Source organism: Rattus norvegicus, chromosome 13, assembly GCF_036323735.1.
Source record: "Rattus norvegicus strain BN/NHsdMcwi chromosome 13, GRCr8, whole genome shotgun sequence".
Lineage (NCBI taxonomy): Eukaryota > Metazoa > Chordata > Mammalia > Rodentia > Muridae > Rattus > Rattus norvegicus.
This window is the reverse complement of record NC_086031.1, coordinates 23,853,248-23,997,426: the sequence shown is the minus strand read 5'-3', so window position 1 is coordinate 23,997,426 and position 144,179 is coordinate 23,853,248. Positions and strand designations below refer to the sequence as shown.

The 144,179-nt window shown below is 38.7% G+C and overlaps 2 protein-coding genes, 1 non-coding gene and 1 pseudogene across 8 annotated transcripts in view; 1 reads left to right on the top strand and 3 right to left on the bottom strand.

Annotated features, from left to right (window-relative positions):
- Positions 1–40,592: 40,592 nt before the first annotated feature.
- Serpinb7 (serpin family B member 7) lies at positions 40,593–112,961 on the bottom strand. Of its 2 annotated transcripts, none has more exons than XM_006249629.2 (8): positions 112,851–112,961; positions 82,703–82,888; positions 74,028–74,078; positions 73,392–73,508; positions 58,704–58,821; positions 56,765–56,907; positions 49,507–49,653; positions 40,593–41,714 (listed from the first exon to the last, which is right to left on the bottom strand). In XM_006249629.2, exons 2-8 carry the CDS (start codon positions 82,868–82,870, stop codon positions 41,316–41,318), a joined length of 1,143 nt encoding a protein of 380 aa, XP_006249691.1. In that variant the 5' UTR covers positions 82,871–82,888; positions 112,851–112,961; the 3' UTR covers positions 40,593–41,315. The 2 variants fall into 2 exon arrangements, with proteins under 2 accessions (XP_006249691.1, NP_569088.2); NM_130404.2 differs by lacking the exon at positions 112,851–112,961 and adding an exon at positions 87,077–87,121.
- Positions 68,702–68,831, top strand: LOC120096417 (small nucleolar RNA SNORA17). The gene has a single exon (XR_005492839.1). It is a non-coding gene; the product is annotated as a small nucleolar RNA SNORA17 (small nucleolar RNA).
- A 787-nt stretch (positions 112,962–113,748) lies between the features above and the next one.
- On the bottom strand, positions 113,749–117,394 carry Tpt1-ps3 (tumor protein, translationally-controlled 1 pseudogene 3; annotated as a pseudogene).
- A 20,792-nt stretch (positions 117,395–138,186) lies between these two features.
- Positions 138,187–144,179, bottom strand: part of Serpinb11 (serpin family B member 11) — a 39,825-nt gene continuing 33,832 nt past the window's right edge. For 4 of the 5 annotated variants that reach the window (XM_006249633.4, XM_006249632.5, XM_017598781.3 and 1 more), the window contains 3 exons: positions 141,840–141,982; positions 141,093–141,248; positions 138,211–139,077 (listed from right to left, as the gene is read on the bottom strand). In XM_006249633.4, the coding sequence (XP_006249695.2) occupies positions 138,676–139,077; positions 141,093–141,248; positions 141,840–141,982 (701 nt within the window). In that variant the 3' untranslated portion in view covers positions 138,211–138,675. Of the gene's footprint in view, positions 139,078–141,092; positions 141,249–141,839; positions 141,983–144,179 lie in introns of all 5 variants that reach the window. The other variant, NM_001107167.1, reaches the window with a different exon arrangement.

Here is a 144,179-nt window from a genome sequence, read left to right as displayed (position 1 = left end):
TCTTTCTTTGTTGAGTCTGAGTGTGATTTAGGTATAAGCATAATTGTGGCTTCATAGAAGGAATTGGGTAGTGCTCCTTCTGTTTCTATTTTGTGGAATAGTTGGGACAGTATTGGTATTAGGTCTCCTATGAGGGTGTGATAAAATTCTGCCCTAAATCCATCTGGTCCTGGGCTTTTTTGGTTGGGAGACTTTTAATAACTGCTGCTACTTCTTTAGGAGTTATGGGACTGTTTAGATGGTTTATCTGATCCTGATTTAACTTTGGTAACTGGTATCTGTCTAGAAAATTGTCTATTTCATCCAGATTTTCCAGTGTTGTTGAATATAGGCTTTTGTAGTAGGATCTGATGATTTTTTGAATTTTCTCAGATTCTGTTGTTATGTCTACATTTTCATTTTTGGTTTTGTTAATTTGGATACTCTCTGTGCCCTCTGGTTAGTCTAGCTAAGGGTTTATTTATCTTGTTGTTTTTCTCAGAGAACCAGCTTCTGTTTTTTTATTTTTTTGTATAGTTTTTTTGTTTCTGCTTGGTTGATTTCAGCCCCCATTTTGATTATTTCCTGCCTTCTACTCCTCTTGGGCATATTTGATTCTTTTTGTTCTAGAGTTTTTAAGTGTGCTGTCAAGCTGCTAATGTATGCTTTCTCTAGTTTCTTTTTGGAGGCACTCAAAGCTATGAGTTTTCCTCTTAGCACTGCTTTCATTGTGTCTCATAAATTTGGGTATGTTTTGCCTTCATTTTCATTAAATTCTTAAACGTCTTTAGTTAATTTCTTCATTGTTTTCATGACTAAGTTATCATTGAGTAGGACATTGTTCAACTTTAATATGTATATGGGCTTTCTGTCATTTTTCTTACTATTGAAGATCAGCCTTAGTCCATGGGGATTTGATAGGATATCTGAATCTTTCTGTATTTATTGAGGGTTGTTTTGTGACTGATTTTATGATCAGTTTTGCAGAAGGTACCATGAGGTGCTAAGAAGAAGGTATTTTTTTTTAGAATGAAATGTTATATAGATATCTCTTCAATCCATTTGATTCATAACTTCTCTTAGTTTCTCTATGTCTTTGTTTAGTTTCTATTCCCATGATCTGTCCATTGATGAGAGTGGTATATTGAAATCTCCCACTATTATTGTGTGAGGTATAATATGTGATTTGAGCTTTAGTAAGGTTTCTTTTATGAATGTATGTAGGTGCCCTTGTATTTGGAGCATAGATATTCAAGATTGAGAATTCATCTTGGTGGATTTTTCCTTTGATGAATATGAAGTGTCTGTCCTTATCTTTTTTTGATAACTTTTGGTTGAAATTCGATTTTATCTGATATTTGAATTGGCTACTCCACCTTGGTTCTTGGGGTTATTTGCTTGGAAATTTATTTTCCAGCCTTTTACTCTGAGGTAGTATCTGTCTTTTTCACTGAGGTTTGTTTCTTGAATGCAACAAAATGCTGGATTCTTTTTCTGCATCCAGTCTGTTAGTCTATCTTTTTATTGGGGAGTTGAGACCATTGATGGTAAGAGAAATTAAAGATTGTTGTTCCCTGTTATTTTTGTCATGAGAGGTGGAATTATGCTTGTGTCTCTCTTCTTATGGGTTTATTGCAAGAAGATTACATTCTTGGTTTTTCTATGATGTATTTTCCCTCCTTGCATTGGAGTTTTGCATCTATTATCCCTTGTAGGGCTGGATTTGTGGAAACATATTGTGTAAATTTGGTTTTCTCATGAAACATCTTGGTTTCTCCATCTACAGCAATTCAGAGTTTTGCTGGATATAGTAACCTGGGCTGGCATTTGTGTTCTCTTAGGGTCTATAATATGACATCTGCTTAGTATCTTCTGGCTCTCATAGTCTCTGGTGAGAAGACTGGTGTAATTCTGATAGGTCTGCCTTCATATGTTACTTGATATTTTTCCCTTACTGCTTTTTAATATTCTTTCTTTGTTTGTGTACTTGGTGTTTTGACTATTATGTGATGGGAGGAATTGCTTCTTCTCTGGTCCAATCTATTTGGAGTCCTGTAGGCTACTTGTATGTTCATGGGCATCTCTTCCTTTAGGTTAAGAAAGTTTTCTTCTATCATTTTGTTGAAGATATTTGCTGTTGGGAATGTTCGATCTATTCTATACCTATTATCCTTAGGTTTGATCTTCTCATTGTGTCCTGGATTTCCTGGATGCTTTGGGTTAGGAGCTTTGTGCATTTTACATTTTTTGACAGTTGTGTCAGTGTTTTCTATGGTATCTTCTGCCCCTCAGATTCTCTCTTCTATCTCTTGTATTCAGTTGATGATGCTTGCATCTATGCCTCCTGATCTCCTATCTCCAGGGTTGTCTCACTTTGTGATTTCTTTTTTTTTTTCTATTTCCTTTCTTAAATCCTGGATGGTTTTATTCACCTGTTTGGTTGTGTTTTCCTGTAATTCTTTAAAAAAAATTTGTGTTTCCTCTGTAAGAGCTTCTACTTGTTTACCTCTCTTGTCCAATATTTCTTTAAGGGAGTTATTTATGTCCTTCTTAGAGTCCTCTATCATCATCATGAGACATGATTTTAAATCCAAATCTTGCTTTTCCGGTGTGTTTGAATATCTAGTATTTGCTTTGGTGGGAGAACTGGGCTCTGTTGATGCCAAGTAGTCTTGGTTTCTGCTGCTTAGGTTCCTGTGCTTGCCTCTCACTATCAGGTTGTTTTCTGGTGTTATTCTGGTCTTTCTTTCTCTGACAGTCACTTGACATTCCTGTAAGCCTCTTTTCTCCAAGCAGTATCTGGGTACAGAGAACTGTGGTACCTGGTCTGCTCTGGGCAGAAACCAGAAGTGTCTTGTCTCAGACTGCTTCTGGGTTTGTGTGTCTTGAGGGCTCCAGGCGGGTTGATTGGAGCAGAAGGTTGGTCTTACCTCTGCTCTCAGGTGTGTCAGCCCTCCTGGCGACTGGCTTTCAGCTCTGAGAGCAGGCAGAGACTGGAATAGTCCTCTCCTGACTGCTCCTATGTTCCTATGTCCAGAGGACTCTAGGTATGTTCCTCTTTTTTTTTTTTTTTTTTTGGTTCTTTTTTTTTTTCGGAACTGGGGACCGAACACAGGGCCTTGCGCTTCCTAGGTAAGCGCTCTACCACTGAGCTAAATCCCCAGCCCGGTATGTTCCTCTTGAGACATGAATGTGAGAAGTAGTAGTGGTCTCCCCTCAAGCTCTCTTTCCCACAGGATTTTAGAATTATTTATTTATTTTATGTATATAAGTACACTGTAGGTATCATAAGACATACCAGAGAAGGCATCAGGTCCCATTACAGATGGTTGTGAGCCACCATGTGGATGCTGGGAATTGAAATCTGTACCTCTGGAACACCATCAATGCTTTTAACCACTGAGCCATCTCTCCAGCCTATAGTTCTTCATGTAGTCTTGTAGACTTTGCCCCTTTGCCTGTAATATGTCCATAGTTCTCATCCTTGTTCAGCTCATGTTTGTCAGTCTTGTTGTTAAGACTATATGGGTGTAACTTCTGACATTACTAGAAGTTACAATCTCACATCAAACTACCTGATCCCCTGGCTCTTACAATCTTTGTGCTCCATCTCCTGCACTGATCCTTAAGCCTTATGTGAGGAAATGTTTTGGAGATGTAGCCAATGTGACTGGGCTCCACAACTCTGCATTTTTATTTCTGTGGTCTCTATAGAAAAAAGAAGCCTTTATGATGAGGATTATCACTATACATATCTGTGGGTATGAGGACAAATACTTCTAGATTGTTGGTAGAGATTATTTTGATTTACTATATTAGTGGTTGCATTGTTTACAGCTCTAAGTACTACATAAAAAAATCAGAAGTCCTACAACTAAATACCAGCACTGGGGAGGTATTGAGTTTGAGGCTGGCCTGTTCTAAAGAATGGGTTTCAGGACTTCCAGGACTACACAGAGAATCATTGTCTCAAACAAACAAATGAACCAAACCAAAAAAAAATTGGAAAATAAAAACCAAATCAAATCTAAGTCAAGTCAACTGAAAGACATAGGAATAATCAGAGCAGAAATTGGTAAAATAACAACAAAAAATTACAAATAAACCAAAAAAATACAAAGAATCAACATATCTAAGACCTGGGATTTTTGTTTATTTGTTTGTTTGTTTGTTTGGGGTTTTCATGTTGTTGTTGCTGTTGTTGTTGTTGTTGTTGTTGTTGTTGTTGTTGTTGTTGTTGTTGTTTGGTTGTTTTGTTTTGTTTTGTTTTGTTTGAAAGCAAGCAAAATTGACAAAGCTTTGGCCCAACTAACCAAAAGAAAGGAGAGGACCCAAATTAACAGAATCAGAAATTAACAGGAAAACATTGCAACAAAACCAGAAAAATTCGAGATACTATAAGGAAATACTTTAAAAGGCTATAATAAGGCTAATAAGTTGGAAATCCTAAAAGAAATGGATGACTTTATAGATCCAGCCAAACCACCAGAATTAAACCAAGAAATTGACGACAAACTAAACAAACCTAAAACAAATGAGGGATTGCAATAATAATAATAATAATAATAATAATAATAATAATAATAATAATGTCTGCCAGCTAAAAGGAGTCCAGGGCCAGGTGGATAAACAGCATAATTTTAGTTGGTATACAGCAAATCCCTCTTAAACTATTCCCCCAAAATAGAAATGTGGGTCCATGGGCATTGAAAGGTTCCCTAATTCCTGGTCGAAATAGTCAAATCCCCAGGAGACCCTAAAAGGGATGGTAGGTAGGTACATCCCCAGTCTCCTAGGATATCAGGTTCTCATGTAGCTGCAACCCCTCCCCCAAAGATCCCTGTAGAGAGGTTTGAGTCAGACCAGTCATGTAGGGCAAGGCTTTAAGTCCCTCCTCCCCAGGTGAGGACATGACCACAGGTCACATAGGCTCAAGGCAGATCAATCATGGAAGCAGTACCACACTTCCAAATATGTAGATGAGGTCTTCTCAGGCTCTCAGGCCAAACCAATAGGAAGTACCTGCTGTCAGACACTGACCCATCCAAAAACTGTATTTAAGATTCGTGTTCAGAATTAAAGGTGTGCAGGAATTGATCCATTATCTGAGAGCTTCTGTCATATGAACTATAACACCACTGCTTGGGGAAGAGATCTGTTTTCCCCAAAATCATTGCCAGAAAGCTCCCCTGCATCCCTGGCTGACTGGTCAGTGTCCTGCTGGTTCAGTCCGGCCAGAGCAACCAAAGCAACAGAGGTGGAAAGGAGAAGGACCAGCATCCGGGATGGTGAAAGCTTTTCCCTCTCCCTGACTGAGTTCTCTCCCCATAGCCTGAACCCACATACCTAGTCAGGCGAGAGATCTCCATGAGAAAGCCCCTCCAGCACCAGAGCCCTATATAGAAACAGGGGGAGGAGCACTCTCAAACTACTTCTATGAATCAGGAATCACTCCAGTAACAAACCAGTTAAAGACACAAAACAGAAAGGGTATCCCCAATGAACATAGACTACAAAAATGCTCAACACAATACTTACTAACAGAATACAGACATGCAGCAAAGAGATTATCCACCATGACAATATCAGCTCTATCGCTGAAATGAAGGGATGCTTCAAGATAATCAAATTAGTAAATGTAATAAACCATATGGACTTAATGACTAAAACCATAACATCATCTCTATAGATGTAGGAAAGTTCTGGACAACATCCAGCATGCCTTCATAATAAAAGTCATAGAGAGTCTAGGGATAGCAGGAACCATACCTCAACACAATAAAAAACATAGTCAAGAAAGTGTACAACCAGAATCAGTCAAAGGTTTCTGGCAGGGTCAGGTATGGAAGAGAAGCCCAGAGAGCCAGGAGAATAAATTGAAATATGCAGCTACTGGAGGAAGTGAGAAGCAGAGAGGTGGGAGAAACTGCTAGAAAGTCCCAGAGACCAAGACCCAATGGAGATGACCTTTGCCCAAATGCCCAACATGGGAGAGATGGAACCTGAAGAGATCATTTCTAGTAGACAGGCAGGGCCCCCAGTAGAGGTATGGGCCACCGTGTGTGGGCAGAGTGAGGTGGGGGAGTGGGTAGATGGGTGGAGGAGCACTCTCTCAGAGGCAAAGGGGTGGGGGATGAGGTGAAGAGTTCTGGGAGGAGGAACCAGAAAGTGTGTCAAAAGTTGGGTCTTTAGAAAGCCTTTGCTTCTGTGCACGGTGATATAAGAGATACATATTCTAAAAAAGCCAGAAGATATCACACACACACACACACACACACACACACACACACACACACACACACACACACACACAAAATTTCCTCTTATTCTGACACAAAGTCCATAAGAATATGTCACTCTGGAGAAATACACTGTTTATTCAGACACATCATGATTTTCCTCCCCAATCTTTGTGATTACAGAGTAGAGTGATGGACATCTTCATGACACTAGATGATTGGTTGTTGAGAGGTAAAATGAAAGAATCTTAAGTAGAATACCCATCCCAGAGGGAACCTTTACTACTGTGTCTGTGTCTGACTATATTGTACCCCACCTCTCTCTGCTGTGATTGTTTAGTTATCCAGAAAATATGCACTGTAAAGGTTTTCTCCAGATCCTCTGATCTCTAAAATCTCTCAGTCTGACGGAGCACCAGGTGGGAATATTACAGGTCCAATTTAATGTTTTATTCATTATTCTTGACATATTTTCTACCTCACTCCTTGTCAGGTTTTAAACGTGAAGATCAAAAAGATTAATTCATAACGTCTCATGTCAAAATTTTATCTTTCATCTTTTGCCAACATTTTCTTAAAACAGAGATTCAGCATACCTCTGCTAGGATGAGCCTGCACAGAAGCAGCCTGGGGCAGCCTCCGAGTTCCCTGAGTAATGATGTCTGGGTGAGGGAGCCAAGCTCCCCTTAGCAATGGGCTTTTTCGTTGCTGTGTTGGAGTCTGGACTCTGTGGATGGTGCCATTGCTTTTCCCATGGGCACCCTGAGAACAGACACTGCTTATCAACTTTCTGATTTCATCAGTGTGCTTTTTACTTCGGTTTTGTTTTTTGTTTATTTGTTTGTTTTGTTTTGTTTTGCTTTTCATCTTTTTAAAAATTTTTATTTATTTATTCATTTGTTTTGGTTTGATTTGGTTTGATACTTAGTGGTTTGGTTTGGTTAAGTTGGGTTGAGTTTTGTATTTGAAGCTGGCACTAAAGATATACTCAAGACTGGCCTAGAATTTTCAATCTTCCCACCTCAGCATCCCTGGGATTACAGATGTTCTCCATGATTACATGATTTTTTCATTCACTCTTGTAATGATTTGAGTAGGTGACATATTAAAATACATAATGGAGACGTGGTGGCTCAGGAAAGTTTGCTTCTTCTTCCAAAAGACCCGAGTCGGGCTCCTAGCACTCACATCAGGTAGTTCAGCGCCAAAAGATCTAGCGGCCCCTTCTGGCCTTCACAGATACTACACAGACATACCATATACACAGAGATAATAGAAATAGAAATAAAAATCCTTTTTGCAATGTAAATGTGGTACAAGGTTAAGCATTGAAAATGTAAATGTTGGTAAATAGCAATGTTTATTAAGTAAAAAAGAAATTTTAAAACCAATGGTGCAAAACTATGGCAAAATGCTATTATTTCTACTTTTTGATGCTTATATATGTCTAGCTATGTATTCTGCATATGTTTCAGAATTTTTAAATATATAAATTTTATTTATTCCACCTTGTCCAAATAACAATGAACTTCAAATACAAGTCACTTGAATTTTAGGAAGAAAAAGCCTGTTGGAAGACAGGAGCTGACCAGACACATTTGGTATAATCCATTGTTGAATTAAAAAAAAAAGACCATAATCAATGCAATAGCTCAGAGACAAATCCATACATATTGTAAATTAATTTGTGAAAAGACTTCATAACTATTCTAATAGATTTCTTTTACTAATAGTATGTGCTTCTTGTAATTCCCAAGGCACCATAAAATGTTGAAGCTAATTAAAGTTCATGATTTTACTTGTTGGTGAGCAGAAGAGCTGGTGTTTCATGGCCTGCAATCTTCCCTTCAGCAACTCAGACACACCCTCCACAAGTATGTACCTGGCAAGGGCAGTGTAGGGAGGGGTACTTGCTAATAGTCTTTAGCGCCTGAGACTGATCCAGGTGAGTTGAAGCAGGGTGCTTTGGTGCTTGGCTTCTGAGTGCGCCATCCAAAAATAACCTTAGAACCTAGGAAAGTAGGTTTGTGGAAAATAGTTTGTAAATTATGTCTCCCTTCCTTCTATTGCCCCCTGACACTGACTAAGGGTCACCAGGTGAAAAGACTTTAAAACAGAAAAAAGAGGAAAAACACCCTAAGTGTCAAAATGAGAAAATCAGTGAGTTTAACTCTTTTAACAACATGGAATAGTACAATAAAGCACACATCGTTCCTGCTCCCCACCGCATTCCATTGCTTCGTTGATTGATTCATTCATTCTTTTTTACTGCCTTGTCGAGGCCAGCATTTCTTGTCTACTTGTACTGCCTTGGCTGCTCTCGGCATTGCCTAATTTGGAAACTAATGACTCAGATGTCAGCTAAAGCAATGGAAGGGATTTATAACAAACTCTTGGAATGTCTAACTAGGATGTAAGACCTTCAAAATAACCAATGGGAAATCTCCAAGTGAATAGTAAGTGTTTAAATGCACACTGTCTGCTTTATTGTACACTACTGACTATTTTTCAGTTCTGTCAAAATGTGATTACTGTATCCTACCTGAAGTTATTATGAATAAATCTGAATTATGAGATTGGGAAATCGTTGTATTATAGGGAATTGCTATCCTTGGATTGACTCACTTGACAAAGTGATGAAATCTACAAGCACCCAAGTTATGAGATGTGGTCCCATGTTCCACCTCGCTGCTGGGAGTGGCCATTGGGAAGGCAAAACACGGAAGACTTCAGGGAAGGACTAAAACATTGCTCCAGGGATGGGAAAACACAGTCTGAGACAGGGAAGAAGCCAAAGCTGGTATTTCCTGACTTCTGGGCCTTTAGTTACCGCTGGAGAACTGCACAGAGAAGTCAAGAACAAAGTGTCTGGGGTCCCCAGGACTGCATCGAGGCCAGGGCTGTGGTGGGTCTCAGATTCTTGGACATCCAGGCACGGCTGGCGTCATGGAAGTGCCAAGAACAGAAGAGACCCTTAAGCTGAAAAGGAGCCCAGGCCAGGGGAGGCGAGCTCTGTGGTGATTGTCCTTAGCTTGTCGATGGTTGTCTGGAAGTACTGAAAGGCCTTGTGTGGGAGACTTAGGAAGCAGCTGTGTAGGTGACAGCCTTCTCCATGCTCTCATGGCAATGGTAGACGAAAGAGACAGTCCTTGGCTCTAAACTGTTTGTTGGTTGTTCATTGTGGAAAATGAATGCATACCAACTTCTCAGGATGAACCTGAGATTAAATACCTTTTGCAGGGAGGAATATCTGGGAAGGGGAGCTTATTAACTAAACCCTCAGGACCTCTAGGTAGCTCTTTAACATGGAGAACTCTGTTCTGGGCCTTCATGACCACAGGTCACGTTTTCTTGTGTGGGAAATCTGGCAGGGAGCTGCCTACTGTCTTAGGTGTGCATCCCATGTTTCCGAGGACATCAGACCTGACATGATTTCCTGTCGCACCACAATGGGACATGCTTAATTATAAAAGTGTTGTTAGAATAGCTAAAGTTATACAGAAACAAATCTTTATCAAATTCTGGCATCAACTTAGTTGGGAGTTAGATTGTATCCCTGACTCAAATTAGAGATATAACTCAGATATTAAAAACTATAAGGCATACATCCAAAATTTCTTCTCTAGATCATTCTTAGCAAACAATACAAAAGTAAAGAGTCTGTAAAAGTGTATCAATACAAACAAATTACAACAAAACAAACAAACAAAAAAACCATGGAATCTTAGGTAAGCAGTTCCATGGACAGATTAAATCAGGCAGGCACAAATGTTTGCCTTTCTCCCAAGAAGAAAGCAAAGAGTGAAAATGGAGGGATCAGCAAAAGCCTAGAGAGAGGATCTGAACAATGCCTGGGGCTCTGGGTACATTGCTCCTTGACTAGTCAGGGACACAGTTCTGAGGCATGGAATGTAACTTTCATTATTTATCTAATGCTTGCTATCTTGGATGTTAACTTCATTATCGTCTCTTTGAGACTTGTGAAGACACAATTTTTCAGTGAAGGAATCTGGGCTCTACTGTATGGTTGGCTTACCTAAGATGGTCAGTTCCTATGTACACTGAATCACAATTTAGGTCTGCCCGGGCTAGTATCCACTTTAGTGTTTTCTCCTTTATATTTTCATGGGATCCTTCCAAACCAGACATCAGATGACAGCACACCTGGAGGCCAGAGGAAGGAAAACTTGATAATGAAATAGAGAAAATAATAATTAGCACCCCACAGCATTTGCATGAGAGTTAAATTACCAGGACACCTTATACATACAAATCACCAAGGCCTCACTATCTTTGCCAGGGTGTCTGGATCCTCTTGAGTAAAACAGAAAAGATCTTAGAAAGAACTCAGAAGCTAATTATACTCCATAAAACTACTTCTTAGGAGAAAGACAATTTTAGTCACAAAGATGTACTAATAAAATTTTGGGCAGCTCAAAGGCTGCATAAGTAAGAATTGTTATGGGCACTGGAGCAGCAGGTCCCCCCCCCATCCAGACACCGCCCTGACCTGAAGGGACAGATCAACAGCTCTCTGCACCCAAATCCCATAGGAGAGAGAGGTAAGAATTCATAGTGGCAGACACGCTTGGGAGGCAAGAAGAGACTACCCTCTGCCCACATTTCTGACTCCAGAAGAAAACACCTAATGCCATCTGGGACCCCAGTGCATGGGGACTCCGGGAAAAGGAAGCACAGGCCCTCCTGGTTGCTGCCCTCACAGAGAGCTCAAAAGCAGCCCCCAATGAGCAACCTGACACTTCATATTCATCAAAGGAAAAATTCACCAAGATGAACTCTCAATCCTAAATATCTATGCTCCAAATACAAGGGCACCTACATACATAAAAGAAACCTTACTAAAGCTCAAAGCACACAATGTACCTAACACAATAATAGTAGGAGATTTCAACACCCCACTCTCGTCAATGGACAGATCATGGAAACAGATATTAAACAGAGACATAGACAGACTAAGAGAAATCATGAACCAAATGGACTTAACAGATATTTATGGAACATTCTATCAGAAAACAAAAGGATATACCTTCTTCTCACCACCTCATGGTACTTTCTCCAAAATTGACCACATAATTGGTCATAAAACAGGCCTCAACAGATACAGAAAGATAGAAATAAACTCATGCGTCCTATCAGACCACCATGGGTTAAAGCTGGTATTCAATAACAATAAAGGAAAAAGGCCCACATATATATGGAAGTTGAATAATGCTCTACTCAATGATACCCTGGTCAAGGAAGAAATAAAGAAAAAATTTAAAGACTTCTTAGAATTTAATGAAAATGAAGGTACAACATTCCCAAACTTATGGGACACAATGAAAGCTGTGCTAAGAGGAAAACTCATAGCACTGAGTGCCTGCAGAAAGAAACAGGAGAGAGCATATATCAGCAGTTTGACAGCCCAGCTAAAAGCTCTAGAACAAAAAGGAGCAAATATACCCAGTAGGAGTAGAAGGCAGGAAATAATCAAACTCAGAGCTGATATCAATCAAGTAGAAACAAAAAGGACCATACAAAGAATCAACAGAACCAAAAGTTGGTTCTTTGATAAAGTCAGCAAGATAGATAAACCCTTAGCTAGACTAACTAGAGGACACAGAGAGTGTGTCCAAATTAATAAAATCAGAAATGAAAAGGGAGACATAACTACAGAATCAGAGGAAATTAAAAAAATCATCAGATCCTACTACAAAAGCCTATATTCAACAAAACTTGAAAATCTGCAGGAAATGGACAATTTCCTAGACAGATAACAGGTACTGAAGTTAAATCAGGAACAGATAAACCATTTAAACAACCCCATAACTCTTAATGATATAGAAGCAGTCATTAAAGGTCTGCCAGCCAAAAAGAGCCCAGGTCCAGACGGGTTTAGTGCAGAATTCTATCAGACCTTCATAGAAGACCTCATACCAATACTATCCAAACTATTCCACAAAATTGAAACAGATGGAGCCCTACCGAATTCCTTCTATGAAGCCACAATTACTCTTATACCTAAACCACACAAAGAAAGAGAACTTCAGACCAATTTCCCTTATGAATATGAATACTCAATAAAATTCTGGCAAACCGAGTCCAAGAGCACATCAAAACAATCATCCATCATGATCAAGTAGGCGTCATTCCAGGCATGCAGGGATGCTTTAATATAGGGAAAACCGTCAACATAATCCACTATATAAACAAACTGAAAGAACAAAAGCACACGATCATTTCATGAGATGCTGAGAAAGCATTTGACAAATTCACCATTCCTTCATTATAAAAGTCCTGAAAAAAATAGGAATTCAAGGCCCACACCAAATATAGTAAAAGCCATATACAGCAAACCAGTAGCTAACATTAAACTAAATGGAGAGAAACTTGAAGCAATCCCACTAAAATCAGGGACTAGACAAGGCTGCCCACTCTCTCTCTACTTATTCAATATAGTTCTTGAAGTTCTAAGCCAGAGCAATCAGACAATGAAAGGAGATCAATGGGATACAGATTGGAAAGGAAGAAGTCAAAATATCACTATTTGCAGATGATAGGATAGTATATTTAAGTGATCCCAAAAGTTCCACCAGAGAACTACTAAAGCTGATAAACAACTTCAGCAAAGTGGCCGGGTATAAAATTAACTCAAATGAATCAGTAGCCTTCCTCTACACAAAAGAGAAACGAGCCAAGAAAGAAATTAGGGAAACGACACGCTTCATAATAGACCCAAATAATATAAAATACCTCGCACTTTAACCAAGCAAGTGAAAGATCTGTACAATAAGAACTTCAAGCCCCTGAAGAAAGAAATTGAAGAAGACCTCAAAAGTTCGAAAGATCTCCCATGCTCTTGGATTGGCAGGATTAACATATTAAAAATGGTCATTTTACCAAAATCGATCTACAGATTCAATGCAATCCCCATCAAAATACCAATCCAATTCTTCAGAGAGTTAGACAGAACAATTTGCAAATTCATCTGGAATAACAAAAAAATAAAAATAAAAAGCAGGATAGCTAATACTGTCCTCAACAATAAAAGGACTTCTGGGGGAATCACTATCCCTGAACTCAAGCAGTATTATAGAGCAATAGTGATAATAACTGCATGGTATTGGTACAGAGACAGACAGATAGCCCAGTGGAATAGAATTAAAGCCCCAGAAATGAACCCACATAACTATGGTCACTTGATTTTTGACAAAGGAGCCAAAACCATCCAATGGAAAAGATGATAGCATTTTCAGCAAATGGTGCTGGTTCAACTGGAGGTCAGTATGTAGAAGTATGCATATCAATCCATGCTTATCACCTTGTACAAAGCTTAAGTCCAAGTGGATCAAGGAACTTCACATCAAACCAGATACATTCAAAATTCAAGAACAAAAAGTGGGGAAGCATCTCGAACACATGGGCACTGGAGAAAATTTCCTGAACAAAACACCAATGGCTTATGCTCTAAGATCAAGAATCGACAAATGGGATCTCATAAAACTGCAAAGTTTCTGTAAGGCAAAGGACACTGTGGTTAGGACAAAACAACAACCAACATATTGGGAAAAGATCTTTACCAACCCTACAACAGATAGAGAGAAAGCTTATATCCAAAATATAAGAGAAATATAACTTCTTGAGTTATATTTTGACCGCAGGGAGACTAATAACCCTATTAAAAAATAGGGTTCAGAGCTAAACAAAGAATTCACAGCTGAGGAATGCCGATTGGCTGAGAAACACCTAAAGAAATGTTCAACATCTTTAGTCATAAGGGAAATGCAAATCAAAACAATCCTGAGATTTCACCTCAGACCAGTGAGAATGGCTAAGATAAAAAACTCGGGTGACACACCTATGGGCACTTGATTTTTGACAAAGGAGCCAAAACCATCAAATGGAAAAAAGAAAGCAATTTTTGGGAAATTGTGCTGATTCAACTGGAGATCAACATGTAGAAGAATGCAGATTGATCCATGCTCATCACCCTGTACAAAGCTTAAGTCCATGTGGATCAAGGACCTCCACATCAAACCAGATACACTCAAACTAATAGAAGAAAAACTAGGGCAGCATCTCGAACACATGGGCACTGGAAAAAGTTTCCTGAACAAAACACCAATGGCTTATGCTCTAAGATCAAGAATCAACAAATGGGATCTCATAAAACTGCAAAGCTTCTGTAAGGCAAAGGACACTGTGGTTAGGACAAAACGGCAACCAACAGATTGGGAAAAGATCTTTACCAATCCTACAACAGATAGAGGCCTTATATCCAAAATATACAAAGAACTCAAGAAGTTAGACCGCAGGGAGACAAATAACCCTATTAAAAAATGGGGTTCAGAGCTAAACTAAGAATTCACAGCTGAGGAATGCTGAATGGCTGAGAATCACATAAAGAAATGTTCAACATCTTTAGTCACAAGGGAAATGCAAATCAAAACAACCCTGAGATTTCACCTCACACCAGTGAGAATGGCTAAGATCAAAAACTCAGGTGACAGCAAATGCTGGCAAGGATGTGGAGAAAGAGGAACATTGCTCCCTTGTTGTTGGGATTGCAGACTGCTACAACCATTCTGGAAATCTGTCTGGAGGTTCCTCAGAAAATTGGACATTGAACTACCTGAGGATACACCTATACCTCTCTTGGGCATATACTCAAAAGATGCCCCAACATATAAAAAAGACACGTGCTCCACTATGTTCATCGCAGCCTTATTTATAATAGCCAGAAGCTGGAAAGAACCCAGATGCCCTTCAACAGAGGAATGGATACAGAAAATGTGGTACATCTACACAATGGAATATTACTCAGCTATCAAAAACAATGCCTTTATGAAATTCATAGGCAAATGGTGGGAACTGGAAAATATCATCCTGAGTGAGGTAACCCAATCCCAGAAAAACACACATGGTATGCACTCATTGATAAGTGGATATATGCCCAAATGCTTGAATTACCCTAGATGCACAGAACAAATGAAACTCAAGGAGGATGACCAAAATGCGAGTGCTTCACTCCTTCTTTAAAAGGGGAACAAGAATACCCTTGGCAGGGAATTAAAGGGAGGTAAAGCTTAGAACAGAGGCAGAAGGAACACCCATTCAGAACCTGCCCCACATGTGGCCCATACAAATACAGCCACTAAACTAGATAAATGGATAAAGCAAAGAAGTGTAGGCCGATAGGAACTGGATGTAGATCTCTCCTGAGAGACACAGCCAGAATTCAGCAAATACATAGGCGAATACCAGTAGCAAACCACTGAACTGAGAATGGGACCCCCATTGAAGGAATCAGAGAAAGGACTGAAAGAGCTTGAAGGGGCTCGAGACCACATATGAACAATAATGCCAACCAACCAGAGCTTCCAGGGACTAAGGCACTACCCAAAGACTATACATGGACTGTCCCTGGGCTCCAACCTCATAGGTAGCAATGAATAGCCTAGTAAGAGCACCAGTGGAAGGGGAAGCCCTTGGTTCTGCCAAGACTGAACCCCCAGTTAACGTGATTGTTGGGGGGAGGGTGGTAATGAGGGGGAGGATGGGGAGGGAAGCCCATATAGAAGGGAAGGGGGAGGTGTTGGGGGATGTTGGCCTGGAAACCAGGAAGGGGAATAACAATCAAAATGTAAACAAGAAATACACAAGTTAATAAAGATAAAAAAATAAAGGCAAAAAAAGAATGAACAGAGTGCTTCATGAAATATAAAAAAAAGAAAGAATTGTATTTGGGCTTAATTTTTAAACTAAATACAATTAATAGTATATTACAGCTTTAACCATCTCAACTGAGCTCAGCAGAAATGAGGTAGATAATCTTTCACAGATGGGTAAAAGGAAATAGTTAAGAGATATGATACATTACTCCTTATTATGCCAACATTGAACAAATTCTACAAGTTCACAAAATCCAGCCATTAAAGAATATATAGAGATTTTAATATAAAATCAAGCAAGAGAGATTCTTCTATACACAAAAAACTTGCGTTTGATATCCATCTGAGAGATAAGGAAAAGTAAGGAATAGATTGCCTTGGAAATATTGAAATTTTATACTCTTCTTTTTTGATTGATGCTCGAGAATTCAAAATCACCTTCAGCAGCCTGCACTTGCAGCTCAACCTTCAGAATGACCATGGTGACCACAAGAGTTCTTCTGTGGTAATGTCAGACAGTTTATTCCTTGAATAGTCCAACAATAGTGTCTGTCAAGGCCACCAATATGGGAGTTTGATCACTACCACACGGATTAGGTGTGAGCAGAGTCAGATACAGATGTAATTCCACACTGAACTTTGTGGTGATGAATACATTCACTGCTTTAATGTCTAACATGTGATTTCTTTGACAATATTTGAGTAAGAAAACAGGAGCAAAATAATGAGTATCATTTATTAAGAAAACTGAATGTACTAGAATGTGAAACTTATGAGTGGATAAAGCTATTACCCATCGTCATTCTGGAGAACAGATTTTTGAAGCTTTGGGTTTGGTATCTCAGAACAAGAAGTGGGAGTAGAGGAAGCTGTGGCAAAAATTGCAACTAAGGCAAGTGATTCTAGTATTTGCACTTTGGAACACCATTGAAAATTCACTGGAACAGGGACTCAAGAGGTGGCATAGCAGATAAAAGAACATGTTGCTTTTGCAGAGGACTCTGGTTCTGTTCCTAACGCACACATAGCAGCCCATAATTGTCTGTAATTCCAGTTCCACAGGACTCAGCACTTATTTTTCGCCTTCTCAAGCACCAAGCTGGCACACAGCACACTCAAAAATATGTAGGCAAAGCACTCACATGTAAAATAAGATAAATAGACAGAAAAAAATCACTAACACTCATACATGTAAAATAATAATGATGATGATGATGATAATGATAACAATAAATACCATATTTAAATTCAACTAAAAACTCCTCATGGGATTTCCTTTTCTCCTCCTATGGTCTCCTTATAGCTTTGCATATTCATACTTGAATAGTTTTTACAAGTGTTCATTGTCTTCTGGTGGCCACATTAATAGATATCTTTGAACTTGATATTCTATATCTCTGGTAACAAAGTTTAATTCTAAATTATAATTCTATATTAGTCAATCCAAGTTTTTAATCCCAAATCAAATCAAAATGATCACTAATTAGGAATCCACAGAGACTGCATTTCTATAGAAATACTCTACCATAAGTATCCTTCTCTTAACTACCACCCAGCATCCACAACACAAAGCAATATCTGCCCAAGAAACCCTTTCCATCCATAGCTCAGGTCTGTAAAATACCCTGGCTCCATTGGTGCTCCCTTGGACTTTAAGCTACTTGGATCAAAACTATGTTCCTCCTTAAGTTCCAACTACTAACCTTATAGTATCCCCACAAACCATATAAAATTACACAATCCCTCCTTCCAGATGACAGACAAATATTCCAGTCTAGGTTAATATGTCCCCTTTAATCCGTCGCTCACCCCACCCATCCTGGCTCATGCTGATTCTGTTTGTCTTTACTGTGAGGGGGCTGAAATCCACAGTGTCTCTGTTAAAATGCTTTGCGGGCAGAATCTATGGGAACACAGGCATCTTGTCCAGCAGCCAATTAAATATCAAGGGAAAACCTACTATATTTACATAAAACTTCAGACTCACTGTATCCCACTGAGTGGGTAATCAATCATGAAACCAGAGACAACTGTCCCCATTCACATTGTTAGATTAATGTTAAGTATTAATGGGATAAAATGAGTTGACTATAAAATATAGACTCATTTTTCCATATACATGATCAGATTATCACACTATAATTGAAATGTCCAAGTTTTATGGCTCAAGTATATTAAAATAAATGCAATGTTGATAACACAACCATTAAGGTTATATTCAGTATGTCATTTACTAGACTCTAAATTTTTATTTAAAATTTTTGTTTCTGATTAATTTTTGATAATTCCACACATGAATGCTATACATAATTTCCACCCTTTTCCTCCCAACTCCACCCATGTACCCCAACAACATCTCAAATTCACGACCTCTTTAATTATTGTCACAAACACACACACACACACACACACACACACACACACACACACACACACACGCATGCAGTACATACAGGCTGAGACCATTTAGTATCACTCATATGTGTATGTGTTTAGGGATTCACCCTTGAGTTTGGATAATCTGTGTGGATACCCTAGAGAACACTGAATATTCCTTTCTTAGAAGTTACTAATTGCCTATAGATTTCCATCCATGGGTGGAACCTTATGAGCCACCTACATACATCGTCATTTCAACTAGTACTGTCACTGTAGGTATTGTTTAGACAACCATGGTTTTGAGATTTCATGGGGGCAACTTTCCTGTTGTACATAGATCTTATCCTGTAGCAGATGTCCCTCCGGCTCTTACAATCTTTCCACTCTTCCCACCTGAACCTTAGGTATGTAGGCTATGCTGTAGATGTATCAACTAGGGTGAAACATCCTAAGTCAGTTGTTCCCTGTGTTTTGACCAGTTGTGACTATATGTAATAGTCCCCCTTTTTTATAAAAAGAAACTCCTTTGACAGACATGAAAGCTACATGTGCCTGAGGGCATAGAGTATTTCAGATACAGTTAGAAATTATACTGGCTTAGAGAAGTGGCCGTAAGTTTATCTCTAGGGCTCACTGCATCACACATGGATAGATGGCTAGGTTTATAGTCACAGATATAAAGTCCCTCATACTTAGTGGGACTTAAATACAATTAGGCAGTTGTTGGGTTCCCTGACCCCTCTAAGTGCCACTGTTACACTTTGGGGATATCTTGCCATGCTGATCATTGTTATGGATCACAGACTTAAGAGTTGAATAGGACCATTGACTATGTGTTTTTCAACACATAATAGAGAAGAATAGAATGAGGGCTGTTCCTCAAGAAGAAGACTTCAAACTCAGTTCTAGGTCAATTCATCCAAGTCCTGTGCCCTAGATGTCTGTGATTTTTACCCATACAGTCTTAATCTTCAGTTTCTGTGAGGCAATCAATGGGAACAGTGTGGTACACACACATGCACACGCACACACACTCACTCACAGAATGTTCCCTGTGTTTTTTAAAGTATTTCACTTTTTTTAAAAGATTAGTAAATATAAGAGTCAAAAGAAAGAAGACCATAGAGATCAAAGGCTTTCATCTCCTAAGTGTGTGCTGAATTTTGGGGATGTTGAATTGCATATGGTGAACCTGTGGCATGTAATCAGATTTCAGTTCTCCATCATATCAGTTTAGTGTTGCTAAATTCACGGTAGGGAAGGGATCCTCTAAGAAAAATAATAAATAAAACACTAACAATACTAATAAACAATAATAACTCAAATTTATGGATTCTCAAAAATTTTAAAAAATGATTTAGCAATTCAAAATAAAACTTTAAAGCAGAGCTTTCCTGGGTGTCCTATGTAAAAATAGGTACATCTCAATGCTGTCCCTAACCATTTTCATCTTTTTGTTTTCTTTAAGCATAAAGCAATGATACTAATTCTACATTTGCTATATGCTGAAATACAAGCACACTTGTTTACATGTGTGAGCTGATATGTGGAAATTTCAGTCATGGTCTTGGTGAACAACCATCAGCTATTTGAACCCAAAGCCTGGAGCAGCAACAGTGACTGAGGAACAAGGCTGTAGATGTCATCTGCGCATAATTTCTATGGAACATAAATCATCCAGCATCCCAATCTATGCGCATCCTTCTCTTTGCAAAGGACCATTCTGCATGCCTAGGCTGGCTTCTGACACAGCAGAGATTCTTGGCAGCTAAGCTGAAGAACGGGGAGGAGAAAGAGGAAGCCACAGCAGAAGACAAGAATACAGAGCCTGAGAGAAGTATAAAAACTGAAGGGAGCCAGAACAGGGAGAGGCTGCAGATTCCAAATGCAGTTGGATTGCCTGTGAAGGCCCCTATCACAGGAGCATAGTTACAAGAACATAGCTCAGTCCTTTAAAGACAAAACAGAATTCTGCATTTACAGCACAAAGAGGCCACCCTTCTACCCAGGTCTCAAACTAGAAACAAATATCAATGAAATTTTAAGTGAGCAGCTTTACTGTTACTGATTCTTTCTGCTGCTTCTTTGCAGTGTGTTCAATAAAGTTCACGTAATATGATAATGGTTGAAATATCATTATTAAGTTAATTATTTCAAGACGGAAATACAAGTTAATTAATAATGTAAATTTTTTCTCTTGGATATTCTCTTTCACTTTTAATTGATTAATTTATTTATTTACATTTCAAAAGTTATCCCCATTCCTGGTTTCCCATCCAAAAACCCCCTCTCCCATTCCTCCCCCTGTTTCTATGAGGGTGCTTCCCTACCCAATCCTCCTGCCTCACTGCCCTAACATTCCCTGACTCTGGGAGCAACAAGCCTCCACAGAACCAGGAGTTCCCCTCCCATTGATGCTAGATAAGGCAATCCTCTGCTACATATGCAGCTGGAGCCAAGGGTCCTTCCATGTTTATTCCTTGATCAGTGGTGTAGTCCCTGGGAGTTCTGGGGGCTTCTAGCTCGCTAATATTTTTGTTCTTCCTATGGAGTTGCAAACCCCTTCAGTTCCTACAGTCCTTCCCCTAACTCTTCCACTGGGGTCCCTATGCTCAGTCTGATGGTTAACTGTAAACATCCTCATCTGTATCAGAATGACTCTGGCAGAGCCTCTCAGGAGACATCCGTATCAGGCTCCTGTTAGCAAGCACTTCTTGGCATCAGCAATAGGGTCTGGTATTCTCCTGCATTGGGGAAACTAGCCTTCACAGGACCAAGGGCTTTTCCTCTTATTGATGCTGGGCAATGCCATCCTCTGCTACATATGTGGCTGGAGTCATGGGTCCCTACTATACTCTTTTGTTGGTGGTTTAGTCCCTGAGAGTTCTGATGGAGTCTTATTGGTTGATATTGTTGTTCTTCCTATGGTGTTGCAAACCCCTTCAGCTCTTTCAGACTTTTCTCCAACTCCTCCATTGGGGATTATTTGGTTCTCTGCAGTCCAACTTCTTGAGTTATTTGTATTTATTAGATATTAACCCTGTATCAGATGTATAATTGGTAAAGATCTTTTCCAATCTGTAGATTGCCATCCTGTCCTGATGACAGTGTCCTTTGTCTTACAAAAGCTTTGCGATTTTATGAGATCCAATTTGTTTATAGAGGATCTTAGAGCATGGGCTTTGTTTAGAAAATTTTCCTCTGTGCAGTTGTATTTGAGTCTCTTTTCCAATTTCTCATCTAATAGATTCAGTGTATCTTTTTTGTAATTGGATATTTTATTTATTTACATTTCCGATGTTATCTTCTTTCCTGGTTTCCCCTCTGCAAACTCCCTATTTCATTCCCCCCTTACCCTGCTTCTATGAGGGTACTCCTCCACCAACCCACCCACTCCTGCATCACCGTCCTAGCATTCCTCTACACTGGGGCATCAAGCCTTCAGAGGACGTAGGGCCTCCCTTCCCATCAATGCCAGATAAGTTCCATTCAGATCTTTCAGTCCTTCCCCTAACTCCTCCATTGGGGTCCAGTGATAAGTCCAATAGTTGGCTTTGAGCATCCATATCTGCATTGGTCAGGATCTGGCAGAACCTCTCAGGAGACAGCTGTATCAGGCTCCTGTCAGTAAGAACTGCTTGGCATCAGCAATAGTGTCTGGGTTTTCTGTCTGCATGTGGGATGGATCCCCAGGTAGGGTAGTCTTTGGACGGCCTTTCCTTCAGTCTCTGCTCCACTCTTTGTCCTTGTGTGTCCTTCAGACAGGATCAATTCTGGGTTAAAATTTTGAAGATGGGTTGGTGGCCCCATTCCTCAATGTGGGGGCGATGTCTGATCTCTGGATATGGTCTTAACAGGTTCTCGCTCAACTTTGTGGGATATTTTAACTAATGTCATCCCTGTGGGATCCTGGGAAGCTATTTCTTTCCTGGAATCTGGGACTTTCTGATTGCTACACCCAGTTCCCCATCCCCATTTGCTACACACTTCTGTTCAATTTCCTTACCCTCTGTACATTTCCTCCACCTCCTCCCACATCTGATTCTGTCTCTCTTTCCCGCCCCCTCCTCTCTTCCTCCCAAATCCCTCCCATCCTCTTCTTTCCTTGATTATTTTGTTCCCCCTTCTAAGTAGGACTGAAGCATCCAAACTTTGGTCTTCCTTTCTGTGGAGCTTCATGTGGTCCATGAGTTGTCTCATGCATTATCATGCATTCTGATCTTTGCCTAATATCCATTTATCAGTGAGTACATACCATATGTGGTTTTTATGACTGAGTTCCCTCCCTCTGGATGATATTTTCTAGATATTTGCCCGAAATTTCATGAAGTCATGAAGTCATTGTTTTTAATAGCTGAGTATTGCTACATTGTATAAATTTACCACATTTTCTGTATCCATACCTCTGTTGAAGGACATCTGGCTTCTTTCCAGCTTCTGGCTATTATAAATATGGCTGCTATGAATATAGTGAAGCATGTGTCCTTCTTACATGTTGGAACATATTTTGGGTATATGCCCAGAAGAGGTATAGCTAAGTCCTCAGATAATACTATGTATAACTTTCTGAAGAATTGCAAGACTAATTTCCAGAGTGGTTGTACCACCAACAATGGAGGACTGTTCCTCTTTCTCCACATCCTTGCCAGCATCTGTTGTTACCTTAGGTTTTAATCTTAGCCATTCTGACCAGTGTGGAATCTCAGAGTTGATTTGGTTTGCATTTCCCTGATGATTAAGGATGTTGAACATTTCTTTAGGTGCTTCTCAGCCATTCGATATTTCAGTTGAGAATTCTCTGTTTAGCACTGTACCCCATATTTTAATAGGATTATTTGGTTTTCTGGAGTCTAACTTCTTGAGTTCTTTGTTTATATTGGATATTAACCTTCTATCAGATGTAGGATTGGTAAAGATATTTTCCCAATCTTTTGGTTGAAGTTTTGTCCTATTTGCAATTTCCTTTACCTAACAGAAACTTTGCAATTTAATGAGGTCCCATTTGTTGATTCTTGATCTTAGAGCATAAGCCATTGTTGTTCTGTTCAAGAAATTTCCTCTTCTGCCCACTTTCCCCGACTTTCTCTTTTATTAGATTCAGTATATATGGTTTTATGTGGAGGTCCTTGATCCACTTTCCATATTCTGAAGTCTTCTTCAATTTCTTTCTTCAGAGACTTGAAGTTCTTGTCGGACAGATTTTTTACTTGCTTGGTTAGAGTCACACAAAGGTATTTTATATTATTTGTGACTGTTGTGAAGGGTGTTGTTTCCCTAATTTCTTTCTTAGCCCATTTATCCTTTGGGTAAAGAAAGTCAACTGATTTGTTTGAGTTAATTTTATATCCAGACACTTTGTAGAAGATGTTTATCACCTGAAAGGAGTCCTCTGGTGGAATTTTCAGGGTCACTTAAATATACTACCATATCATTTGCAAATAGTGATATTTTTATTTCTTGTTTTCCAATTTGTATCCATTTTACCTCCTTTGATTGTCTAATTGCTTTGGCTAGAACTTTGAGTATTAAATTAAATAGATAGGAAGAAAGTGGGCAACTTTTTCTAGTCCATGATTTTAGTGGGATTTCTTCAAGTTTCTCTCCATTTAGTTTGATGTTGACTACTGGTTTGCTGTATATTGCTTTTACTATATTTATGTATGGGCCTTGAATTCCAGATCTTTCCAAGACTTTTAACATGAAGAGATGTTGAATTTTGTCAAATGCTTTCTCAGCATCTAATAAGATGATCATGTGTTTTTTTTTTTCCTTTGAGTTTATGGATTTCCATGTATTGAACCATTCCTGCATCCCTAGTATGAAGTCCACTTGATCATGGTGAATGATCATTGTGATATGTTCTTGGATTTGGTTTGAGAGAATTTTACTGTATATTTTGTATTAATATTCATGAGGAAAATTAGTCTGAAGTTCTCCTTTTTCTATTTGGTGTTTGTGTGGTTTTGGTATCACTGTAACTGTGGCTTCATGGAACGAACTGGGTAATGTTCCTTTTGTTTCTCTTTTGTGAGACAGCTTGAAGAGTATTGGTATTAGGTCTTCTTCGAAAGTCTGATAAAATTCTGTACTAAACCTATCTGGTTCTGGGCTTTTGTTGGTTGGGAGACTGTTAATGACTGCTTCTATTTCATTATAAGTTATGAAAGTGTTTAGGTTGTTTAATCTAATCCTGATTTAACTTTGGAATGTATTATCTGTCTAGAAAATCATCCATTTCATCTAGATTTTCCAGTTTTGTAGAGTATAGTCTTTTGTACTAGGATCCAATAATTTTTTAATTTCTTTAGTTTCATTTGTTATCTCTTCCTTTTCATTTTTGATTGTGTAAATTTGGATATTGACTCTGTGCCCTTTGGTTAGATTGGATAACTGATTATAAATCTTGATGATTTTCTCAAAGAATTGGCTCCTGGCTTTGTTGATTCTTTGTAAAGTTTGCTATATTTCTACTTGGTTGATTTCAGCCCTGAGTTTCATTATTTCCTGCCATCTAATCCTCTTGGGTGTATTTGTTTCTTTTTATTCTAGAGCTTTCAGGTGTGTTGTCAAGCTGCTAGTGTATGTTCTCTCAAATTTCTTTTTGGGGGCACTCAGAGCCTTGTCATGACAAGGAACCTTCATAGAGGCTGTTGAGTTAATTTTCTGTTAACATCTACTGCTGAGCATGTGACCTATGTATGAGAATAGAGTATTTCCCCACTGAGAACTCCTTGTGGGAAACTGAATTTGCATTGGCAAGTGGTTACCAACTGGAGCTAGCTTCTTGTTTAGGAAAGGGAGCACATCTCTACTACTCCTTTCAGTTCTAAGATACCATCTAGTGCAGAACCATCCAGCCATGTGTGTGCAGATTCAGTCTCTGTGAATTCACACATAATCTAGGGGGTCTTGTCTACATGGAGCCTTCCATCTTTCCTACTCTCATAATCTTTCTCTCTCAGGAACATCTAGAATTCCCTGAGACGTGAGGAGAAGATTTGAAGAAGACACTCTATGTAGGGCTGAATATTCTAAGATCTCTCACACGTCCATAATATCTGGCCACAGGACTTTATTTGTTCCAATCTGATGTAGGAGGAAGCTTCTCTGATAACAGCTGAACAAGGCACTGATCTATACGTATAGCAGAATGTCATTAAGCGTCATTTTTATCGTCATGCTTTGTTTTCTTTGAGTAATAATACCTGGTTTTACCCTTGGTCTCTGGATCATCTAGTCTCAAATATATCTCTAAGTATATTTTACAAATGGGAAAACAGAGGTGCCATTTTTTAGTGGCAGGACTATGGAGCTGCTTGGGTTTGGACAATTAGGAAAGATCTAAGTAAGAATCAAAATCTTAATTTCCAGATTCACCTAGCATCATTCTTCCTAATTTACTAGTCAAAGACCCAATATGGAAAGAGCAGATAAAAACTTCTTTTAATATTTACATGTTATCGCTTCTCGGCCTTTTGGCTAAGATCAAGTATAATATTTACATGTTACTCATGTTATTCAGCTGGTCTTAATTCTGCTCCTGTAAAACACTTGCTTTATCCTAGGAATAAAGACAGTGATGAGCTGTTTCTTTGTAGCACCAAAAAGCATCCCATTGAAAGGTTCACTCAGAAGCCATGCTTGGGAAGAGGACCAAGCTGTCTTATTGTCAGTTTCAGCCTCCTTCCCCTCACCATCTCCACACCCTTGTGCCTTTCACGGATCTTCTGTTTAGGTTACATGTAAATATTTCCCCAATGTCATCTAGGAACCACAAAGTCACTGTTGGCTCCAAAACCATGTCAAAGGGCCAGTTAATATCTTCAGATGTTTTTCATCTCAAGTTATCCAGTGTTCTGCTTGGTCAGTCCAAAACTGTCCATAATTCCAGGAACAACTGGACTCAGCATCAGACATTTGCTCCTCCACAGTCCTCTGAGAAATGGATATTCTCACAGGTCACATTTTCTTGCACTGTGAAGTTATTTTAAAGTATGTATACAAAAGATTAGCAAAGGTCTAGCTGACAAGGGTATTAGAAGACATTTTCTTAGTGGATTCAAAAGACATAGGGAAATATTTAATGATTTATATAATTAATTTAATGTTACTTTACAATTACAATATATATTTGCTCTTACAAAAATTAGACATACCATGTATTTATAAATATATTACATGTTCTATTCTGTCCATGTAATTGGCATTTAAAAGCTAGGAAAGGAGCAATTCATCTTAGGAACCTAATTCTAGGGCGAGCATGATGAGTGAGCAGTTGTTCTTTCAGTGAAGAAGCATCCTAGGAAACTTTCCTATTCAAAGAAAGTTTCAAACCAACTGGAGCACCAACTTTGAGTAAAACCAGCACAGTATCATAGAAGTATCTGGGGGCGGGAGCTTGAAAAGCATACCTTCAGAGAATAATAATTGTAATTAAAAATATAAATACCAAACAGAACGATGTTTTCATGAAACAAGTCATATTTCCACCAATGACATGACTTTTCTTAACAGTTAAAAACATACTGGACTTGGTAAGATGATTAACGTAAATGTCTTCCCTTAAGCCTACCAATTTGAATCGTATCTGCTAGAGCCAGGTATGGAAAGGGAGAACTGACCACACCCAAGTTGTTCTCTGACCTCCACACATACACCTTTATATCTGTTTTCCTTGTCCAATAACACATGTATACAAATGCACATTAAATAAATAAAAATGGATATTTAGTTAAGTAAACATGGGAAGTCACTAAATTATGTCTTGAACACACTACAGGGTCTCATTCAATGACTACAAAACACTAATATAGCCCAGTTGCTTCGTGTGTTTCAAAAAGAGTCTAAGCACTGGGCACACAATTTATGTAGTGTATAAACTAGAAATTGTTGTTTTCTGAAGTAATTTAGTATGTGGACGCAATTTATATGCACAATAATTTTGTGCTTTTGTTCATTGAACTCACAGATATCTTATTTCTATGTTTGTAATTGCCACCCTGGTGAAGTTAACTAATTTATATATTCCCTAAAAACTTGAAATTTTCATTTTATCATTATAGATTTAAATACTATGCCTTCATTTTTCTATCAATGAGGATACATTTTGTCTTTTCCATGAGGAATATCTTCCAACAAAGCATTGACTAACACCCATTGATCATAATTAAAATCCAGCTCAGGTGTCCAAATAACAAAGATAAAGAAAAAAGAAAAAAATTCAAAGAGGAAAAAGCAAAGAGATAGAGTTGAGAGTTTTGTATTTCACAAAATGTCCCTTGAGATATGTAAGTAGCAGAGAAATACAATTAAACAGGAAAGAAATTCAACAGTTCTTTTTACAGATCTATACTGGAATGATAGTGGAGTTTATAAAATTAAGCTACATATGGCTGTGGATAATTGGAATCTTGCTTCACAAGAGAAGAACTAGGGAAAGGCGCTCATATCTAAGACAATTCTTCAGATCTTCCCCTAAGATTATTGAAAGTGAAATGACACAGAGGTTGAAGGATGGCTTTTCTGGGTTATCGAATTTTCAAAAATGAAATGTTACAACTCATCATGCATAATGTTAAGGAGACATCCAGGGATGGACTATATTCCCAAGGTAAACTAGTTCATCCAGTTCGACTAGTATCAGATGAAGCCAACAAAAAAAGTTCTAAAAAAAGAAGCACTTAAAACAGGGAGAATGGCAGGGTCTTGCTTGCTGAGTAGATGAGGACTGCAGAAAAGTCCACCTAGGGAAAAATGATATGATGATAATAGCACCAATCTTCAAAGAGAATGGACTTTTTTACAAAAAAAAAAAAAACCATGAGAATAAACTATTACTTTCACATTCTGTATACATCTAATACAGATTTACAAGAGTATGAAAACCAAACCATATTAAATGAAAAATGGCCTTGCATTGTCATTGTAGTGTGTGTATGTGTGTGTGTATCACCACATTGATTTCAATACACGAGTAGCAATAGCAATTACTGTATTCTATTCGGTGACATATGCAATTTTACTCTGTGAAAATTGCAATACAGATGCTGTTCACTGGGCATTTAGAACATACAAAATTTTCTCATTTTATGTTTGCTATTCTTTCAGATTTACTATAAGATAATCCTACTTTGTAAATGAAGACACTGAGTTAGAAGAGGGTGTATCTTCCACATAGGATCACAGAACAGGGAAAGGGGAGGGAAGGGAGAGAAGCCTGCCTCCAGCCTCAAAACTCCAATCCTTGACTCCACATTTCTAATGGCATACATTGTGCTGGGTGGATATCCAGAGCTGATTCCTCTTCAAGTTCCCCATCCATTGCAGCCTCTGGTTTCTTTCTCAGTGAAAACATACTAGGATTCACTGAGTTGGGACAGTTGATAAGTTGAAACTATGACAGCAGGGCTCTGGACTGAAAATAGATAGGCTGTTGTAGTTTGGTTAATAGCACTGAGGATTTTAACCCACTCCCCCTGTTTTTAAGGAACAGCTTTTTCCTCTCTTGCTACAACTATAACAAGAACTCTCCAAGGAGTAAGAGTATGTGATACACTCACAATTGCTTGATTTTGAAGTGTTTGCCAACTCATCTCCCCTTGTTCTTTCAACCATTATATCATGAAGAATGAGTCCAGGGTTTTTTGAAAACAACAAAACAAGAAAAGAGTAGTAATAACAAGGAAACAACAGCTTAAACATTCTGGAAACACATAGAATAGGAAAATTTCCCAAGAAACTCTCACTTCTTTTAAAATTGAAAAATTCTTCATACAATATAATCTGAATATGTTTGCCACTCTCCCAACTCCTCCAAGAGTCTCCCATGTCCTCTCCTACCCAAGTCTACAGCCTTTTTGTTCTCGTATATGTAGAAAACATATAAGTACCTTAAAAGAGCAATAATAAACAATAAAAGAAAGATAAAATAAAAACAAACCTGAGTAGGGCAAAGCAAATAAAAAACAAAAAAGAGCCAAAGAAAAAGCACAAGTAGCCCTTATAAGGGGCTCTCATACATGGAAATCCCAGACACACAAAATCAGAAAACACACATATGACCAAAAGATCTATAGACTTTTAAAAAGATTCCTAGACAAAACCACATGAGACAAAAACAAACACATAACAAGTCCAAAATTCAATTGAGTTTTGCTGTGTTGGCTACCCACTGTTGGGCATGGGTTCTGACCTTAAGTGTGGTTTGTACATGAAGAAACACAGTTAGAGAAAGCTGAGTTCTCCTTTGCATGATGTTATCAATAGGGGATAGCTTCTAGGTTAGAGATGGGACCCTGTGCGCACTTTCCTTCTCAGCACTGAGACCCCATCTGGCTTAGACCAGTACAGGCTCTGTGCATGCAGCCATATGTAAGTTCCTAGGTGCAGCAATTCTGTTGTGTCTAAAAGGCCTCATTTCCTTCATGTTTTCCATCCCTGTTGGTGCTTACAATCTTTTTGCCTTCTATTCAAAATGTCATGATCTCTGAAGATGAATTTCTAAATCATTTAAAATATGTATACTCACAAAAAAGCATAGCTTGAATCAAATTTTCTGCTCATGAAGATTTGGGCTCATGGAAATGGGGAGAGGGGAGAAAATAACTTTGAAAGAATGAGTCCTCCATCTATTTCACAGAGGTGTTTTCCAAGATCCAAGTAACAGAGATCTCTTTATAAGCTATTATTGAACTAGATAGATGACCGCTAACATAAAGAAGTGATTTTCTGTAAAGACATGGTACTGTTTTTTTTTTTGTCCATGTCTGGTTTTCCTAAGATTATAATATAATTGTATCCTTTTTCCTCTTCTAGTTTGTTTCTCTTTCGAAGCACTCCCATACATCACCCCCTTGCTCTCTTTTCAATTCATAGCTTCTTATGATATTTATTCTTGTTAAATATTCAGTCTGTATAATGCGACTTACATATATAATTTACAGTTGATTTACACGTAGGTTCACATAATACATCAGGGGCTTGTTCCTGCAAAGGAATGACTCTCATCAGTTATTAATGTCCCATAGCTTTTCATCTAGATGATGCCTTATGAATGTCCCCCATCAAGAATAGTCTTCAGTACCCTTTTCTTTCCTCCTAGTCTTATTCTCACAGTCTTACCAACCCTTACCCCCTCCCCTTCTCCTGAGAGAAAGGGAAACTCCTATGGGTACTAATCCACTCTGGCATATCAAGTCACCTCAATACAAGGTATATCCTCTCCCACTGAGGCCAGACAAGGCAGCCTAGCTGGGAGAAGGGGATCCAAAGGCAAGCAACAGAGTAAGAGATAGTCCCTGCTCCAGTTGTTAGGGGACCCACATGAAGACCAAGCTGCACATCTGCTACAAATTTTGTAGGGGGCCTAGGTCCAGCACATGTATGCTCCATGGTTGGTGATTCAGCCTCTGTAAGCCCCCATAAACTCAGGTTAGTTGACTCTGTAGGTTTTCTTGTGGTGTCCTTGATCCCTTTACCTCCCTCAGTCTTTTCCTGCCTCTTCCACAAAGCTTCCCAAGTTCCATCTAATGTTGGCTGTGGGTCTATGCATCTGTTTCCATCCTCTGCTGGATGAAACCCCACAGAAAACAATTAGGCTAGGCTCCTGTCTGCAACCATAGCAGAGTATCATTAACAGTGTCAAGGTTTGACACTCTCACATGGGATGGGTCTCAAGTTGGTCTAATCATTGATTGGCCATTTCTTCAATCCCTTTTCTATCTTTATCCTTGCACATCTTGTTGGCAGGACAAATTGTGGATCAATAGTTTTGTAGGTGAATTGGTGTCCCCTACCTCTACTGGAAAACCTACCTGGATACAGGAGGTGGTCAATTTAGTTTTCATTTTTTTTATACTTTTTTTCTCCATCTTAATTAAATTGGGTATTTCTTATTTTCATTTCCATCGTTATTCCCTTTCCCGGTTTCCAGGCAAACATCCCCTTAACCCTTCCCCCTCCCTTTCTATGTGGGTGTTCCCCTTCCCATCCTCCCCCCATTACTGCCCTCCTCCCAACAATCACATTCACTGAGGGTTCAGTCTTGGCAAGACCAAGGTCTTCCCCTTCTACTGCTGCCCTCACTAGGCTATTCATTGCTACCTATGCAGTTGGAGCCCAGGGTCAGTCTATGTATAGTCTTTGGATGGTGTCTTAGTCCCTGGAAGCTCTGGTTGGTTGGCATTGTTGTTCATATGGGGTCTCAAGCCCCTGATTCCTTCAATGGGGATCCCATTCTCACTTTAGTGGTTTAATGATGGCATTCACCTATGTATTTGCTGTATTCTGGCTGTGTCTCTCAGGAGAGATCTACATCTGGTTTCTGTCAAACTGCACTTCTTTGCTTCATCCATCTTACCTTGTTTGGTGGCTGTATATGTATGGGCCATATGTGGGGCAGGCTCTGAATGGGTGTTCCTTCTGCCTCTGTTCTAAACTTTGCCTCCCTATTCCCTGCCAAGGGTATTCTTGATCCCCTTTTAAAGAAGGAGTGAAGCATTCGCATATTGGTCATCCTTCTTGAGTTTCATGTGTTCTGTGCATTTAGAGTAATTCTAGCATTTGGGCTAATACCCACTTATCAATGAGTGCATACCATGTGTGTTTTTCTGTGATTGGGTTACCTCACTCAGGATGATATTTTCCAGTTCCAACCATTTGCCTACGAAATTCATAAAGTCATTGTTTTTGATAGCTGAGTAATATTCCATTGTGTAAATGTACCACATTTTCTGTACCCATTCCTCTGTTGAAGGGCATCTGGGTTTTTTCCAGCTTCTGGCTGGAAAATAAATAAGGCTGCTATGAACGTAGTAGAGCAAGTATCTTTGTTATATGTTGGGGCATCTTTTGGGTATATGCCCAAGAGAGGTATAGCTGGGTCCTCAGGTAGTTCAATGTTCAATTTTCTGAGGAACCTCCAGACTGATTTTTCAGAATGGTTGTACCAGTTTGCAATCCCACCAACAATGGAGGAGTGTTTCTTTTTCTCCACATCCTTGCCAGCATCTGCTGTCACCTGAGTTTTTGATCTTAGCCATTCTCACTGGTGTGAGGTGGAATCCCAGAGTTGTTTTGATTTGCATTTCCCTTATGACTAAAGATGTTGAACATTTCTTTATGTGCTTCTCAGCCATTCAGCATTCCTCAGCTGTGAATTCTTTGTTTAGCTCTGAACCCTATTTTTTTTAAATTTTTTTATCTTTATTAACTTGAGTAATTCTTATTTACATTTCGATTTTCATTCCCTTTCCCGGTTACCGGGCCAACATCCCCCCAACTCCCCCTCCCCCTTTATATTGAACCCCATTTTAATAGGGTTATTTATCTCCCTGCAGTCTAACTTCATGTGTTTTTTGTGTATTTTGGATGTGAGTCCTCTATCATCCCCCACTGCTAGGAGTTTCAACTAAGGTAAGCCCCATATACTCCTGGGATCCTCCCCTGTCCCAGGTCTCCAGTTCACTCTAGTGATCATGCCCCCACACTCTGATTTCTGTTCTTTCTCCTAACCTTCTTCTACCACCACCATCTCTTCCCCTTGCCACACCTCTTCAACACCCTTGTTCCCTTCCCCATCCTCTCCAACACCCAGTTCCCTCCTTCCCTCCCTCTACCTCCAGTGACTGTTTTATTTCTCCTTCTAAGTAAGATTCAAGCAACCTCTGTTGGGCTTCATGTTCCTTAGCTTTTTAGTTCTGTGGATTGTACCATGATTATCCTGTACTTTATGGCTAATACCCACTTATAAGTGAGTACATACCATCTGTGTCTTTCTGGATATGGGTTACCTCACTCAGGATGATATTTCCTAGTTCTATTCACATGCCTGCAATTTAATGATATCTTTGTTTTTTAATAGCTGAGTAGTTTTCCATTGTGTAGATACACCACATTTTCTTTAGCAATTCTGGAGTTGAGGAACATTTAGGTTGTTTCATATTTCTGTCTATTAAGAAAAGTTGCTAGGAACATAGTTGAACAAATGTCCTTGTGGTTAGTGTAATATATGTTGGGTATATGCCCAGGAGCAGTATTGCTGGGTCTTCAGGTAGAAGCATTATCAATTTTTTGAGAAACCCACAAATTGATTTCCAAAGTGGCTATACAAGTTTGCCCTACCAGAAGTGTTGGAATGTTCTCCTTGCACCACATCCTCACCAGCACAGGCTGTTGCTTTAGTTTTTTAAACTTAGCCATTCTGATAAGTATAAGACAGAATCTCAGAGTTGTTTTTCATTTTTCCGATGACTAAAGATTTAGATATTTCTTTAAGTGCTTCTCTGTCATTAGAGATTCCTTTGTTGAGGATTTCTGTTTAGATCTGTGCCCCAATTTTAAATTGGGTTATTTGGGTGGTTGATGTCTAGTTTCTTGAGTTCTTTATATATTTTTGGATATCAGTCCTTTGTTTCATGTCGACTTGGTGTGTTAGGATATCCAGGGCTAGCTGTAGTAAGATAGCTGGGGTCCAATGCTCTCATACTGCCCTGATTTTATTGACTGTGTTCTTAAGCTGCCCTTTAGTAGAAAAGGGATTGGTTGGGAGGGGTCTAACCTGGATGTTCCTCAGGCCACAGAAGGCCTCTTTGGGAAGACCAACAGAGCCTTGTGGACCACGGATAATCTGTCTGAGAGTTTTAATAGCATAAAGCGCTGCATATTGTATCCCTAGCTTTTGCATTTGGTTTTCTGATTGTGATTGGTGTCTTCCACTTACAATGTCCTAATTTATGCATTATAATTATTTTTAAGTGGGTTATTAACATATATTTATTAAAAATACTGGATTTTATTCTGACTTTCTGTGCATGGTCTATTTTGGTAATGTTCAACCCCCATCATCCTCTCTTGTCCCTGTCTGACTGACACTCTTCAACTGCTTTCCTCTTCCCAGTCAGTCTTCTTTTTCATTCCTTTATGCTTTTTTCTTTTCCTTTCTGTTTTCTCTTTCATTATTTTCTTTTTCTTTGTGCATGTTTCTTGTGTCCTTACAGGAACTATAATGCTTAAAGATGCATGGGGTTTACATTGTTTTTCAAGCTTATTAAATTTATATATGTGTATATCTTGATATTCTTAAAACTGATTCTCACTTTACTAAATCAGCATATTCTATAAATATATTCTGAATATTTGTCCTATGTCCACACTTTTTTGCCAAGTCAGATCCAGACTGAAGACTGCTTCCACTGTGAATGCATATAGTGACACGATACTCTAGAGATATGGGATATAGAGGTGACCAGGACTCATATGTAGCTGCTAGAAGCATTGAAACCAGCAGAAAGGGCCCAGGATTTTTTCCATATCATTCAACAATAAATCATAATTATCCACAGAGAGTCACCGTCTTTGGACCAGGTTGTGAGACATTTCTTCGCTACTTCTATTTTTCTTTTGGAGGAGCACTATTTAGATATATAGCCAATTTTTTCTTTCTTAATTAGATTTTTAAATTTACATTTCATATGTTACTCCCTTTCTGGGTTTCCTTTCCATAAGCCCCTTAACCCCTCTACCTCCCCCTTCTTTTATAAGGGTGTTTGCCTCCCCAACCACCCCCTTCCTGCCTACCTGCCCTGATATTCCCTTACACTGGGGGGTCCAGCCTTGGCAGGACTAAGGTCTTCTCCTCCCATTGGTGCTCAACAAGGCCATTTCCTGCTACATATGCAGCTGGAGCCATGGGTCTGTTCACATGTACTCTTTGGATAGTGGTTTAGTCCCTGGGAGCTCTAGTTGGTTGGTATTATTATTCTTGTGGGGTTGCAAGCCCCTTCAGCTCCTTCAACTCTTTCTCTAACTCATCCAACAGGGACCCTGTTCTCAGTTCAAAGGTTTACTGCTAGCATGTGCCTCTGTATTTGTCATGCTCTGGCAGAGCCTCTCAGAAGACATCTATATCAGGCTCCTGTCAGCATGTACTCCTTGGCTTCATCAATAAGTCTAGTTATTGTTGGCTGTATACATACGGGCTGGATCCCCAGGTGGGACAGGCTCTAAATGGCCATTTTTCAGTCTCTGTACCAAACTGTGTCTCCATATCTCCTCCAATGAATATTTTTGTTCCCCCTTTTAAGAAGGACTGAAGCATCTGCAAGTTGGTCGTCCTTCTTCTTGAGCTTCATGGGGTCTGTGGATTGTATATTGGATAATTTGAGCTTTTGAACTAATATGCACTTATCACTGAGTGCATACCATGTGTGTTTTTCTGTGATTGGGTTATATCACTCAGGATGATATTTTCTAGTTCTATCCATTTGCCTATGAAGTTTATGAAATCATAGTTTTTGATACCTGAATAGTACTCCATTGTGTAGATGTACCACATTTTCTGTATCCATTCCTGTGTTGAAGAGCATTTGGGTTCTTTCCAGCTTCTGGCTATTATAAATAAGGCTGCTATGAACATAGTGGAGCATGTGTCTTTGCTGTATGTTGGAGCATCTTTTGGGTATATGCCCAGGAGTGTTATAGCTGGGTCCTCAGGTAGTACTATATCCACTTTTCTAAGGAACCTCCAGACTGATTTCCAGAGTGATTGTACCAGTTTGCAATACCACCAGCAATGGAAGAATGTTATTATTTCTCCACATCCTTGCCAGCATCTATTGTCACCTGAGTTTTTTATCTTAGACATTCTGACTGGTGGGAGGTAGAATCTCAGGCTTTTTTGATTTGCATTTCCCTGATGATTAAGGATGTTGACCATTTCTTTAGGTTCTTCTCAGCTATTCAATATTTCTCTGCTGAGAATTCTTTGTTTACCTCTGTATCCCATTTTTAATAGGGTTATTTGGTTCTCTGGAGTCTAACATCTTGAGTTCTTTGTATATTTTGGATATTAGCCCTTTATGAGATGTAGGGTTGGTAAAGATCTTTTCCCAATCTGTTGGTTGCCATTTTGTCCTAATGACAGTGTCCTTCATCTTACATAAGCTTTCAGTTTTGTGAGGTCCCATTTTTTAGATTCTTGATCTCAGAGCATAAGCCACTGATGTTTTGTTCAGGAAATTTTCCCCACTGCTCATGTGTTCAAGGCTCTTTTCCACTTTTTCTTTTAGTTTGAGTATATCTGGGTTTTATGTGATACACTTGTACTTAATATCTGTACAGGGAGATAAGAATGGGTTAATTTGCATTCTTCTACATGCTGACCTCCAGTAGACCCAGAACCATTTATTGAAACTGCTATCTTTTTTCCACTGGATGTTTTTAGCATCACTGTCAAGGATCAAGTGACATAGGTGTGTGAGTTCATTTTTGGGTCTTCAATTCTATTCCATTGAGCTACCTGCCTCTGTCTGTACCATTCCATACAGTTTTTTATCACTATTGCTCTGTAATACAGCTTGAAGTCAGGGTTGATGATTCCCCCAGAAGTTCTTTTATTGTTGAGGATTGTTTTCTCTATCTGTTTTTGTTTGTTTGTTTGTTTGTTTGTTTTTCAAAAAGAATTTGCAAATTGCTCCTTCTAACTTTAGGAAGAATTGAGTTGGAATTTTGATGGGGATTCCATTGAATCTGTAGATTGCTTTGGGAAAAATGGCAGTTTTTACTATATTAATCCTGCCAATCCATGAGCATGGGAGATCTTTCCATCTTTTGAGATCTTCAATTTTTTCTTCAGAGATTTGAAGTTATTCTTATTTGTGACTATTACGAAAGGTGTCATTTCCATAATTTCCTTCTCAGCCTGCTTATCCTTTGAGTAGAGGAAGGCTAATGATTTAAGTTAATTTTATACCCAGTAACTTTGCTGAAGTTGTTTATCAAACTGAAGTATACTATAATATCATCTGCAAATAGTGAATTTTTTACTTCTTTTTTCCAATTTGTAACCCTTTGACCTCCATTTGTTGTCTGATTGCTCTGGCTAGGACTTTAAGTACTATATTGAATAAGTAGGGAGAGAGTGGGCAGCCTTGTCTAGTCCCTGATTTTAGTGGGACTGCTTCAAGTTTTTCTCCATTTAGTTTGATGTTAGCTACTGGTTTGCTGTATATTGCTTTTACTATGTTTGGGCATGGGCCTTGAATTCGTGCTCTTTCCAAGACTTAGGGATGCTGAATGTTGTTAAATGCTTTTTCAGCATCTAATGAGATAATCATGTGTTTTTTTTAATTTGAGTTTGTTTACATAGTTGATTACATTGATGGATTTTCATATATTGAACCATCCCTGCATCCCTGGGATGAAGCCTACTTGATCATGTTGGATTATCGTTTTGATGTGTTCTTGGATTCACTGTGCTAGAATTTTATCGAGTATTTTTGCATCGATATTCATAATGGAAATTAGTCTGAAATTCTCATTCTTTGTTGGGTCTTTGTGTGGTTTAGGTATAAGTATAATTCTGGCCTCATAGAAGGAATTTTGTAGTGTTCTTTCTTTTTCTGTTTTGTGGAATATTTGGACAGTATTGGTATGAGGTATTCTATGAAGTTCCGCAAGAATTCTGCACTATGCCCATCTGTTCCTGGGCTTTTTTTCATTGATAGTTTCCTATGATCAGTGGGCACAGAGGGCATGAGGTGGGTTACTCTTGGGTCAGGAATGTAAGCAGAAATAGTTGTCTCCTCTAAGCTCTCAGGATTCTTCTCACTTCTGAGAGTCCAGCTCTGTCCCCAATGAGATTTGGGTACAGAGAGCTGTAGGACATATTCAATTCCTGGCACAACCCAAAACCAAGAGACTCCTGCTTCTGACTCTACTATGTTGCTGTACCCAGAGGGCACTAGGCAGGCTCCTCTTCTATATCTCATTTTTATTTGGGTCACATGTTTTCTTGGCTGTTTGATTTCTTGGAGATGTATTCATATATTCATATGATTATACATTCATATATTCTAGATGCTAAACCTCTTATTAGTCTTGTAACTGAAAGTGATTCTTTCTCATCCAGTGGGCTGCCTCTTCACTCAGTTGGTTGTTACCTTCTCTGTTCAGGACCTTTAGGTTTTATTAAGTCTACTTTCTTAATTGTTGGAATTAGTTCCTGAGAGAAAGTGGCCCTGTTCAGGAAGTCCTTCCCCACACCTATATCAACTGTGCCACGGCCTGTGTTTTCTTCCATCTGTTTCAGTGTTTCCGATTTTACATTGAGGTCTTTAATCTATTTGAAGTTGATTTTTGTGCAGAGTGATAGATAGTGTTGTAATTATGTTCTAATATATGTGAACATCCAGATTTAGTAACACCATTCATAAATATGTTGTTTCTCCAATGAATGTGTTTAGCAGCTTTATCAAATATTAGATGACTACAGCTGTGTGCAGTTATGTTAAGGTCTTCTATTCTGTTCTATTTGTCTGTATGTATATTTTTATGCCAATACTATTCTCTTTTTATTAATATAGCTCTGTAATATACCTTGAAATCTGGAGCAGTATTTTCTCTAACTTTGTTCTTTGAGCTTAGAGATTCCTTTGACTATGCCTGTCTTTTTTATTGTTCTACATTAATTTTATAAGTGTTTTCTATTTCTGTGAAAAATATTGGGCAGATGTTTTTAATTGAATTACATTTAATTTGTAAATAACTTCTTAGTAGAAATATCAATTTTCCATTATTAATTATACTAATTCATAAACATGATTCTTTCCATTTCCCAGTGTTTTCCTTTACCTCTTTCTTCAGAGACTTAAAGTTTTATTGTGAATATATTTCACTACTTTGGTTAGGTATATCTGTGTGTGTGTTTGTGTGTGTGTGTGTGTGTGTGTGTGTGTGTATGTGTATCTTACATGTATGTCCATGCTTTATTGTAAATGTCAGTATTCTCAAAATCTCTTAACCAACAAGTTTATTTGGTGTATATAGAAAGGCTGTTGATTTTGTGTCCTTCCAATATGGTGATTCCTTGATCATTTCTAAAAAAAAATTTTGTGTGGATTTTGATATATCTTTCTAGATGGTCATTCAGGCTGTATACCTAAGGCAAGTCTTGAGAAGTGGATATGGTTCACAATGTTGAGTTTCTAGAGACTCACCAGGCTGGAGTCATTTACAGTCATATAACATAGGCTATACCTGGAGATTGGATATGCTACAAATAATCTAGGATCTGAGGGTCTCACCTAAGCTACAGAATATTTGATGGGAAAAACTGGGTGTTGGGATGGCTCAGGTAGTATTGATCATACTGGGATGGTGCATAGAGTGTTCAATCCAGGCAAGGTCTTGAGATTGAAGAGATTTCAGTTGGGCTAGGACTCAAGACTAGACATGAGCAGGGAGAATGGAACCTGGGCAAGTACTGGAGGTTGGATGCAGCACAAACAGTTGAAATGCAGGAGGAAGGGAAGAAAGTAAATGTAGCCTGCTTGGGTCTATACAATTTGTGGTGGGTACAGGGTCTCTGGTAGTAAGTGGAGTTATGATCAAGCAATATCCTATGGAAGGGCGACAGTCTTGGAGGAGGGAACAATCCCTGGCAAGCAGCTGTGGGTATAGGGCACCTAGAATGAAGGAAGAAGCAGGATACAGTACAGGTAACCTACCAGAGTCTGCACCATCCACTTGTTATAGCTACACAGTCTTTAGTAACAAGGAGGGTTGGGAACAGGTGAGTCACACACACACACACACACACACACACACACATACACGCACACACACATACACACACACACACACACACACACACACACACAATGATCTAAATGAAAATGGTAGAAGAAAGAAGGGGAAACATAGGTAGTCTACTACTTAGGTCTGTTCCTGTCTCTCACTCTAGCTTTAACACCTTATACTCATAATTATATCATCTCCTAGGATGCATGTCAAAGTGATATTATGTGTCATAGATAAGACTACTGACTGGTTTTGTGTGTCAACTTGACACAAGCTGGGATTATCACAGAGAAAGGAGCCTCAGTTGAGGAAATGTGTCCATGAGATTTAGCTGTAAATAATTTTCTCAACTAGTGATCAAGGTGGGGAGGACCTAGCCCACTGTGGGTGGTGTCATCCCCGCCTGGTAGGCCTGAGTTCTGTAAGAAAGAAAGCTGAGCAAGGGAGGGGAAGCAAGCCAGTAAGTAGCATCCCTCCCTCCATGGCCTCTGCGTCAGCTCCTGCTCCTGACGTGTTTGAGTTCCAGTCCTGATTTTCTTGGTGATGAACAGCAATGTGGAAAATGTAAGCTGAATAAACCCTTTCCTCCCCAACTTGCTTCTTAGACAGGATGTTTTGTGCAGGAATAGAAACCTTAAGACAATAAGCATCATCGAACCAGATCAGTTGTATACTACAAACGCATTCTATTCCTTCTTCACCGCTTCTTTCCATGATCTAGAAAATAAAGAGCTGGTATACTCAGTCACACTGTACAGGTGTTATACATCTTTATTATGAGAAATATGAGAAACACAATCTCATAAGAATATGAAATACTTTTTTGTAAATAACTGCCAACATTTAAAAAGCACTTAATATTTGAAAATTATGTATATATTAAGTCTTACCAAGTAAGCAAAAGGCTATAAATTTGAAGGTATTAATGAAACACTTTGCTTGCTTACCAATCTTAATTCTGTATTTTGAGTCCCTGGATTATACAGTGATTGGGAAGTCAAGTGTTCTAAAGGAAATTCTAGCATCTTCTTGGTTGTCAAGAATGAGTTAGCCTTCATTTTGATTTCTGGGAAAAAATGGGCTTACTTTTTAGATCATTGAATCATGAAGCAGGAATGTCTCTGAAAACTAAGGAATTCAAATGTGAAAGTTTCCACAGGCAGCCCATGCATTCTTTCATGAGAGAATCAGAATCCATGTTTCCAGATGGGCCTTCGGAAAGAATGGAAGAGTAGAACATGGAGGGAAAGCCAATAATATAAGATGAAGGGAAGTAAATGGGAGTAAAAATGATGAGAGCAGGGATTGAGACTACCAACCAGGGAGTGAAAAAGGTTAAGTCACCAAAATAATTTGCTGACCACCAATGAACTGAAACAAATCAAAGCAAACCCATGTACTTCCAATTACAATTCTATTCACTTATGATGTTTCTTCATGCCTGTTAGTGTATGGAAAACCAAATAGAATTTCAAGGACACGAGACTTTGCCAGTAAATAAGATGATGCCATTCTTCCTAATGACAAACAGAAAGGGGCGGTCAGCTCTGAACACCGTGGATTCAGGAAGTAGCTTTTCAACGATGTTACTTTCTGTGGCAGCAGTTGCCTCGGTGCCTTCTTCTGAGACCTCTATGAGGGACTTGTGCATTAGCTTTGATACATAGAGACGACCTCCAGAGGCAATTCCAGACAGATCAGCCCTGGACTCAACAAAGATGTCTTCCAAGCCTACAGATTTCAAGTGGCTCCTCATTTCATAATCTTTCTCTATCTTGAACTGGGGGAGAAACACATTCACATACTGAGATTTCATCTTCCTGCTATTTGTCCAGTCCATTAGATTCTGGAAACTCAGCTTGCTTTCAATCTATAGAAATTTAAAAATTTGGAAACATACTGTTAGAAAAAGAATGACACAACTGCAATGACATCTGGTGTTCTGTGATGACACCCTTGTGGGTTTTTCTATAGAAGTGCATGAAATAGATCTGGAGAAAAATACAAAGAGCACATGAATGAAAGAAAAAATCAAGTATGTTTTAAACAGGTTGTTTGTTTAACTTACAAGGCTATGACAAGCTATGGTTTGTGCAATCTAAATAACATGTCCGATCTCTGTGCAGATTGGAAAAGATAAAGTAGAATAATAGATAGACAACTAGAACAAAAAGGGGTATGCACGACCATTTGGAGGGAGAAAAAAGGAAGGGGAAAAGGCATAATTATACTCTACTTTCTAAACTTAAAAGAAATAGCTAAAATTTATAAAAATAATTATCAAAATAATTCATTTAAAATAGAATTTGGTTCTGTGAAAGGTACTGGTTCTGTGAAAGATACTATAATAGAATATCAGTAGACATACAAAAAGAAAATGGAAATGAATGATCATCAAAGGAAAACATTTAAACCAGTGCTTTCTAATCATTGTCGCATACACGTAAAGTATAAAGGTTTACCATCAGCACTCATACATGGCTGAAAAATGTCTTAGATCTAGTTTCAGGGAATCTGATACTTTTTTTTTTATTAACTTGAGTATTTCTTATTTACACTTCGAGTGTTATTCACTTTCCCGGTTTACAGGCCAACATCCCCCTAACCCATCCCCCTCCCCTTCTTCATGAGTGTTCCCCTTCCCATCCTCCCCCCATTGCTGCCCTCCCCACAACAATCACGTTCACTGGGGGTTCAGTCATAGCAGGACCCAGGGCTTCCCCTTACACTGGTGATCTTACTAGGATATTCAATGCTACCTATGAGGTCAGAGTCCAGGGTCAGTCCATGTATAGACTTTAGGTAGTGGCTTAGTCCCTGGAAGCTCTGGTTGCTTGGCATTGAGTTCATATGGGGTCTTGAGCTCCCTCAAGCTTTCCAGTTCTTTCTTTGATTCCTTCAACGGGGGTCCTGTTCTCAGTTCAGTGATTTGCTGCTGGCATTTGCCTCTGTATTTGCTGTATTCTGGCTGTGTCTCTCAGGAGAGATCTACATCTGGCTCCTGTCAGCCTGCACTTCTTTGCTTCATCCATCTTGTCTAATTGGGTGGCTGTATTTGTATGGGCCACATGTGGGGCAGGCTCTGAATGGGTGTTCCTTCTGTCTCTGTTTTAATCTTTGCCTCTCTATTCCCTGCCAAGGGTATTCTTGTTCTCCTTTTAAAAAAGGAGTGAAGCATTCACATTTTGATCATCCGTCTTGAGTTTCATGTGTTCTAGGCATCTAGGGTAATTCAAGCATTTGGGCTAATAGCCACTTATCAATGACTGCATACCATGTGTGTTTTTCTGGGATTGGGTTACCTCACTCAGGATGATATTTTCCAGTTCCAACCATTTGCCTATGAATTTCATAAAGTCATTGTTTTTGATAGCTGAGTAATATTCCATTGTGTAGATGTACCACATTTTCTGTATCCATTCCTCTGTTGAAGGGCATCTGGGTTCTTTCCATTTTCTGGCTATTATAAATAAGGCTGCTATGAACATAATGGAGCACGTGTCTTTTTTATATGTTGGGGCATCTTTTGGGTATGTGCCAAAGAGAGGATAACTGGATCCTCAGGCAGTTCAATATCCAATTTTCTGAGGAACCTCCAGACTGATTTCCAGAATGGTTGTACCAGTCTGCAATCCCACCAACAATGGAGGAGTGTTCCCCTTTCTCCACATGCTCCCCAGCATTTGCTGTCACCTGAGTTTTTGATCTTAGCCATTCTCACTGGTGTGAGGTGAAATCTCAGGGTTGTTTTGATTTGCATTTCCCTTATGACTAAAGATGTTGAACATTTCTTTGGGTGTTTCTCAGCCATTCGGCATTCCTCAGCTGTGAATTCTTTGTTTAGCTCTGAACCCCATTTTTAATAGGGTTATTTGTCTCCCTGCAGTCTAACTTCTTGAGTTCTTTGTATATTTTGGATATAAGGCCTCTATCTGTTGTAGGATTGGTAAAGATCTTTTCCCAATCTGTTGGTGGACGTTTTGTCCTAACCACAATGTCCTTTGCCTTACTGAAGATTGCAGTTTTATGAGATCACATTTGTCGATTCTTGATCTTAGAGCATAAGCCATTGGTGTTTTGTTCAGGAAATTTTTTCCAGTGCCCATGTGTTCCAGATGCTTCCCTAGTTTTTCTTCTATTAGTTTGAGTGTATCTGGTTCGATGTGGAGGTCCTTGATCCACTTGGACTTAAGCTTTGTACAGGGTGATAAGCATGGATCGATCTGCATTCTTCTACATGTTGCCCTCCAGTTGAACCAGCACCATTTGCTGAAAATGCTATCTTTTTTCCATTGGATGGTTTTGGCTCCTTTGTCAAAAATCAAGTGCCCATAGGTGTGTTCATTTTTGGGTCTTCAATTCTGTTCCATTGGTCTATCTGTCTGTCTCTGTACCAATACCATGCAGTTTTTATCACTATGGCTCTGTAATACTGCTTGAGTTCAGGGATAGTGATTCCCGCTGAAGTCCTTTTATTGTTGAGGATAGTTTTAGCTATCCTGGGTTTTTTGTTATTCCAGATGAATTTGCACATTGTTCTGTCTAACTCTTTGAAGAATTGGATTGGTATTTTGATGAGGATTGCACTGAATCTGTAGATCACTTTTGGTAAAATGGCCATTTTTACTATATTAATCCTGCCAATCCATGAGGATGGGAAATCTTTCCATCTTCTGAGGTCTTCTTCAATTTCTTTCTTCAGAGTCTTGACGTTCTTATTGTACAGATCTTTTGCTTGCTTGGTTAAAGTCACACTGAGGTACTTTATATTATTTGGATCTATTATGAAGGGTGTCATTTCCCTAATTTCTTTCTCAGCTTGTTTCTCTTTTGTGTAGCGGAAGGCTACTGATATATTTGAGTTAATTTTATACCCAGCCACTTTGATGAAGTTGTTTATCAGCTTTAGTAGTTCTCTGATGGAAATTTTGGGATCACTTAAATATACTATCATATCATCTTCAGATAGTGATATTTTGACTTCTTTTTTCTGATCTCTATCCCCTGACCTCCTTTTGTTGTCGGATTGCTCTGGCTAGAACTTCAAGAACTATATTGAATAAGTAGGGAGAGAGTGGGTAGCCTTGTCTAGTCCCTGATTTTAGTGGGATTGCTTCAAGTTTCTCTCCATTTAGTTTAATGTTAGCAACTGGTTTGCTGTACATAGCTTTTACTATGTTTAGGTATGGGCCTTGAATTCCTATTCTTTCCAGGACTTTTATCATGATGGTGTGTTGAATTTTCTAAAATGCTTTCTCAGCATCTAAAGAAATGATCATGAGTTTTTGTTGTTTCAGTTTGTTTATATAATGGATCATGTTGATGTTTTTCCATATATTAAACCATCCCTGCATGCCTGGGATGAAGCCTACTTGATCATGGTGGATGATTGTTTTGATGTGCTCTTGGATTCGGTTTGCCAAAATTTTATTGAATTTTGGGTCGATATTCATAAGGGAAATTGGTCTGAATTTCTCTTTCTTTGTTGGGTCTTTGTGTGGTTTAGGTATAAGAGTAATTGTGGCTTCATAGAAGGAATTCGGTAGTGCTCCATCTGTTTCAATTTTGTGGAATAGTTTGGATAATATTGGTATGAGGTCTTCTATAAAGGTCTGATAGAATTCTGCACTGAACCCATCTGGACCGGGGCTCTTTTTGGTTGGGAGACCTTTAATGACTGCTTCTATTTCCTTAGGAGTTATGGGGTTGTTTAACTGGTTTATCTGTTCCTGATTTATCTTCGGTACCTGGTATCTGTCTAGGAAATTGTCCATTTCCTGCAGATTTTCAAGTTTTGTTGAATATAGGCTTTTATAGTAAGATCTGATGATTTTTTGAATTTCCTCTGAATCTGTAGTTATGTCTCCCTTTTTATTTCTGATTTTGTTAATTTGGACACACTCTCTGTATCCTCTCGTTAGTCTGGCTAAGGGTTTTTCTATCTTGTTGATTTTCTCAAAGAACCAACTTTTGGTTCTGTTGATTCTTTCTATGGTCCTTTTTGTTTCTACTTGGTTGATTTCAGCTCTGAGTTTGATTATTTCCTGCCTTCTACTCCTCCTGGATGTATTTGCTTCTTTTTGTTCTAGAGCTTTTAGGTGTGCTGTCAAGCTGGTGACATATGCTCTTTCCTGTTTCTTTCTGCAGGCACTCAGAGCTATGAGTTTTCCTCTTAGCACAGCTTTCATTGTGTCCCATAAGTTTGGTTATGTTGGACCTTCATTTTCATTAAATTCTAGAAGTCTTTATTTCTTTCTTTATTTCTTCCTTGACCAGGATGTCGTTGAGTAGAACATTGTTCAACTTCCACGTATATGTGAGTATTTTTCCCTCATTGTTATTGAAGACCAGCTTTAGGCCGTGGTGGTCTGATAGCACGCATGGGATTATTTCTATCTTTCTGTACCTGGTGAGGCCCGTTATTTGACCAATTACATGGTCAATTTTGGAGAAAGTACCATGAGGAGCTGAGAAGAAGCTATATCCTTTTGCTTTAGGATAGAATGTTCTATAAATATCTGTTAAGTCCATTTGGCTCATGACTTCCCTTAGTCTGTCTACGTCTCTGTTTAATTTCTGTTTCCATGATCTGTCCATTGATGAGAGTGGGGTGTTGACATCTCCTACTATTATTGTGTGAGGTGCAATGTGTGTTTTGAGCTTTAGTAAGGTTTCTTTTATGTATGTAGGTGCCCTTGTATTTGGGGCATAGATATTTAGGATTGAGAGTTCATCTTGGTGGATTTTTCCTTTGATGAATATGAAGTGTCCTTCCTTATCCTTTTTGATGACTTTTAGTTGAAAATTGATTTTATTTGATATTAGAATGGCTACTCCAGCTTGCTTCTTCCGACCATTTGCTTGGAAAGTTGTTTTCCAGCCTTTCACTCTGAGGTAGTGTCTGTCTTTGTCTCTGAGGAGTGTTTCCTGTAGGCAGCAAAATGCAGGGTCTTCGTTGCGTATCCAGTTTGTTAATCTATGTCTTTTTATTGGGGAGTTGAGGCCATTGACATTGAGAGATATTAAGGAATAGTGATTATTGCTTCCTGTTATATTCATATTTGGGTATGAGGTTATGTTTGTATGCTTTTCTTCTCTTTGTTTTGTTGCCAAGACGATTAGTTTCTTGCTTCTTCTAGGGTATAGCTTGCCTCCTTATGTTGGGCTTTACCATTTATTATCCTTTGTAGTGCTGGATTTGTAGAAAGATATTGTGTAAATTTGGTTTTGTTATGGAATATCTTGGTTTCTCCATCTATGTTAATTGAGAGTTTTGCAGGATACAGTAACCTGGGCTGGCATTTGTGTTCTCTTAGGGTCTGTATGACATCTGTCCAGAATCTTCTGGCTTTCATAGTGTCTGGCAAAAAGTCTGGTGTGATTCTGATAGGTCTGCCTTTATATGTTACTTGACTTTTTCCCTTACTGCTTTTAATATTCTTTCTTTATTTTGTGCATTTAGTGTTTTGACTATTATGTGACGGGAGGAGTTTCTTTTCTGGTCCAATCTATTTGGAGTTCTGTAGGCTTCTTGTATGCCTATGGGTATCTCTTTTTTTTAGGTTAGGGAAGTTTTCTTCTATGATTTTGTTGAAGATATTTACTGGTCCTTTGAGCTGGGAGTCTTCACTCTCTTCTATACCTATTATCCTTAGGTTTGATCTTCTCATTGAGTCTTGGATTTCCTGTATGTTTTGGACCAGTAGCTTTTTCCGCTTTACATTGTTTACATTGTTTGACATTTTTTTTTCAATGATTTCTATGGAATCTTCTGCTCCTGAGATTCTCTCTTCTATCTCTTGTATTCTGTTGGTGAAGCATGTATCTACAGCTCCTTGTCTCTTCTTTTGGTTTTCTATATCCAGGGTTTGTTTCCATGTGTTCTTTCTTGACTGCTCTTATTTCCGTTTTTAATTCCTTCAACTGTTTGATTGTGTTTTCCTGGAATTCTTTCAGGGATTTTTGTGATTCCTCTCTGTAGGTTTCTACTTGTTTATTTATGTTTTCCTGTGTTTCTCTAAGGGAGTTCTTCATGTCTTTCTTGAAGTCCTCCAGCATCATGATCAAATATGATTTTGAAACTAGATCTTGCTTTTCTGGTGTGTTTGGATATTTCGTGTTTGCTTTGGTGGGAGAATTGGGCTCCAATGATGCCATGTAGTCTTGGTTTCTGTTGCTTGGATTCCTGTGTTTCCCTCTCACCATCAGATTATCTCTAGTGTTACTTTGTTCTGCTATTTCTGACAGTGGCTAGACTGTCCTATAAGCCTGTGTGTCAGGGGTGCTGTAGACCTGTTTTCCTGTTTTCTTTCAGCCAGTTATGGGAACAGAGTATTCTGCTTCCAGGCGTGTAGTTTTTACTATCTACAGGTCTTCAGCTGTTCCTGTGGGCCTGTGTCCTGAGTTCACCAGGCAGGTTGCTTGGAGCAGGAAGGTTTGTCTTACCTGTGGTCCCGAGGCTCAAGTTGGCTCGTGGGGTGCTGCCTAGGAGCTCTCCGTGGGGGCAGCAACCAGGAAGATCTGCGCCGCCCTTTCCGGGAGCTTCCGTGCACCAGGGTTCCACATGGCATTTGGTGTTTTCCTCTGGAATCAGTAATGTGTGCAGAGTGCAGTCTCTTATGGTTTCCCAGGCATGTCTGCCTCTCTGAAGGTTTAGCTCTCCCTCCCACGGGGATTTGGGTGCAGAGAACTGTTTATCTGGTCGGTCCCTTCATTTTCCAGAGGTGTCTCAGATGCAGGGGACCTGCTGCTGCTGTGCCCTTATCCAAGGGAACCCAGAGGCCGTATACAGTTTCCTCATGGGCCAGGGATGTGGGCAGGGGTGGGCAGTGTTTTTGGTCTCTTCCGCTTGCAATCTCAGGAGTGCCCACCTGTCTTGGCGGTGAGGTCTCTCTCCCACGGCGTTTGGGAGCAGCCAAGGATACCTTCTTACACCAAGGATACCAGCCACACATGTGGTACACAGACATGCTATCAGGCAAAATACCCATACACAAAAAGTAAAAATTTTTAAAAAGTAATAAATGATAAATAAACCTATATGGCCTGAGATCAAGACCCTGAATCTCATCTCCAAGGAATGGAGTGACAGATCTCTCCCAGTATAATAAACCCTCTAATAGGGAAGCACAGATTCACAACTTTCTGATCTAACACTTGAAAAACAGAAGCTTACAGAGTGAAGTGAGATACATTTGAAGTGCACAACATACAATCTTGGTTGTACATCATAGCTGCTTGAAACAGTTCACAAGTAAACTTGGCTAGTTTATAATGGGAAGGATTTTTCATAACAGTTGAAATCCCATATGTAGATATATTTTAAGCTCAGATGCCTTGAAATTTTAAATAAACATTTCGTATACATTAAACTTATATTTCATAAAGGATCTGAATTAACACAGTCCAACTTAGTTCCTTTGAAATTTCTATGTATGAGTAACTAGTTCGCAGGTTATGTACAGCTTCTTATTCTGAATTTTACATTTTCTCCTTGATTCTAGCCTTCTTTAGTGACAATTTCCTTGTTATGTAACACACATGTGTATGTGTGCATGTACACACACACACACACACACACACACACACACACACACAGGAAAATAAACATAACTAAGTATATTCTTCACACAATAGTCCATTGTAAGGCAACTGTAACTTACTTCGGATAGGTCATCCTCGGGCAACATGATGTACATGCTTATGCCACCATGATATTGTAGCTCAAGAATCTGCATTGGTGGCTCCTGAATGGTAGACAAATTGAACCTCCGTTCTTGATGCATCATATTAACTGCTTTTCCAGGACACTGGAAGTCAGATCACACAGAGGTATTTACAAGCTTATATCATCTTACGCATTGACCATGTACATGTAAACATGGATTTGTTTAGTAGACCTTGGAGATTTTCTGGTATGTTGCCAGTATTGGTTGTAAGATGCCTTCATCCAAACTGTAAAGGCACAGAGTTTGAGTTGGACCTGTAGTTGATACATTTTTGCTAGAAACTTCAGGTATGGTACCTCACATTTCTGTCTCCTGACCCTAATCTATATGAAAGAAATGATCTATCTTTGATGAATGATCCTGGAGTAGTAGACACTCTGTAGATTAATACAGAGTTACTAGGTGAAAGATTTTCTTGTACTTCATGCATTAGCTGAAATTATTCTATAAATAATAATAAAATAAAAATTAATCAATTTTATAAATTAAAATTTAAATTAATTTTAAAAAATTCTTTACTAAATGGCAATATATAATTCTATAGGTTTCTTCTTATATCAAAACCAAAGTATACACTAGAGCAACAAAATCATGTAATTTAGAAATGAAGTCTTAGGAAAATTAAAATTCCCAAAAAGGGGTAGATTACATGTTTTTAATGTAAGAAACAATCTGATTCTTATCTTGAAGGTACCACATAAATTTAGAAATATTATACAGGTTCTTTTTCCTTTTGAAATTAAAATAGATGCACTTGTCAATAATTCTGTAATATCCCTTTTCAGGGTAAAATTTCTACATGGGAGGATAGTAAATTCTGTGGCCTTGGACCTGAAGACTCTTTCCTTCTAGTAAAATTCTTCTTTTGGGCTTCAAAAGAATATACAGAGAAGAACAAATACCAAGACCCATCAAGAGAAGTAAGAGTATGCTTGTGCCAACTGGGGACTGCTCTGGCTCAGCCACACAGTGCTATTTCTATACGGATGCAGTGAGAGAGTCACATATCTTACAAAGGTATTTCTCTAACATCTTCTTTGTTTCTTTTATTATGTGTGTTCTATTATTCCCCTCCTTTCACTACATTGTACATTAACAGCACCAACTATGAAATCAGCATTCAAGGTTGCAGCCAATGGAATAGAATTGAAGACCTGGAAATGAACCCGCAAACCTGTGGTCACTTGATCTATGACAAAGGAGCTAAAACCATCCAATGGAAAAAAGACAGCACTTTCAACAAATGGTGCTGGCTCAACTGGTGGTCAGCATACAGAAAAATGAAAATCAATCCATTCTTATCTCCTTGTACAAAGCTCAAGTCCAAGTTAATCAAGGACCACCACATAAAACCAGATACACTTAAACTAATAGAATAGAAAGTAGAAAAGAGAGAAGTGGTGGCAGGACAATGGAGGCTGATGTAAAGATCTTGCTCTGTGTATTTACAGGTTGTTATCAATGTTCTTAGGTGATGGATGGTACCCGGCTTTGTATGTTTAAGTGGGCAATTATATCTTATCAATTGGATCTAAGATTATTGTGTTGTGTGTTCTTTTATGTGATGGTTTGAGTATAGTAAAGTATGTGGAGGCAGGAGACACTGGGCCGTCGAGGAGTTGGGATGTGTTTCTGCCAAGTTATCTAGCAGACATCTTGGGGCACCGCGGTGCTGGACCTAGTGAGGTAAAAGACACCTATACTTTTTTTTTAACTTTTTATATTTTTACAACAACAGATGGCGAACCAATGTGATGGGCAAGAGTCCACTAGTAATCCTAAGAGTTTCTAAGAGGAGGCTGGTGCCATGTTAAATCATGTGATATCTCTCAGGTGGGAATTCAAACAAAGAAACAGGGAAGCAGCCTGGACTGACAGGCTGTAGGTCCCCTACTGTGTGATAAGTAATGGCAGCTCAGAGAGTTAGAGATTAAAAGCTGCTTTTTAAAGAAAGTTGTTTAGAAAGTCTTTCAGGATACTCATATTCTTTTTAACGTGGGCTCCACGGGAATTTTGGGTTGAAATCCTAGTTAGACAAGCTACTTCTTAATTACAGGTATTATTAAAAGGTGATTAAGTTTGTTTTTAGAAAGAAGAGAGTAAGAGATTACCTGAATCAGGTGGGGATTTTCATCCGTAGTTCAGAACTTAGGGAAAAATTAGTCACTACCTCCAAGTAGAGAGTTATGATGAAATGTCTGTAACACCAAGGAGAGTGAATGCAGACATATATTATAGAAGTTATTAAGGTTAAAGAAAAATCTGTGGCTCCGGGTAGAGAGCGTAATAATATAATTTTATTATGTTATTAGATATATTTTGGGTTAAAGTTCTGAGTTTTAAGTTGTTTATTGGTATTAGAATTGACAGAGGTGTTTAAGTTTGTTTTAAGGAGAGTACAGAGATTACCCGAATCACATGGAGATTTTCATCGATGGTACAGAACTTAGGGAAAAATTAGTCACTGACTCCAAGTAGAGAATTGTGATATTTACAAGGTAGTGAGGTTAAATAAAAATCTGTGGCTCCAGGTAGAGAACTTGACAGATTGAGATATTTTAGGCTAAAAGTCCTGGTTTGATATGTTGCTTATTGGTATTAGAACTGATAAAAGGTTTTTAGTTTGTTTTATGAATTACCCCGCTAAAGGCCATATGGCTCATGATGCCGGCTAGCGAGGGTTTGTGGTTACTTTTGATATTTACCACAACAGGAAGCTCGAATTCTCTTGAGGGCTCCACGGGAATTTTGGATTCATTTCCTGATATCAGAGAGTACAAAAGCTTATCAGGCTCATTGTTTAGCTTGCTTCCTTTTTAAAAAAATGTTTAATCTTCATAATGGGTGTGACTTTGAATTTTATGGTTATATTATTTCTCTGGGAGAGAGTACAAGATACGAGCTTTTCTGGTTACAGGAACACAGTATTTTGGGAGAAAGATTTTGTCTTTGTGTTTTCCAAAAGTGTGATTAGGCTCTGGAAACCTCACAGAGTCATACTGATCAGATTTGATAGAGGTAGACCGCCTGAAAAAATTAATTCAGGAGAATCAAACAAAAAGAGATTTTGATTCTAAACTTTTGTCTTGAGAGTTGTATTTTACAGAGTGTGCCTACTTGGATTCCTGGTCTCAAGTACTTTCAGCTCGGGCCAGTCAGGACACATCAGTTACAGCATTTGCTTCATTCTTCCTACCCCCTTACTCCCAAGGATATCTCAACACCCATGTACAGCTTGAAGAAGTTATGGAGGAGTCGTTGCCCCAATTCCATGAACTTTTGTGGGGCTAAAAGTGGTTATTCTAAAGTTGTTTTTATGAGGAATTTAAATTTGGTTGTAATTTAACAGGGAGGAATTATCTAGATTGGGTTGTACAGTCATAATCTCATTTGGTAACTAAGCTAAAATCATATCTTTGCTTTGATATAGAATTTATTTGTTAAAAGAGTTTAAAAGTACAAGGTTTAGAGTCAGTCCTTTTAATTATGTCATTACAAACTTCTGAGTTGATTATACTTGTGAGTTAAGGGCCAACTAGCAAATTCACGGCTCTGACTTTGTGAGAGTACCTTCAAGACAATATTAAGATATAAAGACAACAGTACAGATTGTCTTATATAGGTAGATGGTTTTCAAAAATGTCAGAAATCCACAAAATTTGAGATTTAAAGTTATTTATCTTTTGTTGAGACATATCTGCTCCTAACAGTTCCTCTTTGGTGGATTTAATGAAGAATTTGAACATCTCTATCTCCAGGTGAGGCAATACTTTATGGCTAGGCAGCCACTACATAAAACTGCCTGTTTCATCTGCAGACTAATACGTCCAGAAAAGGACAAATTATGCAGAATAGTTGACAGATAAACTTTGCCAAGACAGGGTGATCAGCCCTTCAAAATCTGCATTTCAAGAGTCTGTCAGTTGATTTTGGGCCAGAAGGCTGAAAATTTGTGCTCACATGTTGCTAACAGGGAACTGTGCTAGTGGAGATTTGTCTCTACAACCTCTCAGTTCTGGAAGCTGTGTTAGGCTTCCTATGTGTATAGATATTTGGTCATTCTCAGATTTCTGAGGGGGTTGAAGACTTATTATAGTCTCATAGCCTATCAGGCTATTTAACTCTGAATATACATATTTTATTGGATAGTTATCAGATAGTATACAAACTAGCCAAGGTATAATATAGATTTTAAGCCTTTCTTAAGCTGGAATGGATAGCTAAATGTTCTGTTTAACTGATATAGTGATGGACTAGGTGTTGAGTATATCATATGCTTTATAAATTGTAGAATGGTAATAATTGTACTCATTTTATGTATAGTGAAAAGGCTTTTTAACTGGACAAAAAGGGGAAATGTGGTTTACCCTGGAGTTATCTGTATTTTGATGCTAATTCCACTGCCCCAAGGACAGCTGCCTTGTCATGTAGTCAGGAATCAGGTGACTTCACCAGAAACTTCTCCCCACTGATTTTGTAAAATACAGGTGAGGGGCAGGTACAGGATAGAAGAAGGCCTGTCATTGGAGGAGAAGGAAGGATGGGTGGGAGAGACGTTTGAAGGAAGAGGAGGAGACTGGAATGGAAAGGAGGAGAGGAGAGAGGGGAGGGGCATGGTAGCAGGATAATGGAGGCTGACGTAAAGATCTCGCTCTGTGTATTTACAGGTTATCAATGTTCTTAAGGGATGGATGGTGCCGGGGTTTGTATGTTCGAGTGGGCAATTGTATCTTATCAATTGGATCAAAAAAAAGTGGAAAAGAGCCTCAAATATATAGGCACTGGGGAATAGAACACCAGTGACTCATGCACTAAGATCAAGAATTGATAAACGGGACATGATAAAATTTCAAAGTTTGGTAAGGCAAAGGACACTGTCAATAGGACAATGGAAACCAACAGACTTTGAAAAGATCTTTATTAATCCTACATCCAATAAAGGGATAATATCTAATATATACAAAAAACTCAAGAAGTTAGACTCCAGAAAAACAAATAATCCTATTAAAAAATGGGGTGCAATGCTGAACAAAGAAATCTCAACTGAGGAATATCAAATGTCTGTGAAGCAACTAAAGAAATCTTCAACATCCTTGGTCATCAGGGAAATGCAATTCAAAACTAACCTGAGATTCCACCTCATATCAGTCAGAATGGCTAAGATCAAAAACTGAGGTGACAACAGATGCTGGCAAGGATGTGGAAAAAGAGGAACACTCCTCCATTGTTAGTGAGATTGAAAGCTGGTATAACCACTCTGGAAATCAGTCTGGTGGCTCCTCAGAAAATTGTACATAGTGCTACCTGAGGACCCAGCTATACTACTCCTGGACATATATTCATATAATAAGGACACATATTCTATCATGTTCATAGCAGCCTTATTTATAATAGCTAGAAGCTGGCAACAACCCAGATGTCCTTCAACAGAGGAATGTATACAGAAAATGTGGTACATTTACACAATGGAGTAATACCCAGCTATTCAAAACAATAACTTTATGAAATTCTTAGAAAAAGGATAGAACTAGAAAATATCCTGAGTGAGTTAACCCAGTCCCAAAAGAACACACACACATGTTATTCACTCACTGATAAGTGGATATTAGCCCAAAAGCTCAGAATACCCAAGAAACAATTCAAGACCATTTGAAGCTCAAGAAGAACAAGTCCAAAATGTAGATGCTTCGGTCCTTCTTAGAATTGGGAATAAAATACTCATGAGAGGAGATACTGGGACAAGGAGTAGAGCAGAGACTGAAAGACCAACCAGAGACTCCCCACCTGGCGATTCATCCAAATTCAGCCACTATTGCTGATACCAAGAGGTGCTAATTGACAGGAGCCTGATATGGATGTCTCCTGCGAGGCTCTGCCACAATCTTACTGACACAGATGAGGATGCTTGCAGTTAACCACTGAACTGAGCATGGTGACTCCAATGGAGAAGTTAGAGAAAAGGCTGAAGGAGATGAAGGGATTTGCAACCCCATAGGAAGAACACCAATATCAACCAACCAGACCCCCTCAGAGCTCCCGGGGGCTAAACTACCAACCATAGAGTACACGTGGAGGGACCCACGGCTCTAGCCACATATGTAGCAGAGGATGGCATTGTCTAGCATCAATAAGAGAAGCCCTTGGTCCTGTAAAGGCTTGTTTCCCCAGTTTAGGGGAATGCCAGAGTGTTGAGGTGGAAGTGAGTGGAGCATCCTCATAGAAGCCTGGGGAAGAGGGGAAACTGGAAAAGGGGATAAGATTTGAAATATAAATACATAAAATTTCCAATAAAAGAAATAATTGTACCTAACACAGAGATGCTATTTTTAAAAAAAAAGACTTCATAGCCTACACAACTACAAAGCTATCATGAAAGGTGATGTGACCAGCAAGATGGGTTTTAAAAAGAAAGCTATGATATTTTTTAAAAGTTCCAGTAAAATCCCAATACATTCCAGGAGAGAGGAATGCTGTATCCTGTGCCTTTATTAATGAAATTGAGGCAACCTATACAATGTGCATGGTGAAGAGTGGATGGAAAAAATGCAGAGCAAGTATTTGGTTCCAGACCCTGTCCATCTCAGCCACTGAAGTGCTGACAAGGCCTCTAGAATGTTTTATACTGCAAGTGCAAGACAGGACAAGTCAGAGTTGTATTCTACTATGATTTATTGTATTGACTTGTCCATATACAATTTTCAAAGTGTTTCTCTGCTCATCTTTCTTACTGACAGAGACACTTAAGTCAGGAGATTTCTCAATCAGGCTTTGATTTCACCTTGAGACTGGCCTGTAGTCTACTGAAGGCAAGCCACCAAAGGCAAGCCACTGCTGATACAGTACTTCCGTGTTTAAAATTCTTGATGTGTGACAATGTATGAATATTTCAATCTATTTTTGCAATATAAAACTAATAAAAGTAGGACTTAATTTAAATCTATTCAACAGTATTTCTCTGAGGTTAATATAACATACTGAGTGATTAAAATAAAATTTGGGTATTATTTAACTAATAATGACTTCAAGGTATGGGGCATCCAACTGCAATTAAACCTGTCCAAGCCAATAATGTCACTTCTATAAAGCAAGAGAGAGATCATGCCACATTTGGCAAGACAGATGAAATTTGTGCAAACCCAAATTCTCACATAGGAATAATTAGGAGCGGATCCCTTAATACATATGTACATACCGTGGGAGACCTGAAATGGCAACTGAGGGTATCACTCTTGGTGAAGGCCGATTTCCACTTGCCTTTGAAGTAAACAGCATTCACTAGCACCATGACAGCTGATGAGCTGAGGCTGCTGTCCCCCAACACCTTCTTGATTTTGCCTTTTGAAAATAAGTTAAATGAAACAAGACTCGTCTATACTGAAACATTTTTAAATGTGCTCACAGACTGTTAATAGGTATGTTTTTTTCTTAATATCATTATTATACAAACAGTTATGATGTTGGTAACAACATTTTAGTAATAAATATGCCTGGTACTTTCTAAATCCTTAAAGGACAGTACTGGATTTAACCCTCATGAAGTCTTTACAAAATCTGTGTTTTTGTCTCCTGTTAAGGGAACTAAAGCACAGAGACATTAGATAATTGATACAGTCACTGAGCATGAGTATTCATCACTGGCTGTGGGAGCTAAAGATGTTGACCTGCTATCTCAGACTCAACTTGTAACACAACCTCATATAGCTGTGAGATGACATAATAAAGATGTGGGGTTACCATGATGGAAAAATCAAGCCTCACAGAAGGCACTCAAGCAAAGCCTGGGAAATTGTGTTTCCAGAAAAAAAAATACACTCATGTGTCACCAAAAATGACTTATAAATATACTGAAAGAATATGGCCACACGAACACCAAATGAGATGGAGCAGTTTGAGAAGTTTCTTCTAACATAATAATTTTACAGAAGTCTAAATTTTGGTTGTGGTAAAGACCATACAAGAGAAGTGAAACCTGAGGCAGTCCCCTGCTCACATAACTGCTTACAGAAAAGTGTCAGGTGATCCAAAAAATAACCATGAGATTTCAGAAGTATGATTTTCAGAACAATGAAACCCTAACAGCCAAAGCAGGATTCATCATCCAACAGTAGAGAAGTGCTGGTGGGTGGACGTCCCCAGAACACTGCCAAGGCAGTACACAAGTCCTCAGAAGTCACAACTATGTGAACAATTGAAAAAACTAAGTGTTTCCCAGAAATAATCAATTAATATTAATAATTAATCAATTGGTGATCAGTGAAAGTGATAAGATCAACATTTGTCTTAAGATTGTCTTAAGATTGAGCCATCTTACTAGACTAATAAACCTATATATCCATTTATGACTTAGTTTTAAATACAAAATTAGACTCAGTGAAGTGTAAGAGATAAAAATATATTATTAAAAGTAAAAATAAATGCAAATACCACTAAAGAAACAGAAGGCCATGGCAACATGATTCCTATCTGGGAATAAGTTCTCAAAGCTTCATCATGGCACTGGCCAAATCACACTAAAATTGTGCAACTCCAAGTAGAATTTAATTCCATTCCATTAAAAAGACTAATTCCTCCAAATTCACATTAATGAGACTTTTGTTAGTTACATTATTTATTCTTAAAGCTTAAACTATATCCATGAAAGCTTCAAATTGGAGGAGGAATCAAATATGCTTAACTATTTATTGCTTTATATAATGCCACTTAGTTTTCCAAAACCAACTTATGTCATTTCTTTTGATTCATTAAAATGTGCATATTATATTTGAGACTTGTAATGGGGAGTAAGCCAAGGCACAGTAATGATATAATGATAAATGAGCAAAGAAAGTGAAGAAATTGTGTTCTTATTTCCAGGAGAATGTGTGTTCTGCTAACTGGAGTATAAGTCACATGGTTCATATTTATGAGGTGAAGCAAAACTCACATACATTAATAATATTCATAGTTCAAATCAGAAAAAAGTACTTTTAGAATACTGAAATCAATTAAATAGTGTAAAACAACAGCAATCATCACTTTGGATTAGGAGAGGCTATTTTTATATGCATAAAATTTCCCATGTTTCAAGTAGCCTGATTTCAACATTTATATATAACTGACAAATATTGTAAAATATAAAGTATTTTACTTGCCATGTGTTTCATTTTCAATCCATTTATTAATTTTAAATCTGGTTTCTTGTATATCATTTGTAAAGTCAACTCTTTCCACTTTAGCATTGTATAAGTTTTCAGCACACTCCATATAGCTCTGCAAATAAGAATATAGATTTTATATTAATAAATAGCACTGACCAAGTACAAAAGAAATGTGAAGTTGATTCTTGTTCCACTGCCACCAAAAAAGTAAAAACATGAGCAGAGCTATAAAAACAGGCTGGTAATGAAGGTAATATTGAACATCAATTTTACTTTTTTTGAATTGTTTTGGGGGTTGATGGTTAAAGTTCACTGCCTCAGCATGTCTTTCACATCGTAAATATTCCAGTATCCTCATCTACCCTTCTAGCTTAAAGGCTTTCAAGGTTACTTATCATACATAATATCAAACCTCAAACTCTGAGCGTAGCCTAAAAGGCTTTGCACCTTATTTCCTCTTTTCTAGTTATCTCTGTATAATAGGTGCTTTGGTCACACAAGATTCCTTATTCTTCCTCTAGAGATTCATCCATGAGTCCCTCCTTACTGTGAACCTTTGAGCAACACTCCTTCCACTCCAATGTTCCTCATTGTCAGCAAGTGTCCTACTTATTTCCAAGCATTACTTACTGTGTCTAACTCTCCGAAACCATAAGCATGCCCCCAATGAAATGTTTTCTTTTATTATACTTTCCTTGGTCATTGTATCTCTTCAAAGCAATCGAACATTGATTAAGACAGAAAATGGTACCAGGAATGGGGTATTGCTCTGACAGTCCTGACAATGCTGCTTATTGGCCAAGCATGGACTTTGGAATGTGTAATTAGAAAATCAGTTGAATATTTTAAAAGGGTCTTAATGGGCCATACTAATAGAGGCATGGAAGAAGAAATTAGTAAGTGGCCTAGAGACCATTGTGATATTTTGGTGAAGAATGTTGCTTCTTTCTGCCTTATCCAAAAAAAATTGCCTGAAGCTAATTTGAAGAGTTGTAAATTAATCACCTTGGCAGAGGACATTTCAAGACAATCTAGTATCTACTACAGTATTTGGTTATTAATAGTCAATCTTATACAGGTATATAATGAAAAGGAGCATGATAAACAAGGAAAAATATAAAATGTACAGTTTGAGGAGAAAAAGAGCATCAGGAAATATAATGGAGCTAAGTCTGGTGCTTGAGGAGATAAAACATTTAAACAAAAGCCTGAAGGTAAATGGAATGCAAGAAGTGATGATGACCCCACCCATCTAAGCTTCTAATTTATGCAAAGCCACTTAAGAAAAGTTTAAGTGATGAAGAAAACTATTTACATATGTAACTAAACAAAGAAGTTAAATTCCAGCCCCAACTCAGGTGAGAAAAAAAAAAGCTGCTGAAGTCAGGCTCATTAGGACTCTTCCTAATGGAAAGTCCAGAAAGGCCATTGGATAAAGCTGTAAAGGTGTTATAGACTCCAAGATGATTGGGATGCCAGTGATATGGAATAGATGTAAAGAAGAGCTGTTAACAAGACATGGAACAAGCCCAAGTGTGTTATAGTAAAAAATCTGGACAGAGCTGGAGATCTGAAGAGCACTTTGACATCAGACATGGAGTGTCTTAGGGTTTTATTGCTGTGAACAGACACCATGACCAATGTAAGTTTTATAAAGGACAACGTTTAACTGGGGCTAGCTTACTGGTTCAGAGGTTCAGTTCATTATCATCCAGGTTGGAGCATGGCAGCATCCAGGCAGCCATAGTGCAGGAGGAACTGAGAGTTCTACATCTTCATTCCAAGAAAGACAGGGACAGACTGAGCATCCTCAGGAAACTAGGAGGAGGGTTTCCAAGACCACCCCACAGTGACACACTTCCTCCAACAAGTCCACACCTTCTAATAGTGTCAGTCCTTGGACTGAGCATATGCAAGCCATCAGATGGAGGCACAGAATTGGGAATTTGCCAAGCTGGGTATAAGTCTTATATTTTCTTAATGTGTATTTTCTTACTATGCCCTCTTCCCTTCCTTTTGTAATGGTAATATATATTCTGTTCTCTGGTAGGTTAGAAGTATGTGATCTGCTTTTTTATTTTGACTTTTTCAGGAGGTTAGAGTTTAGAGATTGCCTTGAGTCTCAGAAGAGACTTTGAACTTTAGATTTTGAATAGTATTGATATATGAATAGATTATAGAACTTTTGAAGTTGGACAAAATATACGTTTGCATTATGATATAGCTACAAGATTATTGGGATCAGGATGTGGAATGTGGTGATTTGAATATGAATGGCCCTCACAGGATTATATGTTGAACTTTTATTCATCAGGGAGTGTCACTATATGGGAGAAATTAGGAGCTTTGTATGCTATTGTTGGGGTAGGTGTTGTCTTATTGGAGTAAGTGAGCTACTGGGTGTGGGTTTTGAGGTTTTAGAAGCCCAAGGCAGGCACAGTGGCTTTATTTCTTTCTGAAGCCACTAGATGGCCACTGAAGCTATCTAGATGTATAACTTTCAGCTTCTTCTTCATCAAGTCTCCCTGGATGTTGCTATGCTTCCTACCATGATGATAATAGGTTTGAAACTCTGAAAGTAAAACATACGAAACTCTAAGAAAACCACCAATTAGGTGTTTTCTCTGATTATAGTTGCCTTGGAAATGGTGTCTTTCCACAGCAATAGAATACTGACTAACACAGAGTTCAAGGATATTTTGTGTATAGTGTTTAGGAATACATCTTACTTTGGGTAAATTGACTTTCTAAACTATAATTTTACTTACTAAGTGTTTAGTACTTCTAGTAGATTTTTGATAAATCATTTACAGATAGATAACTAGTTGCCAGAAAAATAGAGATGGTACATATGTGCTAATATGTAATAGATGATAGATAGATGATAGATAGATAGATAGATAGATAGATAGATAGATAGATAGATAGATAGATAGAAAGATAGATAGATAGATGGAGGGAAATGATTGACATATATACATGTGATAGGTGACAGATATATCAACCTATTGGATAGTTAAGCTTTACTTCTGAGTTGAGTATATTTTATTCCTTTTTCTCAACTAGACATTTAGTATTGTATGTAATGTTACATATAAATAATAAGAGTGACCATCATTGTCTTATTACTGATTTCAGACAAAATTCTTCCAATTATTTTTGATATAGCAATATATATTCTATCTCTACCTATTTACTAAGAATTATTACTATGCAATCTTATTTTTAATACCTTTTTCTGCACATATTTAGGCAATCATATTCTTTTACCCCTTAATTTTATTCATGTGGCATATTGTATTTATTAATTAATATGTGCTGAAACCATCTTTGCATTCCAGACACAAGTCACACTTGGTCATTGTAAATGATTCTTTTAATATGTTGTTGAATTTTACTTGCAAGTGTTTTATTAAAGAATTTAAAAATCCATAATCTAGAAAGAAAGTTGCCATTAATTTTCTCTCTTAGTAGTGTTCTTGTGTAGCTTGTCAGCATTGGCCTTTTAATAAAAATTTGGAAGTATTTACACTTTAGGGATTTTTTGGGAAGAGTTTCTCAAAGACTGACTGATCTGTCAATATCTGGTAAGCTCAAGACTTCCTGACCTTTTCTTAGAAGGGCAGCTTTTCATACATAAATCAATGTTATTCATTACAATTCTCTTCAAGTTTCCTGTTCTTTTGATTCAGCATTCATAGGTTGTATGTTTCCAAACACCTTATCATTTATTTTAAATTATACCACTCATTGACATATAATTGTTCATAAAGATTTCAATATTATTTAGATTAATTTGTTATACTGTCTTATTCTTTACTTTTGGTATTATTTGAGAAAGTTTTACTTGCTACTCTAATTAAATGTTTGTGAATTTTGTAATTGTTCCTCTGTCATCTACTAAATTTCCATATGCTATCATATTCCTTTATTACATTATTTGATAAATGCTTCATATGTTTATCTTTTTCTAATTTATTGAACTGTAATACCTTGTTTATATTTGCTTTTTTCTTTTTCACAGTAGGTGTTTACTGACACAAATTTATTTCTTAAATCGTGCTTTTCATGTCCCATAAATAATGGATTATCTTTTTCATTTATACATAATTTTATTTTACTTTTAATTTCTTTCATTGCTCTTTGGGTGGGAAAAATGTTCACGATTTACTATATGGAACTATTGTGATTAGAATTTTTACAGTTTTTATCATTATTGCCCTGTAATACATACAGCTTGAGGTCAGGGATGGTGATTCCCCAAGAAGTTCTTTTATTGTGAAGAATAGTTTTTGCTATCCTGGGTTTTTGGTTATTCCAAATGAACTTACAAATTGCTCTAACTCTATGTAGGAATTCTGATGGGGGTTGCATTGTATGTGTGATTGTTTTCAGCAAAATGGCCATTTTATTTCCTGAACATTTTATTAGATATTTTTTAATTTACATTTCAAGTGTTATTCCCTCCAGTTTCCAGGACATAAGCCCCCTATCCCATCCCCCTCCCCATTCTTCTGTAAGGGTGTTCCCTCCCCATCCACCCCCCTTCCTGTCACCAACATTCCCCTACACTGGGGGTCTAACCTTGGTAGGACGAAGGGCTTCTCCATCCATTGGTTCCCAATAAGGACGTATTCTCTGCTACATATGAAGTTGGAGCCATGGGTCAGTACATGTATAGTCTTTGGTTTAGTCCCTGGGAGCTCTGGTTGGTTGGCATTGTTGTTCTTATGGGGTTGTAAGCCCCTTCAGCTCTTTCAATCCTTTCTCTAATTCCTCCAGTGGGAGTCCCATTCTCAGTTCAGTGGTTTGCTACTAGCATTCGCCTCTGTATTTGACATGCTCTGGCTGTGTCTCTCAGGAGACATCTATACTTGGTTCCTGTCAGCATGCACTTCTTAGCTTGATCAATCTTATCTAGTTTTGGTGGCTGTACATATATGGGCCACATGTGGGGTAGGCTCTCAATGGCTGGTCCTTCAATCTCTGCTCTAAACTTTGCCTCTATATCTCCTCCTATGGTTATTTTTGTCCACCCTTTTAAGAAGAAGTGAAGCATCTGCATTTTGGTCATCCTTCTTCTTGAGCTTCATGTGTTCTGTGAGTTGTATCTTGGGTAACTTAAGCTTTAGGGCTAATATCCACTTATCAGTGAGTACATACCATGTGTGTTTTTCTGTGATTGGGTTATTTCACTCAGGATGATATTTTGTAGTTCAATCCATTTGCCTACGAAGTTCATGAAGTCCTTGTTTTTGATAGCTGAGTAGTACTCCATTATGTAGATGAACCACATTTTCTGAATACATTTCTCCATTGAAGGGCATCTGGGTTGTTTCCAGCTTCTGGCTATTATAAATAAGACTGCTATGATCATAGTGGAGCATATGTCTTTGTTGTATGTTGGAGCATCTTTTGGGTATATGACCAGGAGAAGTATAGTTGGGTCCTCAGGTAGTGCAATGTCCACTTTTCTAAGAAACCTCCAGACTGATTTCCAGAGTGGTTGTACAAGTTTGCAATCCCACCAATAATAAAGGAGTGTTCACATCCTTGCCAGCATGTTTTCACCTGAGTTTTTGATCTTAGCCATTCTGACTTGTGCGTGGTAGAATCTCAGGTTTGTTTTGATTTGCATTTCCCTGATGATTAAGGATGTTAAACATTTCTTTAGGTGCATCTCAGCCATTCAATAATCCTCAATTGAGAATTCTTTGTTTAGCTCTGTACCCTATTTTAATAGGATTATTTGGTTTTCTGGAGACTAACTTCTTGGGTTCTTGTATATATTGGATATTAGCCCTCTATCTGATGTAGGATTAGTAAAGATATTTTCCCAATCTGTTGGTTCCCATTTTGTCCTAATGACAGTGTCCTTTGCCTTATAGAAGTGTTGCAGTTTTATGAAGTCCATTTGTTGAATCTTTATCTTAGAGCAATAAGCCACTGGTGTTTTGTTCAGGAAATTTTCCCTAATACCCATGTGATTGAGACGCTTCCCCACTTTTTCTTCTATTAGTTTGAGCATATCTGGTTTTAGGTGGAGGTCCTTGATCCACTTGGACCTAAGATTTGTATAGGGTGATTAAAAATGTACTGCTTTGCATACTTCTACATGCTGACCTCCAGTTGAACCAGCACCTTTTGTTAAAAATGCTATCATTTTCCATTGGATGGTCTTAGCTCCTTTGTCAAAGATCAAGTGACCGTAGGTGTGTAGGTTCACTTCTGGGTCTTCAATTCAATTTTACTGGTGTACCTGCCTGTCTCTGTACCAATACCATACAGTTTTTAGCACTATTGCTCTGTAATACTGCTTAAGGTCAGGGATGAAGATTTCCCCCAGTAGTTCTTTTATTGTGAAGAATAGTTGTTCCTATCCTGGGTTTTTTGATTATTACAAGTGAACTTACAAATTGCTCTTTCTAACTCTATTAAGAATTGAGTTGAAATTTTGATGGGGATTGTACTGAATCTGTAGATTATTTTCAGCAAAATGACCATTTTTACCATATTAATCCTGCCAATCCACAAGCATGGGGGAATCTGTCCATCTTCTGAGGTCTTCAATTTCTTTCTTCAGAAACTTGAAGTTCTTTTCATCCAAATCTTTCACTGGTTGATTACAGTCACACAAAGATATTATTCATTATTTGTGACTATTGTGAAGGATATTGTTTCCCTAATTCTTACCCAGCCCCTTTAGCCTTTGAGTAGAGGAAGGCTACTTATTTACATGAGTTAATTTTATATGCAGCCACTTTCCAGAAGTTGTTTATTAGCTAAAGGAGTTTTCTGGTGGAATTTTTGGGGTCACTTAAGTATACTATGATATCATCTGCAAATAGTGATGTGTTGACTTCTTCCTTTCCAATTATTATTCCTTTGACCTCCTTTTGTTGTCTAATAGATCCTAGCCAGATTGTTGTCGGCTAGGATTTCAAGTATTATATTTTATAGGAAGGTAGAGAGTGGGCAACCTTTTCTAGTCTCTGATTTTAGTGGGATTGCTTCAAGTTTCTCTCCATTTAGTTTAATGTTGCCTGCTGGTTTCCAGTATATTGCTTTATTGTTGGTGGGATGGAAAGCTGGTTCAACCACTCTAGAAATCAGTCTGGCAGGTCCTCAGTAAATTGTACCTGAGGATCCAGTTATACTACTCCCAGGCATATACCCAAAAGATGCTCTAACCTATAACAAGGACACATGCTCCACTGTGTTCATAGCAGCCTTATTTATAATAGCCAGAAGCTGGAAACAACCCAAATGTCATAGAGAAAATATGGTACATTTACACGTTGGAGTACTACTCAGCTATTAAAAACATGAACTTCTTAGGTAACCCAGTCCCAAAATAACACACAAGATATGTACTCATTGATATTAGCCCAAAAGCTTGTAATACCCTAGATACAATTCACAGATCATAGGAAGCTCATGAGAAGGAAGACCAAATGTAGATGCTTCAGTCCTTTTAAGAAGGTCGAACAAAATACTCAAGGGAGGTAGAGGGTGGGAGGGACTTGGGGAGAAGAAAGGAGTGGGAGGGGGAAAAGAAAGGCAGGATCAGATATGGGAGGAGACAGAAATAATATACACAAGGTCAGGTTTTGAACATAGGTGTGTACCGTTGGAGGATGGGGATCTGGGGGAAGCCACGGGCAAGTCCCAGATGCCAGGAAAGCAAGAGGCTCTCAGGACACAACAGAGATGAGATAAGCTCAAATGCCCAACAATGTGGGGAGAGACCCTGAAGAGACCATATCCAGAGGTGAGGCAAGGGCAATGGTTGGGGGATGGGACCACACACCCATCTCCAAACTTTTTAGCCAGAACTGCTGTCTAAAGGAAATACCAAGACAAAGAGTGAAGCAGAGACTGAAGGAACAGTCATTCAGAGACTGCCCCACCTGGGGATTCATCGCATACAGGGACACCAAACCCAGACACTACTGCAGATGCCAAGAATTGCTAGCTGACAGGAGCCTGATACAGCTATCTTCTGAGAGGCTCTGCCAAAGCCTGACAAATACAGAGGTGAATGCTCACAGCCAATGAGCACAGAATGCTCATTCTCAGCATGGGGACCCAAATGGAAGAGTTAGAGATAGGACTGAAAGAGTTGAAGAGGTTTGCAATCTCATAGGAAGAACAACAGTATCAGCCAACCAGAGCACCCAGAGCTCCCAGGGACTAAACTACCAACCTAAGAATATGCATGAAGGTACCATGGCTCCAGCTGCACATGTAGCAGACAATGGCTTTGTCTGACATCAATGGGAAAAGAGGCCCTTGGTCCCGTGAAGCTTAGATGCCCCAGTGTAGGGCTATGCCAGGGCGGGGAGGCGGGAGTGGGTGGGTGGATGGGGGAGCCCCTCATAGAAGAGAGGGAGAGGGAGAACCTGGAAAGGAGGTAACATTCGAAATGTAAATAATTTTCCAATAGAAAACATTTTATAGTTCATGCATGTATGCAATATATTGTGATATTTATTCATATCACCCTCTAGTATCTCCCTTCCTTTCCCTCTGTGTCTCATACCCTTCCCCATCTGTCTTTTCTGAGTTTGATTTTTTCTATTCTAATGTTTTGTTTTGTTTTTTTAAATTAGAGTTGTAAGTGGGAAGAAGAGCTAATAGAACACATTTAGTTATGAAATATAAATGCTGGGGGAAAAGAGACAGCAAGGATAACAAAATGCTTTTTTGTATTGTTCATTACAGGGAACAAATAAGGACTTTCTAGAAGCATAAAACATGATACTCTCTTGAGGTCTTAAATAGTATAAAATTTATCTTGAAACTGAAGTATGACCCAATACACAACTATGAAAACACACAGAGATATGAAAGACTTCCTTGAGAACATGGAAATTATATTTGTATATCACTTATCTATATAAAAGATAGATTAAAATAAATGTAATAAAATTGGAATCCTCAAAAAACTTCAATTTCAAGAATGATTGGAAACACTGATATACAAAAGACAAATATAAAATAATCAGAAAATAATGAAAAATCAAGAATATGTGTCTATTTGTATAAAAACATAAAAGAAGGAATTTCTAGGAAGTATGTTAACTGTTCAGAATAAGTCACAAAGGAAAGCCTAGCTCAGACCAGATACTGGTGATACAGTAACTGCTAATATATTAACAACTGTACATTTAGGTATTTTTCTAGCTAATACTTAGTAGCATATACACAATCACCAAGGAAATCTGCAGCAATGATCTGGATTTGCAAGGCTGCTTAGGGAAGAATGGCAATGTTTAAGGAATGGTTAAAGAATGAATTCATAAGGAGTGGGTTATAACAATGAATACACTGAGAAAGGAGAAAAGACAAATGATTGAATAATTCAAAAAGCTGAAGAATTTCTCTAGTCAGAGGTTAGCAACTTGCTAGTTTTGAATAGATTCAGTGATTAAATTACTAAAACATCAGGGGCGAAAGGTCAGAAAACTATACAGAAAAATGTGGGAAGAGCATCCACTGGGTTAGAAGTTCCCAATTCACAATAGTATTGAAGATACCCAAATTACACAGTATGTCATTTGCAGTATGTAATTAGTATAAAGTATAAAAATAGGAAGTAAAATAATCAGAAGTAATGATTGGATCTTTTAAAAACCATATTATTTATACAGAAAATTTTTATCAATAGTATTTTCATTCATAATCAAATATCAATAAAAAGAACAACATAAAAACAAAAATGGAGATCATCTAGCTTGGGAATTTGTTATATTTAAGTTCAAGAATAGTTTTTAGAATCACTAACTGTGAGCACTGCATCAAGTGCTTGGACTTTAAGAGTATTTGCCAATCTTCCAGAGGTCCCAAGTTCAGCTCCTAGCACCCATGTTGGATGGATCATAACCCTGTAACTACAGCTCTAGGGTATCCAATGACCTCTCTAGCATACTCATGAGCACATATCCCTAGAAAGACACACATTTATAGACATCATTGAAAATAAGAGAGATTCTTCCCCTAGAGTTTTGCAGGTAATGAGGCTGTATCCTAAAACATCAATAGTTGGCAGAGAGGAGAAATGGCATGTCTATGCTCAGTGTTCTGACCTGTCGAAGTCTAAATGTTCAGTAGCTTAACACTCCCCAAAAATGGAGAGCCAGAGATGACAGTCAGTCTGACACCAGGGGTACAAGGGGAACAGGGCTCCCAGGATAAAGACTTAGAAGAACCCAGAATAGCACCATGGACTCTGGTGGGAATGAGCCTGAGACACATGGAGTACTCGGGTGGGCCCAGACTTGGAGCTAGTGTAAGCTGACCATCAGTCAAGTGTCATGCAGGCCTAGGAGAGGGGCAGAACATGCCTGAGATGACCACTGTCCAGTACCCTAAGGCATGAGCAGAGCATAACACTCCTGAGACTGCTTCTGAGATGACTCTAGACACTCAAAGATCCCAGATGTCACTGAAAGGAGCAAGTAAGTAGTGGAGAAATGGAAGAGAAAGAGAACCAGAAGTGTGTAAGCACAATGAAGAAAGGGAGAACTGCTGACTTGAGGGACTGAGGAACAGCCTGATGTGCATAGCTGGTTATGGCACCTGTGATGATGGTAGAGTCCTGGCCTGTGCTGCCTCTAGACTCCAAGTCTGGCTTCATTATCCTGCATGGTCTATGGTCTGTTACCAACAAAGGCCTTGTGGACACCCTTGGTCTGGGCTGCATCCTGGGGTATCTGGGGGCTATACAGAAATGTCTGCACCCATCACATGTGCGTCTTTGGAGAATTGGCTCTGAGAATATGAGAGCAGAAGTGCTGACCCTGTCCTTAGCCAGCTGTAGTACTTGGAAGAGTGGTATTTCACACTGCAGGACTTAAGGGTGATCCAACCCAAGGATGTGAGCATCCTACCATGAGCCATACCACTAATATTTTTAGCAATGGGGTGAACAAAGAAGAGATACCCTCCTTCCCTCTCACTCCTCACCACCTCCCCCAAGAAGGCAGGAGACCTTGCTCCCCAAGTTTATGAGAGCTGGAAAGCTGGCCCTGCTTCTCACATGTCGCAGCACATGGGTGAGCAGGTCCTGCTCTTCATCTGGGTAGAGGTGACCCTGGGAGAGCTGGTCCTACAATTTGTCTGCTGTTTCATAGTAAGATCAAGGGACAGATATCCTCCTGGCCCTCACCCCTTGCTGCCTATGGCAGTTGGGAGAGTAGCTGTGACATTCAGGAGAACAGACCCTACTCCTCAACTGGGTGATACAGTACAACTGTCCCTGGATGTGGGGGTTGCAAGTAAACCAGCCTCAACCTGTTAGGATAAGAGAACTGGTCTCACAACTTGTGTCCTATGCAGTGGCATGAATAGAATAGACAACTTTCTCCTTTCCCTTGTTCCTTGGCAATGGCAGTTCGAAGAGCTGGCCCTGGGATCATTAGAGTGGGAGAACTGACCCTATCCTTCACCAGCTATAACACTCAGGAGAGTAGGCCCTGAACCTCTCCTGGGCAGAACTTTAGAGCTAGCCCAGCTTGCAAGGGTTGATGGTCCGAGGTCATGAAAGCTGGAGAGAGAGTGGGTTGACCAGCTTAGATATTTCTCAGACCCAGATCCAGATCTGTGAATTGGTCCACCCCAATATCTACACCATCGATGAATTGCTGGGTGCTTGAAGAGGTCAGTCCTACATGTCTATATCTACAGAATCTCCATGAAAGAGGTGACAACAGAATATCTGAGAGGAATCCCAGTGAGTTTGCAGAATTGATACAATATCAGAAACCAGAGGCCCTAAACCAAACAAAGTCATTTCAATGACTAAAATATGGCATACTGTAGGGCACACTGTGATATACTAGAGCTTCCACAATGAAATTGTTTTTCTTTGTTGAGGAGAAGGTTGCAAAGGTGGAGGGAGGGTACAAGGGGAGAGGAAGATAAATGGGATTAGAGTGCATGATATAAAATTAACAAAGAACCAATAAAAGCTAAAAAGATAAAAAATAGAAGGGGAAGCAGGAATAACCAATTATATTTGTAGATGTTTGAGAAGACAAGCAATAGCAAAGTTGCTTGATAAAATCTCATGGAATTATTATCGTATATTTGCCTAAAATTATAATAATATGTATATAACATATACGTTTACACACACAAACACACACACACACACACACACACTAAAAGTAGTGAAGTCACTTGAGCTGACAATGCTCCCCATAAAAACTATGGACTAACAAAAATCTCACAACCAGGCATGAGAAACTTCCTTTTGAATGGCCACTCAGAGTAATAAAAATGACTCCAAAAACTATATAAATTATTGATATAGTCCTGCTTGTCTCTCAGGAGTTGAGTCTGGGTTGTTATTGTTGAAGATAGCACACACTTGGGACAGAGGACTCAGATGATTCAAGCTGGATCTGAACTGAAAGCCTCTTTCCTACAGTCTCTTTTATCAATCCAGAATATACTATGTTAGCTTCCAAGGGAGAGAAAAATTAAGCAGTCTGACATGTTTGAAACACCTATGAGTCAAGTCCTGCTAATGACCAGGAAGACAATATATACATAGTGGTGCAGTAAGTGGCACTCACGTGTTGATGGTACCCAAGAGACTAACAAGATTTAAGACCCCTCAGTAGGAGAGAAAAGTGAGGTCATGGGCATTAGAAAAGAATCTATTACTACTATGTCTCTAGAGCAGCATATTCCAAACTACATTATAAATCGTATCCTTATACCAACCCTCATCAAAGAAGCTTCTCAGTACAGAAAATGGAAACTATCACAGAAAACCACAACTAGATACAGTACAGAGATCAACAGATCACGGGAAGCCCAGCCCCAACAGAAGCATCCACATCACAGCTTTCGAATCTATGGCTCAGAGAAAATCTAGAAAGAGTGGATGGAAAGACTACAAGAACCAGAATACCAAGAAATCTTTTGTGATACAATCACTTTCAGAAATGACTAATCAAAAGATTAAAACACTGGCAATATTAGGGGACATTTTAACTTGGAAGGGGAAACTTTCTGAAGGGGCTCGCCCCTAGGAAAAAAAAATAGGTAATTAATGGTGGCTAAAGAGACGAAAATGAACCTCTCCCATGGATTAGCCTCTTTATTGGTTGTCCAATGTAAAAGAGGTTAGTACTCAAACCATATACATACAAACAATATATATGTGTGTATGTATATGTATGTGTATATACATTTTCTCTGTTTTCTTGTTATTTGATTATTTAGTTACAAATATATTTTTGGTTAAAAGTGTGTGTGTGTGTGTGTGTGTGTGTGTGTGTGTGTGCATGTGTATGTGTGTGTGCATGTGTATGTGTGTGTTAGCCATAATAATCAGAGAGAAAGATGCTCTCTATTTGGAAGTAGTGGAGGTAAAGTAAGGGTTGGAGAGAGGTGACGTGGAGGAGCTAGTGGGAGGAAAGTGTCAGAAGTACATTTTGATTAAAATGAGTGATCTCCCTAATTTCCATGATCTTGATCGAATCTTGCTTTCACCGTGCCACATGTAATTCTTGCTACAGTATCTTTTCATGCCATGAGAGTCAGGAAAAAGAAGTACATGGGAAATTGTTGTAAATAATAACATAGTAGACAAGTCAACTCCAAATTTAAATGGTTTAGCATTTCTTTGAGAATGAGTTAGCAATCTGCACGGGAATAAGAAATTCAAATATGATAAACACAAAATGGCTCTCTTAAAACTGCATAGAAACCTTTTGAAATGATGGAAAAATAAAAAGTGGCCTATTACCTTCAAATTGGCAGGACACCAAAGGATTTGGGAGTGGTTCTGGGGAGGGACAAAGTATTTCAGTGGATGACAGTCAGAAAGAACAGTAATGGTTGGGTGGAATACAGAGAGTTGGCAAAGATACAGGAGATTTACCCAGTGTGCAACTGAGACAGTTTTATGGATGGTTGGTTGAATAGTAGATAAATAGAAGGGTGATACATTCCCAGAGAAATATGGGAAATTTGGCTGCTTACAAGTCCTAACCAAATGAATAGCTTCTGATTATCAAAATAATGAAGGTTCCAAAATAAGCTGAGTGCAGTAGTTTAGAGAGTATAATTTGCATCTCATAGCCTTTCAGTACACAAGGTACTGTGATGATGCATTGATTCTCAATAACATTCAGAAATATTAGTCAACTGACATATATATCTCTTGTTAAATCTGAGCTTCTTCTCTGCCAATGTCTGCAATGGCTGACCTTATTTGGCTATTTCCTTGGGAAAAACTCATGTAAAAACAACATCACTAAGAGCAAAAAGCTAGAAGAAAAAGCGAGGAGTCTAAGTGAGAAAAAAACAATGACAAAGAGGGCCAACTCACTGGGAATCACAACTGTCTCAGTAGACCTGAAGCTCAGAGGAAGCAGTAGCTCAGCTCTACAATAATAGACTCCCTGTGTGCCCCATTACCACTTCTAGTTCCAGCTCAACTCAACATCACTACTGGCAATGGCCTCTGTCTTTGTAATCTGTCCATCAGCTGAACCATCCTGAATATGGAAATCACTGGGTGGAAAGGTAGTATTTTGAAGATCATAGTAGCAGCAACAATAATAACATTTTATGCCTCATAGGAAAGAAGAAGACATTATTCATATGATAGATTGGACAAGGTTCAAGTTCAGAGTGGATGTAACTGTCTGGGATAATACTTACCTTATGAAAATCAAATACTTTCTCTGCAAAAACTCCATTGGCAATGCTGAGTTCATAATCCTTATGAGATGAGTTTATGTCAGCAAGAACTCTTTTCAATTGATATTGCAGTCCTAGCTGTTTTCAAACAGAGGCATACAAATTCAGTTTCATACTGCACACATGCATACTATCACTTAACATGAAATAAATCACGTATATTTTTTCTATAAAAGAACTGGAAAATATTGCTTCAAAAGTAGCAAATTCTCATACATATCAGTGTCTCTACCCTCCCGCATCATATTGTCTGCAATCAAACTGAAAAAAAGTTTAGTGAAATGAGGTTATCAATAGGACACTATTGATTACTCAAAGACACACATTGATTAATTTACCTATAAAGGACAAAAGAAAAAGGCTGATCATCAATATTGTATTACAACTTGGCAAGCAAACAAAGTATTCGTAAATTACTAATTAAATTATCAAAATTATATTTGATATTCTTATATAACCACATTTGAGATTTGGGGGATTTAAAGTGGATATCTTTGTTTCAATAGACTAAAAATCATTAAAAAATATTCAAAGTGCAGGGTTTTCTTCCATTTTGTTTCTAGTTGTCTCTTTCTTTGAGGAATCTGCTCCCTTTACCTGACTGTTCGATGAATTCCCTTGTCTTGATGGGGAGATAAAGTGCAGGGCCTGCAGACATGACACAAAAATCGCTGTCAGAAGCAGATAACTTAGCAAGAGATTTGACAATAAAACTCTTTTCTGAAAACAGTTATCTAGTATCTGTTCAATGCCACTAGTGTCCTAGAGCTTACTTTTCTCATGATTCCAAAAGAATGTCAATGTTTTAAGCAGAAAAATGGGCTCTACTTTTCATCTTTACCTCATTTTTTTTCCAGTTTAAGATGCTGAGATTGCCCATGATTGATGGATTTACATTAACTTAGTAAATTTTACTGTGGTGTTGCTTCCTCTAAATGTGATCATCAAGGTTCAGTGTGCATGTGGGCATTGAAATATTTTATCTCAAAAACCCCCAGATTTTGTGTGAGGGAGTCTTAGTCTCCTGGGCTCTGGTCAGAGGTAAGAATTCTGAAAGAGGATTGGATCATTAGAGCTCTGAATCCCCCAGTGGCTTAATCTAGTTCTGTATTGCTGGTTTCATGAATTCTTGGGGAAGAAATAGCTTTCTCAGTTTCATCTCTTGCTGTTATGAGGTGAGTGACAGCCACACAACTACAGATGGAAACTTCTGGAACTGTGAACCCAAACATACCTGTGTACATTAACAGTCAATTTTCCCTGCTGTTTTGTAACAGCAACAGAAAATTACAAACAAAGGTACAAGTACTGCACAATAGTTTTCAGTAGAGTCCATTGAAACACTATCACAATGTCCTTTACAAGCAATGCACAATAGTAAACATATTTGGGGACCTATGTAATACCCAAGCCTCACTTTGGGTTCATTGGAGTATTTGAGTCAATACTCATCAGTTCTACAATTCATGGGTTTATGTAATGTTTCCTTAAATCTTGCACACAAGAATCTGAGTCCCCTTCCCATTTTTAAGCTAATTTGGAACCATAAATCCACTAGCATTTTACATCAGCTATGTTCTCTACATGCCTTCAGATTTCACTTTAAGAACTAATATTAAGTTTTACTTAAATTTGTCATGTTCTCAAACAAAGTATCATCTTCACCACGTCAGGAACTCATTGTATGAACTTTACCCCAATTCTCAAGCTATTAATAATATCAAACATAATTACTTGGCTATATTTCTATTTTACCCTGTAAGTATTTCTGTAGGTGCAGAAACACAGATTTTTCTTCCCATTTTCCCCACTCTTAACAGCTACAAGTTCTCTTGCACCAGTGATGCATTACAAAGATTTTTTGAGGGGGTATTCATTTGCATTGATCAAGTTTAATGTTCTGTTTCTGTATTAAATGTGATTTTTGATTTGGTAAGGAACATTTTTGACTAATGGAAAAATCTTCCTGTGGTAGCAGATATGGTGTGATGACTGTTTGATCTCTTTTTGTTTTTTGTAGGGCACTTTCTTTTTAAAAAAAACTTCTTATATTTTAATTGTTTTAAATTGGATATTTTATTTATTTACATTTCAAACATTATTCATTTCCTGATTTCCCCTCTGCAAAACCCCTATCCCGTCCCCCTTTACCCTGCTTCTGTGAGGTTGTGCTCCAAACCATTCACTCTCCCCTCACCGCCATAGCATTCCTCTATACTGGGGCATCAAGCCTCACAGGACCTAGGGCCTTCCCTCCCATTGATGCCAGATAAAGCCCCTTCATTTCCTTTAGTCCTTCCCCTAACTCCTCCATTGGGGTCCTTGCGATCAGTTCAATTCGTTGGCTTAGAGCATCCGCAACCATATTGGTCAGGATCTGGCAGAGCCTCTCAGGAGACAGTTGTATCAGGCTACTGTCAGGGAGTACTTCTTGGCATTAGCAATAGTGTCTAGGTTTGGTGTGTGCATGTGAGATGGATTCCCAGGTGGGGCAGTCTCTGGATGGCCTTTCCTTCAGTTTCTGCTCCACTCTTTATCCCTGTATTTCCTTTTGTGTTCTTTTGTGACCTTACTCAGGATGATATTTTCTAAATCCATCCATTTGCCTTCAAATTTCATAAAGTCATTGTTTTTCATAGCTGAGTAGGACTCCATTGTGTGAATGTACCACATTTTCTGTATCCATTCCTCTGCTGAGGGACATCTGCATTGTTTCCAGCCTCTGGCTATTATAAATATGGCTACTATAAGCATAGTGGAGCATGTGTCCTTACTACATGTTGAAACATCTTTTGGGTGTATGCCCAGGAGTGGTATAGTTGGGTCCTCAGGTAGTACTATGTCCAATTTTCTGAGGAATCACCAGAATGATTTCCAGAGTAGTTGTACCAGCTTGCAGTCCCACCAGCAATGGAGAAGTGTTCTTCTTTTCTCCACATCCTCACCAACATCTGTTGTCACCTGAATTTTTGATCTTAGCCATTCTGACTGGTGTGAGGTTGAATCTCAGGGTCATTTTGATTTGCATTTACCTGATGACTAAGGATATTGAACATTTCTTTAGGTGCTTCTCAGACATTTGATATTCCTCAGTTGAGAATTCTTGTTTATCACTGTACCCCATAATTGGTTCTCTGGAGTTTAACTTCTTGAATTATTAGATATTAGCCCTCTAAAGACCTTTTCCCAATCTGTTGGTTGCTGTTTTGTCCTACTGACAGTGTCCTTTGCCTTATAGAAGCTTTGCAATTTTATGAGGTCCCACTTGTTGATTCTTGATCTTAGAGCATAAGCCATTGGTGTTCTGTTCAGGAAAATTTCCCCTGTGCCCATGTGTTTGAGGCTTTTCCCCACTTTCTCTTCTATTAGATTCAGTGTATCTGGTTTTATGTGGAGGTCCTTGATCCACTTGGACTTGAGCTTTGTACAGGGTAAGAAGAATGGATTGATTTGCATTATTCTACATGGTATCCTCCAGATGAACCAGCACCATTTGTTGAAAATGTTTTTTCCCCCATTGGATGGTTTTAGCTTATTTGTCAAAGATCAAGTGACCGTAGTGTGTGGGTTCATTTCTGGGTCTTCAATTCTACTCCATTGATCTACCTGTCTATCTCTGTCCCAATACCATGCAGTTTTATCACTATTGTGGAACAGTGTTTCTTAAAGTCACCATCTTTACAGTAGCCATTCTCACCACAACCTGCCTTCTGGATCACTATAGAGCCTTAATTCAAAGGGACATTTTGGTAACTTTGGACAGAAGAAGGAAATTTTTTTAGACTTTCTTTCTACAATTCATGATTATGTCTACAGATTCTATAAATTGTTATGTGTCTAAAGTTTAGAAATTTTAATATTAAGTGCCTTTACTTGGAATAGAAATCTATTATATTCATAATTGGAAAAATTTTGCCCAGTTGGAAACTTTGTTTTGCTGGCAAATTGTTTAAATCACTGCTAGATTATAAAGCACTTTTGATCATCTTTAATTCCCCACAAAGAGAAAAGTGTGTCAACTGTGAGCAATCATACATCGTGTGCTCAGTTGTAAAGTATTTTAAAATGTTTTCTAGAACCTACACAGCTTATGAGCCACAGATCCTTGGACTATTTTGATTAAGTAGTTAGGTGGATTTGAGTTTCCTTGTCTTAAATCTATAGGTGTGATAAACTGCTATGGTAAAAAGATTAACACTCAAGACTGATGTCTTGAAAGTCTATCAGAAAATGTCTCCACTGATGCTAAGTAAAATGGACCTAGTAAAGAATAACCCAATTCAGTGAAATGATGAATATAGTAATTCGTCTGATTTAATCTTTCTGTAATATATTGATCTATTCAATAAATCACATTGTGCTCCATGAACATATTTACATATATAATTATTGTTTCTCTGTTAAAATTTTATTTTTAAGTTGAATTGAATTATTATAATTTTTATACAAAGAACAATCCAGATAAGATAAAATATGAAGGTGAAATTTTCTTGGGTTTGGTCGTTTGTGCTTCTTTGTCTGAGACGACAATAAAGTTGTAGTGTTGCCTTGAGTAAAGCACAGATTGTTCATTGGGATAAGTACCATGAACTGAAATTAAATTAAAAGAGTTCTAAACTATTTTTGTACATTCTGGATAAACAACAACTTAACAATTAATTATTCAACTTTGATATTGAACGTTAAAAAAGTGAAAAATATATTTAATCAAGTAGGAGATGAGGCAGTGTTAATTACCTAGGCACTATGACAGGAGTGTGAAAAGTAGTCATTGAATATCTAAGAACCATTAAATGTGAGGGTCAATTATACTTGAGAGATAGCATGTATGATCTTACAGGTGCTTCAACAGACAGCTTTAGTCATCTTTTCCACTACAGCTCTCACAACCCTTTCTAACAATTGCTACTGTGCCCAAGTCTTTGTAGCTGTAGGTCTAGACATCCACAATACGAAATATTCTTTCTCCTCGGAAGTGGGAAAATGGCCTACGTGTACAATAACTGATCATGTGACTGCAATGGACGAGACAGAGGCTGCTGTAGACTCTTGCTCCACCAGCAGCTGGTATGAAAATGTGGGTAACTACTTGCCATGATGAATCAGCTCTACACACTCAGCTCAAGACTCCTCCAATCCTGATTGTGTTTCTTGTAACAAACAACAGCAAAGATCTACGTTTTCCTGACTGGGTAGGGCTATCCTGAAGCTGCATAGGGAAATTTTGTGTGGAACTTTAATTAAAACTGCCAAGACTGAACCCCCAGTGAATGTGATTGTTGGGGGGAGGATGGTAACGGGGGGGGGGGGTGTGGGAAGGGGAAGCCCATATAGAAGGTGAGGGGGAGGGATTAGGGGGATGTTGGCCTGGAAACCAAAAGGGGAATAACAATAGAAATGTAAATGAGAAATACTCAAGTTAATAAAGATAAAAAACAAAACAAAAAAAGCCAATGATAGTCAGTGTCCCCACAAGGGCTTTCAGCATCAAGTTCTTAATTAACTTGTTGACTCCTTGAAAGTGAAACCATTCAGAAATAAGAATAAAGTCTTACAAAGCCTTAATTTTAACAGAGAATAGACAATTAAAAATTGCACTTAATCTGGAATTATAATGTGAGCTGTGCTGTAAATAAGAAAAATATCAGCAAAACAAATTTGATATAGAGATTAATAGTAATGTAAAGTTTGTAATGTGGGTCTGTGCAGATACCAAGGTGACTGCTCCTGCTTTGCCCAGTATCTCTGGTATTGTTTTCTCCCTAGCATTGTGCTGCAAAGATGAGCAGCCTCAGACTCCCTGTCCCATTCAGAGTTGGCCAAACACACAAATGTTCAGTGGCATAGAAAATACAGTAGTTTTCCCTCCCCATTGATAGAAAAAGTAAATTTAAAGACAAAATGTGCCAGGGCACTCTGATGCTTTAAAATATGCCCTGTCTCTTTTCAACAAGGATTTACTGGTCCATGGAATAGTTTGGTTTGCTACCTAGGAGGAAAAAAGTTTAGACTATCTTGTTTCATTATTAATATTTGTCCTCATGACTTTGTACCATTTGTGTGGGGAAAATAAGTCAAGTTTGCTTCTCAGTAAAAAGAAAAAGTCTTATAAGGAGAGAGACAGAATCAGAATGTAGTGTATGTCTACTGACCTTGACCTTGAGGGATGTTTTTGTATCATTTTTTCCTAAAAAGTGAAGTCCTAAGCAGTAAAGGGTAGTTCTCTGCTCTGTGAAACATGCCAGGGAAAAGAGTTTGACTTTCAGAATGTGAAGGTTACACTTGGAGTGACATCTGGTTTGGCCACCATGCTGCTTTGAGAACACTGCCAATGGCTTCTTAGTCTCATGTGAGGGTAAATTGTAAAATATAATCTGACAGATTTTTGCCCCTTTAGAGCTTTAAACTTTTAGCTTTTAGATCTACCTTGTAAAAATAAGCTAGTGAGTAATGTGAAGAGGAGAAATGAGCCATCTGGTTAACATTTATTGTGAAGCCCCTTCATCTCTTAACATTCCCCTTTATAATAAAAGAGTCCTAAAGCCAGTGTGAGTACGCTGTTACTTGGAAATATTCTAGTGTAAAAAATAATAATAAGATTCTAAGGTGAAATGCTAGGACTCAGTCTTCCAGTAATAGTATTCTTTGAACTAAACTTATGAAAATTATACAAATATTCAAAAGATGTTCCTCTTAAGTTTTGAACAAAGTTTTAGCAATTAAATCTTTAAGGTTATCCTTTGCATTTTTACAATGATTTATTTATACTGACCAGTCCTAGTTAGCTTGTGGAGTTCTGGAGCACTGTAATTCTGCCTAGATACACAACCATTTTATCTGCACATACAAACATGTTGGTTTGACAGTAATACTACCATGGCTAGAGTTAAACAAAGAGAAATACTAGAATGTCAAGGGCTTTATCATAAGGCTATTTATTCCTTTTTCCACTGGAAACATTGTGTTTCCATCCTGAAATGCTCCTTTTATGCTGCCATAGACTTCATAAGCATGAAGGGAGATCAGAGATTCTTTGTCTTTTTAATAAGTAGTTACCAAGTTAATTCAGATAATGACAAGGACTGAAAACTCTGCCATGAGACTTTCAAGATCCCTGTATTAAGCTTTGGGGAACAAGAGAGCTGTAGATGTTTCCCTGAGGCTCCTACCTAGGCACTCATGCCAAATCACCACACTGTCATTTCTTTCACAGAGTTCTCCAACAGGAATGCACCATACAGTTATTACTTTTAAATGCTGTTTGGAGAGCCCAACTTTATCTTAAGAATCACAAGTTTGTACAACTTATAAATAATAGTATAATCCAAATTCATGGTTTAAGATAAATGCAAATTTGACAAAATGAATAGTAATTTAGCTTGGGAGAGAGAAGCAAGGGGAAGAGAAATGCTTGTGTTGGGGTAGATTGGAAGGACAGCAATATCAGAACCAAGTGAAAAATATGAGGCAAAATAGATAACTTTGTAACCAAAGTCAATCACAGCAAAACATATCAGGAAGCAAAGAAGTTTTAAGGTTTAGGGAAAGGATAACCTAAAACCAAAGGCATTTCCAATGTTATAGACAGCAACAACACTGGCCCAGGGAGGTGGCTCACTGGGGAAAACACTCACCACACAAACATGAGAACTTGAATGTGAATCTCCAGAACTCACATAAAACTGGCGTCTAGAAATTTACAAGTCAAGAGTCCTAGCACTTCTCCAGGGAGCTGGAATGTAGAGACAGGAGAATTTCTGGAAGCTTGCAGCTAGCTGGCCAAGCATTTTATGGAGGAAACAAGCAAGAGATTCTATCTCAAACAAGTGGAAAGTAAGGAGCAGTATCTCGTAGTATTCCCTGACCGCCACACTTATGCTGTGACTTATGTGTATCTACATTTACATGCTTGGACACAGGAGAATATGCTGTACAAAGATGCTAACAGGGGCAAGACTGATGCTGGAGGTTAATTTCCATTTCAGTGTGTCACAAAGGACTAAAACTTTGTATGAATAAATAAACTTATGACTGTAGTTGATGTTTTCATCTCGTGTTTCTTGTGGGCTATCATGACAGCAGCAGCTATAGAAGTTCATGCATGAAAGTGAAGGATGATGCTGTAGAGATCGAAAAGAAGTCTTCAGCCAGGCAGTGGCTTTTGTTAGTTTACCTGGTCACAGTTCAAGAAACATTCCTTTCAAAGGCCAGGGAGGGTTTGAGTCACAGTTGTGGCATCCATCACCACACAGTTGGCTTGGTAATCCCACCATAAAAATCAAAATCATAATGCTACTTCAGCGAGTTATTGAGAATATCAAATGAAACTATGTTTCATAATAATAAAAGCATGCTTGTCCCAGAGGTTTTAGCTACCGATGTCATCAACAGCTAGTTGTCACTGCTGTTGTCTTTGTACAGCCTTCTTCGGCCTCAATTGTCAACTTATGTTTCCTAATAAACTGACAACATTTGACTTGGCTGCCCACTTGCAACAGACTCATTGAGTTATGCAGGAATAGAGAAAATCATTGCAGTTTAAGGACATACATAGATAGCCCTCAACAGTACTAGACTAACATAATAGGCACAACAGGGATCAGAAAGAAATGGCTTCTGAGCCTGCAGAAACATCTGGGACTGGCAAGACAGATTCTGTTGTGTTCCTGAATTTCTATGAGAATTTCTTGGGAGAAGAGAAGGAAACCAGTACCTTAATAAGCACTTTCTGAAAGTGGAGAAGAAGGTGGTGACGGTAAACACTGTTCAGGTAGCCCTTTATTATCTAGATGCCTGTGACTACCATTTGTGTCCAGGTAACCTACGCTTAAACTAGGACATCAGATTGTGGTTGAGCACTTGTCTAGCAAGTGTGAAGGTTCCATACCCAGCACTATAAACAAAGCAAAACAAAACTGGGACACTGTGTCAAGTGCTGGCATAGCTGTATCTATTAATCTGGTGGCTCTCAAACATAATGTATGCCTAAAGAGGTTTCTAAAACCATGATGGGTGACCCACACCTATACTTATAGTCCCAATTCAGCCTAAGAAATTACATCCCCACCAAGTTGTCCAGGTGATACTGCAGCTGTTATCAAAGGGAAAGGAGTCTGGGAACCAGTCTGTCAAGTAAAAGCATCTCAAGATTCATTTCTGCTTCCTTCCAGCTGAAAACCAAGGACTGGAGGTAAAGCCCAGTGCTTATCATGAAATATTCTCATGGAGAAAACAGTTTGTTCCAAGAATTGATTGGGACAGGTAACACTAACCTTGTCAATCTGACGTGCACAGTCACCTCGAGCACCCAAACGGATTAGGCTCAGGGCAGTGAAGATGCTCAGGGAAGAGAAGAATACATTTCCGTTTCCTTGACTACTATCCATCTCTCTGAATAAGTCGAAGCCAAATTCTGCATTTGCTGCAGCAAGGGAGGCCATTTTGAAACCAAGTGTCTCCTAGAGAGTAATAGAGAGTTAAATTAGCTCAGAGCATATTTGTTTGCTTGTTTATTATGACTATTAACTCAAAGCTTTATTTTTTTGATCTTTATGTGCAATCATCAAGTAGCTTGGGACAGAAATAGATGATTCAGTTGGTTTTACATCCTTGGGTCTACTACTCTAGAACTTTCTTGGCAGTAATACAACATGCATTCATTTTCCTTACCCTGTCACACTAGCACAACCACTTCCTATATTCCCATCGGTAGCATAGTCCTTATTCTCTTGGATGGGGGAACATCTTCAATGGCCCTTGCTAACTTGTTTTCAAAATATACGTTGATGCATTTACTCTCAAACAGACTCATATTTCTAAACTGAGGTAGACAAAAAGTATAACTTCTTGGAAGGACGACTACATCATCAGGCGACTCTGTTCAACACAGCCTTTGTTTCTTAGACCATTGTTGCTTTATCACATTGTTTCCTCACACTGTCTCCATAATGGCTGCCCTACTCATCCATAAAGCCACTGTTCACTAGGATGTTTTTAGGACCGTCTTAATTTTAAATACTGTTCATCTTTGGTCCTGTAAATATATTTGTCATTGAAAGACCACTATTGGGTTTTTAGTATAAAATATAGTAATCGCTATAGATATCATGAATATTCTTAAGACTTGACAACACAGAGGTCTAGATTTTGCCAATTAGGCTACAGTAACAAATATAGAATCAAGGATGAAAATTATCTTTTGATTGTCATAACATTGTTCCTGAGATAGAGAGCAACGATTCCACCCTGGAATTCCCCAGGGACCTACTCTGTGTTTCTTTGGAGACTTTAACCATAGCTTAGTGATGCCAACATTGCAAGAGACCTGGCTCATGTTAAATGAATTTACATGGATGAACCAAACTACTCTCCTTGAGAACTATTTCATCTGATACCATGACAGCTATTTAGGTGACCCAGCACTGTCCCAGCACTGTTGCTAATGGTTCCGTGAACTGGAGCAATTCTTTCATTCTTCTAAGCTACCCTGTAGTGTATCCCATGAGATGACCTTGAATATGAGCTATAGTAACGATGTGCAACAGAAAATCATGAGTGCTTCTACCTGTCACTCCAGAAAAGAAGAAAATCTTCAGATCAGTCATTAGGTGAGAGAAAACAGAAGTACGTGAGGTAAAGATCTCCCAGAGAAAGATACATGTAACCCAAATCAATATCCTCGAACTGCCATTTTTACAAGTTACATTCAGGAACATAGAATAAGAAAGTCAGTTACACTACACACACACACACACACACACACACACACACACACACACACACACACACTTCAATTCCAAGAAAGAATATCTATGTTCTTTAATAAATTATATAGGAGGTTGGATCTAGCAGCTCAGGTCCTTAAATCCCAGTGCTCCTGAGGTAGAGGCATGCAGACTTCTCTGATTCAAAGGCCAACCTAGTTTATACAGTGATCTCCAGGTCAGCTCCAGACCATGAGTCTCTATCGCAACAGCAACAACAACAACAAAGTGTAATTTAGGGAAGGAGGCAAAATATTGTTTAGGGCTAATGGTATGATTCAGTGGCCTATTATACACAAGGCTTTGAGTTTTCTAGAAATGTCAAAATTGAAATCAGATTAAAAACTACCCAGAAATTACTAAATTGATTTCATATCTTATCCAATTCATCCAGGAGAAAGAACACTGGTGATTCCTATTAGCACTACAAATAAAAGATTCTAGCAAAAGAGAAACATAAAGATACAAATTGAGGCTCTGGATAGGTTTGATAGCGACAGGCCAGCCTTGCACACTGAGTGACACTAACACTATCTATGGTCCCCAAGCCATTTAGGGACTTAATTGTATTTTGGTGTTAGGAATCAGTATTACATTTATAACTTGAAAAATTGTGAACCAAATTAATAAAAACATGATACATAAAAATGACACACACTGATGGTTTTTTTCATTAATTTTAGAATCATAAAGATTTCTTTACTTCCACGTGTAAGATGAGTTTAGATTCTGTCTCCAAAGAGTTTCCAGGACTCTGTGTTGGCAGTGGACACTCGGTGCAAATGAATGAAATCAGTCTTAGAAACCACCTTGACAGCAAACTTATAGGAGCCCTGTCTAAAATTCACAAGAGTAAATGTTTCATGGGAACATTTTATTGCACTGACATGGTGGCAGCTGGAACCATTAAAATGAAACTAAAAAGGTTTTAGGTGAACGGATGCTATCAGGTAAAATTATAATTCAAGTCAAACCCCAATTCTCCCATTTGGTTACAAATGTCTTACTAATTTACACTTTACAGTTAAAAAAGAATAATTTCTGAGTTTCCAACATTATTCCTTACATTCCAAACAATAAAAACTTTTCTTTTATAAACTTTTAGTTGACGTGGTAATGTTTCACAAAATGGTTATTATATTGAAAAGAGAAGAAAACTAACACAGGGATTTGCTCATCAAAAAAGTAGCATAACTAATTCATTGGATAAGGTAGATTTCATGGCATCAAAATCATAGTGATAAAAAGTTATTCTAGAAAACAAAGAGCCAAGACATTCCTAGGCAACAATAAATCACGAAGCCCTAACTTTTAAAATGATGGATAACACTAAATACATTCAATCACTCTTAAACAAACAGGCTCACACAGGTTGAAAAGAAATTCCAGAAAAATTATACTTTGCATAGTTGATTGGTGTGTTCTATGTCCATGAAATGAAAGCCTCCCTCCTCGTTGTAGATGAGACCCGCATTCCACAGGCAAACAAAAAACTTTACTTAAGGCTGACTCGGGGACTTCGTGCCCCAGTGCCTCCATTCCTGAGAGATGAGTAAACATTAACATCCAAAGACTTTTCCTTTTTCCTTTAAAACATTTGCAGCAACTTCAAAATAAATATGTAAAATGTCAACAAAAATAAACTGTGTTTAGAAAAGCATCAATAAATCCCAAACATTTGGTTCTTAGTTATATAATTGAGGCAGTTGTAAAGGAAAGTAATTGGGCTCAAGTTACATAAGATGTAACCACAGAGTCACCCAGCATTATGACAAGAAAACCTTTTAAATCACAAAAGAATTTGGCTACAGAGAAGAAGATTTAATGTAGTCCCCAAATACCATACTCTCTTCTTTCTTCCGTAGACTAAGTCTAGTATAAAATTACAAAAAAATAAGAGACCATTTATAATTTTAAACTTAATACAAAGTAAAAAATTCTCATGAAAGTTCTTAAAGCCCAAATTTCAGACAAAAAATCAGAGCTGCCTAAAGGCTATTTGGCTAGTTGTGGACTGCTTCAACACTAATAACAATTTCCTTCTCTCTTCTGGGGTCAAAATATTTGTGTCAAAAGAAGACCAAAGCAACGACAACAGAAATACAGGTCTCACCAAGGCTTTGCTTTAATAATCTAATTAAACTATCAAGAAAGTAGTTTTTAAAATGAAACACAAGGAAACACAGATCATTTTCAATAATGTATGGGATCACAACGATTCTGTTTTGCGGACCTTGATTGATAAAATACATGGTTTAGCTTTGTGGTAAAAGAATGTGTAACCTTACAGTAATCTTTACTATGCAAGAAAAATTAACTGCTCTTAATAATTAATTACTACCAGAAATTTTTTATAATTACTGTATTAAATTATATATTAGAACAGAATAACTATTAAATAAATTAAATTTTATTAACAGTAATCCATGTAATGTATTACAAGATAATTGATGATCTCCAGAATTATTCTCAAATCTTTCCATTTATTTAAAAAAAAATTCTAACTTTGATGAAGTTCTAACCATATGACTGTCTTACATTATGATTGATTCTATTTTAAAGCATTGGTTAATTCTGACAAATAGTGAGTGACCTAAATAGAAACACACAGAATACAAAAGCTAGATTTGCTCATATTTCTTCATTTATCTTTCAAAAAATAAACATAAATTTTTGACTGATAGCTGATCGAGATCTCATTCTGTCATAAATGCCATTCTCTGCAATGCTAGTCACAGTGAAAGAGGAGAAGCCGTAAGTCAGAGAGCTGAAGCCATTTTGGAAAACTTGATTCATTTGATATCTTATGTACAGAAATAGAACTGAAGATTCACTCCACTCCTCTTGCTCTCAACTTTACACCGTGGCCATAGAAGCATTTACCTTACTCTCTTCAGAGAGGAAGTAGCAGCTGCTTGGGTGAGTCTGGAAGAGTAGCCTGCATTACTCTGAAATATAAAGCCTCTGACTCAGACACTCCCTGTTTCTTACTGTGATGACCACAATAGTTTAAAGATAACTCCACTCAAGTGAAGCAGTGCTTGGGCAAACTGAAGGAAATGTATATGAGCTACATTTTCAATTCAAAGTTGTCAGAATAGATATCTTCTCATGAAATTGAATATATTTGATGTAATTACAGTATAGTAATTTTTACATAGGTATAGAGAGGACATATGAAATTTATTCCTCCCCCCTTTCAGTTTTACAGAGAACACGGAACACAGCAGAGTGCTCTCTTTGAGGTCTCATTTTCTAAAGAGTTGGGAACCAGGAAATCCATATCTGAGGAAGAGGGAGCTGATGCTTTCTGGAGGAGCAAGTTTATATTACTGATCTTGGGTTGACCTCATGCATTATTTCTTCTACTCCAGAATTGCCTTCATTTTAATTGTAGGGCTTAATGCTAATATTGAATATTTTTGATCATTCAAGTTTCTCTAAAACAAATATCCTCTCTGACTAATACATTGAACATAGGGAGAGAGATGGCTGCCTTCATCGTAAGAGAAATAAATCAGTGATGGGAAAACAGAGGAAAAAACACAGTAAAAGATGGAGTTTTAGGGAGTATTATGAAGAGCACAATACTCAAGACATATAGTATGATTTCATGAGAGGAGATGTCTAAACATAGTCACCAAAGCAAAAGACAAAGCCAAGTGACATTAGTGTGCTGGTTAGATACCTGGAGAACAAGACGCAGCTGAATGCTCTTGCTGACAGGAAGTGTGAGGAGAAGCAGGGAGTGAGCCAAGTATGAACTGTTGTTTCACAGGACAAGCTTGTGTCTGGGCTCGCATTACTTGGAAATAAAATGAAGAATAAATTACCAGATCTAGGGTTATATTCCAGCTGGACAATTCCACTAGATGTGACCTTGAACAAGAAGTTTAATTATTTTGTGACTCAAGTTTTCACTTATTAAATAATAATCAATCAATTTGGTGATATAAAATAGCATCTTGCCTAGAGGTTAAGCCCCCAATAATTTCAATATCCTCTTTCAATCTTCACCCAACCACAACTTTGCCTTTTTAAATAATATGCTCATTACAGTGAAATGATAGTATATTATTACATATAAAACAGTGTATTATATATTTTGCTAATAATATATTAAAATGATACTAATAACATATTAATATGACATATAAAATATAAAATAGTATATTATTACATTGAAAGTCTTGATGACTTTATCCATTCTTAGATAGCACTTTCTTTCACAAATAAATAATACCCCTTTGCTGGAGAGTTTAACAGTGGAGAAAAGAGGTGGCTGAGATGCGCGGAAGATGCTGTTGGAGGAAAGAATAAGGCTCACGAATCTAATCCAGTGGTCTTGGACTTCCTGGTCCCAGCATTCTGAGTTTCCTCAGTCTAAGGTTGGACATTTATGAAAACTCATCCACTTTCTTAGGACAGAAGTCCTCTCAAAATAACTCAGCTTCTCTAGTATATCTCCAAGCTATGCTTCACATAGAACAAATCCAATCTCACCTGAAAATAGCCTAGGTCCCCCGATTATGCCATCATTTGATGAATAAAATCTCTCCCACAGGACACAGGCTCCCATGGTACTGGCAGAATTGAGCTTTAAAAACTAAATGTTCATCACTAAAATATGCATACAGTAGGATATCCTATCAAAGACCAATCCAAGAAGGGTATATGTACAAGGATGTTTCTGTGGGTGGACCCACCATTCAGAAGAAATAGTTAGTTGCCTTGGTCCCCATGAGTGGGAGGGAGGTTTTCTTGAGTACAGAATTGGCATAGAAGTGTCTGGAACTCTGCAAGTGTTCTTTCTGGGGAGTTATGTACATATGTCAAGAGCAACATTTTATCTCTGAGTTATGACTCATAATTTTTGAACTTGCTCCATGAAAATAAGGAAATACATTTGAGGCAGCTCCACAAATCAATGTATGTAGCTGATTAAAATTCTAATTTGCATATAAAGTTTTACTAGAGAGTGAGCTGCCATCCTGAGCTAAGGACAGAGAAGTCACAAGGAGGATACAAAATAAATCTGAGTGGGTTGACAGCGATAGCCAGTGGTAGACATTTGCTTAGTTCCCTTCTGCACCCTAACTTCTTAGCAGGGTAACTGCTAGCCAGTCATACATGCTTACTGCACTACCAGAAGAGGGGTCGTTCTGAGGAAGCAACCCAGAGAGCTTTTACAACTCTGCAGATGGCCTCTGGCCATCTACAACCAGAGTGATATTCAGTAGTGAACTTAGCTGCCACTCACAAGAGTGAATAAGAGAGGCATACTTGAGTGTGGAAAACAAGATATTTACAACAGCATTCTTACACATAGAAGCTTTGATGATAATTGTATTCATTCACAAGTAAAATTTCTCCACCCTGTTCTGTATTCTCCAGTGCGAAATTTCTATGCCCTGCATTTAGGAAAGGAGCAAGAGGGCTGAGGTGGCAACCTTATTTACCAATATGTGATAAACAAAAGTGACCATTTATAACCAGGTTTGTTTTAAAAAAATTCAAATTAGGTCTAAAGGCTCTCCCTAGGTGCAGGCTCCCAGGCACCTGGTTACTGATGATTAGATGTCACTTCTGGGGTGGATCCTTCATGACTCACAGCACAGCACTGTCCCCACAGAAGTTTATGAGCATTACCTTTCCACAAGTTTTCAAAATAGCATATGATTAAGATGATCGTTATGTGGTTCATTCAGTTTGGATGTGAATCAGATTTAAGAAGGCAATCTTTCTGTCTCTATTCTTTATAGTAAAATGATTTAAATATAATCATGCAAATAAATTAAGACAATGGTGTTAATTAGCCCATCTTATAACATTGCTCTCTATAAGAAGACTATATTGAGACTAGAAACAGCTGTGATCCTGAGTTTAATATTCAATTTTATTGCATTTGGTATTGATTTTTTTTTATGGCCCAATTTTTCCTCACTCTATCTTGTGCCTGCAGTAATAGTCTAGAACAGAATTTAGCACAACATCTCTCTCATTCATTAAACTGAAATACTCCTCTGTACCCCTAACTTTGTCTGACTTCTTTTGCACTATTTCTTTCTGTCTTCTTTACTTCTTTTCCTTCTCAATGGCCTGTAATTTTCCAGAGAAATATCTGTTGAGTTCATTATTGCTCTTGACCTCCACATACTTCCCTTGACTAAGAAAGTTTCAGGGAGCCTGAAACTGGGTGAGTTAGTTCATTCTTGTCTTTCTGCCAGCCTGGCCTCCACCCTACTGACAGGAAATGGAAAGTCACACCACACCATCCACATTTGCCCTACCATCCAACCGACTAGAGTTCGCCGAGGAAGATTTGTACCCTGAACAATGACTCTCTCCCAAAAGTGTCCAGTCAACTGCTCACAGCTTTGTTTGCGGAACAAGCCACACAAACAAGAATTGCATCATATCACAATATTTAGGTTTGTGTTATAACCACCACAGCCTACTCTACACAGGAATCCAAATTCTTCCAGATGAATAGTTTCCAAAGAACAGTGATGCTTGCCAGGGTGACTAGTCCCTTATTGTAAAGGACAGTAGAATCACCATAGGTGTTTGTTCATTTTCTTCAATTTTGTCTCTTTCCACAGGAAAAATGAAAGTTGGCCTACTAAAATTCAACTATCTACTGATGAGCTGCATGGTGCCTTAATACCTTCAGAGACAAGTAAAAGAATGAATAATCATTGAATTAGCTGTTGCAGTAAACTTGGTGATGGAGGTTTCTGTTAAGTTGGAAAAAATAAAGCTTATGAATGGATTTCCTGTCTCCTGTTCTAATTGTAGAATAGTTGATTACAGTCATTCAAAGTCTTCTAAGCCTTTGTCCTTCTTTCTCCATTGTAGACATAAAATTATCAATGACTAGAAGGTTGAATAGAGACAAGCAACCCAAATGATGGAGAAACTGGAAATTCTCCTGGGATTACTAAGTCAACGTTAATTAAAGGTCTTTTTGCTATTGTTTCTTCTCCACTCTACTCAGAAACCCCTCCCACTGGAGTATCTGCAACAGTTTATTTACAACCAACCAATCCCAAAGGGACATAAGTCCAAGAAGAAAATTCAGTCATGGAAACACAACTGGAGTGGCATGTCAATTATTCTCTCTTGCAGGACTATTATAACCCAAATTTCCATTGACCTTGCCAGTTTCTAAGTACAGACTAGATCACACAAATGATAATGATATAAGCTTTGCAGCCTTGATCTCACTCACTTGCCAAAGGCTCACTATGATGTGTGATACACTCCTAGTACAGGTGAGATGACACAAACAATAATGATTTTAGGTATCCTCTCAGATGCATACTACTACATCAATATACATTCTGTGGAGAAGGTGGATTCTTCTTAAACTTATTATGCTTGGTTGTCAAGCATCTAGGGTGCATGTTTACTGTACCTGTGCTTCTAGTAGATATTAATTCTCACACTATCTCCAAATGAATCATTGGCTATGAATTATCTTTAAATTCTTTATATAAATATATCAAACACCCACCTTTTTAAAACTAAAGGCTCAGAAATAAGGCAACGTGGTTTGTCTGAACCCAAATTATTTTTTCTCCAAAATTAGAGAAAACAACTTTATAAACAACTAAGGATAGATAGATAGATAGATAGATAGATAGATAGATAGATAGATAGATAGTGCGGACTTGAAATTTTAAGTCTGTATGTAAAAGAAATGCTTGGTGAAAAAGAAATGTGAATTTTTGACATGTATATGGGATCCATAAATCATGGAAAAGAGAAGAGGGGAAGAAGGAGGGGGAAGAGGAGAAGGAAAAGAATTGTAATTTGACTGAGAGAATAAATATCTCTGGTGAGGAGAGAATAGTACAAAAAGCATGGTGATAAAAAGGAAATGACTTTGTTAAAATAATTTTCCAAAAACAATGGAAATACTCTGCACACCACAAAATATACTAACATATTGCCTGGGAGACTAAGCTGTTTGTATTTTATTTATTTGCTTAGCTCATTACTTGTTCCAAACTCCAAGGTTTGAGATTTCTTTTTATGTAAACTGTGTTTGCTGTATCTAATCCTTTCAGTTGATATAAGCTAATTATTTGAATAAAATCTTGTAGGAGCAAGTTTCAGGGCTTAATTACATATTGTACTAGGACAGATTCATTTTAAGTGATTGCATGTTTGTCTATTTTTATTTCTTAGTACATTTTGCCACCGGGGTTTGAGGGAGAGGCACAAATGAATCTGTTTATGTAGTTTGTTTTGTGTAAATATTTACTGTGCTTTCTTGCTCTGCCACCTCCTCTCTTTCTTTTCTACTTGTGGCATGAACAGTTTCAGCTTTCACTCAGCAAAAACAGAACACAAGAGTGTTTCCTTCTCAGACATTTAAATGAATGCAATTATCGAGACTTCTAATCTCCTCTTATCAGAAACTGAAATACTGAAGGCCACAGTGCTTTTCATTTATTTGTGTCATGTCATTTCACCATTGCCATAGTGGCAGCCAAAAGAATATTGATGAACAATAAATGCAAATGCTCACAAATTGAGTCATCCTAGTGCCTATTAACCACATTCTTTCCTTGAACTTAGTTCTGCTGACATTTATAAATACATTGATGGTGTTGAGAGTTTCATAAATAAAATCCAACTCATTTCCTTTTCCTTTTTTAAAAGTTTTTTAAAAGTTTTAAAGTTTTTCTAAATGTATGTGAGTACACTGTCACTGTCTTCAGACAGAGGAGAGGAGGGTATTAGATCCCATTACAGATTTTTGTAAGCTACGATGTGGTTGCTGAGAAACTGAACTCAGGACCTCTAGAAGAGCAGCCAGTGCTCTTAACTACTGAGCAGCTCCAATTCTTTCTTTCCTTCTTTCCTTCTTTCTTTCTTTCTTTCTTTCTTCTTTCCTTCCTTCCTTCCTTCCTTCCTTCCTTCCTTTCTTTCTTGGGGTTTTTTTGTTTTGTTTTTTGAAGTTAAATTTTTAAGTTCCCTTTTGACTTTCATTTTTCTTTTTTCTTTTTTTTTTCTTTTCTTTTACTGGATTTTTTTATTTACAATTCAAATGTTATCCCCCTTTTTTGGTTTCCCCTCCAGAAACCCCTATTCGATCCCCCTCCCCCACGATTCTATGAGGGTGCTACCCCCACCTACCCACTCTCTCCTGCCTCCCTGCCCTGGCATTCCTCTACACTAGGGCATCTAGCCTCACAGGACCAAGGGCCGCTAACCAACTCTAATTTCTTAAGACAAAAATTGTTTTCATTTTAGAATTTCAACTTCTCAAGTCAATGTATAATCAATCCCATTTGGCTTGCTGAATCATTTTATTAAGGTATTATGATCATTAGCTATCATGAAGAATTAATCTTTCAAGTCCAACCAAAAAGTTCAATGTAAATATATATTTAGCTTATCTACTTACTTCTCTTTGGGTATCCATTAGGAGTTTTTCTCTAGCTTCCAATGATAACCATAAACTTTAAAATCTTTCTTTCCTGAATACAGAGTTTGAGAAGGTCCACAAATATGTGGGGTTGGAAAAATGTATGCCCTAAGTTAACGTATGTATTTATATTTATAATCACAGAACACTAGCCTTTGCAAAATATTTTAGATAGTGTTGCTTCCTTTACACTGGGTTTATCTAAGGAAATTAATGATTAGTGAAACGACTTGAATAAATTGTGGAGAGCTTTTAGTGCCACCTTCTAGAAATTGGGCAGGAATTTGACACTAGGCTGACAAGAAAGTAGGCTCAAGGCAAATGCATGGTATTCCTTTTATCTTGGTCATCCCAATAAGTCCCTAGACATAGTGACCACCGGAATTTGTTTATGGCCTTGTTTGATTTCTTTGTCTTTGATTTAAGAACTGAACTATTCTTTGCATGTACCTAGAATGGTTTAAAAACAGGCTGGAAAAAAATAAACCCACTTCAGCTTTAACACTAATTGTCTTTTTTTTAATCCTCCCTCCCTTGAGACCCTGTTGACTGAGCTGGCTTGGTCAAATGGCACTTCAACATTGGCGCTCAAGTAAGAGGGGTACACTGTAGCACACCGCAGGGAAAAAGGAGCAAGTGCAAAGGAAAATTCGGGCCAGCTGTGAGTAAACTCTGCCAGAGCATGACAAATACAGAGACTCACAGCCAATCATTGAACTAAGAGTTGGGTCTCCAATGAAGGAGTTAGAGAAAGACGGAAGGAACTGAAGGGGTTTGCAACCCCATAAGAACAGCAATACCAACCAACCAGAACTCCCAGGGACTAAACCACTATCCAAAGAGTACACGTGGACAGACCCTTGGCTTCAGTTGCATATGTAGCAGAGGATGGCCTTGTTGGGCATTGACGGGAGGAGAAGTCCTTGGTCCTGTCAAGACTCAATGTCCCAGGGCAAGAGAATGTCAGGGTGGGGAGACGGGAAGGGATGGGTGGGGGAACACCCTTATAGAAGCAAGGGGAAGGGGGTGGGATAGATGGTTTATGGACAGGGAATTGTGAAAGGGGATAACATTTGAAATGTAAATTTAAAAAATGTGAAAGGGTAATGGTAGAATGCTTTTTGTATATATGTTTAGAGGTATCCTAAACTCTAGAGGAGTGAAGATAATTCTCACAGATGTTTTTAGTCTTTGGACCCTGGTTTGAGATCCTAGACCCTAGTTTAGATCCTAGACATGAGAGGAAGAATGGATTTCAGAAAAGTAGTCCTCCCCTCATGCAGAGATGCTTTGCAGAAAGAGAAGGAAAGTGAATGTAAGCTGTTCCAGAGTTCTTCTAGTGCTAGGAGGAGGTTGGGAGATGTCCTGCGTCCTCTCTAGCTCCCACTGAGGAATGCTTAGTTTTCGTTCTGGGTCCCTTAGGTAGGATATCTGGGTCCCTTTGGGACCTAGTTCTCTTCCCTCTCTGTCTATTGTCTGTCCTTGGTGAACCAGTCCATCCATGTCTGTTAGTTTATGTCTGTGGTTTCATTTCATTGCTTGATTGTTTCTCTTTGTTCCATATTCAAAAGAAAAAGTGTTTACAGCTTTATCTGCTGGCCATTCACTCCTTGATTTAGTTTTAACTCATTAAAAAATAAAGCAGTCTCAGGGTTGGGGATTTAGCTCAGTGGTAGAGCGCTTGCCTAGCAAGCGCAAGGCCCTGGGTTCGGTCCCCAGCTCCGAAAAAAAGAAAAGAAAAATAAATAAATAAATAAATAAAGCAGTCCCAATTGACCACAACAAAAACCAAAACCAATAAACCACTGTTGGACTCCTGAACAGATAGCTAGGAGTCTAGCACTAATAGAGGAGCCCTGCCAGAAGCTAATTTAAGCTGCTCTTACAGGGGCCAGCCACTTCTCAGCTTCTCTGCACAGAAAGCTGGTGGCTGTTTCTTCTACAAAAAAATCTCTGTGACTGTGGTTATTGAGTTCAGCAAGTGGCAAGGTGCTCCTCTCTTGAAATTACAGCTAGAAAAATCTAAGAAAATTCTGTGTAGTCTAAATAAGTAGATGTGTTTAATATATGTAGCCACTTCACTTTTGTTTCAGGCTGGTCTTCAATGTGATCCATTAAGGATGCATTTACTGTTATTTACAAACAGAAGGCAGGCAGAATATAGATCACTTGTTTATTCTCTTGAGCATCACCCCTCCCAGACTTCAGCACCAATAATTGAATTACATGCTGTAGCTGCTGTCTTTGAAATGTTGAAAAAACCAAGCTTTCTATTTGTTTACTGATAGCCAATATATAGCTCATGGTTTGCAATTGCTTGAAACTGTTCCTTTTTTAGAAACTGCCAATTTTCAAATTTTGCAATTACTTATGCAAATACAACTCAATTTAAGAGAACACACTGTTTCTTACTTTTCAGGACATCTAAGAGCTTGTACTGGATTGCTCAGACCCCTTAGTGAGGGCAATGCTACAACAGATTGTACACCAGACAGGTTATGGGCCTCACACTGGGGCCATTAACCACTCTCATTCTTTTCTTCATCAAAACAGTAATTGCTTGAGGAAACATTTTGGTATTTCTACAGAATGTGCACATCAAATTGTAAAAAGCTGTCCTCAGTGTCCTCAATTTCTTCCTGTACCACAGAATGGCATTAATCCTTGAGGACTCATACCCAATCAATTATGGCAAATGGATGTTACTCATTTCTGAGTTTGGAAAATTAAAATATGTACATGTGACAATTGACACCTTCTCAGGCTTTCTTGCTGCAACTGCTTTAACAGGAGAAGCTACTAAAAATGTAATTAGTCATTGCCTATGCTATTTCTTTATGCTGGGTGTTTCAAATCAGATTAAAACAGATAATGGAACTGGCTATTGCAGTCACATATTTGAGACTTTCTGTGGGCAATTGAATATTACCCATATTACTGGGATTCCCTATAACCTCAAGGACAAGGTGTTGTGGAACAGGCCCATGGGACTTTAAAACAATATCTTCATAAAATAAAAACAAGGGGAATTACATCTCCATATACCACAAAAGTATTTAAACCATGCTCTTTTAATTTTAAATTTTTAAAGTTTGGATGCTGAGAGTTTCTGCCCTACAACTTATGCCCAGGTGAAATAGAAGGATCCACTCACCAGCGTATGGCATGGTCTTGATCAGGTATTAATATGGGGAAGAGGGCATGTTTGTGGTTTTTCCACAGGATGTTGGAGGAGTGTAGTGGCTGCCAGAGTGGCTGGTGAGATGCTCATGCTGGGACAAAGAATGTTATCGACTGTGACTTTGCTGAGTGCCCTGAAAATGGTGACAGGGAAGCTGTATTTGGCACATGTTCCTGACCCACCTTTCTTTACCTATATCCCAGATTGGACCAGATGCTTTCCTCCATGCTTTTAGACCTTGTGGAACAGAGAACATGGAGACTATGGAAACTGCCTTCAAACTTAAATCAAATAAAGAAGTTATAATGACTCTTCTCTTTCCTTTAATGTGACCAGATATTCTGACTCAATCATGGACTTGTCTGGAAAACAATCCAATATTGGAAAAAAGGACAGTCTGCATTTGGAGAGCTGATTCTGGACATTTTCACAGATATATTTGAATTGACAACTGACTTCTATGAAGTTACATTTGCAGTGGATAAAATTGGAATAGGATCTGGATCTTAGAACAATGACAAGATCTGTATTTAGAACAAATGTTAATGTATGTGTTAAGGCTTCTGATCTTTTATTAATAAGTCATGTTAATATTACTTTTGTTTCTTCTATGGTATTTAATGCAAGTTGTATTGATTATACACCTTCTAGTTGTGTTAGTGTATTGAAATCTAGCATGTCTGATACGGTGGGCTATCAACCAGCTTTTATTTTATTGTCTGAGAGTGTGACAGAACCTTGGCATTCTCAAAAAAGCTTGCAGATACTGGAAGAAGTAAGTCAAGCTTTAAGCAGAAGCAAGAGTGTAATGGGCTTGATTATTTAGTAGGGAAAATAATAAAGTAATTGTCTAGGTAAAAAAAGAAGGAATATAAGAAAATACACACAAATATACTCAGTTATCCAAAAGCATATCTTAAAACCAGAAACACTGATACTAAATCATTTTAATACATAGTGATCCATATCAAATATATCTAAACATCCATATGAATACATATGGCCATATCTATATCCTTACATCTATACATTAGAATTTGGTTTCCTACAATTGTCCAGCAAGGTCCTAAAAGAGGCTAATACTACCTCTGTCATATTTCCTGACTTAAATTGGAAATAGTATTAGTCTAATATTAAATTGAAATATTAAAATAATTCTTACTACAGAGCCAAAGGCCAAAGTCAAATACAAGTATGCAGGTATGCAGGATTTTATGAAAATGTAATGCCTGCGACTGCAATAACCTGGAGTTGTAATAGTTAGTGTTGTCAACAGAATAAAGAACCATCCAGAAGATAGACTTCTAGGTATGCCTCTCTGATTTTTCTCTTTTTTAATTTGTTTTGAGATTTTAATTTAATTACAACATTTTCCCCACTCTTTCCTCCCTCTAAGCCTTCCATATATACTCCTGCTTGCTCTCCCTCAAATTTATGACCCTTTCTTTCATTATTTGTTATTGCACGTTTCTGTATGTCCAGATATATTTCTAGATATAATCTGCTCAGTCCATATAATGTTACATGTATGCATATTTTCAGAGCTGGCCATCTGGCACTGGACAACTCATTGCTGTGCTCTTCCCTGGGAGAGTTTCTGGATTGCACTGAGGTGGGAAGCTGTCTCCATGTGTGTGGGGCCATCCCTCGCCAGACCGGAGGTAAGTGGAGAAACTGATCAGCACATGTTCTCAGCCCTCTGTGCTTCCTGACTCCAGATGTGATGAGCAGCTGCTTCATGTTTCTATTGCCTTGACTTTCTCACCAGGATGGGCTAAACCTGGAGCTGGGAGGCAGAATTAACTCTCCGATCTTTAAGTTGCTTCTGTAAGTAAGTTTTATCACAGCAGGAAAAGCAAGTAAGACAATGGGCTATCATTTGCCTTAGCAGAATCAATCCCTGCCTCTGAACTGTGCGCTCTGCAGAGTGGCTGGAGCAGAGATGAGAAGCAGACAGACCATCACACACAGAAGGACAAGGCTAATGTGAAGAATAATCTCCGGAGGGCTCAGGGAAAGTGTGGGAGAGAGGCAATGACGTCCAAAGAACTTGCAAATGTGGTATAAAAATTATATGAGCCGCTCAGTATGGGGTTTAGGTTTCTGAGGAACCTGGGCAGCTTACTGTGGGATCCCCTGCTGGAGTGTACAGGCAATGATACCCGTGGTTACCAGAAAGGTTCTCTGACTCCACAGTCTATCTCCACAGAGAGATAAAGCATAGTTCTTCCTTAAGGAACTCAGGACATATCAAGGAATATAGGCATCAAAGTACCGTGCATACTGTACCCAATTTTTCTGATAGACAACATTCATTGTCTATCTGAATTCAAAACGGAATGAATTTGGAGAAAAGCAACTACTCTTCAATTAAAAGTCCATTTTTCATCTCCTATACAGGTAAGAAAAAACATGTATCAAGAGACTTGCCAAGAGTTATTCAAGCAAGATCTTGGAGGAAGCTTCCAAGAAAGTTTCAAAACCAAACCAAAACAAAAATCAGTGATTTCTTTGTTATATGCCCATTTTCTGGGTTTTTATTTTTCTTATTATTTTTGCAAGTGGTAATAACTTATCATTGTCATCTGGAGAACATTCCAAAAGAGAAAACAAAGTAATCAGAGATATCTGTCCTGATAACTTTGAGCCAGTGGATGAAAGGCCAGCAACCATTCGTTTACCTAATTGAACCTCTACACAGAAGATTAAAGGATATTTCTCAGTTGTGTAGAACTTTTCAAATTGGTTTCAAATTATGTTTAACATATTAAATATGCATATAAAATATGCACTTATGTAATCAAGAAAAAGCTCACAGACTCCTAAAATTAATGTAATGAAATAGAAATTACTAGTTTAGAATCTATGGTGATGGAGGGTTCTTCACAGGAAACAAAAGCATCCAAACCAAATCTAAAAGGGACACATGAATCTCCAATGTGTGCAGGAGGACAGAGTACAGGTGATGGTTAGGGGGGGTGCTTTCTAGAAGGAATACCAGGGATAGATCCATTGGGAATGGATTGTTCAGTGAGGCTCCAGCTCTGAGTTGGATTTTACCTGAAATGGTCAGAAAAGCAAGTGAAAGAATAATCTAGGTAGAGTAGTATACGGACAAGAGGAGAAACCAAACAAGAAGGATTGTTCCTACAGTCAGCCTATCAGCCCGAGGATGACAGAGGTAAGAACCATGGAGCAGGAGCAAGATCCAAACTTCAGGAGAAGACTCCTTCTAAAAAAATTCTTTAATTTTTGAGACTATAACTACATTATTATCCCTCCTTTTCCTTCCTCAAAATTCTCCCATATACCCTGCCTTCATTTATTTTGATTTAATGGCCTCTTTCATCATTAGGTATTATTACATACATATAAATATGCACATATACATTCTTAAATATAACCTGCTCAACCTTCAGTGTAACTAGATGGATTCAACTTGGGAGAAGAAGAGAAGAAAATGGAAGATGATATCCTTTGTTAAGATGTGAATTTCTGTAGAGGATGCTGAGATATGGGGGCCTGCGTCTGAGATGCTTGCCAGCGGCTGACTTAAGAGCTGAACCCATGGTTGTAAGTATTGGGAAGGAGAACAGAACTCCCCTTGGAAACTCACAAGATAGACTATAGAGTAGAGAATGACAGGGTCTGTGATTCCACTGAGCTTAGGAGAAGAGAGTTTTGGGAAATGATGGAGTTATCACTGTCAGGCCACATAGACTGCTGAAGCAGGAAGGCAGCTCTGGGAACACAGAAATGAAGAAATATCAGTTGCCCTTGGCACTGTGGGTAAGTGAGGCCTATAGCAATGCACTTTGGACGCAATGGGGAAGGTTAAAAACTGGTAAAACTTGAAGATACAAAGATAACATTGCTTATTGCTATGCCAAAGGCTTTGTTACAGTAGTGAATATGGAGATCCAAAGCCCCCTGGAAGAGGATAAAGCTCAGCAGGTCCCTGAGGAGTTTCTTAGATAACCAACACTACAGCAAAATAAACTTCAATGGATATGGTTCATCCAACAAGATGTTAAGATGAGGCCACCTGGGTAATGGCTCACCAGGGAACAGTGTTTGCTTGAGCAAATTGAAGGACCTGAGTTCAATTCTCTGAACCTAGTAAAAGGAGAAAACCAACTTTCAAATGTTGTTCTCTCTCCTCCACCACATGAACACTGGCACTAAGGGGGAAATGAGGGGGGGTAGGGGGAAAAGGATCATGTGACATGAAAGTGTAGGTTAATGGTGAAAGGAAATGAATAGGCATGGGTGAGAGGCGCTGTAGAGGGGAAGGAGGGAGCAGAAAGATTTTAAGAGCAAAAGCATGTATGAAAAATTCATATGAAACATGACTTTTCTATTGATTTGAAAATACAAAGGGCTAGCCTGCCAATAATTGCTCTTGTGTGGTAAACTGAATGATCTAAACTAGATCCCCAGAACCGCCAATATACAAAAAAGCAAAATAACCAAAAAAAAAAAACTACTCCTGAAAATTGTGCTCTGACCTCTACACAAGCAATGGCATATGTATGCCTGTACTCCACACACAAACATAATGCACATGCAACAACAGTGAGTGGGAAGAAACAAATAGAAATCATAAACCTAGAAATATATACATATTGAAAATGTGGATGTGCCATTGTGTATCTTAGAAGAGACCGAAAAGGAAGGACACAATTAGCCAGCTTCCCTTCAGCCCAAAAGAAAATTTGTCTTGAAACCCTCAAGCAGATTAATAGTTCTGCAGAGTTGAGAGAATCTTCCTCAGAGACCTAAGCATACTCTCATCCCATGCAACCCTATATCATTCTACCTCACTATTTAGAACCAAGGATGTAAGCTAAAATGTACTCCAAGCATACCATGCTAACCAACACTCCTCAGATTCCATATCCTAGACGAAATCATTTCTTTTCCACTGAAGATTGCTTAAGTTTCACTCTAGAACTAACCCTCAACTTAGCATAAATGAAATGAGTGGCACAGTGATGAGTTTCGCTTTCATAACTCAGGAAAGCTGCTTCGCAGCAATCATATTGCAGCGCAATTCTCCACAGTGACCTATTTAGCAACACAGGTCAAACTTGTTCTTCTGTGTGTTCCATGGCTTGAAGTATGTTCTTAACTTATGGAATTCTCAAAACAGGACATGGGAAATGTGAGGGTTCAGATGCCAGAAGTTTGCCATTTGACTTAGGGAATCAACAAGGCATAATTAAGAATTGACCTGTCGGGAAAGTCTCTGAAATCTGGGCCAAAGGAGAAGTCAAAGTGTGTTGTCTTGTGGAAGTGACTTCTGCTTTGCTAAACATAGAAAAGTCCACACTGAAGGCTACAACCATTAAAATGATGTCTGTGTACCTTCTAGACTCATCCTCTAATATTTACAGTACTTTTAATGGATGCCTTATATTTTCATCTGACCTTAACATCAACTCTTTAAATTTTGGACTATATTTTGAAATATATATATTCCAAATTTAAATTTTGGAACATATATATTCAAGAATATTATGAACTGAAATCCCATCACATAGCATCTGGTCATGACATGACTCATCAGGATTATGCTAAAGCAAATGTATTTTATATCTTCTCACACACAAAGAAAATTATTTCCTAATTTTCTAAAGTATTAAAGTGTTTAGACTACTTAAACATGAAATGATTTTATGTTGAGATTTTTCAAATTAACCAGTAACAACAAAAGATACCTTGATATCTCACAGGCATCTTAAACTTTTTATATCAAAGCATACATTTTTAAATTACATAAATCTATCCCTGTTTTCCTCATTATAGGAAAGAGTACTTCAGCCCTCCTGACTGTTTGGGTATAAAGTCTGAGTGGCTCATTTCAAACAAAGCTTTTGCAGATTTAAGTAAAGACATGGAGATAGGTGATGATGAAATACTCGGATAGAGCCTAAATTCAATGCTAGTGCCCTAGGATAAAGAAAAAGAAAGAGACACAGAGAGATAGAAAGACAGAGAGATAGAGACAGACACAAGGACAGAGACAGAGATAGAGGCAGACAGAGGCAGAGAGAGACAGAGACAGACAGACACACACAGAGAGAGAGAGAGAGAGAGAGAGAGAGAGAGAGAGAGAGAGAGAGAGAGAATACTAAGACACAGATGAAGGGGACAAACTACAATCACGAGAAGCTATGAGAAGAAACAAACCCAACCGGGTTTCGTATAGTCTTAAGGTATGTTAGTTTAATTTCCATCTTGTTGCCACAGAAGGCTAAGAAAACACATGTGTATGTAGGTCAGGGTATAAACACACACACACACACACACACACACACACACACGTGTGGAGTTGGATCCTTAATATACATAACCTTTCACAGTTTCCTATTAACACTTATTTATTTCTAAGAGGCTTTAGTACCTCCCCAATTTTAATACACATAACAGCCTATTAATCAGACTCAGGAAAAACCAGAAAATCTTGTTAAATGAATTCAGAATTATCACACAAACACTAAAATTCAAGAGATGAGAGAGAAAATGCACAATATTATTTCTCAATCTCATTTCTTATTTATGAAATTCTGTGAACAGTATGACATTGTACATCAAACTAGCAATGTGTAGTGAATGCCACCACTCGGTAGAAAGTCGTTTGCCAAAGATGCTTCTAGGCCCTAGGTTCAATCTCCAGTATAACCAAGGAGAGTATGGACTATGGTAGAATGCTCTTAATCAGTTTGGTCATTGAAAACATTTGTCTACTAGCCTCTCTCCAGTCTACTTATTATATGGACACATTTTCAGCCTTAGCATAGGAGAGATGGGGCATGGCCATGCTATAATACACTGAGAATAATTACTCCTTCTAGGCCTAAATCTACTAAGAGACACATGACAAGCATTGACAAGGCAAGATGAAAAGGGACACAAAGAAATGTTACTTGGAACCAGGAACATGGATATAATCAGCAGCGGGAGAATGGAGGTGTGCTTCCATTGGTTTATTCTCTATTGTGACACAGAAGGATATTAGAAAAGTAGAGGGGAGAAAACTATAATCAGGATATATTATATGAGAAAATCTATTTTCAATAAACATGAGGGGGGGGGGTCTGCAAAGACTTGGTCCTGAAAAGCAAGTAGAAGTGAGTGAAGAGAAAAGTGAAAAAACAAACCAAGTAATATAATAAAATAGGATAGACACTTAGAAATTACTGTAAAAGAACAAACTTACATATACCCAGAGAGGCCTGAGTTCTCTTACTTACATCCCTGGGTTACATAATGGTTCTGTGTGAAGGAAACTGTTTAATAAGGCAAGAATCAGTAATGGGACTATTATCTAGAGCATAGTTGTTTTCTTTTTTCAAACTGCAGATTGTTGTCCACTGGGGAGAATAAAAATGCACTTAATTATGAACACCAGCATTTAAAAACAAAGAAATACAGTTAATATGAAAAGATAGGATAGGATGGGATGGGATGGGGTGGGGTTGGGTGGGATAAGATAGGGTGGGATGGGATATATGGAATGGGATAGGATGGATGCAGTGGGATAGGATGAGATAGTGTACGCAAAATGGAAAGACGGAGTAGAATAGATCTTAGAGCTGCTAACTCTAAGGGGAAGAATAACTTTGTGAGTGAATGTGCACACATACAATTGCAATGTTATTGAAAGTCATGCATGAGTTAAGTCACTTAAAAGCCACCTAAGACCTGGTTCCATTCAATGAGGAGTCACTAAACTCTTGAAAACTCTTTAAATTTTTTCTTAAATATTTAGAGATTGTGCTATTTAAATAAAGGGATTCTGGCTGCATAGTGTGTTCTTGGTCTTAATTCCTCAGTGTGCCTGTGTTTATGAAAACACTGATAGAGATTTGGGCTTCCTGCCAAATAGGAATTGGAATTCTCATCATTTTTATTCTTCCTTCTGAGGCGGGTGGGGATGGTGCTAGAAGAATGTGAACCCATTATAGAAGTCTCCAGGATCACCAGGATCAGGTATCATCACACACAGTCTCCAGGATTACCATGATCAAGTAATATATCTCAGAGTACCTGGGTAACACTGAGAAGCCAGCCCTGAGAGCTCTTTCCATACCACTAACCCTGCTGCATCTCTCTACCATCAGCTATTGCCTCTCCATGGTCTGGACACAGATCAGAGAAAGGCTAAAAATAGATATATCGTTGTCGTCTTAATTGAATTTCTAGAATACCAGGTGGATCCTGTGTATTACATTGAAGCAGAAAGCATCCTTAAGAAGGGACCTTGTAGCATTTTGTTTCATTCTCCATTGGATGATTGATTCTATGATTCATAAAGATACATGGATAAGACAATCATCTGTAGTCACTAAATTTTTTGAGTTGTGACATCTAAAATCAACATAGAAAATAATCAAATAAAGCAAGGCTCGAATACATCAAAGTTGTGTTTACAAAGTAAAATGTCAAGGGATGTTTAATACAAGAGCCAGAGTTTACTAGGCCTACCCTAAAGACTTAAAGGACCCTGTGCAAGTCAAGTATGGTCTCAAATATTTGATGACCCACACAGTCAATTGGTGATGGGCCTGTATCTAACTTTACAACTTAAAGTCTTTTATGCTTTGATCTAGTAAATTTAAATATCTCTTAACCCTCACAAGCATTGTCTCCTGACTCTCAAAAACATTGTCTCCTGACCCTCACCCAAATTGTCTCTTGGCCCTCACAAGCACTGATACGCTCACTGCTACTTGGTTTATGACTGTACTTCTCATTTGTCTACAGACAATTGAAAATTTCAAGCCATTCAAGTGAGTGGTAACTGTGTATCAGAGCCAGTATTCACTTTCTGATTTTATAAAAATAATAAAATCACATTTTTTTCTCTTTGAAGCTGATGAGGCATCTAGAGTCCATTGGCCAAACCTAAATATAGGCTCTACTTTTGCAAAGAGGGCAGTGCCAAGGCTGTCTGCCCTGGATAACTATTTAAAAGCCCAAATATCAATGTATCTATCTTGTTCACTAAAATCTCAGAACACAGCATCTGTGAAGATGAGAGGCCCATGTCTCCACCCTACGGAATGAAGGGGAGGCGTGGGCCACTGTGTCATTGGGAAATAGTTGTTGGCAGGCTGTAAAGGGCATTTCAATAGTGATTGAGCTGGGTTCACAGTGGCAAAGAAGCTTCACAGATCCTCTGTTGAGTTGTGCATGTGAGCCCAACAACTACCTCCTTACCTCTGGTGACAAGTCTCCATGTAGCAGGCAAAAGACCATTCCCAAGCAGTCTTCTCAAATGTTTCATACAACCATGCAGTGTGATGGTCACGTGTGACCTTGTACAATAGAACTCAGGATTTCTCATGGAAACAAGAAGCAGTAGGAGATTTCAACACCCCACTCTCATCAACGGACAGATCATGGAAACAGAAATTAAACAGAGATGTAGACAGACTAAGAGAAGTCATGAGCCAAATGGACTTAATGGATATTTATAGAACATTCTATCCTAAAGCAAAAGGATATACCTTCTTCTCAGCTCCTCATGGTACTTTCTCCAAAATTGACCATATAATTGGTCAAAAAACGGGCCTCAACAGGTACAGAAAGATAGAAATAATCCCATGCGTGCTATCGGACCACCATGGCCTAAAACTGGTCTTCAATAACAATAAGGGAAGAATGCCCACATATATGTGGAAATTGAACAATGCTCTACTCAATGATAACCTGGTCAAGGAAGAAATAAAGAAAGAAATTAAAAACTTTTTAGAATTTAATGAAAATGAAGGTACAACATACCCAAACTTATGGGACACAATGAAAGCTGTGCTAAGAGGAAAACTCATAGCGCTGAGTGCCTGCAGAAAGAAACAGGAAAGAGCATATGTCAGCAGCTTGACAGCACACCTAAAAGCTCTAGAACAAAAAGAAGCAAATACACCCAGGAGGAGTAGAAGGCAGGAAATAATCAAACTCAGAGCTGAAATCAACCAAGTAGAAACAAAAAGAAACATAGAAAGAATCAACAGAACCAAAAGTTGGTTCTTTGAGAAAATCAACAAGATAGATAAACCCTTAGCCAGACTAACGAGAGGACACAGAGAGTGCGCCCAAATTAACAAAATCAGAAATGAAAAGGGAGACATAACTACAGATTCAGAGGAAATTCAAAAAATCATCAGATCTTACTATAAAAACCTATATTCAACAAAACTTGAAAATCTTCAGGAAATGGACAATTTCCTAGACAGATACCAGGTATCGAAGTTAAATCAGGAACAGATAAACCAGTTAAACAACCCCATAACTCCTAAGGAAATAGAAGCAGTCATTAAAGGTCTCCCAACCAAAAAGAGCCCAGGTCCAGATGGGTTTAGTGCAGAATTCTATCAAACCTTCATAGAAGACCTCATACCAATATTATCCAAACTATTCCACAAAATTGAAACAGATGGATCATTACCGAATACCTTCTACGAAGCCACAATTACTCTTATACCTAAACCACACAAAGACACAACAAAGAAAGAGAACTTCAGACCAATTTCCCTTATGAATATCGACGCAAAAAAAACTCAATAAAATTCTGGCAAACCGAATCCAAGAGCACATCAAAACAATCATCCACCATGATCAAGTAGGCTTCATCCCAGGCATGCAGGGATGGTTTAATATACGGAAAACCATCAACGTGATCCATTATATAAACAAACTGAAAGAACAGAACCACATGATCATTTCATTAGATGCTGAGAAAGCATTTGACAAAATTCAACACCCCTTCATGATAAAAGTCCTGGAAAGAATAGGAATTCAAGGCCCATACCTAAACATAGTAAAAGCCATATACAGCAAACCAGTTGCTAACATTACACTAAATGGAGAGAAACTTGAAGCAATCCCACTAAAATCAGGGACTAGACAAGGCTGCCCACTCTCTCCCTACTTATTCAATATAGTTCTTGAAGTTCTAGCCAGAGCAATCAGACAACAAAAGGAGATCAAGGGGATACAGATCGGAAAAGAAGAGGTCAAAATATCACTATTTGCAGATGACATGATAGTATATTTAAGTGATCCCAAAAGTTCCACCAGAGAACTACTAAAGCTGATAAACAACTTCAGCAAAGTGGCTGGGTATAAAATTAACTCAAATAAATCAGTAGCCTTCCTCTATACAAAAGAGAAACAAGCCGAGAAAGAAATTAGGGAAACGACACCCTTCATAATAGACCCAAATAATATAAAGTACCTCGGTGTGACTTTAACCAAGCAAGTTAAAGATCTGTACAATAAGAACTTCAAGACACTGAGGAAAGAAATTGAAGAAGACCTCAGAAGATGGAAAGATCTCCCATGCTCATGGATTGGCAGGATTAATATAGTAAAAATGGCCATTTTGCCAAAAGCAATCTACAGATTCAATGCAATCCCCATCAAAATACCAATCCAATTCCTCAAAGAGTTAGACAGAACAATTTGCAAATTCATCAGGAATAACAAAAAACCCAGGATAGCTAAAGCTATCCTCAACAATAAAAGGACTTCAGGGGGAATCACTATCCCTGAACTCAAGCAGTATTACAGAGCAATAGTGATAAAAACTGCATGGTATTGGTACAGAGACAGACAGATAGACTAATGGAATAGAATTGAAGACCAAGAAATGAACCCACACACCTACGGTCACTTGATTTTTGACAAAGGAGCCAAAACCATCCAATGGAAAAAAGATAGCATTTTCAGCAAATGGTGCTGGTTCAACTGGAGGTCAACATGTAGAAGAATGCAGATCGATCCATCCTTATCACCCTGTACAAAGCTTAAGTCCAAGTAGATCAAGGACCTCCACATCAAACCAGACACACTCAAACTAATAGAAGAAAAACTAGGGAAGCATCTGGAACACATGGGCACTGGAAAAAATTTCCTGAACAAAACACCAATGGCTTACGCTCTAAGATCAAGAATCGACAAATGGGATCTCATAAAACTGCAAAGCTTCTGAAGGCAAAGGACACTGTGGTTAGGACAAAACGGCAACCAACAGATTGGGAAAAGATCTTTACCAATCCTACAACAGATAGAGGCCTTATATCCAAAATATACAAAGAACTCAAGAAGTTAGACCGCAGGGAAACAAATAACCCTATTAAAAAATGGGGTTCAGAGCTAAACAAAGAACTCACAGCTGAGGAATGCCGAATGGCTGAGAAACACCTAAAGAAATGTTCAACATCTTTAGTCATAAGGGAAATGCAAATCAAAACAACCCTGAGATTTCACCTCACACCAGTGAGAATGGCTAAGATCAAAAACTCAGGTGACAGCAGATGCTGGCAAGGATGTGGAGAAAGAGGAACACTCCTCCATTGTTGGTGGGATTGCAGACTGGTAAAACCATTCTGGAAATCAGTCTGGAGGTTCCTCAGAAAATTGGACATTGAACTGCCTGAGGATCCAGCTATACATCTCTTTGGCATATACCCAAAAGATGCCTCAACATATAAAAGAAACACGTGCTCCACTATGTTCATCGCAGCCTTATTTATAATAGCCAGAAACTGGAAAGAACCCAGATGCCCTTCAACAGAGGAATGGATACAGAAAATGTGGTACATCTACACAATGGAATATTACTCAGCTATCAAAAACAATGACTCTATGAAATTCATAGGCAAATGGTTGGAACTGGAAAATATCATCCTGAGTGAGCTAACCCAATCACAGAAAGACATACATGGTATGCACTCATTGATAAGTGGCTATTAGCCCAAATGTTTGAATTACCCTAGATCCCTAGAACAAACGAAACTCAAGACGGATGATCAAAATGTGAATGCTTCACTCCTTCTTTAAATGAGGAAAAAGAATACCCTTGGCAGGGAAGGGAGAGGCAAAGATTAAAACAGAGACTGGAGGAACACCCATTCAGAGCCTGCCCCACATGTGGCCCATACATATACAGCCACCCAATTAGACAAGATGGATGAAGCAAAGAAGTGCAGACCGACAGGAGCCGGATGTAGATCGCTCCTGAGAGACACAGCCAGAATACAGCAAATACAGAGGCGAATGCCAGCAGCAAACCACTGAACTGAGAATAGGACCCCCATTGAAGGAATCAGAGAAAGAACTGGAAGAGCTTGAAGGGGCTCGAGACCCCATATGTACAACAATGCCAAGCAACCAGAGCTTCCAGATACTAAGCCACTACCTAAAGACTATACATGGACTGACCCTGGACTCTGACCTCATAGGTAGCAATGAATATCCTAGTAAGAGCACCAGTGGAAGGGGAAGCCCTGGGTCCTGCTAAGACTGAACCCCCAGTGAACTAGACTATGGGGGGAGGGCGGCAATGGGGGGAGGGTTGGGAGGGGAACACCCATAAGGAAGGGGAGGGGGGAGGGGGATGTTTGCCCGGAAACCGGGAAAGGGAATAACACTCGAAATGTATATAAGAAATACTCAAGTTAATAAAAAAAAAAAAAGAAGCAGAACCTGGTTTCACTTTGTAACCCCTCGGGGGTGTTCTTGTTACATGATACCTGGGAAGTAAAGCATCCTACTTCTGGACTTCAAAAGTTCATTCATGTGAAAACCCTAGTGGGTTCCTGGAAAGCTTTAGCTGTTTGAGCTCCCCATACAAAGCAGTTTAGGATTTGTGTGTGATCCCCACTGCCTCCTTCTCTGAAAGTTAAATCAGCTTTATATTGTTTACAATACCTACTTCAGTGTAAACAAGACAAAATAATTGCTGTTTTATGGAACAATGACAAGAAAATTAATGTTATGTTTGGATTCAGAATAATCTCTCTATGACTATTTTGGATCTGCCATTGGTTAAGCAGTATATGAACACTACGTCGATTGTTTACCCCTTCCATGATAGATAGGGACGTGTTAGTAATGTGATAGTTATGGCTTCATCAAGAGGAGAATGTACCTTTTTCTCATAGAGAGATTTCATTGTGACCTGTTCAACAGTGGTTAAAATGGTCTTCAAGTTGCAGACTTGCTCATTGGACAGTTCGCCCTTCACTCATCTGACATAGTGCTTTTGCTAGTGAGTTTAGTTCAGTTCATCCATCCCTGATTTTTATTGCACTCTAGTATAAAATAGGTTTCCTTAACTAGTGTGAAGAAATCAGGATCAGTTTGTCTCTTTAATGCCTTCGGCAACCCCCAGGTTTCTCTCAGCTTCTTACATTGAAAGTAGAGGGAGACAGCACTGGTGTTTCAGTATTTCAAAAGAAACTGGAAAAATAAAGGGAAAGCGTCTATGACCTGGATTACATGTGCCTAAAATTTAGAACTTTTAAAGCTCCCAATACCTCAGCTTAACGGCGTATCTCTCCTACCCCGGTAGTGTGAGAACTGTAATTCAAACTAGAAACTGAACAACAGCAAGGCAAGAACAAAGGCAGATATTCCTTAAAGTGCTTGGGAAAGAGAGGAGGTGGCAGAAGTCTTGTAAACAGAAACTATGCTGAGAGAAGGGAAGGCAGAGGTGCTGGCAAGGCTGGAGGATGCTGCCCACCTGGTACCCTGATCACTCCAGTGTCATCTGTTATCACCTCTTTCCCCCAAGGAAAGTGATGAAGCTGCAGGGCTTGTACCTACTCAGTGTCACTTAGGAATGAATGCTCTCCCGACTGATACCTTACTAAATGTCACTTAAGAGTAAATGCTCTTCTGATTGATGTTCCACTTAGTATATTCAGGGGCAGCACAGACAAATCCAGACAGAAAAACACATTCCATTTTGTTCTCAGGGAACAATTAGAAAATCTGTATTTACTTAGAAACAAACTTAGCCTAAACCTAGCTTTGCCCACCCAGCAGGAAAAATAACAATAATCTTGATGTGGGAATTGTTTCTTCCTTCACCTGCCATCTGCCAGTCTCTAAAGCACTCTGCAGGCAAAGGGAATAATTGATGTTTGTTTCTCCAGATTAATTAAGTAGTTTTGTTAGACCCCCTAAAGAAGATTTAATGTGATGTAAATATTCATCTTCATTCATGGATTAACAGTGAATCCCCCTCCCCTCACAAAAAAAAAAAACAAAAAACAAAAACAAAAAACAAAACAGTGAAAACTCTGTCACGGACATGAAATCAAAATCTTTCAGATATGACAATAAATAATTATAAGATTGTCTTAATCATCATACACTTTTTTCGTATGAAGAACACGTTTTGAGTTGGTTTCTATTGTGGACAAAAACAAGAACAGAGGTGTTGAGGCTATACATTGTGGAAGACACTTGTAGTTCAGAAATATTCCGAAACTCAGCTGTATCAGCTTTGGATCTGTTGGAGAAATCAAGAACTCAAAAGCATTTTTTTGTTGTTTTTAAATAAATGTCCTCAACTATACCACCAAAGGTTGCTTAATATTTATGATGAGCAAAAATATATTCAGTAGGGACCTGCCTAACCCCTGAGAGATTTTTGAGGTAGTCATCATGATTGTGTTATGGCCTCTAGACCTGGGATTGGCATGTAACTTGTATGTTCTTATTTTAACCCATCGATTTAGGATAAATGAGTATCTTATACATTACCTTTCATTCATTTATTAATTTGCAGATATGTATTCAATATTGCTATAATTCTCAGAGACAGAAAGCCTAGACATTGGTATTTGGATATCCACCACATTTCTTGTACAAGTTCTCTTTTATAAACTTCAAGAGCCATCAGTCGTGGTAGGCTTTTTCTTGAAAAGTGAAGAATGAAAGGAATTGTTGTACCTAGAGTGTGTTGATCAATGTAGTTTTATATTGCCATCCACCATCACCATTAGCCTGAATATCCCTCTACTACAATTCCATAGAATTGGAGCAGGGGAGCTTAAGACACCCTTGGAAGAGCTAAGTAGAAAATTGCCATCAAACAATGGGGTGTGCAAGTGCCAGGTCTCAGACATTCAGCTGTATTTGGGCAGTAGACAAATACTCATAACATACAGATTCTTGAGTAGCAGCCACTCATACTGAGAAGCCCAGAATAATCCAGCATGCATAAGAGTGCTACTCACCTCCTCCCAGTGCAGCTCTGAGGGCTTCGCTGCTGGGCTCCAGTTCTTCCTGCCTCCTTCCTCCTAAGACTCTCTGCTCCTCCCTACACACTTCTGCCAAGACACTGAAAAGATTCTCCAGACTTCCCATTGGCTCAATTCCCAAGGGTGAGGTTGGCTACAAGAACCTAGCAGCAGTGACAGAAATGAATGAAGTCCCTCCTCCTTCCTAGGCTGTACTAAGAAGAACATCATGTTTATTCATGGGACACTATGAAGCTCTATATGGGCTTCCCTGTCCTGCCCCACAGGAAGTTGATCTCAGGGTATGATGTCACATAATTTCTTTGTCCACTGATGTAGAGGAAGTAAACTCAACAAACCAGAGAAGCAAACGTTTGCAAAGGTTGTCCTTACACAACCCATCTAAGCCATGTGTACTTGGGCATAGAGAAGAACACAAATTAGACCAGCAATGACAACAAGAAAAAGAGAACCCAGGAAATAAGGTGAGACAAGCTGGTCCTCTACCCAGGACTAAGACCAGGTGCCTGTGTTTTATTCATCTCCAATCTCACTAGCTCAAATTCCAGTGTTCCTGAAAACTTGTGGCTCAAGTCCCAGATATCAGGATAAGTTTGCAACTTCTGGATGGCCTTTGCCACTAGTAGGTAACACATGTGAAGTTCAAAAGAAATATCGATACCTCACACCCATAGCAAAGGCCCTATATTCTCTAATTTAAATTCACTTTACTTTAGACAACCCACATGATATGTTTATTTCTTCAAAAAAAATTGCCTTCACTATAAATAATTCACCATCAAAATAAAAGCTCAAGAAGATATCAGTCCCATTTGTCCTCAGTCCTGATGGTAAGCAGCAGCCAATTATGGTGACAGGTGATTGATCCAATTTGTTAACATTTTTCCCTCTCAAAGCCATCCTTAAAATCAGGAATGGAAAGGAAGAAGTAAAAATATCACTATTTACAAATGATATGATAGTATAATTAAGTGATCCCAAATGTTCCACCAGAGAACTATTAAACCTGATAAACACCTTCAGCAAAGTGCCTAGATATAAAATTAACTCAAGTAAATAAGTAGCCTTCCTCTACACAAAAAAGAAACCAAGAAAGAAATTAGGGAATCATAAGAAAGGGAGGGGGAGGGATTAGGGGGATGTTGGCCCTGAAACCGGGAAAGGGAATAACAGTCGAAATGTAAATAAGAAATAGTCAAGTTAATAAAAAAAATAAAGGGAATTACATGTAAAGATGCTATTTTAGGGTATATGGGAACTTTATAAACATGAACAAATAAAATTTAGAATATGGAAAAAAATTAGGGAAACGACACGCTTCATAATAGTCCCAAATAATATAAAATATCTTAGTGTGACTTTAACCAAGCAAGTGAAACATCTTTATGACAAGAATTTCAAGCCTCCGAAGAAAGAAATTGAAGAAGACCTCAGAAGATGGAAAGATCTCCCATGCTCATGGGTTGGCAGGATTAATATAGCAAAAATGACCATTTTACAAAAAGCAATCTACACATTCCATGCAATTCCCATCAAAATTCGAATACGATTCTTCAGAGAGTTAGACAGAACAATTTGCAAATTCATCTGGAATAACAAAAAACCCAGGATAGCTAAAACTATCCTCAACAATAAAAGGACTTCTGGGGGAATAACTATCCATGAACTCAAGCAGTATTACAGAGCAATAGTGAAAAAAACTGAGTGGTATTGGTACAGACACAGGCAAGTAGACCAGTGGAATATAATTGAAGATCCAGAAATGAACCCACACACTTACGGTCACTTGATTTTTGACAAAGGAGCCAAAACCATCAAATGGAAAAAAGATAGGTCAACTGGAGGTCAACATGTAGAAGAATGCAGATCGATCCATGCTTATCACCCTGTACAAAGCTTAAGTCCAAGTGGATCAAGGACCTCCACATCAAACCATATACACTCTAACTAATAGAAGAAAAATTGGAGAAGCATCTCGAACACATGGGCACTGGAGAAAATTTCCTGAACAAAACACCAATGGCTTATGCTCTAAGATCAAGAATCGACAAATGGAATCTCATAAAACTGCAAAGCTTCTGTAAGGCAAAGGACACTGTGGTTAGGACAAAACGACAACCAACAGATTGGGGAAAGATCTTTACCAATCCTACAACTGATAGAGGGCTTATATCCAAAATATACAAAGAACTCAAGAAGTTAGACCACAGGGAGACAAATAACCCTATTAAAAATGGGGTTCAGAGCTAAACAAAGAATTCACAGCTGAGGAATGCCGAATGGCTGAGAAACACCTAAAGAAATGTTCAACATCTTTAGTCATAAGGGAAATGCAAATCAAAACAACCCTGAGATTTCACCTCACACCAGTGAGAATGGCTAAGATCAAAAACTCAGGTGACAGCAAATGCTGGCAAGGATGCAGAGAAAGAGGAACATTCCTCCACTGTTGGTGGGGTTGCAGACTGGTACAACCATTCTGGAAATCAGTCTGGAGGTTCCTCAGAAAATTGGACATTGAACTGCCTGAGGATCCAGCTATACCTCTCTTGGGCATATACCCAAAAGATGCCCCAACATATAAAAAAGACACGTGCTCCACTATGTTCATAGCAGCCTTATTTATAATAGCCAGAAGCTGGAAAGAACCCAGATGCCCTTCAACAGAAGAATGGATACAGAAAATGTGGTACATCTACACAATGGAATATTACTCAGCTATCAAAAACAATGACTCTATGAAATTCATAGGCAAATGGTTGGAACTGGAAAATATAATCTTGAGTGAGCTAACCCAATCACAGAAAGACATACATGGTATGCACTCATTGATAAGTGGCTATTAGCCCAAATGCTTGAATTACCCTTGATGCCTAGAACAAATGAAACTCAAGACGGATGATCAAAATGTGAATGCTTCACTCCTTCTTTAGAAGGGGAACAAGAATACCCTTGGCAGGGAATAGAGAGGCAAAGATTAAAACAGAGATTGAAGGAACACCCATTCAGAGCCTGCCCCACATGTGGCCCATACATATACAGCCACCCAATTAGACAAGATGGATGAAGCAAAGAAGTGCAGGCAGACAGGAGCCGGATGTAGATCGCTCCTTAGAGACACAGCCAGAATACAGCAAATACAGAGGCGAATGACAGCAGCAAACCACTGAACTGAGAATGGTATCCCCGTTGAAGGAATCAGAGAAAGAACTGGAAGAGCTTGAAGGGGCTCGAGACCCCATATATACAACAATGCCTAGCAACCAGAGCTTCCAGGGACTAAGCCACTACCTAAAGACTATACATGGACTGACCCTGGACTCTGACCTCATAGGTAGCAATGAATATCCTAGTAAGAGCACCAGTGGAAGGGGAAGCCCTGGTTCCTGCTAAGACTGAACCCCCAGTGAACTAGACTGTTGGGGGGAGGGCTGCAATGGGGGGAGGGTGGGGAGGGGAACACCCATAAGGAAGGGGAGGGGGGAGGGGGATGTTTGCCCGGAAACCGGGAAAGGGAATAACACTCGAAATGTATGTAAGAAATACTCAAGTTAATAAAAAAAAAAGAAAAAAAGAACACCAGTGGAAGGGGAAGCCCTTGGTCCTGCCAAGACTGAACCCCCCAGTGAAAGTGATTGTTGGGGGGAGGGTGGTAATGGGGGGAAAATGGGGAGGGGAACACCTATAGAGAAGGGGATGGGGAAAGGGCTAGGGGGGTGTTGGCCTGGAAACCGGGAAGGGGAATAACAATCGAAATGTAAATAAGAAATACTCAAGAAAGATGGAAAAAATGGGTTTCAGAGCTAAACAAAGAATTCACAGCTGAGAAATGCTGAATGGCTGAGAATCACCTAAAGAAATGTTCAACATCTTTACTTATAAGGGAAATGCAAATCAAAACAACCCTGAGATTTCACCTCACACCAGTGAGAATGGCTAAGATCAAAAAAACGGGTTAGGGGGATGTTGGCCTGGAAACTGAGAAAACGAATAACAATTGAAATGTAAATAAGAAATGCCCAATTTAATAAAGATGGAGAAAAAAAATCATGAATGGAGTCACACCATCTTCCCATAGTCCAGGAGACCAATTTACCATCTGGATTGATGTCTTCACCAATAAAGAAACTGGTAGTTATTGAAGTTAGCAAGGATGTGCTTAATTTGCTCTGCAGCTCCAGTCATGAAAAGCTTTTCTCTTTCTGGTTTCTGTTCTTCAAGTTTGCCTTTGAGGGATTTCATGTAGTCTTTGATATTCTTTTTGTAGGCCTCTTTTGTGAAGCTGGCTTCTTATAAGTGATGGTTTGTGACAATGTCAATACCGGTGACTACTGTGCTTTCAGTACCTTCGCCCTCTGGACCTTCAGCGGAAGCATTTCCACCAATGATTGAATCATCGATGGCACTCTCTGTTCTACTGACCAGCTTGCCTTCCACCGCCAGGCACAGACCATCCTCAGTCTCCCGGATCTTGTAGATGTCAGCTCATCGTGGTTGATGAGGTCCCAACAGGTGATCATGGTGATTCTTAGCTAAACATCAGTACATGTTTCCTGAGAAGAATGCCTTTGTTCATAAAACACAAGCTATAGTGTGGAGCCAAAACCTTTGGAGTCATATCTAGGTTCAAATTCAAGGCCCTCACTCTGAATCCATATGACTTTGAATAGATTATTTTATGGTTTTACATCTTGCTTTGCTTGTTTAAAAAGTGTGGAGAATTTCAGTAACGTTATGGCTAAGATGATTATAATTAATATGTAAAGTAATTCATATAGTCTAATCTCTTAATGAATGTAGCTATTGGTGTAATAAGTTTGAGACAGTCTTAGAAATTCCACAATATATATAGGCTCCACCTATAACATCTCTTTATACAAAAAATATCACTCTGTGACTACCTCACGTCTTTAACTTTCATTATACTCTGTATTATTATAAGAACATACTGATTCATTTATTTGTTTGTTAAAATATTTGATTTTGTTTTGGAGTGTGCGTGTGCATGCGTGTGCATGTGTGTGTGTGTGTGTGTGTGTGTGTGTGTGTGTGTGTGTGTGTGTCATTTGTCTGTAGGTGCACATTTGTGCTGATGCCCATAGGAAGCAAAGTCAGGTAGTGGGCATGAGCAGTGAGTGCTACTGAAGAGATGCTGAGTCATCTCTTCAGCCCCCAATTTCTTCATCTCTTTATATTTGAATCATGTAACTTACTCAGCTTTCCAATTTACTACACATAATTTTATCCTATCATCCTAAAGCACTTCTATCTCATAACACTTAAAGACCTTTATTGTTATGAACATAACATACAAATCCAGTAAGTTTCAGTTAGAGAAGAGGGTTGAGTCCTGTTGTTCTGAGTAGACTACACAGTCTCTGGCTACACCTAATTACAAAGGATCATATATTTCAAAACTAAAAATTTTAAATGTTCGCACCTCAAAGAAATGATAAATATTTAAGGCTGTGCACAAGGAACTGTTTTATTTGATCATTGAACAAGGTTTGCGTGCACCAACATATCGCCTTGTACTCCATAAACAGCTGCAACTTTCAAAAGGCTTATATAAGATTCAAATTCCTCAAGATAAAACATGGTTTGAAAAATGGAGTCCTACTGTCATCAAGATACTGATCTAGACGGAGACTTAAATGAGGCAGCCAGCTTCCCTACCAGCTAGCCAAGAATTCTTTAACAAATTTTGGGAGCAATAAAACAATCAAAAGGGAAAAAGGAAGCTTTTTAATTAGTACCAAAAGAACATTTCGTTCTAAAATCTATACTTCTGAGTTGAAACTGCACATAAACTATTTTATCATGAAGAGTCAAGAAGAGATTGACTGTATATCAACCACACCCGCTTCTCCTTCCTGAGACGGCAGCTGCCATTTACTGATTTGACACATTGCTCAATGGGATCTGTGCAAAACTTTACCAGCGATGCTAAACTGACACCATTTTACATATGGTCACCCCTTTAACACAGTCTTTTAATAATTACATCTGTTTCCCTGTTTTTTTTTCTCTCAAAACAGTGTTGTATTCTCCTTCTTGCTCTATCAAATTCATGACCACATTTTTATTCATTGCTGTTACATATCTATGTATATATTTTTGCATATATATATAAATGTGTTTCTAATGTTTTTGTTTTAACTGTCAGATATTCTCTACTTGTTTCAAGTAGTCAGAATTTCTAAATAAAGTACACCAATACACAATGTGGCCTCTGACCAGCAAGTGCAAGGAAGTAACATTGGAATGTCGGCAGACTTCTGTGACCTTGGGCAATTGTTCTGACTTGTTTAAAGAAGGGGCATTAAAACCCAGTGATCTGATAAACCATAACTATCTAAGATAATGTGTGATTAACCTATGTCTCTATCCTTCTTCCTGGCTCAATATTTCCATCACTGTCCTCCCCTGTCCTGATGAAAACCTGATGAATTTTGGCATCCTCAAGCTACTTACAGCCTTGATTTCTTTTTTTTTTTCCTTTTTCTTTTTTTTCTTTCTTTCTTTTCTTTTTTATTTTATTAACTTGAGTATTTCTTATTTACATTTCGAATGTTATGCCCTTTCCCGGTTTCCAGGCAAACATCCCCTAATCCCTCCCCTTCTTTATGGGTGTTCCTCTCCCCACCCTCCCCCCATTGCCACCCTCCCCCCATCAATCACGTTCACTGGGGGTTCAGTCTTAGCAGGACCCAGGGCTTCCTCTTACACTGGTGATCTTACTAGGATATTCATTGCTACCTATGAGGTCAGAGTCCAGGGTCAGTCCATGTATAGTCTTTAGGTAGTGGCTTAGTCCCTGGAAGCTCTGGTTGCTTGGCATTGTTGTTCATAAGGGGTCTCGAGCCCCTTCAAGCTCTTCCAGTTCTTTCTCTGATTCCTTCAACGGGGGTCCTGTTCTCAGGTCAGTGGTTTGCTGCTGTCATTCGCCTCTGTATTTGCTGTATTCTGGCTGTGTCTCTCAGGAGAGATCTACATCCGGCTCCTGTCGGCTTGCACTTCTTTGCTTCATCCATCTTGTCTAATTGGGTATAGCCTTGATTTCTTATACCGGACTTTGATGGTAGCATTTGAACTCAATAACAAAAGGTATATTTATTTATTTATTGATTGATTGATTCATTGATTCATTGATTCATTTATGTATGTATGAGTGCTTTGCCTTCATGTACACATGTACGCCAGAAGAGGGCATCAGATCCCTTTTGTAAATGGTAAAGAGTCACCATGTGGTTGCTGGAAAATAAACTCGGGACCCCTGGAAGAACAGCCAGTGTTCTCAACCACTGAGCCACCTCACCAGCCCCCGAAAATATAAAATTTAAAAGGAAGTTTTCTTGACTTGTGAATATTACAAAAATTTTCTAAGTGCACTAAGTGTTTCATTGGATCAATAGGGATACATTATAGACCTGCCCTCCTCCTTCACCTACCTTGTCAGCCTGGATTCTCAGACAGGAATGTAGCATAACTGTTCTCTGAAAGGCTCCACTCAGCAGACAGTGGAAACAGATGCAGAGAATCACAGCCAAACACAGGGGAAAGATTGAGGAACCAGAATAGGATAAGGACTCCATAAGGAGACCAACAGAGTTAACTATCCTGTCCTCTTGTGGGTTCCCAGAAATTGAACCACCAACTAAAGACCATGCATAGGCTGAGCCCCCCATGCCCCACACATATGTAGCAGATATGCGCTTGGTCTCCATGCAGGTCCCCTAACAACTGGAGTGGCTGCTTGCCCTGGCTCTATTGCCTGCCTGTGGATCATGTTCGCCTAACGAGGTGGCCTTGTCTGGCCCCAGTGGGAGAGGATGCCCCTAGTCCTGCAGTGACTTGAGGTGCCAGAGTGGGTTTGCACCCTGATGTGGACCTCCTCCTCCTCAGAAGTGAAGCAGGGGGCATGAGGGGAAAAGGCTATGTAATAGGGTTTGGTGTGTGGGCTGAGAGAGACAACTGGGAGGAGAGGGAAGTTACTATTGGGATGTAAAGTGAATAAATAAATTAATCAATAAGTGGGAAAAGAACTAAGCAAATAAGAGTGGTAGAGTACTTCTCTACCTGAATGAGGACTTTGGTTTAATGTCCAGAATCATAAAAATTTTAAATAATAATAATAATAATAATAATAATAATAATAAATACATAATAATATTAAGGTATAAAACATTATATGGGTGAACTCATGACATCACTTCAGGGGAACAGTGAAAGCTCATAATAATAGATTTAGGCTTTGGATTCTAAAGGCTTATGGTCAACTTTGTCTTCTAATGATGATCACACCAAAAGTTTTCATCTTACATGGGCCTCTAGAATTCTGTCACCCTCCTTTAAAGGTGAAGTGTAACTCCATTTAGGACCTAAAGTTTAGGTGACTATGACCAGCCTTGAAATTTACTGGAAAGCGAGATGATGAGAAAGCATTGGTGTGTGACTTCTAAGACAAGACCACTAATAGCATTGTTTTTTATTATTATTATTTTGTCAGGAGAGCCCCGTGTTTCCAGGTAAAATCCCAGGGCCTGGCTAACATGGTGTGGGGAATCCCAAAAGAGCTAATGAGGGGATCTTGAATGGAGAGGGCCCAAGTCCGCACACAGAGAACAGCCTGATTGCTTCATCCTCACTCTTTAGAAGTATCTGACTGCACTTGTCTGCAACGCCACAAACCAGAACCACCCAGCCAAGCTCTTTACAAACAAAGCATTAAAACCTTTAAAAGTATGTCATTTAGGCCGCTGAATTAGAGGACACTCTGGCATGAAGACATAATAACTGAGACCAGAACTGAGAGATCATGATTCTGCCGTCTTGTGTTTCCTGGGAAAATTGCTTAATCTTTCTGAGTATTCAATTTTATACTTGAAATTGTGGTTGTTCAGATCATCTATTTCCTTGGGTTGCCTTGGGAAGAAATTACTATGATGTACTGACTATAATCCAGATACATAGAATAAGACCTCAATAACTGTTGATTGTTATATAACCCAGTATAGCCTTCAGGGTATTTTAATGTGTAACAAACAACACAAATTATATATTTAATTTATATTTAAATAATCATATCTTTCTTGCTTGCTTTAGTATCTGGATTAATAAAGAGCTTAAGCGACTATTGTAAGCCACTTCCTAGGGTGGCCTATTGGTATGATTTTATCACTTGTATTTTTGCCACTTTGCTTAGACTCCTGTTCCCAAGGTGCCTATCTCTGCAGGCACCCAAATGCAAGGGCCAGGACAGTTTTCATTGTTTGAGGACTGCTGTCCCTAAAGTTAAGAGAACACCTATTGTTCTCTTGAGCTTCATCCATGCCCTCTTCCCTAAGGTCCCTCCCACAAAACTCAAACTGTCCACATGGTGAGAACGTAAAGATGGTCAGGCTCTCCCACCTTGCTTGATATTGCTCTATGGTTTTTGTGGTGCATTACAGACTATCGGGCTTCTCAGAGATCATTTAACCTTTCTGTATCCTGCTCTGATTTCAGGCCAAGCCCTCCAGATCCACTCCCACTGCAATTTTATTCCATAACAAGATATATATAAAACAATATTCAGTGGTACTTTTTTCCATCAGAGAGCTTGTCTAAAGATCCACTACAGATATTACCAGTATCTACTGTGATTATATGCTGTAAAGAGTACAATTTGGGTATCCATTCAGGATAAGCTGATGCCCTTTCTGGTGAACCTTACCTCAAAACGGACATCTAAGGAGCTGAAGGGAATGCTGAAGATTTTGCTATGAAAATTGTAAAGTGGGAATCTCTATGAAGAAAATAAATGATGCTTACCCTACACTGGTAAAGAGAAGGTAGAGATTCCCCATTTTTTACTGTTATCAGACCAGGGGATCTTGGGGGCTTGATATGTTGAGAAAAGAATTCAACAGTAGATGTGGAGACCACACAATGTAAAATTGACTGCATAAAGAAACATTTACTCTAATAATGCATAACCAGAGAAGTGGTCAACAGGGAGAGATTTGGGGGTTGACTTTCTTGGAAGCTTTTATGAACATAAAATGGAACCCTTTTTCTCTCTCAAATTGTGGCAGACCAGAACTTCCTTTTAGAGTATTCCTTCTGTGATCCTCTTCAAACATGCCCCAGTGAGTTTAAATATACTGTGTAAACCAGAGCATAACAAAGTCTGGCTTTTTTTAAGAATGCATACAATCTCTTGGTTGATAGTCATGTATGCTAATTTGGAAAATCCTCTGACACCATAGTTTCTGATAGAGGGAAAATAACCAAATCTTGTTTTCCAGTGTTCAACCATCAAGAGACTACATAACTGCAGGTCCTTGGTTACCCCACATCTAACCCCAACCTGAGCACTCATTCATTGTATAGACTAGATTCAAGAAAAGCCAAGTGGGGGGTGGGAGGGAGGGAGAGAGAGAGAGAGAGAGACTATGTGTGCATGTCCTGGGCTTGCCACTAGGAAAAACTGGTATCTTCCTGGAAACTGGGTGATTGCTTGGATGTCTATGTCTTAGTAAGATAAAATATCATGAAAGTTCATATGGTCATTGTACGTGTGTGTGTGTTTGTGTGTGTGTGTGTGTGTGTGTGTGTGTGTGTGTGTGTGTGTGTACAAGTCTTAGTTGAAATGATAGAATGTGATGCCAGCAACAGGTAGTCAGTCTTGCACCTACATCTTGTGCATCCACCATGACAGAGCAATGCCTCTCTATACCAAGGCTCTGGGTCCTGTGAGCAGGAGTCATACCTTCAGACCTGAAGTTTAACCTATCACAGTTCTATATGTGACACCAATAAATGGCATTAACTTTATGGACCTGTTGGCAAGCCTACAGTCTTACCCACTGCCCTATGAGCACCAACATATCAGACCAGACTTAAGATAGAGCCAACATACAAAAGAAAAAAATGAAATCCCAGAGAGTTTGAAAGTGTGAGGAGAGGAGGCAGGAGTGGGGTTCTGAAAGACCACCAAGTATCTGTGAGATCCTGTCTAGAAACAAACTTTTAGTTTTGTATAGCCTGGAAAATATACGCCACAGATAGTCACAGGAAAATCTTATCAAAGTGGTATTTACTGATGAATCAGTGGCTTGAATCTGGAACCTAGAAACCTTGTTAAATCCTGTTTTAATAAATGTCAGTTCAGCATACTTATTATTCCTTAACAAAGAGACTTGTGTTTAAACATTTATGGTCAAAGATATGTAAAGAATAGAATGAGAGATTCTTTCCATGGTCAGTCATAGATGTTGTGGATGACTGATTCATGGAATTACTAGACAAGCCTATCACTAAATTAATCTCTAAATACCATATATCATTGTGACAACAAATTTTTAGACATGTCACTATGGATAAACAAAATAAATCACAAAAGATATTAGCCCTGCTTGTAAACTATTTTTTTGATTGTCAAGGGCAGCCCTTGCTTCCAGAGCTAGCTAATCAGAGCTCTGTATTAATAAAACCCCTCCTGTACCATATTCTTTCAGCATCTATCCTGTCATTATGTTCTAAACTCTAACTATGTTCTCTGCTAACATAGAGTCTTGCAAGGAAAAGGACTGTGGTTTTGTGGCTTTTACTCTGTTTTTCACTATTCAACATAGCAAAATGTTCAGGAAATGTTTGGTGAAGAAATGATGAGGGTATAAACGAATGATAAAATTGCAAGAACCTTTTAGAGTCATTCATTTTAGGCCTGCAGGCCTGCTCTCAGAAGTCTTTGGGCCTTTTGAATTTTGATGAGATTGGGCTGGATATCCTGCTGATCTCTGTTTACTCTAGCCAAGAGAGAGAGGGGGGTACCATCCACAAAAAAAGATGAAATAGTACAGTCTCAATGTGAGAAATGAGGCTGTGTTCTTAGTAACAGCCAAAGAGGAATAGTGGGTCATGAGAGAAGACCTGGGCCTCAACCGGCTGAAGTCAGGAAAAGTGGAGTTTGAACGAGTTTGCACTTAGGCTGCTCCCTTCAGCCTTTAAAGGTTAGACAATAAGATGATCTCAGCAAGACGTATTACACAGCAGCAACAAGGGAACTGTACAACTACTGTCAAAATCAGGACACTTTTAAGAGTAAAACAGGATGTCATCAGTCATAAAATTAAGATGGCAGGAGTCATTTATGGCCAAGACAATGAAACCAAACATCCAAGCACGGAGTTACCATTGGCCCAAACATTTCAAGGGAAACCATGGGGAAAGAACTAGATCGCTCAAATGTGGAAGTTTTGAGAAGGATGTCCCAAAAAGAAGCCTCAAATGTTGAAGTTCTTCCTTCTTCTGTTCCCCTAGCTTCTCAAAGCATTTAAGAAAAAAAATGTGACAGATTTAGAAGCCAAAAGGGAGAGCCTAAATTCCTCAGTAAGTATGAAGAAAAGCCTTTTACTGAACTACTGCCCAAATGATAGGTTGCAGCTTTCCTCTTTAAGCTTACAGCAAGGTATTCTGAGGAGGCTCCTCACTACAGACATCCTGTTACACAAATGGCCTTTATAGGCACTCTGCCCTTGTCTCTTCCTCAACAATGAGCTGATCCTATTTTGGTCCGATGGGGAAATGCTTCCCTGGACAATAAAGATGTGGGTGTGAATGCTTTAGGAAAACAGCAATCTTCCAGAGTCACTGTGACATTATAGTTACCAAACAGACTAACACAAACCTGAGGACCCAGTGTTTAAGCAAAGAGGAGGGGAAGGATGTTGACACATTCAATGCTTTCAAGTTTTAAAAGGAATGAAAACAAAATCTAGGTTAAAACATCTATCTCCACCTTTTAGTCTGCTCCTGGAGTGGACCCAGCGCTCTGGCTCCCCACCCACTCCAGCAACTCCCAAAGATAGTTTGACTCCCAGGAACTCTGACACAACAGGACCTCAAATGCCCCAAACCCCAGAATAACTGGGACCCCCCCCCACATCCACACCCAGGAAAACAAGAACCCCTGCCCAGCCAGAGGCACATGTTCCTTCCGGTCTGTACCTGCACCTGGAATGGACCCAGGGCTCTGGCTCCCAACCCACACCTGCAACACTCAGAGGAGAAAGCTTGACTTCCAGGAGCTCTGTCACACCCAGGATCACAGGCTTTCAGTATCACAGAGGGGACGCAGGGCTCTGGCGCCCTACCTACTCCTATGACATCAAGAAGAAGCTTGACTCCCAGGAGCTCTGACACAATGAGGCTCACAGGAAGAACAGGCTCCAGTCAAAGACAGCAAAGCCAAATAGTGAGGGGTAAGCACAAGAAGATAATCAACAGGAATTAAGGCTAGTTGGCAACATCAGAACCTTTTTCCTAACAGATCAATCCCTGGATACCCCAACACACTTGAAAAACAAAATTCAGATCTAAAATCCCATCTCATGAATTTGATAGAGGATTTTAAGAAGGACATAAATAATCCCCTTGAAGAAATAGAGGACAGGCTTAACTTTGAGAATTACAGATGCAAGCTATCTATCTTGATTTCATGAGGAAGAAGGAGAAGTGCAAACTTGGTGCTTTGAGACACTCTAAGGCGGGCTTCAAAGCTGCTACATTGTGAGACGACCACTACTGCTCCAATACCTGGCCAAGTGGAACATGCCTGAAGCCACAGGACACAGGAACTGAGAGGTAGACTGAGACAGGATCTATCTGGTGTCCATCTGCATCCTAGAGCTGATCCTGAGCCATATCTCTCCATAACCAAATCCTGCTTGGAGAAAGCTGGTCTCCCAGGAGTGTTGACACACCAAACATCATAGGTTCACAGGGTCATAGGAGGGATCAGCTACAACCAGAAACAGCAAGACCAGCTAACAGCAGGTGGTGAGAGACAAGCATAAGAACATAAGTAAAAGAAACCAAGGCTACTTAACATCATCAGGACCCAGTTCTCCCAACACAGCAAGCCCTGGATGCCCCAACACATTTGATAAGCAAGATTCTGATTTATAATCACATCTCATGGTTGTAATAGAGGGCTTTAGGAAGGATACAAATAACTCCCTTAAGGAAATACAGGAGAACTCAGGTAAACAGGTAGAAGCCCTTAAAGAGGAAACACATAAATCCCTTAAAGAAATACAGGAAAATACAACCGAACAGGTGAAGGAATTGAACAAAATCATCCAGGATCTAAATGTAGAAATAGAAACAATAAAGAAATCACAAAGGGAGAAAATCCTGGAGATAGCAAACCTAAGAAAGACATCAGGAGTCATAGATGTAAGCATTGCCTACAGAATACAAGAGATAGAAGAGAAAATCTCAAGTATAGAAGATACCATAGAAGACCTGACAGAACAATCTAAAAAAATACAGAAAGCAAAAAGTTCCTAACTCAAAACATTCAAGAAATCCAGAACACAATGAAAAGACCAAACCTAAGAATAATAGGTATAGGACAGAGTGAAGATTCATGACTCAAAGGGCCGACAAATATCTTCAACAAAATTATAGAAGAAAATTTCCCTAACCTGAAGAAAGATATGACCATGAACATACAAGAGGCCTACAAAACTCAAAATGGACCAGAAAAGAAACGCCTTTCATCACAAAATAATGAAACTACCAAATGCACAAAACAGAGAAAAAATATTAAAAGCAGTAAGGGGAAAAGGACAATTAACATATAAAGGCAGACCTATCAGAATTACACGAGACTTCTCACCAGAGACTCTAAAACTATAAAGATCCTGGGCAACTGTCATAAAGCCCCTAAGAGAACACAAATGCCAGCCCAGGCTATAATAGTCAGCAAAAAATCAATTAACATAGATAGATAAACCAAGGTCTTCCATGGCAAAAACAAATTTACACAATATCGTTCTACAAATCCAGTCCTACAAAAGATAATAGATGGAAAACTCCAACAAAAGGAGGGAAACTACACCCTAGAAAAAAAAGAAAGTAATCTTCTTGTAACAATCCCAAAAGAAGAGAGCCACACAAACATAATTCCACATTTAACAACAAAAATAATAGGAAGCAACAATCGCTTTTCCTCAATACCCCTTAACATTAGTGGACACAATTATCTAATAAACAGACAAACTGACTGGATACTTAAAAAGAACTCAGCATACAAAAAATGCACCTCTCTGACAAAGACACACACTACCTCAGAGTAAAAGGATGGGAAAGAATTTTCCAAGCAAATGGTCCCAAGAAACAAGCTGGAGTAGCCATTCTAATATTGAATAAAACTGACTTTCGACGAAAAGTTATCAGAAAAGATAAGAAAGGACACTTAATACTCATCAAAAAAAAAAAAAAACCTACCAAGATGAACTCTCAATTGTGAAGATTTATGCTCCAAGTGCAAGGGCACCCACATTCATAAAAGTAACACTGCTAAAGCTCAAAGCACACACCTGCATCTCACACAATAATAGTGGAAGACTTCAACACCCCACTCTCAACAATGGCCAGAACATGGAAACAGAAACTGAACAGAGACACAGTGAAACTAAGAGAAGCTATGGACCAAATTAATTTTGTAGAGATATATATATAAGATTTCAATATAAAACAAAGAATATAGTTCTCTGGACCTCATAGTTCTTTCTCCAAAATTAACAATATAATTGGTCAAAAAAGGTATGAACAGATACAAGAATATTGAAATAATCCCATGCATCCTATCAGGTCACCACGGACAAGGCTGGTCTTCAATAACAACAAAAATAATAGAAAGCCACACACACATGGAAGCTGAACAACTCTCTATTCAATAATAATTTGATAAAGGAAGAAATAAAGAAATAAATTAAAGACTTCTTAGAATTTAATAAAAATGAAGGCACAACATACCCAAACTTATGGGACACAATGAAAGCAGTGCTAAGAGGAAAACTAATAGCTTTGAGAGCCTGCAAAAAGAAACTAGAGAGAACATACACTAGCAGCTTAAAAACAAACCTGAAATCTCTTGACAAAAAGAAGCAAATACACCAAAGAGGAATAGATGGCAGGAAATAATCAAACTCAGGGCTAAAATCAACCAAGTAGAAACAAACAAAAACTATACAAAGAATCAACAAAACCAGGACGTGGTTCTTTGAGAAAATCAAAATAGATAGACCATTAGCCAGACTAATCAGTGCACAAAGAGACAGTATTCAAATTAACAAATCAGGAATGAAAAGGGAAATTTAACAAGAGAAACTGAGGAAATTTAAGAAAAATCATTAGATCATACGAACAAAACCTAAACTCTATAAAACTAGAAAATCTGGATGAAATGGACAATTTTCTAGACAGATACCAGGTACAAAAGTTAAATCATGAGCAGATAAACCATGGAAACAGTCCCATAACCCATAAAGAAATAGAAGTATTCATTAAAAGACTCCTCACCAATAAAATAACAAACAAAAAATCCCCAAGACCAGATGGGTTTAGCACAGAATTCTAACCGACCTTCATAGAAGACCTAATACGAATACTCTAGAAATTATTCCACAAAATAGGAACAGAAGGAACACTGCCCAATTTGTTCTATGAAGCCACAATTATGCTTTTACCTAAACCACACAAAGACCCAACAAATAAAGAGAACTTCAGGGCAATTTCCCTTATAAATATCAACACAAAAGTACTCAAATACTCAGGAAATGAATCCAAGAACACATCAAAATGATCATCCACCATGATCAAGTAGGCTTAATCCCAGGGATGCAGGGATAGTTTGGTATATGGAAATCCTTCAATGTAATCCACTATATAAACAAACCCAAAAAAGCCATATGATCATTTTATTAGATGCTGAGAAAGCATTTGACAACATTCAACACCATTTCATGGTAAAAGTCTTGAAAAAATCAGGAATTCAAGACCCATACCTAAACATAGTAAAAGCAATATACAGCAAATCAGTAGCCAACATCAAACTAAATGGAGAGAAACTTGAAGAAACCCCACTAAAATCAGGGAAGAGACAAGGCTGCCTACTCTCTCCCTACTTATTCAATATAGTACTCAAAGTCCTAGCCAGAGCAGTCAGACAACAAAAGGAAGCCAAAACGATACAAATTGGAAGGAAGAAGTCAAAATATCACTATTTGCAGATGATATGATAATATACTTAAGTGACCCCAAAAGTTCCACCAGAGAATGACTAAGCCTGATAAACAACTTCAGCAAAGTGGCTGGGTATAAAACTAACTCGAACAAATCAGTAGCCTTCCTCAAAGGATAAATAGGCTGAGAAAGAAATAAGGGAAGGGACACCCTTCACACTAGTCACAAACAATATAAAATACCTTCTAACCAAGTAAGTATGTATTACAAGAACTTCAAGTCTCTGAAGAAAGTAATCTAAAGAGGCTGAAAGCAATCTATATATTCAATGCAATCCTCATCAAAATGCCAACTCAATTCTTCATAGAGTAAGAAGGATCTATTTGAAATACAGAAAGAAAGAAAGAAAGAAAGAAAGAAAGAAAGAAAGAAAGAAAGACAGGAAGGAAGAGAGAAAGAAAGAAAAGGCGCCCAGGATAGCAAAAGCTATTCTCAATAATAAAAGAACTTCTGTTGGAATCACCATACCTAAAATCAAGCTGTATTAGAGCAACCATGGTAAAAACTGCATGCTATTGGCACATAGACAGGCACATAGATCAATGGAATAGAACTAAAGACCCAGAAATGAACCCACACAATTATGGTCACTTGATCTTTGACAAAAACAAAAACAAAAAAAAAACCAAAACCATCCAGTGGATAAAAAGGCAGCCTTTTCCACAAGTGGGGCTGGTTCAACTGGATGTCGCATGTAGAAGAATGCAAATTGATCCATTATTATTGTCTTATACAAAGCTGAAGTCCAAGTAGATCAAGAACCTCCACATAAAATTAGATTCACTGAATCTAATAGAAGAGAAAGTGGGGACGAGAATTGGGCACAGGGGAAAGTTTCCCGAACAAAGCACCAATGGCTTATTCTCTAAGATCAACGATACATAAATAGGACCCCATAAAATTGCAAAGCAATTGCAAAGGCAAAGGATACTGTTAATAGTACAAAATGGCAGCCAACAGATGGGGAAAGATCATTATCAATCCTACATCCAATTGAGGGCTAATATACAATATATAAAAAGAACTCAAAAAGTTAGTCTCCAGAAAAACCAAATAACCCTATTAAAAATGAGGTACAGAGCTAAACAAAGAATTCTGAACTGAGGATTATTGAAATGGTGAAAAACAACTAAAGAAATATTCAACATCCTTAGTCATCAGGAAAATGCAAATCAATAACAACACTGAGATACCACTATATACAAGTCAGAATGGCTAAGATCAAAAACTCAGGTGAACACAGATGCTGGCAAGGGTCTGAAGAAAGACTCTCCTCCATTGTTGGAGGGATTGCAAACTGGTACAACCACTCTAGAAATCAGTCTGGAGTTTCCACAGAAAATTTGACACAGTACTACCTAAGAACCTAGCTATGCCATTCTTTGGCATACACACAAAAGATGCTCCAACATACAACAAGGACAAATGCTCCACTCTATTAATAGCAGCCTTATTTATACTAGCCAGAAGCTGGAAAGAAACCAGATGTCCTTCAACAGAGGAATGGACACAGAAAATGTGGTACATTTACACAATGGAATACTACTCAGCTATTAAAAGCAATAACTATGTAAAATTCTTAGGCAAAAGAACGAAACTAAAAAATATCATCCTGCGTGAGGTAACCCGATCACATAAATGAACACATAGTATGCACTTACTGATAAGTGGATATTAGCCCAAAAGCTCCCAATACCCAAGATACAATTCACAGACTACATGAAGCTCATGAAGAAGGAAGACCAAAGTGTGGATGTTTTAGTCCTTCTTAGAAGAGGAAACAAAATACTCACAAAAGGAAATATGCAAACAATCTGTGGAGCAGAGACTGAAGGAAAGGTCATCCAAAGACTGCCCCACCTGGGGATGCATCTTCTAAACTGTCATCAAACCCAGACACTATTTCAGATGCCAAGAAGTGCTTGCTGAGAGAAGCCTGATATAGCTCTCTCCTGAGAGGCTCTTCCAAATCCTGACAAATACAGAGTCAGATGCTTGCAGACAGCCATTGAACTAAGAACCGGGTCTCCAGTGGAGGATAGAGGAAGGACTGAAGGAGCTGAAGGGATTTGCAACCCCTAAGGAAGAACAACAATATCAACAAAAGAGACCTCCCAGAGCTCCCAGGGACTACACCACCAACCAAAGAGTACACATGGATGGACCCATGACTCCAGCTGCATATGTAAAAGAGGATGGCCTTTTCAAGCGTAAAGGGGAGGGGAGGCCCTTGGTCCTGTGAAGGCTTGATGCCCCAGTAGAGGGGAATGCCAGGTCAGGGAGGCTGGAGTGGATCAGTGGAGGAGAACCCTCACAGAAGCAAAGGGAGCGGGTATGGGATAGGGGATTTCCAGAGGGAAAAACTAGTAAAGGGGATAACATGTGTAATGTAAATAGAGGAAATATCCAACTAAAAAAAGTAAAAGATGCCCATAAAAATAAAAGAACTCTACATAACACAAAACAAATAGAACCAGAGAAGAAACTCTTCTCTTTGCATAGTAATTAAAACACCAAGTGCACAGAACAAAGAAAGCTTATTGAGAGAAGTAATGGAAAAATGTCAAGTAACTTATAGAAGGAGACCCATCAGAATCACACTAGATTTTTCAACAGAGACTCAAAAAGCCAGAAGATTTTTGGCAGATGTCATACAGGCCTTAAGAGAACAAATTTGCTAGCCCAGGCTACTATACCCCACAAAACTCTTGATTACCATAGAGGGAGAAAACATGATATTCCTTGACAAAACCAAATTTAAACAATATCTTTCCACCTATAAAGCACTGCATAGGATAATAGAAGGAAAACTCCAACACAAAGAGGGAAACTATACCACCTCCCCCAACTAAAGCAAGAAAGCAATCTCAGAACAAACTCAATAGAAGAAAGCCACTCAAGAATAATTCTACCTCTAACAACAAAATAACAGGAAGTAACAATCATTGGTCCTTAATATCTGTCAACGTCAGTGGACTCAATTCCCCAATAAAAAGACATAGATTGACAGACTGGATATGTAAAAAGGACCACCATTTTGCTGCATACAGAAAACACACCTCAGTAACAAAGATGGACACTACCTCAAAGTAAAAGGCTGGAAATTTTTTCCCAGCAAATAGCCCAAAAAAACAAGCTAGACTAGCAATTCTAGTATCCAATAAAACAGGCTTTCAAGCAAAAGTTATCAAGAAAGATGGAGGAGGACACTACATACACATCTTAGGAAAAATCCACCAATAGGAACTCTCAGTTCTGAATATCTATGCCCCAAATCAAGGGTAACCACATTTGTGAAAGAAATATTACTGAAGTTCAAAGCACACATTGAACCTCACATAATAATAGAGGGAGATTTCCACACCCCACTCTCACCAGTGGACAGATCATGGAAATGGAAACTAAACAGAGACACAGTGAAACTAACAGAAGTTATGAACAAATGGATTAATAGATATCTACAGAACATTTCACTGTAAAACAAAAAAATATACCTTCTTCTCAGCACCTCATGATACCTTCTTCAAAATTGATACTATAGTTGGACACAAAACAAGCCTCAACCAATACAAGAAGATTGAAATAATCCCATGCATTCTATCAGATCACCAGGGACTAAGGCTGGTCTTCAACAGCAACAAAAACAACAGAAAGCTCATATACACAAGGAACCTACCTACTTGATGATAACTTAGTCAAGGAAGAATTAAAAAAAAAAGAAATTAAAGACATTTTAGATTTTAATGAACATGAAGGCACAACATACCAAAACTTACGGGAAACAATGAAAGCAGAGGAGTGCTAAGAGGAACTCATAGCTGTGAGAGCTTCCATAAAGAAATTGGAGAAAGCATACACTAGCAGCTTACCAGCATATCTGAACACTCTAGAACAATAGGAAGTAAATACACCCAAGAGGAATAGATGGGAGGAAATAATTAAACTCAGGGCTGAAATCAACCAAGTAGAAACAAGGAAAACTATAAAAAGAATCAGCAAAACGAGGAACTGGTTCTTCAAGAAAATAAACAAGATAAATAAACCCTTAGCCAGGCTAACCACAGGACACAGAGACAGTATCCAAATTAACAAATTCAGAAATGAAACTGGAGACATAACAACAGAAACTGAAGAAATTCAAAAAATTATCAGATCCTACCACAAAAATTTATACTCAACAAAACTGGAAAGTCTAGATGAAATGGATGATTTTTTTAAACAGATACCAGGTACCAAAGTTAAATCAGGATCAGATAAACTATCTAAACAGACCTGTAAACCCTAAGGCATTATAAGCAGTCATTAAACGTCTCCCAACCAAAAACTCCCCAAGACCATATGTTTTTAGTGGAGAATTCTATCAGTGTAAATGTGGCCTCATAGAAAGTATTGGGTAGTCAAGCTACAAAAACACTTTTGCTAAACAACTCAACAGAAAAATAGCGAATGTCAGAGAAACACCTAAAGAAATGTTCAACATCCTTAGTTATTAGGGAGATGCAAATCAAAACAACCCTGCGATTCCACCTCACACCAGTCAGAATGGCTAAGGTTAAAAACTCAGGTGACAGCAGATACAGGTGAGAATGCAGAGAAAGAGGAACACACCTCCATTGTTGGTGGGATTTCAAGCTGGTACAACCACTCTGGAAATCAATCGGACTGTTCTTCAGAAAATTGGACATAGTACTTCCTATATCACTCCTATATCATTCCTGCACATATACCCAAAGATGCTCCAACATATGATAAGGACCCATGCTCCACTATGTTCACGGCAGCCTTATTTATAATAGCCAGAAGCTGGAAAGAACCCAGATGTCCTTCAACAGAGGAATGGATACAGAAAATGTGATACATTTATACAATGGAGTACTACTCAACTATTAAAAACAATCGCTTCATGAAATGCTTAGGAAAATGGATGGACTGGAAAATAAGTGAGGTAACCCAGTTACAAAATAACACAAATGGTATGCACTCACTTATACATAGATATTAACCCCCAAACTCAGAATACCCAAGAAACAATTCACAGACCATATGAGGCTCAAGAAGGAAGACCAAAATATGGATGCTTCAGTCCTTCTTAGAAGGGGGAGCAAAATACTCATGGGAGAAAATACAGAGACAAAGAATGGAGCAGGGACTAAAGGATAGGCCATCTAGAGACTGCCCCACCTGAAGATCCATCTCATATGCAACCACCAAATCCAGTCACTATTGCTGATGCCAAAAAGTGCTTCCTGACAGGTGCCTGATAGCGATGTCTCCTGAGAGGCTCTGCCACATCCTTAGTGATATAGATGATGATGCTTGTAGCTAACCATTAGGCTGAGTATAGGGACCCCAATGGAGGAGTTAGAGAAATGACTGAAGGAGATCAATCCCATAAAAAGAACAATAATATCAACCAACCAATCCCCCCCAGAGGTGCCAGGAACTAAACCACCAACCAAAGAGTATACATGGATGGATCCATGGCTCCAGTTGCATATGTAGCAAAGGATGGCATTGTCTGGTATCAATAGGAGGAGAAGCCTTTGGTCCTGTGAAGGCTTGTTTCCCCAGTGTAGGGGAATGCCAGGGCATTGAGGTGGGAGTGGGTGGGTGAAAGTAGGAGCGTCTTCATAGAAGCTCTGTGTTATCTTTAGTGAAATATGTAGAGGCTCTTTCAAAGTAGAAAGATCAAAATGATACCTATCTTTTTCTGAATTATACCTATCTTTTCAGTGAATTATATTCACTGAATTGCTGATTTTTGAAGAAGGAAGGAATGTAATTTTTACTTTGATGAATAAATGATTTGGCCAGAAAATTGCAATAGTGAGTGAGACTAAGTGGCTGTGAGGGCTCAGCCCCAAACAGGACATCTGCATCATACCCTCTCAAAGATCAGGAAACACTGCAGAGGAAAGAAGGTGAGAGTCAGAGCCTGAGGAAGAGCACTATGAAATGTGTCTGCTGGACGTTGCATGCTCATTGTACTCAGAGGGTTCCTGGAGCTGTGGTTACTTGCCCAAGATAAGTCCAAATTTAGGCTCATCAATATTTCATCACAAATAGAGAAGGGGTTCAAAAGATACCCTTCCTGAGGAAGAACGAATAATAAAATGGGTGCCATTTTCTTCAGTAGGGTAGCCTCTAATTAGTTACCTATGCTTCGGTAAACAATCTCTCATCCATAGTTACTCATGCCAGTGAACCTCACTTGGTAGGTCACTAACTAGAATCAATGTCGGAAAAGGAATTATGAACTAATACAAGAAAAAGTGGGGAAGAATCTCGAACACATGGGCACTGGAGAAAATTTCCTGAACAACACACCAATGGCTTATGCTCTAAGATCAAGAATCGACAAATGGGATCTCATAAAACTGCAAAGCTTCTGTAAGGCATAGGACACTGTTGTTAGGACAAAACGGCAACCAACAGATTGGGAAAGATCTTTACCAATCCTACAAGAGATAGAGGGCTTATATCCAAAATATACAAAGAACTCAAGAAGTTAGACTGCAGGGAGACAAATAACCCTATTAAAAAATGGGGTTCAGAGCTAAACAAAAATTCACAGCTGAGGAATGCCAAATGGCTGAGAAACACCTAAAGAAATGTTCAACATCTTTAGTCATAAGGGAAATAAAAATCAAAACAAACCTGAGATTTCACCTCACACCAGTGAGATTGGCTAAGATCAAAAACTCAGGTGACACCAAATGCTGGTGAGGATGTGGAGAAAGAGGGACATTCCTCCATTGTTCGTGGGATTGCAAACTGATACAACCATTCTGGAAATCAGTCTGGAGGTTCCTCAGAAAATTGGACGTTGAACTACCTGAGGGCCCAGCTATACCTCTTTTGGGCATATACCCAAAAGATGCCCCAACATATAACAAAGACACATACTCCACTATGTTCACAGAAGCCTTATTTATAATAGCCAGAAGCTGGAAAAAACCCAGATGTCCTTCAACAGAGGAATGGATGCAGAAAGTGTGGTACATCTACACAATGGAATATTACTTAGCTATCAAAAACAATGACTTTATGAAATTCATAGGCAAATGGATGGAACTGGAAAATATCATCCTGAGTGAGGTAACCCAATCACAGAAAAACACACATGGTATGCACTCATTGATAAGTGGATATTAGCCCAAATGCTCGAATTACCCTAGATGCACAGAACACATGAAACTCAAGAAGGATGACCAAAATGCGAATGCTTCACTCCTTCTTTAAAAGGGGAACAAGAATACCCTTGGCAGGGAATAGGGAGGCAAAGTTTAGAACAGAGGCAGAAGGAACACCCATTCAGAGCCTGCCCCACATGTGGCCCATACATATACAGCCACCAAACTAGATAAGATGAATGAAGCAAAGAAGTGCAGGCCGACAGGAACTGGATGTAAATCTCTCCCGAGAGACACAGCCAGAATACAGCAAATACATAGGTGAATGCCATCATTTAACCTCTGAACTGGAAACAGGATCCCCATTGAAGGGATCTTAGAAAGGCCTGAGAGAGCTTGAAGGGGCTTGAAGCCCCATATGAACAATGCCAACCAACCAGAGCTTCCAGGGGCTAAGTCACTACCCAAAACACCAGTTCTTACTAGGGGAAGGGGAAGCCCTTGGTCCTGCCAAGACTGAACCCCCAGTGAACGTGATTGTTATGGGAAGGGTGGTAGTTGGGGGGAGGATGGGGAGGGAACACCCATAGAGAAGGGGAGGGTTTAATGGGATGTTGACCCGGAAACTAGGAAAGGGAATAACAATCGAAATGTAAATAAGAAATCCAGATTTAATAAAGATGGAGAAAAAAGAAAATAAGGAACTAAATAAATAATTTAAAAAGATGAAAAAAAAAAGAAATCCTGACTTGAGTGATCATAATCTCTCTCCTATCTCCAAGTGCTAAGTTCTCAGGCCCAGAAGCCTTTGATGGGAAAGAAAGTAGGACCTGTTGAACAAGGTGTCAAACAGTGGTGCAAGGTTACACAGTGCATCTTCCTGTACTTTGTCCCCAGAAGGACAAAGCAGCAAATAAATAAATGAATATAAACAGAAAAAAAAGAAGAGGAATTATGGGGAAGAAGAAGGGTTTCCATGGAAGAGGGGAATGAGAAAGTGTAGTGACAGGGGAAGAAAAGTGGCCAAAATCCATTATGAACATGTAAATTATCAAAGAAGTTTTTAGAAATAGAAAGAAAGCACGAGGGGAATGCTTCCTGAATAAGCAATCTCCTCCCTTCAGTTAATTAACTGATAGAGTTTATTCTTATCTTCAAAAAGTTCAAAGCATCATGTCCATTTATTATTATCCATGTAGAATTTTGAGCTGAAATCCATAGGCATGTAGGAAATTTATATTTAAAAGGCAAGCTAAAGTAGAAAACCTTGATCTGATTTGTAATAATTACTTGTTCACAATCTCACTCATAGAAAAACCAAATACATCTAGCCCTTTATAAACTTCTCTGCTAACTCAATCATGTCACTGTCCTCAGATGAGGTCTCAAAGATATGAAATCCAGAAAAGCACTGGTATAAATGGATCTTTTTACATGGCTTCTATAATCTTAGACTCACTAGCTCACAGGATCAGTCTGAGGTGATGGTAGACCTGCTTTGCAGATGAATAAAGGCTGAGACACAAATGCTCAACCCTTTCCTCCCTGTATGTCTTCACTATCTCTGAGGTCTCCACACTGCCCTCTGTCTATGGAGAAGCAAACTTTCCAGCAAATAAAATATTGTAAAACTCATCCCAGATAAAGAACAGGAAAGGACAATTGGCTGTGAACTGAACTGTGACAGGGAGTCGCTTCACAGAAATAGTCTCCCCAGTGGCTGCAGCGGCCTCTGTTCCTTCTTCATTGACATCCACATATGACTTGTGAACGACCTTGGATAAATATAGGCCCTTGTCTGGTGACATTCCAGAAAGATCAGCTTTGGCCACGTTGAAGATGTCACTCATGCCTAAGGATTTCAATAGGGTGTTCAAGTCATATTTTACTGAAAGACTGAATTTAGGGATGTGAACATCCACCACTCTTTCCACCATGTTAGAAGGGCTGGTCCACTCTCGAAGCATCTTCGCATTCAGGTGCTTTTCTATCTAAGAGTCAAAACACAGATGACCACATGTGAGCCAAACACGTCTCCTCTGTGTAGAACGGATGTTTGTCTAATTCCCATTGTGAATAGCTCAGCCTCGTTGCTGGCTTTCAACCTTTAATGCTCATGTGTTACCTATGTATGCATAAGTTCTTTATCTGTTGCCCACTTCCCCTCTATATTCCTTCACCGACTTTCTCAGTGTATAGTCAGGAATTCCCCCATCATTTAGTCTTTTCCTAATCTTCTCTGCTTATTTCCCCTGACATTATTTTAAACCTGCTTCCTGTGTCAATTCAACAATCTGAAACTTTGAGGCACATCTTTATGAACTTGGTTCTCATTTGACTTCTAAGATTCCATGTCCCATTGTCCCAGTCTTGATGGCTTCAATCTCCCTGATGTCCTTTACTCTTGGTTATTTCTGAAGCTGAACATGGTGTGCTTGTCTACTGCAGTGTTTCTGTCTGGCATTCCAACTCCTGCATATGTACTTAGGTTTCTCAAATGGTCCTAGAAACTGACTTCTCACCATAAAATCAAGCCTCAACATTTTTGTCTGTTGTTGAAATATTACCCTTGGGTGTCTGGTACTCTGTAGCCAACCCTCTATAGCTCCAAACTGCATACTGTGTCCCTTTCATTGTCCTGTCCCAACATCTAAAACATTTCATTACTTTTCCACTCTCAAAGTACAAAATAACAAGATAAAGATAGACTTCTGCCAATGAACCCTTTTATCATGTTTCACTAGTTCTACTCCAAGCTTCCTCCATGTAAAACCAAGCATATCTCAGCTGAAACACACTTAGCACACACCTACATGTGCCCCCCACTCTCCCCAGATCTGGAGGGTCTCCTCACATCACCTGTCTCTCTTCTGTTTCACTGGTGAAGCTCACATAGAGATAATTTTCTAAGAACACCACCCCAGCCTCTTCACTGTAATTCACACATTGTTTTATTTTGCAAACGGTTTTGTGTGAATACTAAACTGTTTCCCAATTGCTAAATGACTTTAACATCTCCTATCCCAGCTGACCACAAGCCCAAAAGGCCTTAACCCCTCTGAACTGACCACACTGTAAGCATACTATTCCCACAGTGACAGCTAGTCTCCTCTTACTGGAGCTCCCTCTGAACTAGTATCCACCTCACTCCCTGATCCAAATGCATACAACCCAACCCAGCTCTTTTACCCCTCTCTTCCTTCCCCAGACACCAGTGCCAATTATCTATGACTAAAGCTAGCAAGCCCTGACCTAGAAACTGGGTGTCTTGGTAACCCTGACTGTGGCCATCCTACAGTGTGAACCAGCCTCTGCAGACTCCCAGAGGCACAGTTGTTTACCTAAGAAACTTCATTTTATGGGGTGTCTTGAGGTGCTGGCTAGGTGAAGGTGAGGCTGGGGTTAGATGCTGCCTACCTTTCCTTCAAGGTCTCCTGAAGCTAAGAACCTTCAGCTACAACCAGGAAGAAGAGACTGAACACTGATTCATGACCAGTGTCTAGTTCCTTTCCTTCCTGGTTGTGGTGCTATTTCCTTACAAATTCAGGATGTTAAAAACAGTTCACCAGTAAGTATATCCTCTGGTTAGAGCAGAAAACTGACCTTACAATAACAAGGATTCATTAGTGCTCTAGGACCCAGGAATCCAATCAGCAGTACATTTCATTACCATAGAATGATGGCCACAAATTGTCTCATGAGCAATATGTGTGGGCATTTATATTGTATAACATGGTGAACCTACATGACCTGTTCAATGAATGAAGAGCTTGGCTTTCCTGAGTACTAAAGGGCAGGGATCATGCTTAGTATGCAGCTCCTGGGAAAGACCACTAAGATTCATCATAAGTCAGTAGTTGGCTCAACAGACAACACAGGCCACAAAGAGTGAAAACACACACACACATGCACTCATACTTATGCATACACATGTGTTTGTACATATGCAGACATGCACACACCATGCACACATGTTAGCTGCAAGCTGACATTGTCGGCCTTTTACCTGGTTTACACTGGCTGTGCCTACAGGTAGCAGGATGATCATTCTTAGTTTGTTGTTGGCATAGGGAAGCTCAAGGACTTGCATCTGTGGCTCCTTTATGAAGGCCAGCTTAAATGTTCCAGTCTGATACATCATGTCCACAACTGCACTTTTACCCTATTTTTTGAAAGATTATAATTAAATTGTACAGTAGTATGTGAGTGAACGAGGTATACTTTATTTTTCTAACATGAGTATTTGGATTATCACTGTAAAATATAATATTAATAATATAAAATATTAATTATACATCCTATTACTTTCCTTTGCTCAGGTTATCAATTTTGTAATCCTAAAATAAGTCAAAGTTAGAGACTGTAGAACAATAGTACAGAGAAGATTCAAGGCTCTCACTCATAACACTAGTCTCGAGCTAAAACAATTCATGTGGGAAGTCAAGTGACAGGCTCACTCATTATCTCTCCTAAGCCATGTGTGTACTCTCTAGGACAAAAGCCTAGCATTATGAGCTGTCACAGTGCATACATGAAGACATCGGGGACTAAATACTAGGAAAAGAAGGGATTTCCACGCCTTTATAGAGTCTCTGTCTAGTCTCATGTCCAGTGAGAAAGTTACTGTCATTTTGAAAAAGAAAAGCCATCAGCAACCTACAGCAATGTTTTTGTGAAATCTATCTGAATGGTCCTTAAATTAATATTGCATTCTCCAAAACATTGTCAAATGTCTGGAAATGAAAATACTTACCACACTTATGTGAAAGGGGGCTTTTACTGTCTCTGTCTTCTGGAATTTATTTTGCCATTGTCCCTTGAAATATATGGCACTCACTAGGACCATGACTGAAGATGGGTCAATTGTACCCTTATCAAATAAGTTTGTGATTTTTCCTTGAGTAAAACAAACAAAAGAGCAGATATTTTATTTGAATTAACTTGTTGATAATAGATGTTTACATAATTTTTTCACTAATTTTAAATTTGAGGTGCCAGAATAATTCCCATTCCTCACTATAGATCCTTCCTTGTCACAGGAAATTCTGATCTAGGAAGCAATGCCTTAAGGGGTGACTCAGTTTATCCTATACCTATGTATAACCTTCATACTTACTTTTAAAAGAACCCCCTCCCTACCTAAAGAACAAAATGGCTTAGTACAGTGGTTTTCAACTTGTGGGTCACGACCCCTTTGAGAGTTGCATATCAGATATCCCACATATTATTTGTTATAATAGGAAAGTTACAGTTATGAAGTAGCAACAAATTAATTTTATGGTCCCCAGAAGAGTGCAGGCCACACAACCTGAGGAACTGTATTAAAGGGTCATGGCTTTAGAAAGATTAAGAACCACTGGGCTTAGCTGGTAAAAGACTTGCTACACAAGCTTTCTGTTCCATCAGGGAACCTGAGATAGAAATGGAAAATTTCCGATTGTTCTCTGCTTGCCACAAGAGCATTGTAGCACATACACACACACACACACACACACACACACACACACAGAGGGGGGGACTTTTTAATTAAATTAGTAATATGTGTGACATGTATTAGTATACCTGTGTATGTAGACATGTAGAAAACAGAGAAAAAATGTGAATATTCCCTCCTCAGTTGCTTTCTGCCTTCTTCTTCGAGATGACCTGGAGCTCCCTGTTACACTGGATGAATAACCAGCCAGCCCCAGAACTTTTCCTCTCAATTTCCCAACAGAAAGATTACAGAAATCATTGCCACACATAGCTTTTCTACAGACCCTCATGCTCAAGCGGCAAGCTCGGTCTTGACAGGTTATCTCCCAGCTCTGCTTAGTTAATTGTTTTGCTTGTATTGTTGTGTTTATAGTAATGGTTTTTAATTTTTTATTATTTGACAGCTTCATACACACACACACAAACACACACACACACACACACACACACACACACACACACAATAAGTTTTTTACTTTCTCGCCCTGCTAATCCCCTTCAACTTGTCTTTCATTCTCACTGAAATTACTCTTATATTGAATCAGTCTTCTTTCTAATTTCCTGGCTTTGTGGATGTGGCTCACTGAACTTAAAATGGGTTATCTACATAATGGTCTTTGTAATCCAGGCTGTCCTGAAGCTCACTGTGTAGACCAGGCTGTTCTGGAACTCACTGTTTAAACCAGGCTGTCCTGGAACTCAGTGTGTAGAACAAGCTGTCATGTGTAGGCCAGGCTGACCTAGAGGCTGTTGTGTAGATGAGGCTGTCCTGAATTTTCCTTTGCACACAAGGTTGTTTAGAATTCCACTGGTAGTCACCCTCCCTCTTCATCCAGATGCAGAAGTTCAGGAATGCACCCCATTCTGGATCACTTACCCTCAAAGTGAAGGAGAACTAGCGTATTACAAATACAAAGACCATCTAAAGTAAAGGCATTGAAATCAGAAATGTGTTTAGAAGATACTAGAAGTTGTCTGCTTTGTAAATATTCTGACCAAAGTTAAACATCCAGATGCCTTGGTGCCTTTCAATGCAGTGCAACCTACAAATTTGGAATGTAACCTGTCACTCACTGAACATGAAGCACAAGAAGACTGATGGCATCCATCTCTAGTCCTAATGAAGAGTTTAATTTTCATTACAGTCTTGAGACTATACCATAGCTATAATGTTATAATAATAAAATGCAAAGATGCTTAAAATATGTTTCGAATGGAGATAATTAATTTTAATAAAATTGCTAAATTTATACAATTTCTTTATAATAGAAAGGGTGTTCATCTCTTTTCCCAGAGTCTCTTGGCATAGGACAAATGATTGTAGGATATACGCCTAAGCATGTTCCAAACCTTTCATTGCATTTAGACTTTATACTAGCGTGATGACTTGTATCCACTTGGCCCAGGGAGTGGCACTGTTAGGAAGCATGCCCTTGTTGGAGTAGGTGTGTCACTATGGGTGTGGGTTTAATAGTCTCACCCTAGACACTTGGAAGCAAGTACTCTGCTGGCAGCCTTCACTTGCACCATGCTTGCCTAGATGCTGCCATGTTTCTACCTTGAAGATGATGGACTGAACCTCTGAACCTGTAAGCCAGCCCCAGCTGAATAGTTGCCT

Coding starts and splice junctions, on each gene's coding strand:
- Serpinb7 (XM_006249629.2), bottom strand. CDS start 82,870: ATGGCCTCCCTTGCTGCAGCAAATGCAGAATTTGGCTTCGACTTATTC. Junction 74,079..82,702: donor GTGCACGTCAGATTGACAAG/GTTAGTGTTACC, acceptor TCATGTCTGCAG/GCCCTGCACTTTATCTCCCC. Junction 41,715..49,506: donor CCGAGGATGACCTATCCGAA/GTAAGTTACAGT, acceptor AAATTTCTATAG/ATTGAAAGCAAGCTGAGTTT.